This window comes from Boleophthalmus pectinirostris, unplaced genomic scaffold (genome assembly GCF_026225935.1).
Source record: "Boleophthalmus pectinirostris isolate CB_2022bp ecotype Guang Dong unplaced genomic scaffold, ASM2622593v1 HiC_scaffold_2, whole genome shotgun sequence".
Taxonomy (NCBI): Eukaryota; Metazoa; Chordata; class Actinopteri; order Gobiiformes; family Gobiidae; genus Boleophthalmus; species Boleophthalmus pectinirostris.
In genome coordinates this window covers 22818488-22948399 of record NW_026571152.1, presented here as the reverse complement: position 1 = coordinate 22948399, position 129912 = coordinate 22818488, and the positions used below count along the sequence as shown (strand labels likewise).

At 38.9% G+C, this 129912-nt stretch overlaps 1 protein-coding gene across 1 annotated transcript; it reads right to left on the bottom strand.

Moving 5' to 3' along the window:
* Positions 1 to 53589: 53589 nt before the first annotated feature.
* On the bottom strand, positions 53590 to 125263 carry LOC110169292 (neuronal cell adhesion molecule-like). The gene is made up of 27 exons (XM_055155620.1): positions 125173 to 125263; positions 93399 to 93449; positions 74759 to 74918; positions 73352 to 73457; positions 72563 to 72756; positions 72196 to 72318; positions 71591 to 71761; positions 70539 to 70595; positions 69219 to 69330; positions 68941 to 69125; positions 68178 to 68312; positions 67520 to 67663; positions 67303 to 67414; positions 67058 to 67224; positions 66650 to 66797; positions 65955 to 66058; positions 64594 to 64716; positions 64101 to 64298; positions 63944 to 64014; positions 62949 to 63174; positions 62739 to 62854; positions 62169 to 62373; positions 61712 to 61834; positions 61182 to 61358; positions 56790 to 56921; positions 55906 to 55984; positions 53590 to 53970 (listed from the first exon to the last, which is right to left on the bottom strand). The coding sequence occupies exons 3-27, from the start codon at positions 74841 to 74843 to the stop codon at positions 53724 to 53726; spliced, it is 3540 nt and encodes a 1179-aa protein (XP_055011595.1). The 5' UTR covers positions 74844 to 74918; positions 93399 to 93449; positions 125173 to 125263; the 3' UTR covers positions 53590 to 53723.
* Positions 125264 to 129912: the final 4649 nt, after the last annotated feature.

Sequence of the window (129912 nt, the reverse complement as noted above, 5' to 3'; positions counted from 1 at the left end):
AATGATAGAATTCGACTTTTCCGTCATCCTCATATGTCATGGTGTTAGATACAGGTAATAAAGGAGACAGCCCCGTACACCACCCATGGAGATGACAGAGGGTGTGTTGAATTTTAAATATGGCATGGTATAAATAGACTGCAAAGTATTCAGGCTATGCTGCAAATGTGCCTGGAAAGTGAGGTAAAACTTTGAAAAGCAAATAAAAATTGAATGCAACAATAAAAAGATTCACAAAGAAAAACATGCGTGCGGTTGTAACATGCCGAAGCAGGTTATGAATGACGAAGTTGGTTGGCAGTTCAGTCCTTTTATGTCAAGTCACGTATGTTGTTGTCTAATTGAATGTTTGATGCTTTCATTTGCTGTAAAATAAATACATAAATAAACAAAAATGTTAAATAATTATCCCAAAATATGAATTGTTAATGAACTTTTTCAACACTGCTATTCTGCATTTGACTGTTCCATATGATAAGTCACAGAAGATTATGCACAGGATAAACACATGAATCCACATTATAGGCAATAATCTCATAGAAAATATACTGCACATATAGTGTCATATGACTTATGCTTTGTATAATAATATATTAGCTGTGAAAACCAGTGTTTTAGTTAAAGAGCAGCAGGCACCAAATTGACCTAATGCAAATCGATTTAAACTGCATCACATGGCTCATTTGGCTTCAAAGTTGTACATTACACAACAACCACGAACTGCTATAATGTATTATTTAGATAGGGATGGGCAATAAGGCAAAAAATCAATCATGAGTTTTCTTCTCATAATGGTCCATCCAATTTTCAATTTGATTTTAGTTTATTAAACCAGATTAAAATTGCATTGATTATTCATTTTCTGAACATAAACAATAAAGATTTTTTATGAGGCTTGCTTTTACATGCTTTTACTGTCAGAGCGGTGGCTCTAGACTAGAAAAAAAAAACAAAAACAACCAAACAAACAAAAAAAAAACACTGAAATCTGATCATTGATGATTAGAGGTGACTTAATTTTAATTAAAATGTGTTTAAAGGGATAGTCCAGAATTTTGGACATAGGACCTCATTTCCTAGAGAGCCACTGTTGCCACTTTTTTAAATATTTCATACAGTCCTTGTATTTGCAGAGGTCACTGGTGCTAGGCTACTGCATGTCAATGGCCATAGTTATCCTGCCACTAAAAACAGTCTTACCCACTCCACAAAGCACTCGAAGCAAATCTGTTATTATGCCAGACTGTTAATGTGAATGTCTATGTTGATAGAATTGAATAATCTTGCATGAATTGTCGCATGTTGAGGGACTATTTTCTCAGCAGCAGGTACTTTGCTGGTAAGATAGGTGCTAGGTGATATCAGTCTGCTGCTCTCAAGCTTTCTATCAGGAAGTACAAATCGCTGCTGCTGCTCAGACATAAATCCTTCAAATGCAGTGTTGATTTTACTTCTAAAATTATTCTATTGACACAGACATTCATATTGACAGTCTGGTGGTGTAATTGTTTTGCTTTGGGTGCTTTGTGGAGTGGGTAAGACTGTTTTTAGTAGCAGGCTAACTATGGCCATTGACATGCCTAGCACCAGAAACCTCTGCAAATACAAGGACTGGATGGACTATTTAAAAAAGTGTTTCCGCATGTCTCCAACACTCTAGCTCACTAGGAAATGAGGTCCTGTGTTCAAAATTCCAGACTGTCCCTTTAATTGCACAGACCTTGTGTCAGATTATGAACTAATATATACTTACTTGACATAACCTCTATTGTACTTTATGTTTATATCTGTTGTTACTATGTCATTCGTGTATTGAGACCTTGACCGTAAAAGTCATTTGGCACCAATAAAACCAGATATATGATTTATAGTGTCTATCACAACCTCCGTCACACAAAAACTGGAAGGATTTCATTCACTTATCCAGCCAGCGTTGCCCCCTGGAGGTTAAAAGGGTCATAATAAAAAGCCAAAATGACAGAAATGACCACATAAATCCCAGAATCAGCTCCTCCTCCCCCCGCGGCATCATAAAAAATGTGGATTTCTTGCAATGAGGTAGAGAATTCAGATGGGAGTGAGATTGAAATTCAGCAAAGCAAAGCTAAAAAGAGGGGGAGCAGAATTTGTGAACGTGAGTGGTAATAGCGTTGACGTTTTCTGTGGCTGTGATTTATGGGGGAGACGAAATGGCCTTCTCTGAGCCCTGTCACATCTCAGCCCATGTGATTTACTGTGATGACTGGAGCACTCTGGTCACGTGTGCGCCGCCCTCCACACACAGGAAAAGCATTAATACTGATCAGGAGAACATAGTGCCTTCAGCTCAATGGGAGCTTGAATGGCCTTTATGGTACAGCAAGCCTGTAACCATTCTTAATGGGTGTAAATGGGACGGGGCTTTTTTCCACTATATCCTGTTGCACTATGGGGATTCTTGTATGTATGTGTAAGGTGTCAGTGAATAAAGTCTCTTGGAAAATTAGACGTTGTGAATATCTGGTTGATTCTAATTCAGTGACCAAGACGAAAGAAGAACTACAAACAGGTTGAACTAGCATCTCATAGATCCAATTCTTCACTTTTTCACTTTTTTGAAATAAAATCTGACACAAAAAATTTAACTAGGATCATTTTTTTTAGGATTTAGGACACAGTATGGACCTGACATTTGGAAGTTAACAAAGTAAATTGTGAAGTCATGGCACCTCTACAAGCTTATATATAAAATGGCAGGATCATATTCTGAATACAGTGCTGTACAAAAACCCTCCAACAATCACCAACAAAATAGCTTCTAGAAGAATGAAGAGTTACAGCTCACTATCAATGGCACACAAAATTACAATAAAACTGTTTCCTTCTATGGGAAACCTCATATAGGCACAGAAAGAAGCAGTATCCGATCAAATCCTACACCGACCTGCTAAAAACTGATGTTGGTGTCTTACCCAGAAAGAGCTCACAGTGTGTATAGAGAACAGAGATGACTAGAGAGAAAGACATCAGGCTCGCCTACGGGCATCCTAAATCAGCTCAGCACTTTTGTTGGACCACAGCTGCAGTTTTGGAGATTCTCTGACCATAAGCCATTTTACTCAAGTCTGATGCTTTCCCACTCCTGTCTTTTTAGGGTGTATAGCCAACCCTTAAAAGAGCACTGTGTAACTTTTCTGGAGAGGTCTGGAGAAGACTCAACTATTCTGGCTTGCATTTATTCAACTATAGGTGTTATTTATTGCTCAAAAATACCTAAAAGAAACATCCATTCTTACTGTGAGTGGGGTCGCCTCTTCACAAATGTAACCTGTTATCTACCTTGCAAGTCTCTGTGAATATTTTTACATTTATGACCATACTGTGGAACATTCTAGGCACATCTCCATGAGAGAAGCGGGTGTCAGATCCTCCAGCAGAAAAGTTACACAGTAAACCTTTATCTAAATACTTTTTGGCTCTGAGCCTTAGTGCTATAGACACTTTGTTACCCCTCTCTCAAAGAATTGTACCTCTTTGTTTGGAAGTGGCCAGGCTCTTCGAAGACAGGAAAACCATTAATACTGATTAGAAGACCAGGGTGCCTTTCAGTGAATAGCAGCTCTCATGGCTTTTACGGTGCAACAATCGTGTAACAGTTTCTAATGGGAGAAGATGGGCCGGGCCTGTTCACTGTGTCCTGCTGCACTCTTACGGGGCTCCTTGTTGTCTGGGCTTAATCTCCTAAATGCATCTATTAGGATCATTAATGATTGATGATGCATGTAACTGCTGTGATAATAAAGAAAGGGACAGTCTTGGTCATGGAGCTTTGTGTAAAATAAAATGGCAGAATGGAGGACCCCAGGTGTGTGTGCTGGCACCAGATATATTGTTATTACAGAATAAAATAAAAGGTGTTTGCATCTAGTTTCATTGCGGTTCTCTATGAGGCCCCCCACAGCACACAAACTGCTCCTTTCAAAAGGGTTGCTAGGATACAGGCCAGCGAAGGGATAAAATCTGTAGTGTTTTCTGCAGCTGTATGGTCCAGAATCATTGTGCTGGTGTTTCGAATGAGTGCACAATTTTCCACTGTTTTAAATTGTGTCATGGTAAAGTACTTTTGTAAAATTCTGTTTTGTTTAGTACTAGTGGAGTGTGAGTCAAGACATCTGCTTATCTTTTCTGTATCTTATTTTAAAACACTTAAGAAATCAGGTTTACAAATGTTACAAATGTTAAATTCATAATGTTACTCTATGTTTACTGTAGTAGTTGTAGTGTAGTTGTTTTTTGGGTTTAATATTTAAGGTGTTAATTGTTGTGTAGTGCAGTAGAAATAGCTGCAAACACTTCATAGTAGTATTTTTGCTAGCACTTGGCAGTTGTAGAGCGTTACCTCAGTCATTTTCTATACGCTATAAGTGTACACAAACACCACATTTCCACAAGTATGCTATGTCTTTATTTCTACTTCAATAACTGACTACTTTTATTACTTACAGTTACGATACACATGTTAACAATACAGTTTTCTCGGTTTCAACTAAAACAGCAGGGACATTTGTCTTGTGAATGCTGGGGTCTTTATTGCTCTGTGTCACACCTCTATGTCTGCACCAGCTGACACCGCGAGCCACACAGAGAATCAATACTGTCTGCCTCATCTTAAATTATCAACACGCCAGGTCTACCACAAGCTGCAAATGAAGACAAGTCTGCTAATATCACCCTGACCATCTGATTACAGCAAAGGACAAAACCATCTGCATGTATTACATTGCAGGGGGCATGTTCAAATCATCCTGAGGATCACCTGATAGTTTTGCAGTCTGTTAGCTTTGCAGTAGTTTACAATGTCAGATGATGTAGCACACTCAGAACACCACAATATCTTACCAGCCACATTACCAGGCCTGTCACGTTAATTACTATATAGACTAATCATTCAGTATACGAAAGCTGTGACATTATTTTTGGAAAGTCAATATTTACCATCTGTTTTCTTTGCCATAAGATGATACAATAAGATTTAAGGTGTAAACGGTTGAATTAATAACTTCTATGAATCATTGCAGACACAAATTAAGTTTTTAAGTGTTGCATTCTGCTGTTTATTTATTGCAGGTCAAGATTTTTTAACGATACAGATTTTTCCATTGTTTTAGAAAAGGTTTTTTTGGTTTAAATATGCTCTTGAGTTATAATGTCAGTGGCAACAGTTATCAGATATTATCGTTTATCGTCTATATTTACTTTACAGCAATGTATCGACCTCTAAATTTTTTAACTGTGACAGGCCAATACATTACAGTTGCAAATGAATGGTATGATGAAGATGGTTGTGCCGTAACAGTAGGTTAAGGGTATTCATTTATGCCCAAAGGAAAATGTGTACTCTGTATTTGACCCATTTTTCAATACCGCTGGGGCAACGGTCAGGAGCAGTAGATGTCTGCAGACATGATGCCACACTCAGGACACCAATCTCCAGATCTTGGTCAGGACTATCGTCACTGGAGGATTTTGCCTATTATATTGTCTAAAAAGTAGGGCAGAGCTTTTTGTTTTTTGTTGTGAAAAATAGAGATAGAGAGGTGCAGGTGCAGAGAGTCAAGTAAATTAATTAAAGAGCTCATATTACGCTATTTTCTGAACTCTGTTATATTTGTGGTTTCCTCATCATAAACATACCTGGAGTTTTGTTTCAGTCACATGTTTAACACACAAACCCTGCATTCTTTTGAGTTCTTTGAAATGGAAAACGGTCTGTTCCACATTTGTGTGTCATATAACTATACAGGATGTGCTCCACTGTGTTTTTAAACTCTACACACCTTTACTAGAATCATTTAAATAATTTCACTCCTGGAATTGCCGATCTCTACTAACTTGGCAAATACAGCTTCATGACATCACAAGGTGGAACAGAGCATTTCGAGCTTTGGAGATGTAGCCAGAATAATATAAAGGATTACTCAAACATGTGTGAATGAAACAAAACACAATTCAGGTATGTAACAACGTTCTAATATGACTAAAAGCTCATAATCATGTCAATTTTGCGTAATATAGGAATTTAATATTGAGTATCAGTATAAGTATAGGTTTTCCACAAAGACCCCACTGACCGGGATCTCCCACTCTCCCTTATCTTTCATCTTTTCTGACTGGGGCAGCTGTTGGCTTTCATGTCACATTACTGGTCAGACTGAGGAGCCTGGTCACTGGTGGTTCTGGTGTTCAGAGAGTGGTCGCTCCAGCTCTTCTCCTTGGCAGACGTCCAAATGACACTCGTCAAGATCTGCCACGTCAAGCGCCCCGAGCCTCTGGGGCAGACAGGAAGCACAGATACAGACAAGATGATGAGGAAATGTCTCCTCCAGGTTCATAGACAGGCCGCGCAGGCTGATTTACAGTGTCATGTGAGACAGGTTGTGGATAATACATGTTTGAAATCACGGGCACTGAAATGGCTGCCATGGTACAAGCACAGTTACAGAATTTGACAGTGTTAAAATGTCAACTTAGGATGCTTCACAATTATCCTGGTATGGTCCTGGTTAGAGCCCGGTTTATTTCCAATATTGATTTGGTTTGGTCATGTTGGTAATGGATAAGTCCTAGTCTAGTCCAGGTTTAGTCTTAGTTTAGTCTTTATTTTGATGTGGTGTTTGTGGCACTGGCACGGGATGGCCTATTTTTGCACTATTTTCTGATCCATGTTATAATGTTTCCTGATGCTTGAAAAGTGCAATCTCCTTGGAAGCAAGCAAATCGCACCTTTAAAAAATAATAATTATAATTTCCCTACAGATTTACTTTGCTTGGTAACACAGCTGACTTATTGATACATTTTCAAGAAAGGACACTGGCTATCAATATATCTTTTTAATTGTCATTTTTGTATTGGTATTGATATTGATTTTTTTGGTGTGGCATGCATCAAAAGATGCGAGTTATTGATTATCATTTCTCATTGAGCTCATCTTTGGATGTAGCTTTGGCCCAGTATGTGCAGACAGAAATGGACAAACTCAGGTCCATGTCTCCCTGAAGACAACACAACAATTCAATTAGATAAGAGACGGAGATGTGGAAAGTCAGATTGTATTGTGCAACAGATAAAGCAATAAAAGCAACCATTTAGGTCTAGACTGCTGGTGTTTCAAAACGATAATGCATTTTATTATTATAACTCAAACTAATTGGAAAGAGGTAGGTTAAACAACTTTTTGGAGAAGTTTACAACTAAACAGCAATCAGATTTTGTACAGGAAGAAATCTGACATTTTTTTGTGTGTGTGTTAAATTGAATGATTAAAAGCCTGAATTGTTTATGCTCAAGAAATTGATCTTGATTAGACTGAAAATCTGAGAAAAAAGTATGAATATTTTGGACATATCTCACTATTAGAATGTACCCAATGTACTTGCCCATGGTAAGTACAGATGCCATGGCGATGTGACGATGTTTTGGCAATTTTGTGGTGATGTTGTAGCGATGTTTTGGCAATGTTGTGGCGATGTGATGATGTTGTGACGATGTTGAGGTGATGTTTTGGCAATGTTGTGGCGATTTTGTGGCGAAGTTTTTGGAGATGGTTTTGGAGATGTTTTTGTGGCAATGTTTTGGAGATGTTTTGGTGTTTTTGTGGTGATGTTTTGGCGATGTTTTGGCGATGTTGTGGCGATGTCATGCTTTGGCTACTTTTGTCCTGTAAGAATAATATGGCATGATGCAATCCAGCTGCAGTGGTCATGTTTCATTCACTGTGTCACAACCTCTTCCTCCCTCTCTGAGTGTCTCTCTCTCTCTCTCTCTCTCTCCATCTCTCTGTGTGTCTGTGTCTCTCTCCCTCTCTCTCTCTTGCAGATCTGTGCCTTTAGCCCCATAGAAGCAGCAATGCTAATGTAAGCTATTTATCGCTAGCCCACATGCAGTCAACACAATAAACCCCCAGCTCCACTGAGACGCACCACCTCAGCTGACCCCAATATCAATGACACTGTTCATTTACTCCAGAGGTCCAAACATAATTGGGCACTGTTACAATACAGTTTAGTTATAAAGGCAATTTCCTGACCACAAACACAACATATATTTTCAAAGCATTTGTAATTGCCATCTGGACTCTAGATGACATGTAAAAACACAAATAAAATTAAAAAAAAGTATTATTACCTAAAAATATGATTTATTTGTAATATAATATCTATAGGCCTTCAGCAAGCATATCCTTTATTATCTGGTTGAAATCTATTTAAAAATGTTCAATTCATTATTGTTAGTCCCTAATGATTCTCTGACTGACACATGCCATGGAAAAGGAATACAAATAAAAAATAATTGCTGAAATATGTTCAATAAATATAATGACCTTGGTAATTGACTCTCTCCATATGTGTCCAATGAAGATAACAGCTAATAGCGTCACATGACAGGAGACGAGCTACAGCTAATGCACATGATGGGGCCCTTTCACTAACACACACTGTAAATAACTGTTATTACTGTGTGACAGACTGACACTCAGGGCTGAGGGGTGAGGAGAGGAGGCACAAGAGGAGACAGGAGAAGAGACAGAAGAGAGGACAGCATGAGAGGACAGGAGACATGTGCAAAATAAGATAAACTAGTTTACAGAAGTACAATGATACGACTCTTGTAAAACCCTTTGCCATCTTCCCTACTTGGATAAGAGAAAACAAAATGATTTGAAATAGTTACAAACAGCTAACATGTTGCTGTTACAAAGCCACAAAAGAAAGAAAGAAACTGATACCAGATACGCCTGTTATCTCTGCCGTCTGTCGATATTAAAGGGCCCATCGCATGCAAAATCAACTTTTCAGAGCTTTCTACATTCTAAGAGTGATGTGTGGGCCTTGTATATGTAGCCGAAGTGGTTTTTAGATTGATTTGGCATTTTTTATAACAAATTGCAGTGTATTTCTGCCACACTCCCACGTGACAACAAACTAAAGCCTGCTACAACGATGACGTGGCCAGCTACACCTATGATACTTTAGTAGAAGGCGCTTCGCACCCACCGCCCTCTCCCACTCCACCGCCTCCGCCCCGCCTCCACCCTGCATCGGCTGACAATTCCCACATGAACACCTAAACAAAAGCGACAGCATAAGCTAATTATATTGTGTACACTGCAGTGTACACAATATAATAAGTTAATCTACTAGCGTTTATTAATACTTTACCAATCAGTAATGTTCAGCTGATGCCGACGCGGTGTCAGGGTGCAAAATCAGGGTGCTTTAAGATTTAAAAATCCATAGCAAGGTCAACATACTTCTGTTAAGTTATAGTAAAGTTCACATATTCAGTTTTTTACCTCTGTGCAAAATCTGTTTAGCTGGGTTAATAAATAACGTATGCATGGTTTTATAAACATACAGGGCGCTATATTTATTTTTCCCATATTGGCTTATCAGTCTGTTCAAAAAGTCCATTCTGATTCACTGAAGACAAACTGGGAATGACACATACTTGAGCACACATGGGAGAACTTAGAAAAAACATTGGCTCAAAATGCAATATCTGACCAATACTGATATCTGTGAACTCCCTCCAATGTCACTGATTTCTGCTTACCTTGCTTATAGAACTATCATCCATCTCCCTGGCAACATGACAGGGACTCGCTCCTCTTTGTCACCCTGTCCTCTGGCAAGTGCCCTAAATATTCCAGCCCCATTGTCTGCCATGCCTCTAGTTGGAAGCCCTCTCCCGAAGGTATAGAGAGGAGGGAGAGGGGAGCTGATGGGCTAATTCCCTCCAGCGGTACAAGGACCCATGCAAATGAAGAGAAGACACCCCCTGTGGTGAAGAGGAGCCCCGCACGGAGGCTGGGTCTAATCTTTTAAGCTTTCCCATCCCGCTCGCATGCAAAATCACAACAGAAACCAAAATACACACAAGCACACACTACAGTTTTAGAGGATTCCCCCTTTCTGTCTATCCTGACTGACCTTAGTGATTATAAGACTGGATGAGAGCCAAACAAATCAGCAGCTCTGTAGTCCAGTGTTGAGAAGAATACTGAACATCTGCATTAAAGTGTGTGTATCAGAGAAGTTAAAACTGATATCACAGTATCAGTGAAACTGTGGGGGTAGGGTAGAGGGAATGCCTTATACAAAGACACAACAAAAGCATGGAGTTCAGAGTTACAAAGAATGACAAAGCAAAAATATCCTTTACAACATGAGATAACTGCATTTTTAATTAATACTTAAAAGTCCCATATTACTCTATTCTCTGATCTCTGTTCTAATGTTGTTTCCTCATCACAAACATACCTGGAGTTGTGTTTTGTTTCATTGACACATGTACTATAACGACAAACCCTGCAAATTTAGACTGAGTTCTGAGTTCTTAAACAGAAAACACCACCTTGTGATGTCATGTGGTGATACAGGAAATGCTCAACTGTCTTTTTAAACTCCATATACCTTCTTTAAAATCATATGGATCACTTCAACCCTCAAATTGCCTGGTAGTTGTTGACTTGAAAACTACCACTACATGACATCATAAGGTGGAACAGAGCATTTTGAGCTTTGGAGATGTAGATAGACTAATAAGAGGATTACTCAAACATGTGTGAATCAAACAAAACACAACTCCAGGCTCCAGTTTTGTTTTTGAGGAGGTAACAATATTCTAACATGGCTTAAAGATTTAGTTTGTGTAATATAGGGCCTTTAATTCAAGATAGTCTAGGGTAAAGTTTCATCAGTTGTAATTATGAACACATACTTCTCCTACTGCGCCAACAAAAAATCACTGAATAGTCAGACAGTTCCCAGGTAAATAGTGAATAATTCAGCTGCTGTGTCCTCTCAGTTTGGTGCAGTGGTGGCATCAGATTTAGGGAGCGTCGACAACCCCCCATGGTTACACACATTTACACAAGTCTATTATGAGAACATGAAAAGACAGAGTTTGTGTTTCCTAACAAATCAAAATGCACAAATATTCTTCTACAGGAACAACACAAAAGTAATTAAAATGTGAGTTGTATTCTGTCTATTTGTTTTAGAATGGACAACAAAATGTCAACAACAGAAATCATCATTGAGATGTGCAGGGTAGCAGAGTGGTTAGCACTCCTGTCTCAAATATTCACTCTGTAGTCTTAAAGGTGCACTATGTAAGTTTTCAGTTGGGGGTCCATCATGTTCTTGTTTCTGTGGGTATGTCATTGCTCTGCCTTGAATGTTTCACAATACGACATTAAACACTTCTTCATATGTTTTCTATTGCAGGTGTTTTTACTGCTCAAAAATACCTAGAAACCAGGCATTTTGACAGTGAGTGGGGTTGCCTCTCCATAGATCTGACCTGTAACTTGACCTGGTTTGGTCTCCATGATGACAGAAAGGTTTAAAGACATACTGTGAAACATCTCCATGGAGACAAGCAGGTAAATCTTTCACGATTTATTTCCTCATATTGATCGATCACAGTTTTCAGTTTTCAAATTTTACCTCTGTCAAAAAATGTATATATATATTTTTTTAATTCATTGCCATTTACCACAATTTTATTTCTCTAAAATATGAAGTATTACAAATGACAGAATCTCAGTCTCCATTAGAATGTGAGTAATTAAACATACCTATATTGTAAACACAATTTAACAATGTTTCGCCTGTTGTGCAGATATAGAGTATTATGCATTATGGACATTCTAATCTTATATTTCTACAGTACGAAACTGTACAAAAAAGATTAATGTCTCCTAAACTGTTGCATAAGCTCTTAATGGTGTCAAAGTTTGATGTAGGCTGTCTGTCTTACATAAGTGATTACACAAAATAAAGGGATAAAGCTGAACAAGTGTTGAGAAGAGAGGAACTGAGAGCAGATTTTAGGACAAATGCAAGTCACTCCTGCTCTTCTCATGCAGTTAAATGTGCACTTAACCTTTGTGTGATTCAAACTAATGGGGCTGAGCCAGAGCTAACACGGAGATATGGTCTAATAGCCCCTGTCAGCAAAATATTATTAAGTCCTCACTGAGAATATTGGCTCAAGTTTAGACCAATATTTATAGGGAGAAGTTGTCAATGTAATTCTACTTTATGAACACAAGCTCTAAACAGTAGAATATAAGTACTAGATAGCGATAACCTTATTAACCTTATGTCATGTGAAAGCCATTATTTTCATCTGTGCACTGTATCTCTTTATCCCACCTCTTGTATATTTACAAAATCTTATTGCATACTTGCCACTTCAAAGTGCGTTTTTTGTTAGAAAATCATGTGAGACGGCTTGCATCACCACAAATCTGACCTGTTGTGCTTGTTTGCATGGAAATGTTGTCCTTGTAGCTCTAATATTCCACAGTCTGGTATAAAACTGTATAAAATGTTCCAAAGTAATGGTTAATTTCCAAAGTGCAAGTGACGGGGCATCTTCAGAAAGTTGCTTTAATTGATGCTTGGACCATGATGCTTTAATTTTTTTCTTTTATTATTTTAAATTTTATACAATTATTATTCCACTCTTTGTTATTATATTGCAATGTGTAAGCAACTGCATGAGAGAAATTTCAGTTGTGTAAAAATAAATGGCGTCTAAGTCTAAATAGTATCAATTACTGACACTAGCTGTTAATGCTATAGTCACTTGTACCAATACTAATACTGCTACTGCTACACAAGACTGTGGGTTCACTGAGTTCCTCCATGGTACACAGGTCCAGGACACCGTGGCTGTGTTTAGTGTGATGCTAGCTTCACTGCACCAGCGCTCTCCTCCACAGTACACAGGTCTGACTCAGCAGCAGCAGGATCCAGCGCTGACCGTAATAAAGGAGGATCATTTCCTGCCTTGTGGCCTGTTTTACAAAGGTGCAGCACATTCACGGTGTTTCAGCATACAACCTGCACAGCTCCACAAGAACACAGCAGGAGCACAAGAGAAAGCAAGCAGATGGTCAGGATACCACCAGGCACCAAGCACACACTAGAGCAACGTTATAATGATGTGGTTTGCTGTCAGGAAAGCTACAAAACCTTAGTAACCAGATATGACTGTTATACTGTGCAAATATATTCATGGACCTCAGCTTCCTGGTTATTAGAGATATTCAAGGACTTTTGTTAAGTCAAAAGATTGAGTGAATTGGTAATTGCAATGGCAACGGGGTTAGATCACTCTGAACCCCTATGATCAGATAGATAACGCTATACAGTCTTCTACAGATACAAGACTATGGGTACTACTTCTGTATTAACAGTAATAGTGGTATTAAATAATGATATATTACATAATCAGCTAGCCCTCCATTAAGCCCCATTTCCACCGGCCCAAGTCAACTCTGCTTGGCCCCGCAGTCTGGTTTGGTTTCCAGTATTCTTTAGGATCTGGCACCATAGCCACGGAAACTGCCTACAAAATTATATCAATAGAAATCAGTATTCTGTTTATTACCCATTTAACCTGGTTAAAACCTCGGCTGAACTGATCCTAAAATGAGTTACTATCGATCAAGAAGGGCTAACAGATAGTTGTTGTATTCATTGTCATTGGTCATTGTTCTAGCTCGAGTACTAGTACCAGAGATGGGGACTTGCAATTCGTGACTTGGACTCGAGTCAGACTTGAGTCACTATTTGTAGGACTTCAGACTTGACTTGATAAAGTGGACTAAGACTTGGGACTCGACTTGAAGATCAGTGACTTGGGACTTGAAGCCTGAGACTTGAGAAGACTTAAAAAGTACTTTTAAATCTGAATTCTTTCTATTCTGACTGTAATGATTCACCCTAAGATCTTGTCAAGACATTTAAAATGGAAAAAAAATGCATTTCTACTACTCTTATATATTATATAAATTCTCATATATAAATATACTATGACTTTATAAGTCCAATTTACCTTAAAATTCATATAAATAGCAAAAATCTAAACTATATTTGGTACTTTGGTTTAAAGACTTGAAATAATTTGAAGCTCAAACGACTTGGACTTGACTTGGACTCATGGACCAGTGACTCGAGACTCGAGTAGGACTTGCCTATATTTGACTTGGGACTTGACTTGGATTTGAGGTCAAAGAATTGAGACTTACTTGAGACTTGCCAGATGATGGCTTGGCTCCACCTCTGACTAGTACTACTACTGTTCTGCGAATATAATATAATCTAATAATATAAAGTCATAAAAGTTTAATACATGGAACAAGTTCACTTAGTTGGGCATGCAGAAACAAGATGTACATGATTTGATCTTGTTGAAATATTGAGTTTTAACTATTGCACAAAAACTCTCCGTCGGTCTCTCCGTCTAATAAATCATACAGCATCCTTGTCTGTCCCTGATTCATTATTCATTTGGTCAATTATAATGTGTGGTGGAAAATGATTGTCCTCCTCATTGGCTGTGAGTCTTTGATATGGAGAAGTTGTGCTAAATTTGAGGCTGGTGATTGTAACAAATGTGGTTCTGGAAAAAAGTGGCGTCTGCTCCCTGTGGCCACATCACAAGTGCAGGGGCATGTCAGTGGAATAATGAGGACACATGAAAGAGACACACAAATACATATTCAATCACATTGTCTGAAGCCTGCATCTGTGGAGATGTATACACATTCGCTTTGTTGGTTTAAAATTTCTGTTCTGGCAAAATGTTGTCAGAACTGTACAAATGAGATCATAGTAGTTCACTTGGATATTAGACTTGGAAAAGTCTCATATATAACCACATAGACGAACTATATCAGTAAAAATATAAACTGTAGGACACACTATATGAGAGTGAGTCAACTTTGCATTAGGGCTGGGAATCACAGTGTCTCTGACATCATCGATACATTCAGTAATTAATATATCACACATGATACTCTGATGTATTGCATTTTTTAAAGAACCAAATACATTTTTGCAACAAGATTTCTTTGTGAAACCCCCACTTGTGCAAAGTGAACATGAAATACATTTCTTTTACTCTTTAAAACAATAAATATGTCACATGTATTGCATAAACAAGTTTCCTTCCACTAAATAAACAAAGAAATTGTAGTGCAGTCACAAAAAAAATTGTGACTGCACTACAATATGATTATGTATATTTTTGCACATCCCTACTTTGAAATGTCTGAACACTATTAAATTATTATGATTCAAAAACTAGGAATTATGGGACTAACAGTTGTACACACTAAAATAGTGCAGTTAATTGAACTTCATATTGCTTTATTCAATTACAAAAATGTGTTTATCAAAATTACAAGGAATTACTTTTTTTTCAAAATGATATGTGCACTCTGTCCAACGCTAACATAATAGAACACATATACTTTTCTGATCTTCACATAACAAAAGTAGCACAGAACATTACTAATTAGGTCTATACTTTCTCTACAGGTTATATTTGACAGTACAGGAGTGATCAATTGATTGTAATCGTTGCTATAACGGAGCAGCCAGAAAGTATGTGAATAAAAAACATGCAAGTATTTCTTCACACTAATCTATTGAGATAACATAGACTTGATAAGTGATTAGATGTCTTGCAAGGACAAAGCTACAAGGCTGATTCGAATCTGCAACCTGGCAATTCATAGAAGAACGCATAACACGGCTGTCACTCCTGTACTTTCTATGAACTCGTATAAGAAATATCTAATTTTACTTCCTCTTAAGTAGAGGTAAATTGCTTGTAATCACTCCTAATAAGCATTTCTTCCAAAGTCCTTTATTGGGGCATATTCTGGGAAACCAGAATAGACTTGGGTAAAGAGTCCAACTGGGCCTGACCTGTGCCCGGCTTTTGTCTGAATGTTAATATGAGGATCACCAGTGAATACAGACACCTTCAAAAGCTTCACGCTCTATTGCAGCAAACGGTTTTGTGTGTTTTAGGACAAGTCATTGGGGAGACAGGGGAGGGGGAGCTCCAATATTAGGTTACTTTGATAAAGCAGGTACTATCTTTATGTTGGCCTGGGAGAAGAAATTTGATATAAAGTACCTTTTAGAATATTAGAAATGGTAGAAATCTGCGTTACTGAAGATTGCAATAACATTTTCTTTGGCATAAGTGTTATCATAGGTTGTTGCTGAATAGTTGAATATGATAATAATATTGCCTGATACATCATAGACGCTTTATAGAAGCTTAGAAGCTTTAACCTCAGAACTGGTTACATCACACAAGCTTGTTGAACACTCTCAAAGTGCTACACTATAGTAATTTTTCATTCACCCCATACTCTATGTTCAATGGTGGTAAGATACTGTAGCCACAGCTGCCCTGGGGTAGATGGATGAAAGCAAGGCTGCCAATGTTTCATGCTCACATCAAATACATACTAGGGTGGATAAAATGTCTAGGGATGTTCCGATCCAGATTTTTCTGTTCTGATACCGATGTCAGTAGTATGGTTTGGCTTTAAGTATACGCCAATACTTGGTATCAACTGATAATAGGGCAGAGACTGAAAATATAACTTATTTCCATTTACACACAAACACCATAAGCTAAAAAATATCCAAATGTGTTTTGTAACTATAGAACAATTATAGAAAATACAAGTTTACTATTATGATAGATTTCTGGCCAGTAAATCATCTGATTACACCAATTTTAGACCAAAATAGGATATTGGGTTTACCAATATCTGATCCAACAAAATTTTCAATAGCAGAACTGATATCAGATACCAGTATCATACTGGTGCATCCCTAGAAGTGTCTTACCTAAAGATTCAAGGACAGAACTCAATATGCGCAAGAATCAATCCTTCGACCTCTGGGATGGTGGCCGACTTGCTAGTTTACATTTACATTTTTAAACACTATTTGTAATTGGCAAAAGGCATGTTTTTGTTGTTGTTTTTGTATTCAAGGGTGTGGCATATTTTGCATCCCTGCTGTAATCACAACCTGTGCTAAAAATATTATTTAGAATTGAATATCTTTGGGTTTTTGGGTACAAATTTCAGTCAAGCAACAAGCACATTCTGGCAGCATGCAATAATCCCGTCATTACATCAATTAGTTTCTATTTTAAGCCCATTTTAAAATAATTAATTCGACCACAAATAATCCCCCAATCACACTGCTAATCACTTCATCTCTGGTGCATTCTGTTCACTTCTGCACAGCTAGACTTCTTTGTCAAAAATGAGGGACAGCTGCAGTTATTAAACCAATGTGTGAAAAGGACATTTCTTAGAGGTTACATCAAATCAGCTGGAAACTTCTACTCTGCAAAACTAAAAGCAATGTAGCACACTTCATATGAAATAACCATGGTAAAGGGAGGATGTAAGAAAGACTTGTTTATGGTTTCTAGTGTTCAAATGGTTCCTGGACACATAAAGCAAATGTCTCTTAGTCTAGCATGAATAAATCACTACATGCAATCCAAGCTACATGGGAGTACAGTCGATATGAATAATTGAACAACAGCTGTTTTGATGGGTCGGATCTATGTAAGAAATGCTCAGCCTTGAATGTAAACACAACAAGGAACAGAAAGACTTACATAAGACTTGAGAATTTGTTGCTTCAGTGAACAATAACATGGACTTGCATTCAATTACAAAACTGTCAAATCAATTCAAAAAATCCAAACAAAAAATTAAAAATGCATCAAAATCAACCAAAGCTTTCTTGCATGCATGTTCCTGTTGTATTACTGGCCAGTGACTAGAAATATAGAGAAGACTGAAATATGAACTAATCCAAGTATCCCATGCACATCTGTCTAAAATATAGGTGCTACAAGGTTTTTATATATTCTATATTATCTAAATAATGCCAGCCTTTGCAATTTTGTTACTATGCAAAAATGTAAAACTGGATTTTGATACTAAGGAATATACTTGACAATACTGATTTTGACACCACAGTGATAATTAATAACATGTCATTGTCACCATTAAATCATAGTACTACTCTTTAATATTGCAATTTTATAATATATGTGTAATCCCTCAGCCGTGCAGGTTGGTTCCATGGTGTCCATGGGCCTATACTAGTTTATGTGGTCTTATATCTGTTCTGATACAGTTCAACATCATTTCTAATGCTGATTAGGAAAGGTTTATTACTGTATGATTACTTGTTAAAGTGAGTATCCAGTTTTGATACTAGTGTTAGTATCTGATTTTAGATACTTTTGACAACCCTACTTGCAATTTGATAACTATTTTAACTGTAATTCCAATTTGATTTTGATTTATTGTGTAGCCCACATTAATCATAATCACATTTTCAGTTGAATGTTAATAGGAGTCAAGATGGAGTTGTGCATAAAACACATGCTTTCAACAATGCTTTCAAAAATAGAATAAATATGTCCTTACTCTCTCAGCTACTACGAGAAAACAAGAACACTACCAGGGGTCATGAGCTCGTCCAAGAGCAGAGGGCAGATTCTCCAAGACCACCTCCAGCGCTGAGTCCTGTCCAAGTCCCCACATGTGCCCCTGCTATCAGTGAACAGGGCTAACCCAGCGGCAGGAGGTCCACATAGACACGCTCAGCAGCCAGTAGTGTAGTCACCATGCAAACAGAGCTACACAAGGATCCATGTCTCTCAGTTCTAAAGTCCGCCCCCAGATAAAGCGCTTGTCTGTTAGTTCTGGATAGCAACCACTGTCATGGCACGCTGCTCCGCTCACCAGAGGAGCTCTAAAGTGGCACAAGGATATACACATATACACATACACATATACACACCATGAACTAAACACACTCCAACGCACTCCCAGCAACATTGAGCTGTCACATCAGAGCTAACAGAAGACACCGGAGGAGGAGAGCCAGGGATTCTAGTTTGACTGATTATATCTTGGTGCAGTTAGAATCTTAACTGTACCTTGGACTCTTAACTTTTCTATTTCCAACAATCATCATTCTAACAACTGCAATATTGTTATAAGGTTGTTAACAGAATCTACACCAAAATGCTAATCAATACTCAAAGTAGATCTATTAAAACTTTCTCACTTAAAGTGATTAAGTCATGCAACATCATCAGTGTTGGGGAGTAACAGATTACATGTACCGGAGTTACGTAATCAGAGTACAAATTATGAGTAACTGTATTCGGTTACAGTTTCTGTTTCAATGAGTGGTAATTGGATTACAGTTACGTTGTTGAAATAAATGGATTACATGGCAGTTTTTTCCTATTTTCACATTTTGGGCTACACCAGGACTAAACCAGAACTAAAACCAGGACTAAAACCAGGACTAATACTGGGACTAATACTGGGACTAAACTAGCACTTAAACCATGACTAAAACCAGAACTAAAACCAGGACTAAACCAGGACTAATAATAGGACTAAACCAGGACTAAACCAGGACTAAACCAGGTCTGAACAGTATGGCACCTAACAGTAGGGTGGACATAATTGAAGGCAGCAGTGATCTCATATCATTTCTCTATCAGTAATATTTTTAATCTGGTTAAGGAAAGACTGGACTTTTATTGTCGTTTAACAGACAAAACATCTTATGTTCAGATTTCCTAGTCTTTGCTTCTCTACAGCAAACAAAAGTCTGTTCATGGAGACTTGGGCTCAGCCAATTTGAAGAGAACAAACAAGAATTTTCAGGATGTGGTTGCTACATTCATGTAGTTTTAAAAAGCATGACAATATCAAGTAATTCAAAGTATTCAGACTACTTTACTCACTTTAAGTAACTTAATGGATTCCATTACAAACTACATTTTGGTGTATGTAATCTGTAATTTGTAGGGGATTACATTTTAAAAGTAACCTTCCCAACACTTAACATCATGACATGATAATATAAAGTATCACAACAGCACAACAAGCCAAGACCTTTTGTTAAATCCAGATGAGGGAAAAGCACAGACATCTTTCCCATCCACAAATACACTTGTGCACATTTTACACAAACAAAATAGTCTCTTCTCAAACCACAATGCTACTCTGTGATTGTTCTGAACCTCTGGTTAATCAGGCAATCGCAAAAGTGGGAGCCGCGCCAGATGAATTTTCAGGAGTTTGTGAACTCACAAATACTGTAAGAATTCAACAGACTACATGATATTAAACTAAAATACAATCTAACAAACTGAACAGACATACTTCCAGTGTAAATTATGTTCCATTATCATCATTATTATTATGATTATTATTATGAAAAACCTACTCAAAATGTGCACACTTTTGTCTGTGTAATTAGCATGTAGTATGCTCAGAAATCCTTAAAAATGAAATATAGTTTTTCACAGCTTCTTAGAACATCATTGTTGTAGATCAACAGCACACTGCTCTCCTCTAAAGAAAAAAGAGGCGGTTTCTATTCAAAACAAATTACAGGCTTAGGCAGAAACACTGTTGTTTCGACAAAAGCAGAGCAGAAGCAGCAGGACAAACCTTTACGTGGATATGGAGCTGCTGAGACAGGACCACAACACAAACAGAGGTGTAGTAAAAACTACAGGAAGCTGGGCACAAGATAGTGTGAGTCTGACTCCTCCTCAGTGGGGTATAAAGATCACAGGTACACTGGGAGAGCAGCGACACTGTCACATTTAAACAGCAAACAGAGACTTTAGAGAGAGGAAGCCCTTTTATACATTTACATTACATTGAATTGTGTGTTTCTCTTAAATATGCACTGTTTAAGACTAATACCTTACATTGTTAAAATATGAAATGTCAAATAGAAAAAAGAATTTAATACTTTGTCAAAATTAAATAAAATACCTATTTTTTGTGCAGAAATATCACTGTATACCCTTATTTGAAAATATCTTCAGAATATTACTGATAATTTGATAATTCACCCATGTCTACTTGAGTAATTACTGAGTTGATGTTATTTTGGAGAAAACAAAATTTTAGTTATTACGACACATCCAAAATGGAAAGTTGATTTCAGTAGCCCCCCATTACACCCCAAGTGTATTGATCCTCTCAATAGAAAAGTCATCAAGGCAAACATAATATGGCTTCCAGTCACTGAATTTCCCCCATCCTCCGCTGGGCCCCTGGGAGCCTGCTCACTCTCCTGCGGTCCAAAAATCCTATTAGCAAAAAGATGATTTGATTGGCAGAAGGGAATTACAGAGTCCAGTTGGAGTTATGAGGTGTTGATGGAATAGAGACATGAGAGCAGTGACAGGCAGTTAAGAAAAATAGTCAGAGCAATTTTACAAAAAAAAAAAAAATATTAGAATTGGAAAGACTTTCCCAATTTTCTGACATTTTGGCAATTATGGATGTCACAATATCAGATTTTCTTGATGCGATTATTTATTTATGATTATTGACAAATGAGAGCATGGCCAAACAACAGTGAAATCCTTCATGTGCATTCAGCTGTCAAACTGATTATCACCAGTCTGTCACCATGCAGCTTTATGAAATCAATCTTTCTGAATGATAAAGTAAAGTTTATGTGAGTTTAGGTGACAGTGAAAAAGGACTATGGCACTATATAATTTGTCTGGCAGAGTGTCCACCACCTACTTGTATTCATGGAACCATTCCTGCTTTGCCTGTAATGTTTCACAGTATGTATAAACACATATACATGGGAACATTCAGGTTGTCTCTCCACAGATCAGACCTGTAACTTGGTCTGATGTGTCCATGGAAACAGAGAAGTTTAACCCCAAATTTTAACCCCAAAATTTAACCCCAAACATTTCAGAGAAAGCACTGAAATATGCTTGGAGAAAAAGAGGTGGTTGACCTTTACCAGAAAAGTTGTGTAGTTTACCTTTAAGTTTGCTTTGCTGGTTTATAGGTAGATTGGAAATTACTTATTTTTGCTTTGAAAATGGTCTTACTTTTATTTTTGTATTGTGACCTAAATAATCCTCATTATCGATTAACCCAATAATCTTAACATAATTGCGTTGCTTAGAGGCTGTTTGAGTCCTACATATGTGGCCCATCCTTGACATGGGTCGTCAAATCTGGGTCAAATGAGCAGCCAAGTGACTGATCTGTGTCACCATGTACAAAGCTGCTCTTTTCACCACTGGACAAACAATCCTGTCTGCCCCACAGCATTTTCAATCCAACAATGACCATTGCAATCATGAATAGCAATTTAAATCATTTGTTCACTTAAAGCTGTGCTCCTATATTTGTGACTGAGTGAGCTTGGACCCATTCAAGTAAGGGTCAGTGAGTTGTTTCCAGTCTTCTCACCACGTTGCATCTTGAAGGGGCAGTGAAGGGGGGAGGGAGAGAGGGAGGGATGGAAGGAGGATGGAAGGAGGGAGGAGAGATGGGTGGGTGGGTCACTAAATAGGGCGATTTTCATGCTCACTGAACAGAACGCATACAATGTAAAGCAGGCGCAAAGATGCAATGAGACAAGAGGAAAATATGTCAAGAAAACAACTTTTAAAGCCAGGATTAATAGTAAAAGCACAGTAGATGTGAGTAACAAATAGTCATCAATTTATTTCATGACCAGAAAACAGTAGAGATTTAAGTGATCATATTATGTCTCATTTTACTAGCATGCTAACAGCTAATAGAAACTCCTGGTTCCTGGACAATATAGATGCTGACAGCACACAGGGATCTATTTTGCTCAACTCCATAGACAAAATTGGTCACTGTCACTTAAATGCCATACTGCAGTACTGTAGAATATTTTAGCAAAGCAAAAGACTCTCCATGAAGACAATCATCAATCATCAGTCCTCCATCAGAGAAGTTACATATTGCACCTTTAACTACATTTCTCCCCATATTATAGGGGTGTAAGTATCCAAGTCTCATGATACAACATCGACATGGTATAAACCTCACGATACAATATTTATTGTGACATCGTGGGAAAGCTCATGATATGGTGGGGAGGCTCACGATTAGGGATGTAACAATATCCAAATATCTCGGTACGATATTTTCATGATATACATCTCACGGTACGGTATTTTTTGCGATATTTTGTGGAGGCTAAAGAAAACTGTTAATATGCTACTTCTTCCTCTTAAAATGCCTTCACAAGACTTAATCCAAAGATCTAAGACTTAAAAGTGCTTAGAACTGTTATTTTGTCATGTAGTCTGCACTGAAATGGAGCAAAGGATCATGGTCTATGTAGTTCGCTGTCTTTTTTTTACTATTGCTGCACAATAACTCTTAATTTAAACAAAGAGACTTGTAATTTGATATATTGTGATGGTCCACAATACTATTGTGAGAACCACAATACTGGCTTGTAAAAGCCTGATCCCGTCAGATCTCAGAAGCTAAGCAGGCTGGGCCTGGGTAGTACTTGAATGGGAGACCGCTAGGAATTCCAGGTGCCACAGTGCGATGCCAGTGGCAAAAAACTGTTGTTGTGTCCTTAGGCAAGACACTTCACCCACATTGCCTAGTATAAAACTGGTGTGAGCGTAAGAGATGGTGGTGGTCGGAGGGGCCGATGGCGCAGATTGGCAGTCTCACTTCCGTCAGTCTGTCCCAGGGCAGCTGTGGCTACAGTAGTAGCTTACCACCACTGAGTGTGGAGTGACTGAATAATGAACTGTAAAGTGCTTTGGGTATCTTGAAAGGCGCTATATAAATGCTATCAATCAATCAACTTTGACGACACGGTTATTGTTACATTCCTATATGGTAACAAGGCAGATCATTGAAAACGGTCCGGTTCTTTTTCATATTTTCAACATCACAACTATATATAGAAAAGGTTTCATTGGTGACCAAGACCCATCAAGTCCCAGTGCTTCAAGCCAGTACCATCAGTTGGAAAAGGCTTCTGGAGAGTATTCTTCATCACAGAAAGTCAGATGACCACAGATGAAACCTTCCCTACATTCAGTCACTCCTGGAGCAATGAAGTACTACACTGTCTCATCACAGCTCTAATTCATACTGCAGCCCTGTGAGCATTATACTGCATATAGACCTACTAATTAAGCTGTTCACATGATATCCCTGATCTAACTTCACACCCACGCACAGAGCCCCAGACAGAACAACCAGCAGTGGCCAAAATCTGTCACCTTCTGGCCACTTTAGCCTTACGACACAAGCTCCTCTCCTCACTGGAAAAGTAGGCCTGACAGCTAATTAGCAAACAGGGTCAGTACAAAAAGCCAAGTCCTGCTTTGTGTGTCTGAGTGTTGGGGAAACGTGACACTGCACCTCTGTCCTTGTCTGTGCTCTTGTCTCCTGGTGTTGACAGGCAGCCAATAGAAATCAAGTAGATCTATTTCAATGTCTGTGTTAATACAAAATTTGTCGGACATTCCTGTATCAGCAAAATTCCACACCCATTACACAATATGAGAAAAAGATGCAATATCAGATTGTGAAAAAACTGTACATGTACATGTCTTATTCTTATTTACTTGTTCATATTTACTAGTCATACATTACTGGTATTGTTTGTCGGCACAGATAGTGAAAATTTTCAGTTCAGTCGATGTCCCATTGTGGTCTTTAAACTGGTGTAAAAAGAGCCAAAAATGGGCCAAAATGTCTCATAATCAGTGGTGTAGAGGGGGTACATAATTCGTGACTAAACCAGGACTGAACCAGGTCTTAAACCAGGTCTAAATCAAGACTTAACCCGGACTACTCTTGGACCTGTCCCGACACTCGGTCCTGTTTTAGTCCTGGTTCAGTCCTGGTTCAATCCTGGACCCTCGTGTCGCAGTCTCTATAAGACAGAACTGCAGATATCATGAGACTATGTAGGTTGTTTTCACCATTGCCAGTAGCTCCGGTTTGACATTTAAGTTGTAGCTATTTTAAATTTGTTTATATCTCACGTCGGGAGAAGTGGGTGGACGTTGTATCCCCTCATACCACGCCCACTACACCCCTGCTCATAATAAACTTTTATTTTTTCAAAGCTGTTTTGTAGGCACTTTAAATGATAAATAACAGTTACAGAAATAATTTTTTTTGGAACAAGTTTCCACCCTAGCATCGGTTAATATCAAGTATTGGCAGATATTTAATAAGACATCAGTATCGGAACAAAAAACACTGCATCGGTGCATCAGTAATAAAAAGGTGCACTATGTAACTTTTCTGGTGGAGGGTCCGCTACCTGCTTGTCTCCATGGAGATGTTATGGCTTTGCCTGGAATGTTCCACATTATGGCATTAGCCAAGCCAATATTCTTAAATCAGTATTTTGGTAATATATTTTGCAGCCCAAACTTCCATATATTCAGACTTGGAACATGCTCGGTGATATTCTCTGGGCCAACTTTGACTGTCTGAACAACCTGCAGGAGCCAATACTCAAAGTCTTCAGAGTTATTAGAAAACCTCCATGGGGCACATTTGAGACAGTTTCAGTTTTTACTTTCTCTTCACAGGATTTCCACCAAACCAAATTGAAACCATAAAATCTACTGCTCTATTACTTATTCAAGGATTTCAAACGCCTGTCTCCAGAGGGGCTATGTGGGAGTGTGTGTCAAGCTAAAGAGCCCACTCAAATTGACACTGAAATGTAAGTCGCAGGTCAAACAGTGTGTGGGGGGTATTAACAACTGCCAAGAACTCCTGAAAAGAAGAATATACCAAACATGTACCAAGACTTTAGAGAAAAGGGTTTAGTTTATCACAGTTTACAGGAGATTTTACAACATGCATATAATTTTGTTTTTAAAAAGTGGAGACCTTTTCCAGAGACTAAACCTTCTTCAAGGATTTACCTGAGTGGATATTTGATGTATTGTGTGGTGCTCTTGGTACGGGGTAAAGCCAAAGGAGAGCCATGTAACTTGTAACTGTATTTTGGTAGTCAACTGTGAATGTTTTCTTTCTATTGTACATTAAAAGATTCTTAAATATATTGTTGCCAGATAAAAAAAAAAAAAAATGAAAAACTGAATCCTTCTAGACTGAAAATATTTACACCTAAAGATTTAAAAATACACCTGTCTTTGGTATATAAAAGGTCTTTTTGCATGTATTTTAGAGTCTAGTCCATTTAACAGTTATTATGATTATTTTGATTAGTTATTGCACACCTACATATATCTAACATATGAGCCTACTCATGGATTTTAGCTTCATCACATTTTGAGGATTTTTTCACATTCAAATTATATAATTTTTGTGTGAAAAATTGTTAACCATCACGGCAAAGTTTCATATTTGTCATCATTCTGAATTCCATGGATATACTTCACTGAGAAGATCACACCTCGTCTGAACATCTTAAACATTAACCCATAAACGCCCTGATTACATGTTTCTTTGGTTAGAGCTGGTCTGTGCCCCTCACACTCCTTCTCCTGCTCTGAAGTAAACAATATAAAGCATGCTCTGTTAATCTCCTAACTGTCCTACTGTATGGGACCGAGCCAAAGCTTTAAATCGCCCCATGCATATTCATGTTCTCATCAGGAAGTCTCCCTCTGCTCCTTGTGCCTCGGCAGGCTCTAAAGACAAACTCAATGGGTGCATTTGTGTGGAAAATAATATTGGCAGTGTTTTGGCACTTGAGGACTGCTTCCTTGAAAAGCACTAGTGTTCAAACAAACAGGGTCCAGGCTATAGGGACTGGGACACACAAATAAATGAACACATGTAAACACATTAGCAGGGCCACTGTTGGTCTCTTGGGCAGCTCTTTAATATAGATTCTTATAGCTTTTGGTTTTGGTTTGCTTTTCAAATGTTTGGTAAATGGATAATCACAGTACAACTGGATAAAGTTGCTGCATAATACAATAAAAAATATCAAGAGGGCATAGAAAAAAAAAAATTCACAAGAGCTGTTGTAAATTCAAAAAAATCAATAAAAGGTAGGTAGAACTGTCAAGGTGCAGTATATGTAACTTTTTTGATGGAGCGTCTGCCACCTGCTTGTCTCTAAGGACATGGTGCTTTGCCCAGAATGTTCCACAGTATGGCATTAATTTATCTACCTCAAGAGAGACAAGCAGGTGATGTCAATAGGCCAAATTACAGGTCAGATCTGTGAACAGGTGACCTCCCTCACAGTAAGAGGAAGTTTAAACCTATAAAAACACCTGGAACTGAATAAACTCAAGGTAGGTAAGTTTAATATCATACCATGGAATATTTCTAGCAGGTGGCATGCCCTCTATTGGGAAAGTTACATATAGTGCACCTTTATAAATACTTTTTTTGTGTGTAAGAAATATCACCTAATAAAGTGTAAAAATCAGCACTACATCTCTAGTTATTTGTTGAGTAATTGCACATTTTGCCTCTAAAAAAAAAAAAAACTTCTGTAGCAGTGACGACAAACCAAAGACCTGACTCATCCCCTGCTCTTTGGCCAAGTCTCTCCATGTGCTCACAGCTCCTACCACAGAACAGGTGTCCACTTACACAACAGAGAGGAGGACTCAAATATGGTTCTACATCTCAGCCATGAAACATAAAAACCAAGAGACATGATAATCAAGGAAAGAAAACACACCACTTTTATTCTTTCTTATTGTTCTGTCTTTTCAGTGGTTGTGTGGGAGCCATGTGGCATTCAGGAACAAGATTATCGGTTTGATAAATCAAGCCAAGCTCCCCAGTCTTTCTCTGCAGTCATGAATTACTTTGTTATAAGCCCATTTGCACTGGTGATAAGGAAGCAGATCACAACAAGAACAGCATCCACACTCACACAGGGACAGGCACAGCACATTTTAGAGTGGTGCTTATTGTCAAAAGAAACAAAACCATTTTCAGAAGAATTATTGACACAAAACAACAGTGAAACCCATTTCTTCTTTCAAATTGTCCAGTAGACTACTCTAGTTTGTGACCAGTTTTAAGAAACTTTCTAAATAATAAAATAACAGTAAAGGGGAGTTATTATGCAAAATGAATTACTATGAGCTTTTAACAGCACTACCTCAACATTAGTTTACTCAAAGTTTGTTTGTTTCATGCATGTTTAAGTAGTCCTGCATTGTTATTGTCCTGCATTTGAGGCTAAGTGCCAAGAAAAGTTCATATTTACACCCCTTTTCCCCATCCAAAACCTTGTACTAGTTGAGAAAACATATGTTCTTAATGTGACAAAACAGACAAAAAGGCATATTACATTACAGGTTTTTGGAAAAGAGACATGAATTAAAATTATCTTACTTTTTTTTTTGCATCTAAAGTTCTTCTGTGTGTTATTTATTTATTTATTTTTTTCTCACTCTCTCTCTTGTGGCCCGAATAATGACAAATAATGATTAACCTAATAAACCTGACATATCTAGCTCAGACTGTGTAGCCAGAGTGCAGGAGCAGATCCAAACGGGGCAAAGAGACGCCTCATATAATATGCCCCTAACACATGTTTTTGCTTGACTGCCACACAGCTCTGACCACGGCACAGTCACCTACTTTCTGCTGCAGAGGGAAAATCACACCATGAGCGCTTCATTTAGCAACACTTTGTCTCCGGGTAAAATGATATAAGATCTAAACTTAGCCATTTCTGAGTCTGTCCTACATCTGCTGTAACCTTTGTGTAAACGCTGTCAGTCAAGGTTAATAAAGGAAGTACACTCGGCATCTCAACAAGAAATAAGTGGGTTAATTCAGGCCAAGAGACTGTGGATGTCAACATGGAGAAAACATTCTATGTCTGAACATGAATATATATAACGATGCATATATGCCTGTTGCTTATTTAGTGTAAGGAAACTTGACCTGACATTCACTCTTTTGGTGATTAAAACAGATGTATTTCATATTCACTTTGCACAGTTTTTTGTTTAACAAAGAAATATTGTTACTAAAATGTATTTGGTTCTTAAAAACAGCAATACATCACAAAGATTATCCCCATATTGTGATAATATTGTATCGTATTGAATTGTGGGAGAAAAATTTTGGTATGCTTAAGATGTATTCATTGATATTCAAAAACCCTAGTTAATTACACATTTATACAAGTGTTATGTACAGTAAACAAATAGTTGGTATGACAGAATTACAATTGCATTTCTTTTTTCATATCAGCTATGAGGATGGGAACTGAAAGCACACATTAAATTATATGGAACACATAACACAAAACACAAAAGGCAATTACCTGACAAACTAAAAATAATATGAGGCTATCAGACGCACACACAACAATTACATGTATGAGATGATGACAGCTTTAGTTTATTGCATTAAAATGAGTATTCTAGGTCACAAGACAGTCTGAGTATATGAATATAGTGAGAAGCAAAAACAGAGCAGATTTTGAAAGACAGCCCTGAGGTCATATGGTTTGTCCTATTGTCCTCTGGTACAAGCGAATTAAGAGCAGTACAACCCTCCTCTATATCTCCACCATTGTGCCTAAATAGTGTCCTTAAGTCTGTCTATGGCATGTGTGTGTGGAGCTGTGGGAAAGAGATAAGAGACGTGTTGTTTGGGACCGCAAAAAAAAAAAAAAAAAAAAAATCAGTTATGGCCCCATGTCCCAGTCTAGTTCACCTCTGGATGCCCTTTCCTTACTTACAACCATTAGACCTGCCCATGAATAATGCACCAACGTCAGCAGCCATCACAGTGACATAGAGTAAATAAACTGAACCAGGCCAGAGTGTCTCCATGTGGGACTGGGACATTTCTGCACAAGATTTGAATTCATCTAAGGTTTTGTATTTACAGCAGCAGCAGAATCTTTAAATTTGATTGTTTTAATCAGAAGTTAATTATGCAGGAACCACCCCCCCATACCACCTTCTTAGACCCTAAAACCACTCCCAATGTGCATAAATATTATTGTGTAAAACTTATACCATAAAATGTTTCACAAAAACAATATACATTCCATTAAGAATAAGTTAAGAGATTACGCCTTCTTTTAGAGAGTGCCTGCCAGCAGCTTGTCTGTTTTTGTTTTCTCTGGAATGTTCCACAGTATAACATGAACAGAGTGTCTATCTCCATGGAGACAACCCAGTGACGCCATCAGGTCAAGTTACAGGTCAGACCTGTGGAGATGGGACCTTGCTGACACCACAGAATGCATGTTTTGAGGGAATTTTCCACAGTAAGAACACATGTCATTGAATGAATGTAAGAATAATGCTATACTCTGGAACATTTCAAGCAATGCAGTAACATCTCCTGGAAACAAGCAGGTGGAGGACCCCAAAGTTAAATGGTGCATCTCTATATAACTATAGCTTGGTTATGGTCATGTTTTTCTCAAGGGAAAATATTCACTCATAGTTTCAGTCCAGCAGTGGATATATTTAACCTCCCACAGTCTAGACGTTTGATGAGAAGTGAGGAGAAGAGAGGGGGTCACATGCCTCGTCATCCTGTTATAGTTAATATTATAATAAAGACCTTCGTTTACAACGTTTTAATTAGGCTCCTGGTGTTTTCATTCTAGCCTTTCTTCTCACAATGCCGAGCTCTGACTCACCATAATTAAAAGAGGGATTGCAACTGCTAATATTGCACGTGTTACTCTAAATAGAGACAATGTTATCAGCTCTGTTATCCCCAGGCAGTTTGCTGTTGCCATGTGCAGGCAAACTGTGAGAATAGCGTGAATTAGCAGATTGCAACAGAAGAAGGGGCAAAAATCTGGTGCGTAATTAGAGCACAGGCCTCATGCATAAGTCAGCAATGCTCCCAGACTGCACGCTTCAAAGTCACAATAATAATATGCCAAAACAAACACAACAATTTAGGCTCAGGGACGTTTAGAGGAAGTTTGCTGGACAATAATTGTCAGTGTGCCTTGGATTCCTGGTGAAATGTGAGCCAGGTGGTATAACATCAGGTCTGCCATGTTTAAACCTGACCTACTATGTAAAATCAAATTTTCTGTGCTTTTAGCCATGTTGTAGCTGCTTCCCCTTTTCATTTACCCTTTCGTATTTGGAATGATTGCTTATTTTCAAGATGCCATTTTTCTGATCAACCCCCATTGTCACTATCACCAGCATATGCCCACTGTGATTTACTTTGTCCTCCAATTTTAATTGGTATTAATTGGCAGCATCGCATAGCCGTTTTGGGAAGGATGAAAAGCTAGCACAATGTGCACTATCCATAGAAGATGCTGACAACATTGCGGCTCTTTGCTGTGATGACGATTGTGGCAATGTCTGCCCAAAATGGGAATGCAGAAGTTAGCAAACTTGTTTTCTTAAGTCATTTTAGATGTTGCAATTTAAAATATGCAAATGATAACATAATGATCCATGAGTGCCATAGATTATAAATGTATAGTAGGCTCAAACACAATAGATCTTTTTCAAAAGGCTGATTTATGATTTCTTTGAATGATAAATGGTTCTGGCATCATGATGATCTGAGAATGTAAAGGAGTATGTGATTACTGAAAACATTTTATACAAAAAAGGAACTAAATTTAATTTTTAAAGGCGGGTTACTTGACTTTATTCTTGTTCATGAGTAAATTGTTACAGATTAGATCTGTGGAGAGGAGATCCTGCTCACAGCAGAATACAAGCAGTCATTTTAGCACATTAGATGAACAAGAAAGATATATGATAAAATTCGAGGCAAAAATGTGGAGGCAAACAGGTGACGGACCCTCCATCAGAAAAGTTCCGTCTTTAATTCAACTGTTCACAAATAATCTAAAATCATTGCCAGGGCATTTTGTAATATAACTGTTTTATTGCATTCCTCTTGCATATTATCTACAACAGCTACATTTGATTCTCTTTATAAACTCATCAACTCCACACAATGGAAACCTAGGGAGATCAAGGAGAGCCAAGTTTGCCTACCGAATGCTAATGCTGCCCTATATCAATGAGCCAAGCCTTTTAGCCAAATGTCCAGGAGGCTAACCAAGTGAACACACACACACACACACACACATGCACACCCCAACACACACACACGCACACACACACATACACACACACACACACACACAGGAGAGCCCAGAGGCGACCCAGAGTCCAAAAAGCCTTTCTTTCTGGTTACACTGATCTAAAGAATGAAGAGGCAGCTCCAAATGTATTGTATACTCAGTTTCTCATTACGTCCCACGCCTGGCTCTGCAGACATCACTTCCTAATGGGTTTTACCTTAAGAGGGACAACAGTGCATTTTGATCAAGTGTTGGATCAATACAGACAGGCTGAAGTCATAATAGGAAGCATTAGCCTTCTCTGTGAAAGACAACAACAGCTTTGCACTTTTCAATCAGTGCATAATGGATATTTGTGTATACAGGAAGTTTCAGATTACCAGAGGAAGCCACGAGTTTAAACTGATATGAATACTTTTACGCAGCATTTTATAATAACTGCACCTTAACTAGTCTTCATAAAGCATGAAGAAAGACTTAAATCATAATTAACTGTTTAGATTCAGGCTTTGTAACTACATAATTAATACACCAAACATAACTCCTAGACTTTAATTAAGTAGTTACTAAGCCTGAATCATTCTTAATATATTAGTTCTTTTTGAATTGAAGCCTTTCTTTATGTTTTATTAAGACTGGAAATAGTGTAGTTAAAGTGTTGCTTAACTTTGAAGACTTGAATTGTTGTTGTTGTTGTTGTTGTTGCCGCTGTTTTTTTGTTTGTTTGTTTGTTTTTTTATTGTGAATAATTAATTTGATGATGAGTACTTTTACTACAAGTAATATTATCTTGAAGTAACATAACAGTGAGGATTCATACCAAAGAGAGTACTTTCTGATTGCACCATCATCTTGTGAACTGAAGAACTGAACTGAAGAATAAATCAGCTTCACAATGTTATCAGTGAGGTTATATTTAATTTGAACATGTCTACCTCATATCTGGGACATTCGTAGGTCACATTTATGGAATTAAAAATCTTACAAACAATCTTACCTCCTTTAAGACTACTCTATACCCACCAAGAAATATCCACTTTAGGTTTAATCAAACAATCTAATCTCACATATATTTTAAGAAAGAAAATCTAATTCTGGTAGGACAGTAAGAGCATTTCTAAAACAAGATTGATAAAAGTTGAGAGAAACCTGATAACCTTGGCCGGCATATGGGTGGCCCGCAGGTAAACAAACAGTAGATTGAATAATAGCCACAGCAATAGCACTTGCCCAAGCCCCTAGTGCTATGTTTCCCATCTCTGCCAAACGTAATGGGATTTCTTGGGGTTTAAATGCACTTCAGTCAGTCTGTGGAGCCAATAGGAAGCTAAACTATTGATCCACAAACAATTTAGCCGTCCAGCTGTCCAGGGAGAGGGAAAGGGGACGGTCCTAAATGTATAATGAGGCGGAGGCTCGTCAGTATTCACAGCATGTGGTAGGAGACTCTCCCTTCTCCACTCAGCCTATAGCCATGCACTCACAGGTCAGAGAGCGGAGCTAGTCACACTTACATCAAGGACAATTCTGATACATCCAGGAATGTCCTTGACCTTTGACCTTAATCTAGCAGCAGGTGGAGGTTTACAGCTGGCCCACACCACATTAGGAAATCATAAATTAGACATCTTTGAGCCTTGGGTTAGTGTGATAGACTGCATGTGTTTGTAGCCTTCAGTGGAGGAACTGCCAATGCAAACTGAATACTGAAGAAGTGACATTCAAAGAGCATCTGGGTAATGTTAAAAACTTGGTTAGAAAAACTCACAGGCCATTAAATGTTAAATAAAAGGTCAATTTTTTTTTATTATTATTTTTTTATAAAGCGCCTTTTTTTTTTTTTTTTTTACCTTCAAGGCACTCAAAGTGCTTTACATCCAAGAACCACTCAACCATTCACACATTCATACGTAAGTGTGGAGAGACACTAGGGCCCAAGGGGTTAAGTGTCTTACCCAAGCATAAGCAGAGGGGGGGTATATTCTAGTACATTTATTTATTTTAGATACCATACTTTTACTCCCACTTGCGTAAAAAATATTTTGCAGTGTAACAGTGCTCTCACGTGAGTAAAAGTTTTGGTCTACAAGTGATCAAATTTTGACAATAATGACAATATTAAAGGATTTTAATATTTGTGGTTCTTCAAATTATAAATGAGATGTTATGTCTCTAGACGGTTACTCACTTGAGTCATTTTCTATTTTATACTTCTACTTCAGTGTTATTATTTTGAATTAATGGCAGTGGTGCTTACTTGAGTACAATATTTGTTACTCTGCCCACCTCTGCTCACAAGCAATATGATAAGTAGAAGTAACATACAAGCTTTCTGACTTTGCATGTTAAGGAAGACAGGTAAGTAACTTGTATAATAAAAGTAAACAATTGACTAGTGCAGTCTAATCCAGCATTGATTTAGTTCATAATTAAAGTAAAATGGGGCAAGGGAACAAATAATGGGGCAAAGGAATAAATAATCTTAAACCTAATTAAAACACCAACAAATTTATATTAAATATGAAAATAAAAGACTCCTCCCCATCAAACATAAAAATAAAAGACTCCTCCCCATCATAATAATCTCACATACCACCTGTAGTACCTGCCCCCCAGTTTGAGAACCTAATAACATGTAGCAGAAGTTGTGTTCTGAACACGCTCAGAGCTCCATAGCAACAGGCCCAGCTCATTGGCCCCAGGAGTGAGTCGGCCCCAAAGAGGAGGACTCCAGCACCTAATTGGACAGATCCCTGCTGCCCTGCCTTTAGTCAGGCTGTGGAGATTATACAGAGGAGACACAGCGTACAGTAATCTCCTCTGCTCCTATGATAAAGACATTAAACAGGATTACAGTTTCAACAATGCAGCCCATTGTGGATATGGAAAATATATTATACTGACAGTGGATGCAAAAATAAACTTAAAAAAATAGAAGCCTCCTCTGTTAATAAATAAACTGCAGGTGTGCCTTTATCCAAGGATTCTGTGCACAAATATTTTCATTTTACATCAAAATGTCCTTACATGCATAAGACTTATTATACTTTTTGGGGATATTGGAAATCATGATTTTACATTTTATTCATTTGATGCTGTAATACTGATCTAAAATGGCACAACAATAGAAAAGGGACTATTGACTTCTTGTTCAAAACATCTGAATTGATAGGCCCTAAATGTATGAACTGGTGTCAACATTTTTCAAATAAACATTCATTACAGATGTGGGCGGGGATAGGGGGTAAGTGAAAACTGACATTTTCTGTGCACCTAAGCCTTAAATTCAGAACAATACAGGACTACTCAAAAGTGCATGAATCAACCATAATAGAAGAGTAAAATAGGCTAATGATGAAGGAAAATTACTATAACATGGTTACAAGATCAAAGAAGTAGATATTGCCTAAAATAACACTAGCTATAGCAATTAACAAGCCAATGTGCCAGTCCCAAGTCAGGATAGATACAGAGGGTTGCTCCGAGCAGGACAGATATCCAGCGAAAGAATCAGCTTAACTGAAACTAATGAACTATGGTCTAAAGAAGTCACAGCTGAACATAACCCATAACCCCACTGTGTGCTAAAACCAAACTAGCATAAACAGAAAGAACTGCATCAAATCTGAAGGATTTCACTTGCAATGTTAGAAAAGTCATTTAACAGGGTCACCACTGTCAGCACTGATTTTGTATTTGCATGTAGTCAGTTGTAATGGAGGCCTATATGGTAATTTCAGATATAGTATTGAGCAATTTAAAACAAGTGGAGTGCATGGTGTTAATGTTTTTTAATAAAAGAGAGGGGCAATGCACTGTAAAGGAGGGAATATTTGGACATATTTTAATTGCTTTTCGTAACCTCTCCAGGGACTGCAGACGAAAACTAGGTTTAGCTAAATCTGGTGTAAAGCTCTTCTTTTATGAAATTGTTTTTTTGTTTTTGTTTTATACATCTTGTCCCTGTTATAGATAGACAGATAAATAAATACTTTATTGATCCCAAAGGAAATTCAAATTTCGCCACAATGAAACAAACATAATAACATAACAGTCTGTTCTCTTGTTTTCATCATTTATGGCGATGCACTAAACAGATGTATGGACTGTGGCCAACAGCCCAAACAAGAGTGGGCATCTCTTATTTTACATATACATATAAATATATATAATATATAAATATAATATATATATATATATATATATATATATATATAGAGAGAGAAGAGAGAGAGAGAGAGAGAGAGAGAGAGAGAGAGAGAGAGAGAGAGAGAGAGAGAGAGAGAGAGAGAGAGAGAAAGAAAGTTCAACAGAACATCAAATTGCATGAACAGAACTGAAATCCTCGGCTGTCGACTATTACAGAAATAGCCTGTAATGTGAGCCTGTGCCTCCTGTGTGCAGCCCTGTAAACATTATATAAGTCTGTGAAGCTCCACAAACAGATGGCACAGGGCTCCCAGGTGAGAAGCGTGTCCACTGTCAGAGTGAGACGTTTGTGCATTGAAATGTTACACAGTCTCACTGGAGGAAATCGGACTCTCCAGCCCTGCTTTAATTAAGAGAGAGATACAGGAGGCTAAGAGGATGACTTCATTACACAAACTCCACTCTGAACCTGTTGACCTTGTTTCCCAGCCTTTGTCGTCATTAAACACCTCTACAGGCTGAATGTGTCATTATTAGATACAAGACTTTTCTAATTTGACTTGAGTGTGCATTTAAACTAGGGATGGGTAATATAAAAAAATACATATCTTCATATGAGTTTATCACAATTTCCAATTCAATAAAATGCTGTCATAGCAAAAATAATTTAATTTCCTGAACATAATTAAAACCGAGATTCAATTATTGTAATTTAACACAAAATAATGATTAAATTACTAACACAGGACTGGCTTTAGACCACTATTCATTCACAGTTAGAAATGACTGAACCTTGTTGAATTAAAATATTATTAATTTCACAACTTGCACAAAACAACAATCTTGGCTCTTGCCAGACTGAGCACATAACTCTGAGACAGAACAAAATAGTTTGTATTTCTGCTAAAATAGGTTGTATGTCTGTCGGTATCGCCATGTTTGTTTTGGTTTGTTTAGTGCTGGTTTCCAGAGCTGAGCAAGAAGGATTCTCAACAGTTTATTGAAAATAAATCGTAAGAATTCATCCTGCTGTGTAGGATACAACTTATTTACTACAATATTAAAATGTCAAACTTTTCAATATTTGATCAAATGATCAACCACATGCTGGAGCCCTTAGTCTAGATAAGTAGCAATTAGTATTTGTGTATCATTTTTTTTGACAACCTGAGAACTGAGAATGTACTAATTTACATTTAATATATCTAACTTAACAATGACCATCCATCCATCAATTTTCTTCTGCTTATCTGGGGTTGGGTCACAGGGGTAGCAGTCTGAGCAGGGACTCCCAGACTTCCTTCACCCCAGACACGCCCTCCAGCTCCTCCGGGGGGACCCTGAGGCGTTCCCAGGCCAGCCGAGACAGAGTACCTCCAGCATGTCCTGGGTCTTCCCCGGGGCCTCCTTCTGGTGGGACATGCCCAGAACACCTCCCGAGAGAGGTGCCCAGGAGGCATCCGGAACTAGATGCCGGAGCCACCTCAGCTGGCTCCTCTCGACGTGGAGGAGCAGCGGCTCTACTCCAAGCTTCTCCCTTGTGACTGAGCTCCTCACCCTATCTCTAAGGGAGCGCCCAGCCACCCTGTGGAGAAAACTAATTTTGGCCGCTTGTATCCGCGATCTCGTTTTTTAGGTCATTACCCAGAGCTTATGACCATAGGTGAGGATAGGAACAAAGACTGACCGGTAAATTGGGAGTTTTGCCTTTCGGCTCAGCTCGCCCTAAGAGGTCAGTATACAGCGGCCGCATCACTGCAGATGCTGCACCGATCCACCTGTCTCATGCTCCATCCTCCCCTCACTCGAGGCATTGGCTCTCCACCCATCCGGATAGGGCAAGCCACCTTTTTCCGGGCAAGAACCATGGCCTCAGAGTTGGAAGAGCTGATCTTCATCTCAGCTGCGTCACACTCGGCTGCAAACCGCCCCAGTGCACATTGCAGGGCCTGACTTGATGAAGCCAACAGGACAACATCATCTGCAAACAGCAGAGACGAGATCCTGTGGTCACCAAACCGGACCCCCTCTGGCCCCTGACTGCGCCTAGAAATTCTGTCCATAAATACAATAAACAGAGCCAGTGACAAAGGGCAGCCCTGGCGGAGTCCATCATGCACCGGGAACAGGTCTGACTTACTGCCATTGATGTGAACACAGCTCCTGCTAGGATGTTTTTTTTTTGTTTGTTTGTTTTTTTGTGTGTGTGTGTGTCCAGTGGTCAGTGGAGAAGTGAAAATATACTTTAAAAAAGGAACAAGAATTAATACTTAATTATCCATCCATCCATTTTCGTCCGCTTATCCGGGGCCGGGTCGTGGGGGCAGCAGCCTAAGCAGGGACTCCCAGACTTCCCTCACCCCAGACATGTCCTCCAGCTCCTCCGGGGGAATCCCGAGGCGTTCCCAGGCCAGCCGAGAGACATAGTCCCTCCAGCGTGTCCTGGGTCTTCCCCGGGGCCTCCTCCCGGTGGGACATGCCCGGAACACCTCCCGAGGAAGGCGCCCAGGAGGCATCCGGAACAGATGCCCGAGCCACCTAAATACTTAATACTTAATTAATACTTTTCAAATGTGAATGAATACACATATATACAAAGCTTATAGTGGTTGAAGGGCAAAGCTTTGTAATGCTTCTTTAATGAGTCTCCAAATCCCCAAAGATCAACTCTGATTATGGTCTAAAAATAGGCTTATCTCATCTCAAACTGAAAGGGAAAAAAATGCGGTTTTATGACCTAATTTTAAATAAAAGTCATCTAAGTAAAATTAGGTTAAATACAAAAATGAAAGTGTATACCAAGTCTTGAAGTCTTAAAATTCACTCCATGTGTTTCAGAATTGCAAAAATACTGGACCATTGCCTTAACAATAAATTCAGGGGTTTCATTGGGCTTTCCCTTCTATATTGGGGTATTTTTCTCATTCAATATATGATAACATTTTGCTATAAATTGTTAGTTGCTTAGGGAACGGTCCAGAAGCCGGGAAAAATCCTGCCAAATCAAGTTTATGATTTACCTGATGTACCTGTTTATTTGGTATAAAATGAAGGAATTACTTAAAAACATGAGGGGAATCAGTGTTATGTTATAATAGAAAAGTTGTAGGGAAACTCAGGCTGTGCTGAGCCCCAGGGCGGTGAGTCTGTGCGTAGCAGCAGCAGCAGCAGCAGCAGCAGCAGCAGATAGCACCTCAGTGACATTGATCAATGTCACCCCACTTCCTCTGTGAGTGGCAGAGTGAGATACAGGCCATTTCCCCACACTAGCTGACTGTCCGGAGCACATTATCTTAATGGAAACAGCACTAATCTCTTTTTGAAGAAAGCGTCTCTTTGGCAGATCGACTAAAGTGATGCTCTTAGAAAGCATGGCACTTTATCAAGCACAAAATCAGGCCGATAACAACAAAACAAACGGATGAAATCGTCCGCTGTGAGAATCAAATGTGTTGTGGCTTCTGTACAATTAATTGAATAGAATTTTATGTATCAAGATCAGGCTATTTCATGACAAAAAAGTGACAGAATAAAGCTTTATCCACTATGCCTTCATGTTATAAATAGTATGAAAGAACAAACATGATCAGAAGTGGGTTTTATCTTCCATGTTGTGTGTGCAAAAAGAATGTTTGTATCAACACTAATCCACTGTAATAGTCATAACAGTGGAGATAATGTGAAAACAGCAATGCATGCATGATTGTATAGGGTTAACGTTACAATGCATATTAAATTCACCAAGCAAATATACTGTAACATGAGTGGCACTTCTTTCATATGTGGAATGACAGTCAAAGACATAACTCGCCTCCAACTGAGATGCCTCAAGCTACTATTTGAAATCATCAGATCCAAGTGGCCCCAGAAATAGAACATCAGGCCAGCACCCTGTTCTGCTGAGAAAAATGAGTGATTGCTGGGGAAAAATAAGTATAGGAAAGATATAGCATGCATGACTTTAAAGGTGCATAGCACAACTTTTCTGGAGGAAGGTCTGTCACTTGCTTGTCTCCATGAAGATGTTATTGCTTTGCCTGGAATGTTCCATGGTATGACTTTAAACCTATCCATCTAACATTTATTCACAACGGGTTTTTCTATTGCTCAAACATACAATCATTCTCTCTGTTCTGTGAATAGGGTTGCCTCTCCACAGATCTGACCTGAAATGTAGACTATAGCTGTCTCCCTTGAGATAGTTTAATCTATACTGTGGAACATTCTAGACAAAGCAATAACATTTCCATGGAGAGAACTAGGTGACCTATTCCAGAAAAGTTGTACAAATGCACCTAAGATATGGTATGGGCATAAGTCATAGACATATCAGGAATGATTTTATGACTACTGACAGAGGAAACTGCAGTTCTTTTGAAATGCCTCTAGCCTGCAGTAATAGCACCTACTGACAGTGGTAAGAAAGGATTACAATAACAACAAGACAATCAATTTATTCAGGAAATGCTCTTTAGGTTTAGATTGCAGTTTCAGAATCCACAGTGCTATGAACAGAATTTGATCGAATAAAAGAGTAGTAGGAGTAAGAAAAATATCAATCACAAGTGGGACACAAAATATTTAAAGATCCACTATCTTCCATCTCCTGCTTGACTCTAAGGAGATTACTTTGCATGGAATACAAATACACTAAAAAAACATGCATTCTTACAATGAGTGGGTATGCCTCACCACAAATCTGACCTGTAAATTGGCCTTGTTGATATAGATACATTTAATACCATGCCATGGAAAATTCCAAACAAAGTAATAACACATCCATTGACAGAAGCAGGTGGTGGTTACGTAGTGCATCTTTAATTTTGATTTCTCATTATATGTGTGCCACTCAATAAGTGTGCTCCAAATGCACCAACCACTAATGACACCCTATTAAAGTGTTGCCTTATCTCTGCATAATACAGCCAGTTCACATGTTAGAGACAGAATGGAGAGCTCCACTGACGACAATCAATAGCCTTTCATAATGCGAACTGTAGACTCATGTAAGACAGGAATAAGCCTCTATCTCCTGCTCAGGCCTGAACACATGAGGTCTTTCTCTATAAGTTAACACACACACACGTGCGCGCACACACACACGTCATGTCTCCGCTCCACTTCCCAACGTACCATCAGTCCAACTCACTATTGATCCATGGAAAAACGCTGAGCAATCTCCAGACTGAAAGAAGCATTTGTGCATCGTCTAGCACACTTATGAATGCTGCTGTTTATGAGTAAGTATAGACTATTCTTTTCCCATTGTGCTGTATTCACCAGAGATGGGGAGTGCATACTCAGTTACATTTAATTCACTTGTTAGTAAAATTGTACTTTTGAGTAGAATTCTGATTTCTGACACCACTTTTTTACTCCTACATGAGCAATATTTTGTTTCAAGTAACAGTATGCTGATTCGAGTAAATGTCTACAAGTCACAAAACATTTATTTGAACATTTGTTTATCTTGCACCTTAAATGTCAGTGCATTATTTCACCTCCCTGTCTCCATGGAGATTATATTGCTTTGCCTAGAATGTTTAGCAATATCGTATAAATGTTGTATATATTAAATTACAGGTGTTTTCAGTGTTCAAAAACAGCTTGAAAATGCCTCTCCTCGGAACTTACCTCTAATGTGGTCTATCGGCATCAAACATGGAGATTGATAAGGTTAATTCCATATTATGGATCATTCCAGGGAAAACCTTAACATCTCCATGAACACAGGTAGCATACCCTCCTCAAGAAAAGTTAAATTATGCACCTTTAATATCCAATTACTGACTCATTTATTGCACCACTACTTTGTACTTGTGTTAATATTTTTGAAGTCATTGTGTCTACTCTCCCCACCTCTCCTTATAACAATGACAATACAGAAATCCCCTGCAGCTTGACTGACACTTTATTCCTAGTGACGTACTGAACATTGCTTAACAAACTGTTTCCACTGCAGGGAAAATGCCACTGCTGCCAATCAGTTTAAGGGCTTCAAAAAATCACACGCTCTATCGAACATCTCCTATCCGCCTATAATGCATTTGAGACACTGGCCAAGACCATGGGCTACCAAGGGCTGCAGAGGGCATCGCAAAGCTGATGTCATCTGCTAAAAGGACTGGAAAGTTAACCTTTAATCTTGGCTGGCTCAAGTCCAGGTCTACGAGCGCCGAGCAGCCACTTACTTCTGTAGATTAAGTGTGGCCATTTAAAATTACACTGATATAATGTCTAGTATATGGCTGATAGGCTACAATTGATACACTAATTCATTATGGTATTCAGTCTAAGCTATTTTCAGCTGCTTTGTTATATTGTTGCTAAGGTGACCTCAGATTAAAAATGCCCACATACAAAAAATTTAGTGTCCAAAACAAGGTCAGTGAGCCAAAAAATAATTGAAAATGTAATAACACATCACTGATAATAAGGCACTACAGCTTATTAAAATGCATGCAACTTCTCTTAAGGAATGTCCTCCATCTCCTTGTCTCCATGGAGAGGTTATTGCTTTGCCTCAAATGTTCCACAGTATGGCATTACACCTGGAGACAAGAGGCACCACCAGGCTAATTACCAGGTCAGATTTGAAGAGAGGCTTACAGAAACAATGCATGTTTTTCAAGGTAAATGCAAGAGATAAGTTTATTGTCACTCTGGAGCATTTCAGGCAAAGCAATACCACCTCAGACAAGCAGATTACACACCTCACTAGAAAAGTTACATAGTGTACCTTTAAGTCCAGAATAGCACAGTGCTTTGCCTTTTTACAGCCATAGTCCCCCCATGATGCAATAGTAAATGGTCACATTTTTATATAGCGCTTCTCCTCCTTTACATCAGAACAACTCACACTCATTCACACACACGCACGCCACGCATGAACACACACACACGTGCGCGCACACACACACACACACACACACCAGTGTACCCTAACACTGTGGATGAGATGGGTTAAGTGTCTTGCCCAAGGACAGAAGAACAGCATTCATCTGTGGATGATCATCTGTCGCACCGCCAAGCTGTGGACCAGTGGATCTGACCGCTCTACTAATTATGTAATGAACCACCAACCTTTAGGTCAGTGGATAAACTCTACAAACTGAACTACTGTTGCCTCAGTCACATTTGTATCAGGAGATGCACACTTGCCAAACTCCTGAATATCTGCGTTGATACGAAAATATAAAGCTAAAAGAAAGAAAGGAAGATCTGAGTCCTTATCCACGTGTTTTTTACAATCTTTAAGAAAACTGGGGCATACCTATAGGCCTACTGACCTCTTAGAGTGAATAGAAGGTGAACCTGTCCATCCCAATCCAGGGCTGAGGCGGATGACTGATGCTTCAGACAACAATGTGGGCGCCCTGACAGTGACGCTAACGAACACTGATGCTCATACTTCAAAAACGCAAAGCAAGGACAAAATAAATGTTATATAAAGGACTCAAATATAAAACAAACAACAATGAAAGAAAAAAAATATTACAGTTTTAAGGTGAGGGCTTGCCGCTAGTGTTTGGGTGCATCCAGTAGATTAGCCTACTTCTGAGGGCAGTGTAAAGGCAGTCACCTAGCATTAACAGGAGGCTGTGTCCTCAGGGTGCTCACCGGGTGGACAGCGAGAATGCATTAGCAGCAGTCAAGCTTACAAAATTCATAAAGTGCTCCATATGACAGCCCACCCAGGAATCCCACAAACTCAAAAACATAGAAAAACAAAACAGAAATCAAAACATAAACGATATTTGGAAAAGCAAAAGTGCATGCAGAATAAAATCTAAGCCAAATCAAAACATGGATCACAGCTGGACTCCACAGAGAGAAAAAATTAGGAAAACTAAAATTTGTGGGTTTCAGCTTCCTATAATAATAAGCAACATTTTGAGGCTATTTAGTTTTAAATTGTTAATCACTATGGCAACAATCTTAATTCTCATTCTGAGCACAGTGGCAAGAAAATAATGGAAACTGTTATCAGAAACCAGCAAATGTAGCAACCTGCACCAATCAATACTTCTTCTTTATCCAATTGTACCAGAAAAATACACCTTTATAAAGTATTTTTGGGAGACCTCAGACGTCACATGTCTCAGCAGCGGCTCCTCCGGTGTGATGAGTCAGGACGCGCCCATGACACCTTCACAGTCTCCTACCCTGTACCTGACAGCCCGACAACACTACATCACTGCGCGAGACGCTATTACAAACCCATAACGTGCTGTAATGGTGACATAGAGAAACTCTCCATCACCACACACCAGGACGTGCGCCTTGGTCCAGATCAAAACTGTTTACTGAATCGAAAGCATGTAATGTCATTTTTGGAGAATACATCGGTATGTGCAGCTCAGACAGTGCTGCAGATTGTTTCCACATGCGAGGTTCATTTCAGACTAAATGAAACGAAAATGCAATACTTTCAAACGTGTATGTTGAAACGCGTAGAGCATCGTCAATAGGTGACATCTGCTCCGTCAGTGCATCGTGTTTTGGAAGACGGTGAGCGGAGGATCGTGTAACAGCATGACTCAATAAATCACAACCTACGTGCACGTTTCCCGTCTCAGATCTTTTCTAAATTATTTTTCTAGCTCACAAACTCTTATTTTCGCAATGCAGGAGGTTGCACAAGACCCGTTTTATCCGCGCAACCCACTCCTCGCCGCTGTAAACAACCTCAGATCCCCAGCTGTCAGAACGCGCTGGCCGGCTCCTTGCTTCTCGCACCTGCACTCCATCCTCACATTCATTCATTTATCCAAACCGAGCCGCGTTCGTACCTCGTGGTGTGCCTCGGTGTGCCCTTCACGTCGCTCGTGTCGGACCTGCTCAGTGCCTCATCACTGGGCGCGCACTCGTGCTCAGCAGCGGCGGGGAAGGGACTGGCGGAGCACCGTGTCGTCCCCGTGGTCTGGAGGAAGCCTTATTATGACAGTCAACTGTGGGGGCGCTAGACCGGACCTGCGCTCTTGCCTCCTCTCTCTATCCGATTCATTCAGGACTGTCTGAAAGGGTGGCCTGCCAAAGTGTTACCCAGCTCCCTCCAGAGACACGGTGGAACAGGATGACCTAGCACAATTTAAACCGGTCTATAGAGGAAACTGGCACTGCATCAAGACTGGTTTAAAGCGCCTATATTACGCTAAATTGACTCTTGTGAGTGTTAAATCATGTTGTTGTTACGTCATGAAAAACATGCTTGGAGTTGAGTTTTGTTTAATTCACACATGTTTTAGCAGTATTTTATTATTAGTTTGTCTATATCTCCACAGCTGCAAATGCTCTAGTTCCACCTATTAATGTCAATTTCACGTCTGAAATCATCCAAATGATTCTAGTGAAGGTGTGTGGAGTTTATTACCACATGACATTACAAGGTGGGACAGTGAACAGCAGAGGAAACAGCGTTAGACCACAGATCACAAAATAGCCTAATACTGGCCCTTTAAAGTCTGCATGGATTTAAGATGCGATATTACAGGTGAAGGCTAAATTTGGAGATCTTCTGTAATTTATTTAGGGCTGCAAAAATGTAATGTTTTTCATCATGTAATGTTTAAGGCAATTCACCAAAATAACATGATGATTACATTGCTTGGAAGTTCTATGTAGCCTATAAATTTGTTGTTTGTTTAATTTAATTTATGTTAATTTGTTTCTTGTTGCTTTTGCTTAATATTTGTTCAAATTCTGATAAAGATACAAATCCACTTTATGAATATACTATGGAAATGTACATCAGTTTAAGCCAAATCAGACAGTCAGTCAGAGTAATGCATGGTGCATCCAAATCAAAACTAACAAGGCAACTTATGAGCAAAAATAAAGAAAAACAAAACAAAACAAAAACCGTGTGGTCATACAATAAACCTGATTGCACGACTCTGTCCAAGTTTGTGCTAAAAGCAGTGACCAGACTGGCTTCCGAATATAGCCTACAGAGAGCACCAATGTGGAAGCCGGGCTACGAGGCAAGGTTGAAAAAAAGAATCAATAGAAGAAAAAAGCAATCAAAAGTTAAACCATTGTTTATTTTTCTTCCTGTTTGTAGTAACAAAGCAGGGATTATGAATAGAACTGTCGTGGGTTTGTTTTGGTTTTCGGCAGTGAACAATATGAAAATCGCAAGGCAGACTTACTCTATTTCCTCCATTGTATAACATCATTTCCAGAGTGCAGCGATGCATAAGAGGTTATCTCTATCACCACGAAGACCTTTTTCAGTCTGTTTCAGAGTTATTGGGGTCAAACTGTATATGTGTAGCTATTGTGCCCCTATAGCAATTTCAATAGGTCTGCTATAATGGACCTGCATTTGTTGTATGATTGCATTTTAGACAGTGCCAATATGTCACTAATCACTGCTGAAGTGTGAGAAACCATATTACTTGTACATTTGAACGTTTTGATTGACTCTTGCATTCACTTGGAGCCTTAAGTTATTTGACAAATCCAATATTCAGACTAGATTTCTTCTGGGTACCATGGAAACATTATTGTATTTTGCTATTGACTCGTCTGTCACCTTTGCCAAGATCAGGCTGCTCTATTTAGGCTACTGCAGAAATGTTGCCTAAATAGATGTTATATATATATATATATATATATATATATATATATATATATATATATATATATATATATATATATATATATATATATATATGGAGAGAGAGAGAGAGAGAGAGAGAGAGAGAGAGAGAGTAGTTAGACTTAGACTAGATTTAGGCTAAGTACAGTCTATGCAGGATACACTGTGTTAAAGGTCTTTTCTGATCCATGTTATAATGTTGTTTCCTTGTCACAAACATATCTGGAGTTGTGTTTTATTTCATTCACACATGTTTAACAAATAAACTCTGCATATTTAGGCTGAGTTCTTCCCTCAAACTGAAAACACTCTGTTCTACCTTCCACCGTAATACAGGAAGTGCTCCATTGTATTTTTAAACTCCATACACCTTCACTAGAATCATTTAGGTGATTTCAGCCTTGGAATTGCTGAAGCAAATGTAGCTGTTTACTTGAGAACTACCACTACATAACATTACAAGGTTGAACAGAGCATTTTGATGTTTGGAGATGTGGACAGACTACAGGATTACTCAAACGTGTGAATGAAACAAAACACAACTCCAGGTAAGTTTTTGACGAGATAACAACATGGATTACTGCTCACAAGAATCAATTTTGCATCATATCAAACCTTTAATACTGTTTCTCATTGACTCATGCTGGTATTATTTTGCCATTTCTTTACTTGACTGCATTCAACCAATTTTGTCATGCAAGTCAAAACAGTTAATTTACACATGCATTTTGACAGATACACATCAGCATATGCATAGATTTTTAGAGCCACCCAGGACACACTGGTATCCTATGTATTTTGGCTGGCCTGAGAATGCCTTGGGATCCTGCCGAAAGAGTTGGAGGAAGCGTCTGGGTTGAGGGAAGACTCTGCTTAAACAGCTCCCCCTGCGACCTGATCCCAGACAAGTGGAAGAAAATGGTTGGGTGCTTTATGTTGTGTTATAATTCTGCTTTTCACATTTCTAGTTCTTAGTTTTAGATGTCACATCACTGTATTCTTTGAGCATCTTAAATTTGCACGAGCAGAACATTATCCCGTATGTGAACCGACTGTCTGTTTCATGTGCCCTGTATCAAAAGGGCACCATGCTAATTACACTGCCTTTGCCATGTGTCAGTCCAAACATGAGACGAGATCATCCCTGGGGATTATATTCAAATCTTGGATGTAAACAGTGTGGGGCAAATCATAATCTGGTGGTAGCAGTAGCACATAAATAATGCAGCACTATTTGAAAAAGAGTCTGCTGGAATTAATTGAAAGACTTAACCCCCTTTGGATGAATTCAGAGGGAGGTATCAAACAAGTTTTTATTTTTCAAGTAAAAAAGGAAAGGTGACTAAAGCCCAATGGTAAAACTGTTTCCTTCCTTAGACACAAAATGAGAAAGGTTTATTTGAGAATTAATAAGAAGAGTTCATGAATCCTGTTTAGTGGTACAGATTACCACTAAACAGATTACAGATTATTATGCAAAACTGACTCTTGTGAAATTTACGCCATGGTATAATGCTGTTAAATCATCAAAACAGACCTGGGGTTTTGTTTTATTTCATGCACATGTTTGAGTAACTCTATTAGTCTACATCTCCAAAGATCACAATACTCTGTTCCACCTTGTGATGGCATAAAGATGTAGTTTTCAAGTTAACAGCTACCTTTTACTTTTAGTTCAGCAGAGATTGGCAATTCCAGTGCTGAAATTGTCCAAATTATTCTAGTGAAGATATATGGAGTTTAAAAACACAGTGGAGCACTTCCTATATTACCACATGACATCACAAGGTAGAACAGTGTTTTCTTAGTTTGCAACCCCACATTTAATGAACTGGTACTGCACCTCATTTAAGATATTAGACCAGCATACATACATAAGAGAAGAACCAAGCCTAAATATGCAGGGTTAAACGTGTGAATGAAACAAAACACAACTCCAGGAACAAGTATGTTTCTGTTGAGAAAACAAGATTATAGCATTGCATATAGATTAGAAAATAGCATAATATGGGACCTTTAAGATTCACAATTAATGAATGATGATAGTAAAAACATAAAATTTTAAATCTTGCATAATATATAGTTATAAATGATTATATGTTATAAATGTGATGCATGAGAAATCACATGGTCTTGGATGATACACTTCAAATGACAAATCTATGCCAGATCTGCTTTCTTTCATTTTACAAGATACACCAACAAATCGCTATAGTTTTTTTAAGCAACATTAAAAGTAGAAGTATTTGTAAAAGAAACTTTTGGGTGGTTAATCAGTACTATTACTAATTATTTTTCAACCTTTTTTAAATGTGATCTCTAAACATGACCATATCGCCCTTGTTTCCTTTCACAGTTTTACGCCAGACACACACACACACACACACACACACACACACACACACACACACACACACACACACACACACACACACACACACACACACACACAGAGCTTGCTGGAGATTGAATGAAAGCTAAGAGGAAGAGCAAACACCCTGCTGTCTGCTGGTGAAAGCTGCGGTGCCCTCTGCTAAGGATGGGGTTAGGGTGGTGGGGGGTAAGTATGATTTAGCCCCAGTCATCATCCCCACTGGGGCTCATAACCACCCCCCAGCTCCCCACCCACACCCACCCGTGTCTTAATACACACAGGATAGGGCCAAGAAAGGGGAGAGGGTCCTATAATCCTACTCTGGGGGGAGGGGCTTGCTTGATACAGTCCTAATTCCATATCAAAGTACTCTCCATATAAGACGTGTTACCAGACATCCTGCCTCAACAATACGAGTAAATTGTAGGAGATCTCAATTTTAGAGTGTGTATTTTCAAAGCAAATGGATTTCATGTTGTGAGAAGCATGGCTAGGGCCTGGGTATAAGTGCCATATGGAAATGTCACAGAATAATCATAAACAATTATCTGCTCGAGCTTTGAGCGCACCAGAGAAGGCCAAATTTACATAAAAACACAAAAGAGGCTAGCACTTAGAAGTAGCAGACACCCTACAGCTACGCATAGGCCACACTAAAAAATGATATTAAAAACGTCCGTATTTCACATAGAGAGTGGTGGATTGTGCCCTGTATGCCCTATATGCAAATGATATGACTTGGAAAAACTAAGGATTTTTCTTCAGTTATTGATTGCAGACTGAGGAGACAGAAAGACTATAGATAAGATTTTTACAGGCAAAAGTAGTAAATCAAGGGGTTGTGGTAGAGGTAGGACAAGATAATGGATGCTGAGGCAGACACGCAGCCGACTGGAGAATGAATCCTCCGAGAATTGGATGAGAAACATAAAAGGGAGGGGGAAGGGGTGGGGTTCACAAGGGTAAACCCGGCTGCTTGGGTGGTAGTAATGATTACCTATAACAACAGATAAATGCGCCGTGTGAATGGAGGCTGCATCAGTGAGGGAGGATTGGTAAAAGAGGGCTGGTAAAAAAAAAGGTGTGGGAGAATGATTAGGTATTGATTCGGTAATTAACTTGATTCATTACTCAGCCTGTTGCACAGTGGCAAGATCTCAGCACGGCCACAAGAGGGCAGTAGAGACAAGGGGGAAAAGCTGTGATTTATAAACCAATTGAAAGTCAGATGAACTTTACACTATTGATCTCGTCCTTAATCTACCTGCAAGATGAGATGTGCAATATGAGTTGGTGGGTTATATAGGGTGAATATGCGTAAGTGGAACAATAGGAATAGTCAAGTTTGATGTGCACAGAATTAAAAAATATGTATATGAAAGTATTTAAAGGAAATGTAAGCATACCTAATGGCATAGCATTTTGGAATAAATGTTGCTAAAGGTCTCATACTATGCAATTTTCTGATCTGTGTTATAAGGTTGTTTTCTCACTGAAAACATATCTGGAGTTCTTCTCACAGAAAACAGAAAAGAATCTGTTCCACCTTAAGATGCCATATGGTAATAGCACTTTCCCTAGAATTATTTTGATCATTTCAGCCCAGGAATTCACAGTCTTTAAATAAAAAGGTAAAAGGTAGTTGTTAACCTGAAAACTGTAGCTTGATGACATCACAAGGTGGAACAGCGCATTTTCAATTTTGGAGATGTAGACACACGAATAGTAAAGGATTATTTAAACATATGTGAATGAAACAAAACACAAACTCAGGAATGTTTTTGATGAGGTAACAACACTCCATCATGACTAAAAGTTCACATGAGTCAATTAAGCGTAATATGGGACCTTTAAGGCTATAACATTTTAAAACTAATAGAACATTTAATTTCACCAAAATACTATATGACTAGGTAGTATTTACCTAGTAATACTGATATTGTATATGAAGTAGATGCCTTGAGCTTTACAAAAATGCATTAGATTACTTTCAAGAGTCATTTCAAGAAACCCCTAAAATAATTGTGTTAAGAACTAAAAAATAAAGCTGAATTTATTTTTCACTTAACCTATAGTCAACTGAGAGGAAAAATACTGTAAGGATTTGAGTTTGACAAGAGACAAAATGTGATTTTTGGATCAGAGCCCCTCCATAGCTGTTTGAGTTGTATGCAGGTGGATACATTGCTTGCAGGTGGTTGCAATGTTATGTCAGATCCATGTATTTCTCCAAACAGAACCCTACTCTTGCTGCATTGCTGTGTAATAATGAACCAGATGGCAAGCAGCTCGTGTGCTATGCCCTCACAATGTGACTGTAATGGAGAGGGAAGTGCCACAAGTGAGAGCTATAGACTGCAGCCCAACTGTTGTGCTTCCTCCTGTACTGAAGTAGACAGGAGAGGCAGGTGTGCAGGCTGCCTTCACAAACTGGGCTATTTCAGTCGACTGCTTATAATGATGTAACAAGAAATCATGGTGAGAGTATATTAGTGGAGTTCAATCTCCGGGCAAATCTTTTATTTTAATAGTTTATGTTCACTATCTAGAATTTGAGGATGTCATGATTTCAGATGCAGAGAAAAGATGTAAAACTCATTAAGAGATTCATGTTTTTTGAAAAGTGAATCCACAAATGTTGAACATTATTTGTTTGGAAGTGGCTCCATAAACTTGACATATTAATCTTACGGTTTAAAGTCCTTTCAGCAGACAACAATCACATAATTGGGTTTAAATAATGATGCCAATTTCTGAGGCTATTGTGAAAAACAAAATCTGTTTTCTTTTTTTTTTACTGGCAAACATCAAACTGTTTTTGTTTCATGTGATATTTTGAGGTATTTTGTCACTATTTGCCTCTTAGTTTTTCCATTTTTATCAAGTTTAGAATAGTCCTGAAACAGACCTATATTTATCTGTTGTAATGTAATCTTGAAATCAAAGGTCATTTACTTAAATACAAAAAAAAATAATAATTTGAAAAAGACAGAGAAACAAATCAAAACAGATGTTCATCATTCACTTTATTTCCAGATGCTTGACATTTGGATGCTCTGCTCTAAAAAGTGAAACTTAAAATAGAAACTTAAAAATATCTGTTAGTACAAATATAATTCATAAATACAAAACCATTGGCAAAACTGTCACAATTGCTTTTGGCAGTAAACCAGGACTGTTGTAAAACCAATTCAAACCAATATTGTTACATTATATCATGTTGAAATATACCAAAACAAAGAAGATGTGACAAGCAAATCAAAACATGGTCATAAAATTACAATACACCATCTATGTGCACAGGCAATCAAAAATAATATATATTCTCTAAAAGTAGTCTATATTTAATACAGTCCTATGCACAAGTTAAACCATGACATGCACAATAACAGCCTCCTCCCTGTACACCCTTTTAGATATTTACACATTTTCAACCAAAAAGAACTTGATGCAAGTTAAGACAAAATAAATCTTGATTCCAACCAAAGGCTCTCAAGCTTTGTTAGTTTAAAAAAGTACGAGGAGCACACAGAAACAAACATACAGTACATTCACTGCAATAGTACAATCGCAGTCCATATTTTCAATGAAGATTCAAAATGCACCACACAGCTTAACTCTTAGCTCTGATCTGACGTCAAGTTCTGAAGGTAGCGAGATGGAGAGAGATGTGGAGTGTATGAATAATTCCTCTTCCAATAGGCTAGAGGGCAGGGGTTATGTAAGTCTATGGGAGCTTTACTGTTTTTTTTACTTAAGAAATACCCAAATTTATGTTCCACAAATGTTGAACCTTATCATTATTTGTTTTGACATCTCTTCTACGAACTTGCCATATCAAAGTCTTTGGGTTAAATAATGGCATCACTTTCTAAAGCCATTGTGAAAAAATATTTCACTTTTGTTTATGCAAATTGACAGAGAAGACATTGGACTTGGCGTCAGTTTTAGTTTCATGAGAATAGGCAAAGTCGCTACATAGATATTAACCAAATCTGTAAACCTGACAGCAAATTCCACCATAGAATTCTGCCCTGTCCTCCAGCTTAATTTTTACACTTTGGGGATTTGAGTATATTGTGATGTCGCATGAACCCAATATAAACACTGTTCACCATTGAATGTCCAGAAAAAGGCACTACCTGTGGAGGACGACTCGAGGCCTGCAGTCCCACCTCAGTGTTTACCAAACTCTCCCTCAGCCTGACAAGTCAAAACCAGGGCCAAAACCATGAGCACCACGTGCCAATCCACTCTGAGCTCAAATGCAACACAGTGAAGAAAGATGGAAATGTGAAGAAGTGATCCATTGTGGGGTGCGCTGGGTTCTGCTCCTCTCGGTCACGCAGTCCATATATTTATATATATGCATTTAAATATATTTACACTGTACATGATCAGTTTCATCATGTACTTATACTAACAAACAATATTAAATATACAGTCCTGTACAATTGTGAAATACATGGGGATATACATGTTATACTCTGATTACTACTCAAACATAGTATAACGATTTTTTTCTGTAACCAATACAAATATAGATCAGACAAGCGCTGCATAGTCCATAGATTGTGAGAACAGTGAAAGTTTAGATTCAGTATTGGATATTGAATTTAGGTGGCATCAAGTAATCCATGCATTGTCAGACCTACTTTTACCAACTAATCCTACCCAAGGTATGAGCAAATGTTATAAGCCAAAACAAATGTGTTTTTAAGTGCGGCACTGATGGCATGCATGCAAAAATAGACAGCTGTGAGACAGTGAACTTGTCCAGTCAGTGCAGAGTCCACTAGAAACGTGTTTGTAGAGCATAGTCATCTACACAAAAGAGTTCAATGAGTTCATGGCCTTAACAGGGGAGGGTGCCTCTGAGCTCTCTGGGCCGTCGGGATTGTCCCTGCTGCCACTCTTTCCACTATACTGGCCGATAAAGGAGCCGTCCTCGTTGAACTGTCCATCTCCTCCTTCCCCGTAGTCTACTAAACTGTCATCACTGTCTTCTCTCTTAACTGTCCCGTTAGAAGGCGAGCGGCTCCCCTTTAGCGGTTTATGGTCCTCATTGTCACTGGAGGAGAAAACCACATGCAGGCGTTACAGTGAGATGGTGTGACAGATGCAAACACAAACATTAGTGAGCACTTTTGTAGATGGAGCATTAGGTTTACCACAGCCTACCAATAGAACTGTAGGGAGTGGTAACTTTTGTAAAATAATTTTGGAGTAAAGATTCAATGTACGTCTTCACATTAAATTCATAATGCCCCATGTTGAAAAGTGTTGAATGATTTGTTGGTTTCAATCAAGCAACAGGGGAATAAATCTCAAGCAACAGACCCCTTTCAAATTCCCCCTGAAACCAAGTATGAAGTGGTACAGAGCCGCTACGTCCAAACGGTAATGAAGAACTGAAAATCCAAGGCAATGGTGTGAAGTTAACTTGAAAAGCAACATATCCACCAAAGCAAGCATGGCTGTAATTACACATTGGCAAAATGCAAAGAAATCTGCTAACACTTGAACACTTTGAATTAGTGCTGAACATACATGAGTTTGAACACTGATGAGATAGGACCACAAAGCCTTCATAATGTAAATGTGTGCATAGACAGTTAAACCCAAAATAATTCACATCTTAGACCAAGATACTGACTCAAAATTTTGATATGGTACCAAATCAACAAGTCAACATGCCAAAAATGTAACAAATACATGTCCATAAAATGGCACCCTTGTGTAAACAGGTTTTTAAGTTAAGTTTGGCCAAGATAGACATATTTTGGGCTTGTCTGAGGAGATACAATTCACTGTGAAAGCGTGTACACAATGAAGGCAGTGGGACCAGATGTTTTCTCCACAGTGACCGGGCTCGTCTTCACCCCTCCTCCAAACCCTTACCTTTCCTGAGAACGCCTGGATCCCACACTCACTCTGAGGAGTGCACTCTGTATACAGTGAAGTGGATTATCATTCATTTTGGGGCAATACACTTAAAGCTACAGCAGAGTAGTATATCCCTACCGAACGATTCTGAGCTCTGTGTAGTGGCCATATAGTATTGTAACTTCACAAAGGCACTATATTATTGGTACAGTTTGCCTTGTGATTAAGTGTCTTCTTTCCTGTATAGATTTAAAAGTAGATGCATTGAGTCACTATATAAATGCCTCATTATGGCCTTAATGGATGAAAAACATATCCTGCACTCAATAATGATTGCTTTCTTAAACATGCTGACAGCTTCTTTATAGAGACACAAGCATCCAGCAGCAGATTCCATTAAACACATTATTGCCTAAAGCAAAGTTCAAACCATGCATATCACACTATATATTTCGATATGTATCTGTCATTATAATATTCATAAAACAGATTTATGTAGAGATAATACAAAATTAATACAAATATAAAAGCAATAACATCTTATAAACAGACTTATAAAAAAAATATTCAAAAATGCTAGTTCTACACAGGTAAAGTGCTTACTCATTTGCGTGCGATTGAAGCAGCAGCCTACAAGAAGGATGCTACTGGCAAGCATAAGTGGGCCTCATAGTTAGCAGGAATGGTTCATTAAACTGTAATCATGATCACAAGGCAGTTAAAATGTCACTAGATGTGAATGGAGAGCTTTCTTACAGCTGGAATGGAGAACATAAGTATAGGCTTGTTGCAAATGGAATAGCTTATATACTGTCCTGAACATTGTTAAAGGCAAAACTCATTCATCTGACAAAAGCGGAAAAATCCTCCTTCTCAAATGACATCCACAATGTCGTCACAAACCACTTCTTACAAACTTGTGCCATTCAGGACGTTCCAAAACAGAATCTTGTGCTTTTAACGCGGCTAGAAGTTCAGATGTAGTTTATATTTCCATAAGGAGGGTCCTGGGTCAGTAGTTTTTGTTTGAAAAGTTTGAAAACAAGATGGCCGACATGTCCCAGCAGGTCAATGGATATTAGGCTCTGGGGGCTCCAGAGACGACAGATGTTTGTCTCACCTGTATTCACCAAAAGTACAGTCCTCTTCTTTCATGGGCTGGAACTCTGGGTCAGTGTGTGCATCCTCCTTTTCTTTAACTGATGACATAAAGGAACAGGGAACCAATTAAATATACTAGTATTAACAAGACAGCAATGAGATTTTTTTACTGAAAATACTGACAAACCCCAGTAAATTTTCTACATGAGAATGGACAACAATACCTGGGTTTAGCTAGAAAACATTCTATTTCATCAACACTAATGTATGTTAGTTTTGCTTAAAGCTTCATATGTAACTTCTGCTGAAGAATATGTCATTCGCTCGTCTCCACGGAGATGTGACTGCTTTGCCAGGAGGTATGGAGATAAAAAAATCAATGTCCGTATTGGCGAGGTGATGCCATTAGTTCAAACTGCAAGTTAAAGGTCAGATCTGAGGAGAGGTGACCTTGCTTACACCAAGAAAACATACTTTTTTTTTTGCAAATTAAAACACCTGTACACCATGCTGCAGAAAATGACAGGCAAAACAATTACATCTACAGATAAATAAAGTAAATTTGAATATCATGAAAAAGTTCTATGTGTCATGAGTCTATATAATGTAAAATATACTTTTTCATGATGTTCACATTTTTTTAGGTGGTCTGTTATATCACAAGTAAGAGGTAGGTCCTACTTCAGAAATGTTACATAGTGCATAAGACATGTTGCTGAATTCCCATGCAAAGTTGTGAGTTGTTGTTTCTGTCTACAAACTGTGTGGTCTAATCTGCGATTTATGTTATTGATGGGTCTACTCTAATATCACACCGAACCTTGGCTAATGTGTATATGGAAATCCACAAGCAAACAAAACAATAACAACAAGTCAAACGTGTGGGTGTGTGCAGCTGCTCACCGGGGTATTTGCCTCCTTTATTCCTCTGGATGAAGCAGATAATGAGCAGGATGAGGATGAGGAGGGCGATGGCGCACATGAGACCAATGAACCAGCCCTGAGTGGCAATATCCACCTGTCGACTAGCAACCGCTGGAGACAGAAATACATTTTTAGAACAGGCAGTCCATTTCTTTTTGGGAGAGATAGTGATTGTTACAACAAAAACATAGAACAGTACAATATGTTTTGAGTTTTAGTACAATTTCACTGTTAGATGAGTGGATCAAGTTTGCACAGTTAGAAAAGAAAGTAATTGGAGTTAAATTTGGGAAAGAACTGTTAAAGCAAGTTAAGCAATTACAAGACAGAACGTGAAAATTATTACTCTTTAGAGGACTGCACAAAATATCTCAAGTTTTAATAAATCAGCAAGAAATCAGAAATCAGTTATTAAACAAAACTGCAAAGCGACAAAACTCAGCCAGTCTTGATTTTGACTTCTGATTAGTGCTGGAATTACCCAAATTATTTCCTTTGTAAAATGTGAATACTAAAATTTCATCAGAAAAACGGACAAATGCCCTCTAAAATTGTGCTGCCCTTAAACACACTCACTCAAAGCCAAGGAATATACTGTAATACGTGTTAGCATGGTAGTTATGCAGAAATCATGTTATTAGATAGAAGTACTATGACGTGTATACTCTTGATAATACTGATTGAAAGTGACGCCTACTTCTATCCATGCTTTCACTACAGTGCATGCCTCTCTTACAACAAAAAAACAACCACATCAACAACAACACTGTTACACCACAATCGCCAACATGGTCTACAGCCAACAAAGTACACAGTTTGCCCCGGACTGAGCCTCACCTGGCACGGAGACCAAGAGCTCCTGAGAGTGCTGGGGGGGTAGATCAGGTGCGCTGCTGGCAACCAAACGCACCCAGTAGGAGACCCCCGCCTTTAAGCCCCTCACCACAAAGTTCTGAGAGCCATTCACCAGCTCTCTGCGCCACTCCTCACCTTCGGCTGCAGTGGGGATGGTCATACAGAGAGGTGCAATCAGGGACTGTTTTATGTGTATGGGCCAGGGATCATGGTACATTGTTAGGTTTTTAAGTGAATATGACAGGTTTGACTATTCATTTAAAAGGTGCACTACGGAACATTTCTAGTAGAGGGTCCACCATGTCTAGATAGAAATGTTATTGCTTTGTCTAAAATGTTCCAGGCTCCACAGTATAGATAAAGCCTGTCTATCACAAGGAAAACAAGCAGGTTACAGCACAAAGTTACATTGCAATTTAGATCTGTGGAGAGTCACGGCTATTTTTTTATTTAAGTTTTGAGCAACAGAAACACTTAAATGCTAGATGGAAATTTTTCAAGTCATAAAATCCAGGAGACAAGCAGGTGGACGACTCTCCACGTGAAAAGTTGCGCAGTGTACTTTTAACAAACTACTAAGAAGCTTGCCTAGGTTTTTTTGGTTTTTTTTTTAAATAAAAGTACTTCCTGGTTGGACACAGCAAATATGACATATGGTACAAAAGTAATTTCATAACTGTTACCAAGCAACAACAACACTAGAGTTAGAAAGGGCCAAAGCCAGTCCAAATTGAACACTGGTAAATAAATGACAGCGCATTTTAGTTTTAAATGAGGGTTTAAAGTGCCAGAAATTGCCAGTAAATTGCCTCAGTCTTTTTTTCAGTGTTGATGACTGAAATCTCAGCACTACTTACTGTATTTTTTTTACTTTTCTTCTCAATTTTATTTTCACGCACTACCACTTAAAACCATTTACTTTTTAACTATGTAAAAGTACGATGAATATATTTAACAAGTTACTATTCTACCAACCCAAGTAATAAATACAAAAAACATGAAAACCTGCCATATACACTTTAAGTTTGTCAGACTAATGACAAGTTCAAATATTTTAACAAAGCTAATTCTTAATAGTCTAATCAAACATAAAATGAATAAATTTAACACTGATTGGAATGTGATGTATTGACTTGTGACTGTATATTTAATAGGTAGTGTTGAATCTATGTGAGGTAAAGGGAGAAAAAGACTCACTAATGATATTGTTTGATTAGCATGTGCTCTAATTCACAGCAGCCTATGATTTCCTAAATGAATTCATTAAACAGTAGGTGTGAGAGAGCCATACTACCATAACACAATATTTCTCATCTCCTCTGCAGGTGGATAAAAACGAGGAAGAGCTCTTCAGACAAAATTAATTGGCATAACGGGAATGTTTGTGCTACTGCGCGATGCTTATCTACACAAGTTTGACTTCGAGAGAGCCTGTCCTGGGAAATTCAGCTGCATCTCTCATCAATAGCACAACCATAATTAGCAATGCAATCACAGACTCACTAGTTTATCACATCTGGGCCCATGTTGGCAAGAACAAGCCGGACTGTGACTGCCAATATTTCTATTCACCTGCACAGGGCAATTATGGAGTAGGGGTCTCTTGTCACCTATGTGCAGCAGTCCAGAAGAAGTATGGGGTGCTTACTGTCTTTCATTTTGTATTCTACATATATGTCTTTCTCCGGGCCCGAGTACTCCCAACTGATCAGGACTCCATCATCTGCAACCGTCGAGCTAACATTCCCAAAATCCTCGCTCACAGGGGGCGCTACGCACAAGGGAGAAAAGACAGCCAGAATGATTGCTCTGCTGGTCAAAAGAGCGTATGGATATGATTGGTGGATTTTATGAATACACTACATGCACCAACAGACAGGGATTAGACATAACATTATTTCCACTTTCTAATGTATTAATGCAATTGTTGCCTTGGAATGCACTGACCTTTGTTTTCACACAATTGTTTTCACACAATTGTCACCAATTTATAATAATAATGTATGCCTTTGAAGACACCCAAAGTGCTTTACATTACATTATTCGTTCCCTCCATATTCTTTGGGGGAAAAGGTATTACTGTGGCCATAGCTACCCCTGTAGACCAACGAAATCAGTGCTTAAGATCAGCCTCCTAACACCAGCGCTTACGCACACACCACATTTGTACTAGGTAACTCGTGGGTGCAGTATTTTGCCTAAGCACACAACAGCACTTTCCATTGCTGGAGCCTCTGCTGTTCCACTGCTGTTCCACTTAAGCAGCTGGTAATCCAAGCAGTCTCCCATCCAAGTGGTAACCATGTATGGTTTTGCTTAACTTCTGAGGTACAACTACATCAGGCTTTGACAAGCACATATGGCCACAACATAAGCTGCCATTACAATTTTGGTAATTTTGTGTCTGATCAATCTTCAGATCATAATAATCACTTGCAAGGCCCAGTTTGAATGGTTTGAATCCTTCACTTGCCTGAGATCTTAATGTTATGCCTTATCAGTCTGTCTAGATAACTACCAAACCCAGCATAATCAGTACCCTGGTGGGTTGGTTGGCGTGGATACGGTTGTGCATTGGGATGAGAGGTTTGGATGTCCCCTGTAAACAACATGAAAATGGGTAAAGACCGCACCACACACAAGACGCACAAAGTCAATTTACACAGAGCAACACAGTTCATTGGCATGCCATGCAGATCCTCTCAGAGCCACAGATCAGCAGCCACCATGACAAAAATATAAATATATATTAACCAATGCAAAATGGATCACAACCACCAAAGGCAAAAGAAATGCAGCTGAGCACTTTGAGAAGTCGTCCAGTTTTATCAGCAAACATTAAAGAGACACATGTCACACAGCATCTTTATCTATGGGGCTTTGAACTTTCCAAAGCTCTGAACTCAGCAGAAGGCTACTCAATATGTCAGAGGCGCCAGGGAAATTGTTTCAAAATGAATAATGTACACACAGAGTTATGGACCCTTTATGGAGTGCTGACAAACATGCAGCATTGTAAAAAGGCTGGTACCTGTCCCCAAATGTAAGTCAGGTTGAGATAGTAAAGCTTGTTGAAGGAGATTGATAGAAAGATAAAGAGAGAGGTCATTTTAGACAGAATCAATAAAGGACAGCAAACACCTTAGTGGACCAGTGCAAAAGGATCACACTCATGGTAGAAATGTTTACTTTTAGGAATAAAATTGTCAATACTGTGGAAAGGTTTATAACAGTACAGACTATATATAAGGAGAGGTGTGTCTATAAAATATATTTTTAAATCAAAGCAATCTATTAGGAGTGCTGAGAGAGCACAGACACTTGTAAAGGTACTAGTTTTGTCTTGCGATAACAAAGAAAAAGTGCTCTTATCTGGAGGTTTTTTTGACACCACATAAACCTTTTGCACAGTACTCACAACAATAAGACAATTAGCATCACAAAAGTAGCTTTTTAGACTTAACTAAAGATTCAACTATAACATATTCATGAAATCTTTCACTTTTGCCTTCTTACCTTTATCCATGATGGTGACTGCTTCCTGAGAGATGGCAGGGCCTGCTCCCACCATTGTTTTTGCGTTCAAATAAAACTTGTAACGCGTGCTGTACTTGAGGTTGAGCAAAGTGACGGAGGTCTCATTGGGAGGTAAGGCCAGCTCCTCCAGCGGGCCCAGCTCATGGGTGTTATTGACTATGGTGATGGTAGGATGAACAGGATGAGGGCAAGTGGGGGTGGAGTTGGGAGGTTGTAAGGTCAGATAAATAAAAGGTTTGAAGATTTTGAATAGGGTTTAGAGGTTTTTAAATGGAAAAATGAAAGTAAATGATACAAGTGTGGATGAGAATGGAAAAAGTGACAAAGTTGGTTTGTTAAATTGTGTTCAAAATTAGAATATGCTTGAAAAATGCTATTAAATGACAGGATTAATTTTCACTTTATTAGAACTAAATGGTATATAAGACACTAATAAGGACAGTGTATGTGTGATTTCATGTCCTATATAACATAACTAAAATAAAAATAGTACTGCCCAAAAGCCTTACCAGGTTGATACTTGAGAGTGTAGCCAATGATGTGTCCATTGTGGCCGTGAGGAGGACTCCACTCAAGAGTCAGAGAGTCAACGTTTGAATCAGTGACGGCAAGAGAAGAGGGTGCATCCGGAACTAGAAAAAAAAGAAAAACAAACAACAATCAGCAACTATTTGTTACTATACAGTATTAATTTATTATTTAAGAAATCAACAAAATGCGATTTATTAATGCTATTTTTTTTTTTTTACATGTATATATGGTTAATGTGCAGAAATTATTGAGTACAAATGCAAAAACTGCACTTTCTTTTTAAATACATAAATAATGTGAATTTAAATTTTGAGCATCATTGCATTTAACTACCTATAACAGTTAAGTCATTTACAGTATCCTTGATTTATGTGTGTATGTATTTTAGGTTTTTAACAGTCTTGTGCAGACATTTAACCATAAAACAAAAAGTACCTCCTTCAGGGGTCTCAAACATCTGGATGGAGCTGGGTGGACCCTCCCCTTTGCCGTTGAACGCTCGAATGTGAAGGGCATACTGGCTGAAGGGGTGCAGGCCAGGCAGTTTGCCGTGAGTATGATTCCCGCTGAACGTCAGGACCTGTTTCTCTGTGTGGTGATGGCTGTGTTTGTGGAGACTCTGCTCTCTCCAGTAGTACACCTGTTACAGATATTCATGGATTTAGTTTCCTGTTATAGGTGACATTTTGCAGACTTGTCACAATTCATAACATATATTTAGTTTTAATTGTTAATTGCTATGCAACTGTCTTAGTTTTTCTACATTCTGAAACACATGGATAGTCTACTGTTGGGTGCTGAATGATACGGAATATAATAAATTGTAGTTAAATTATATTATATGTTGTCATGTCATACTTAACACCAACTTTATCCAACTGTTAACGGCTTATGTTGACTTCTGTCAGTCTTTTTATATAGTTCTTGATCAACATACTATAAAACCTCAGCAACAAATTTAAAGCTGCATTATGTAATTTTCATTATGTTTGAATCACAGCTCACCCTGTAGCCCTTGAGATGTCCACGCAGTAGTCTCGTAGGCACGGCCTCCCAGTGCACTGCTGCCTGAGTGCTGCTGATCACCTGGACCTGAACGTTGTCTGGAGCAGCTAAAGGCACTGAGAGAAAAAAAATAGAAGAATAAGTTATGTAAACCAAAACATCCCCGCAGGGCTACTGTTCTGAAAGGTCCCAGGAGTCAGTACTACTCACAGTCTTCTCCTGAGTATCCGTGGGAAATGGCGGGCTGCGGTCCTGCGCCATGGTCATTCACAGCCTGGACTTTCAGCTCGTAAGGGACGAATGTAGGCGTTCCAGAGACCACAAACTTGGAGGCATTGTGAACAGTTGCAGTCACCCAGTCATTGTGCACTCCCTTTTGCCTCCAACTGACCCTATATTTCAGCCCAGGACCATTCGCCTGGGTGGGTGTGAGTGGCTGCAGAGGGTAAAGATTAAAGTTCATTCCAATGCCATTTTGTAGTCAGAAATAATTTTACTTTCAAGACCGAATATATTGGATTGTCTTCCTCTAGCATCCAGTAATAGTGATTTTTGCATAAATTTAGAGCAGTGGTTCTCTTTCTCTTGGACTTAGACAAACTTTACTGATCCACAAGGGAAATGATTTGGGCACAGTAGCTCACACATTAGAATATATTATAATAACAGAGAGCAAAGTATAAATGGTAATATTAAAGTGTGGATAAGTTGTTTTTTTTCTGGCCAAAAATATGAAGAGTTTGAAAGTTTTGTTTACAAGGAGTTTATTATTATTATTATTTTATTTTTTTTAATAAAATTTCATACATTTGTTGCTTATTTGAGAATATTTTATTTAACTTAGTATTACCAAGCAGCACTTTGCATTTATTTTATTTTCCCGTTTGTACAACAAACAAATGGTTTTGCATTTTGTTCCCATACTGTACTGAAAATAAACAGAACCATGACCTTAAACCCAAGGTACGTACCAAACTGTGATTTTTGTGAATCGTTACACCCCTAATATGTACAAGTTAAAAATTCAAAAGATATTGAAATATAGTAATATAAATCTATCTCTCTATGAGATTGTGAGGAGAAAACAGTGCAAAGATTAAATAGTGATTGACATGACAGAAGGTTATTTTTACTTTTTACTTTTAAAAAAAAAATATCTGGCTTTTCCAAAACCTAAACCCAGATAGACCATTTTATGTTTTTACCTTCCATGATATCACCAGATTGTCATGTTCAGTGCCTTGTCCATGAACATCAGTTGGATTTTCATCTGGAGCTGAAGAAAGACATAATACAACATATTTTAGCAGCAATCTGACACCTGTACATAAATGCATATTTACTGTAGTAGTCCTTGAGTACCTGCAGGTTCAGTCTTGTACATGCGTGACGGGAGGCTGGGCTGACTCAGTCCCACTCCATTCAGGGCCAAGACTCTGAAGATGTAGTGACCATGTGGAGAGAGCTTCAGGTGAGCTGTGGTCTTCATCCCAGAGACCTCGGTCAGATTGTGCCAGTGGCCTTTGTGGTGCAGGGAGTCCTCGTACTGGATAATGAACTCTGGATACAATGTGGTGCTGATATTAATATTAATCAATAGGAGTACATTCAGTTCACTACAGACTTACAGTGCAGTCGAACAGATATAACATTACAAAAATATGTTTTGTACAAAATACTCTCAAACATCTCCCCACAGGCGGAGCTTAGAGCGTTTACAACAAAACTACAACATGTCATTAAAATTGAATATTATAGCACATTTTTCAGAAGTTGAAAATAAGGTCATACTGTATACAATATTCTGGATTGACAACAGTATATTTGTATATTTATTATTTATTTTTGTACGTACTCTCAATAGGGCTGTTGTTTTCATTTCCAGGTGTCCACGTAAGATGGACACTCCTCTTTTTTGGGTCAGTCAGTTCGAGGTCAGTTGGAGGGTCAGGGGACTCTGAAAGAGACATTACAGCACAATGAGATGACATTTACACACCGAATAGTTACAGAACTAAAGGGGCCATGCAGGGAAATGACAATGAAAATGACCACCATGACCATGAACACCTAAATGTTCACTTCAATGTATGCACAGATTTGAGGGCCCAGAGCTGGGAAAAATGCTGTAATATCTTGAAAGTTGGACTTTTCCTGAATAGTATTAGAACGGTCTATATAAAAAGACCTATTAAGGGACCAGATGGTATTGTTAAAGAAAATATTCATATTTTGTACTGAAAATTACGCAGTATTGTCTAAAAAGATAAACTCAGTTTTGATGCTAAGAAAAAAACTCATTATTCAATTCAGAGTTTGGAATTTTAGTATTGTCACAACACCATCTGTAAAAAGTAGTAGTAAACTACTACAGCATATTAACTAGTTCTGCTGTGACTGTCATAAATATCAAACATAAGACTAGATAGAGATGTATTTCTTTTCAAATAATGCTTTGGGAAAATGCTTTTGGGACTCAAACATACAATGTTAATTACAAATGAATACAGTTCGTTCCTGTATCCATGCAGGGACTGCATTATGTGTGTACAATTAAGGATGCTCCAGTTGAGCATGTTCCATAATCACTCAGCATGAAACAGACTCGCTGGAGAGGGTGAACTGAAGCTTATTTGAATATTGATAATGACAATAATGTGGAAGACATGCTTTGAATGAAAATAATGCAAAACAACAAATGCTAAGCAGAGAAATCAATGATTTTTTTTTTTGCATTCACTTACACATCACAAACAGACAAAGCGCATTCAGACAATTTCGGTGTAAAATAAATAGACACTTGTTTGATCGTCATGAACAGAAAGCATCCTTGGATACAGCATGCGCCACATACTCCAATACAATACTCAGCCAGAATGTGCTCAAGTTAACACAAGTTTACCATAGACAACAGGTGGAGTGGGCGTGGCCTCTGTCAGACGGGTGGGCAAGTACAGAAGTTATAGTCAGTTAGTCCTAAATGTTTTTGATATTCCGTGATTTGATGAGTTATAAAACACTCAAGCTGTTTACAGAACTTTCTTCGCCCATTACAAGGCCATGTTCAATAAGAGCTCAAGAGGTAACTGTATGACTGCTTTTGAGGAAGACCAAAGAGATAGTTAAAGAGAGAGATAGCTAAGGAGAGATAGTTAAACCATTTGAGAGTCTCGTGATAAAATAAAATCGTGACTTACCAACAACTGTGCACTGCCCTGGCTGAGTCGTGGTCCAGACTGGTGTTCATGATGCAGGTGTAGACTCCAGCGTCATTGTCGTTTACGTCAGTGATGGTCAGACTATCTGAGTCCACAATCAGCCTGAAAGAAAAGCAAAGCTAAAAGTTATCACGCAACTTTCAATACAGCTATAGAAACATGTTTTGCTTCTAAGTACCACTGCTATTATTATTTATCTGTAAACCAAATCTACATCAAGGCCAGAGTGTTAAAAGGTTAAAGGTCCTATATTACGCAAAACTGACTCTTATGCGCTTTAAGCCATGTTAGAATGATGTTACCTCCTCATAAACATAGTTGGAGTTATGCTTTGTTTCATTCACACATGTTTGTATAACCTTTTATTATTAGTCTGTCTACATCTCCAAAGCTCAGAATGGTCTGTTCCACCTAGTGATGTCATGACACTGTAGTTTTCAAGTTAACAGCTGCCTTTTATCTTTTGTTTAGTAAAAATTGGAAATTCCAGGGATGAACTTATCCAAATGATTCTAGTGAAGGTGTATAGAGTTTAAAAATACAGTGGAGCACTTCCTGTATTACTACATGACATAACAAGGTGGAACAAATTTTTTTTGTTTGTTTGAGAGAAGAACTCAGCCTTACTATGCTCAGGAAATAGCTTAATAAGTCTCCTTAAAAATAAGGTAAATTCAATGAGAGATGCTTCACCTGTCATCATCAGGAAGCTCATCATCGTCTTTGAGCCACGTCATGGTTGGGGTGAGGGTCGGGTCGTGTTTGACTTTACACGCAAACACTGCTGCTCTGCCCCTCTGCACCACTCTGTACTCAGGCTGTTTGAGGATTCGCGTCGGTTCTGAAGAGAAGGTCAAAATATGGTGTTACTTGATAAGTTGAAGAAAATTGCAAAAAGTGTGGTGACTAAGACATGTGTTTGTTTTTCTTGAGAGATGCAGATTGTTTTATAATGTGATATTTTGTGATTGTACTGGTTTGTATTAATTTTGCTGGCTGCTACCTTGGTCAGGTCTCTCTTGAAAAAAATATTCGGAATCTCTATGGTACCTCCAGGTAAAATAAAAGTAAAATATAGTAAAATAAAATAATAATGATTACCTTTAACCTCCAGATAGACGTGATTTTCTGAGATCCCAAGCATGTTTGTAGCCACACAGGTGTATTTGCCACTATGTTTTGTCTGAACTCCTTGTATTTCCAAAGTGCCATTGTCGTATACTTTATAAGGGTCTGAATTGAGGGTGCTGGCTCGACTATCTTTGAACCTGGGAGAAACAACACATCTGAATAATCCTGACTTTACAAACATAATTTATTAAACATACTGCAGTAAATTAACTCACCATGTAATTTCAGGGATGGGCGAGCCAAAAGAACTGCAGTCTAACAGGGCATGGTGGTTTCTGATGACTTGGTAAACTTGGTGGGCTGGCGTCAGCACTCTGGGCGGCTCCGCTGTAGTGGACCAGCATCAATTATTTCAATGTTATTACTATTGTTCAATCAATGAAAATGGGAAAGTATGCTTTAATGCAAATAGAGCTGGCTAAAAATACTTACAGAGCACATTGACGAAGGCATTGGAAAGGAGGTAGCCGTATTCATTTGAAACATTGCACTGATACACAGCTTTTGAGCCTGTCTGGACATTGGTGAAAATGATAGTGTCATCGTCCACTTTTCTACTCATATCGCTCGGTGAGTCTGTTGAAGCAAAATTACCATTAATCTATTATATTAAAGCAAAACCTTGTCATGAAATATATACACAATGCTGCTGAACCTGATCATTAGTGACAAGAATCACTAAACTTAAGTTCCTGATATCTTAGCAAAAACCTTTTAGCTACCAGCCATTTGTATGAAATACTGTGGATATTTTGCAATGACATCACGCTGGGGGTGTTGTACATGTAATGGGATGTTTAGGAGTTGTCATGGTAATGCAATGCATACATGAACAAAAACTGTGAACATTTTTTTAAGACTGTCTGAAAATTTGTTCCAGCAAAAACAGTTCTTTCTCATCAAATGGTGTTTAAACAAAACTCAGATTAAAAAGTAATAAAGCCTCAGACAGAGCTTAGCCTACAGTTGGCATCACACAACCAGAGAAAGTTGATGGCATCAGCTGCAAATTAACAACCGGCCTATAAAGTGTTCTAAATGTGATCTGAAACACTGTCATTTAACAGGAAAAATACAGCAGTGCACTCACTCTCTATGGGGACCCCATTCATAGCCCAGCTGATGGAGGGTTTGGGGGTGCCACTGGCCCGGCAGGTCAGAGCCCCATTCTCCCCTGGGGCCAGGATAAGGTTCTTGGGAGCTCCGCTGATCCAGTATGGAGCAGCTGAGAACAAGAAGGAGCAGACGGGTGAAGCATTAGTAACTCTACAGACTGCCCTTCTGACATCTGTGCATGAATCAACTATAAGGAAATAAAATATTAAAAACAATGACACTTTTCTGCACTGGTAATATTGCATTTAATCCATTTAAAGAAAAGTAAGGATTTTTATTCTGTTTTAATTTATGTTAACAAGTAGAGATGGGTGACTTGACAAAAAAATTCCTGTCATGATTTTCTTGGAGCTAGATATCTACTCTAGCCTTTCTATCTGAAAGGCTGACCAAAAGGAGGAGTGGATGGGTAAAAACAGAGACGATTCCTCCAAAAGTAGCATAACGTCAGAGATGAGCTCATGATTTGAATTTTGTATAGTCATATTGTTTAGCAATGAAGTTTAAAAAAAGGCTACATATGAACACAGGAAAAACTTATTTAGTTGGGTGTATGGCTCCAGATAATAATTTTGATCCAGGAACAAGACCATTTTGACAACTGAACATTAAATCAAACAAATATTATTGTTGAGGTCTTTACCATTGTAAGACTTGAAGTTTGAGTTCAGTCTGAGTAGTTGTAGATTTACACAGTAATACTATATAGCACTAACGTTGCTATCCTTGAGCCTCACCTTTGACTGTTACATGGATGGTATGGTGCACTGAGCCGAGTGGGTTCCTGGCTTCACAGCGGTATTCCCCGGCGTCTGCTTCGGACACATTCACGATACGCAGCGTTTTCTGGTAGTGCAGGAAGGATGTGCGCTCTCCTGGCAGCTCTCCACTCACTTTGGTCCAGGAGATTTCAGGGGTTGGCCTGCGTTCACAATGACAGAAGTACAGAGTCATTCATGTGATTAGGGCAGTGGAGCAGGTGGCCTCTTCAGTCACGGTGCGTTCTTGTACTCACAAGCCTTCAGCGATGCACTCCATCTCCAGCACCTGGCCCCTCAGCACCATCTTAGAGCTGGACGGACCAGATGGGGTGAGGAAGGTTGGCCGTCGCTTATCTGCTGGCTCCTCTGCATTCACGTACAAAGATTAACCGTTATAGGCAATCTAAGTATCTCATTTCACTCATCTCACTTCGTTTTATTATGTGTAGTGATTTAATCAGGGCTGCAGGGCTCAGACAGAAAGCCATTTCATTTGAGACCACTATTGTCATATTTTATGGTAAGATGTAAATTTTTATAGTCCATGTGTGTTTTTATTACTTTGGTTTTAAGGATGTTTGCTGTTAAATCATTTGCCCCTGGGGTGACAATAAAGATCAATATTAACATAGGCTCGTAAAATAAGAGCAAGAAAGACGTGAGGCATATTTTGTTTGTGCCATTAAGTAGCAAAAAAACACTCAATTCATTTTGGGTATGCGGATTCTTCTTTGTTTTCTTCTGAAGTTGCCAGATCAAATCATTTGTCATTTCTAATTTAGAAAATGCTAGATTCTCAACATAACACATGGTAATCTGCAGTTCATGAAAAGTATAATAGTGATGCAAATTTTTAGACATCCAGGAATAAGATATTATCAATAAGTTAAACTAAACCAACTGGACCTACTTAGTTTTTGTAGCTGACGTTTCACTAGCTAACAGGTAGTAGGAGTCACAATCACCAACACAAACCACGATGAAACTGCCTGGTGGGTAGCAAAACATCGGCTTCAAAAGGCCATTTGGTTTAGTTTAACTTGTTAATAACGTTTTACATGCCTTGATAAAAAAAAAGCATTATAAACAGAGATGCATAATATAAAGTAAAGTATAAAATGAACAGATACCAGGTGAAAGAAAACATGAAACCCAAAGGCATACTGCAAAAAGTAATTAAAGAAAAGTACTAAATAAAAAATATGTTGTAATGGAGCTGAATTATAAATAGAACAAATACATGCCTTTTCACCAAATTAGTTCCAGAGCTTAGTGAATCAACAAGGAGAGAAATTAATTAAGAGCTAATATTGCTCACTGACGGTTAGTTATTGAGGAGGAATTAGAGTGAAGGTTTTATAATTGGGATTTTAAGTTGGGACACACTGGTTAGTAAGGAAAGGTTAACAGCCACAGTGTAGGGGTAACCACCAGAGGGAGCCACATCTCACCAAAATATACCCCAATACCACCATGAAAACCGTGGATAGCTGGTTGAAAGAGGTTAGTGGGTGAGAGCTACCATCTGGAGCTCTAGGTTCAGTGGGTTAACACTAGGGGGCGCCAAAACTCACCACTAAATAAATCAGTGTCATTGTAAAAAGCTGCCACTGTGTCATTGATTGCATCCACTGTAACACAACAAAAAAGCAAAACACACCACACATTTAAAACAGCAAAAAAATACAACTTAAAACAACTGAAAAAAATGATATAGTTATGAATTAAATTATAGATGAAAATAATGCCAGATGGATTTGAATGAGAGCCTTCTTTGTTGATGGAGAGGACAGAACATTTTACAGAGCCATAAAACGGACGCCTTCCATAGCAGATAACACACAGAACCCTGACAATATGTCTTTTCAGTGGAGTCAGGAACGCTGGCGTCTCCACGGATGGACGAGGAGATAGGAAATACTGTTCTCCTCCTACGCAGCCATACCAACACATGCTGCACTGTGCAAAAGTTTGACTGAGGTGAGAAACATGCTGATAAGCAAGAGTGCTGCTATGAATACTGAATTGTACTTCTTATTTTTGTAATAGAGTTGGGAATTGTGGTGTTATAATAGAGTAATATACATAATAGAGTAATAGACATAGTTGAAATGGGTTGTAATGTATGTATGCATTCATTTCCAGTTCATCAATCAAAATGTGTAAATCTATTTGAAAGAATGAGAACTTTGCACATTCATTTCTTGCAATTGGTGCGCTGGAGGTGAGAGAGATGCCCAAGAAAAATACAGCACACCATCATAGTAATAAATTAGACAATTTGTAAGTAAGACGATGTGCATGATTTTTCTCTTTACATATATTTGAACAAATGTTAAACTGAATTAAGTGCTTTATTTTTCATACACACAAACGTTGCATGGATCAGACAGAGGGATAATACTGAAGTAGATACATATTATTGTAGTAATAGACCCATGTCAAATTAAGGATATGGTCCAATATAATCCGGGTCTGGACAGTTCTGTGTAATAAATTTTTTTTCTGACCATCTCCAACAGCACAGTTTATCTATACTAACAGAACTTTTGCACAGTGCTGCTCAATTAGAAGCACGACACACAAAGCAAGCTATGAATAATCCTCCTTTTATCATGGAACTTACGGTTGAGGACTTTGACGGTGATGGGCTGTTTCTGCTGGATGGTCTGGGTGTGGGGGAAACGGGCGTAGCAGATGTAGTCGTTCCTGGAGTCAGTACGAAGCACGTTGGAGAAGTACAGGTCTCCGTTCAGAGACTGGGACACCCTCCGGCTCTGGGGCAGCCGCTGGAAGTCTATAACACATACAAAGAGCATTGGGAAGACTGTAATGCCTGGTTACAAACTAATCAATTTATGCATAATATTTTTTAAAAAAATAGAATAGTCATAGAAGTTGTAGAACTATTAAAATATCCATACTCTTCTTTTAGTTTAATTTTAAGGAATCATAGCCAAGTAAACACAAACAATTGACACAAGTTGCAAAAACACATTAGATCAATTATTCTTAAAAAAAAAAAAAAAATCCTTAAAAAGTTAGAACAAATGTGTGGACCAATTTCTTTAACTTAACCAAAATTTCATCACCCTCATACATGATCCTCCCAAACCTCAAAAAATCCTCTAGCCTAATTCTTGAGATTAGGAATGTGACCCCATTGTCTCAACATCTGAGAAATGACTACCTGACCAGAATATCTTTAACAAGAGATTTTAAAAGTCTTACTGTTATCCATCCAGAAAATAATGGGTGGAGGTAAACCAGCTGGGGGTCGGCACGGCAACACCAAAGGCACGCCTTCCTGAACCACGATTGGTTTAATTTTCTCCTTTGACCACAAGGGTGATCCTGTAGAGATATGACAATTCATGTGATTTGTGTCCAAGTATCATAATTTGACATAATATATGGGTCACTAATGGATAAAGCAAAGTGAGATGGATGAAAAATTAACTGGCCAAACAAGATAAAATATGGTATTACAATTGCCCGTACACTGCAATAAAATGCTACCTTTAAGAATAATTTTAACAGTGTACAGTGACAATACTTGCCATAGCAGCTTGAGTACAAAATTCACAGGTCTACTTACTGGACTGTCGTACTACTATGTTGTGGGATATAGCGGTCCCGTGGTCGTTGCGTGCTGTACATTGGTAGGTGCCCTCATAATGCTCTGCCTTCTCATGACTGATGTCCACCACCAGTGTCCCGGAGCGTGGCCTCATGTTCACGTTTGGAAACTGATCAATGTCAAAGTGGGTCCCATCTCTGGTCCAGGAGAAGCTGACATAGATTTGATAAGACAATACATTCACCAAATATAATTATACTGAAATGAATAGTACTGATTCCTCATTGTGACACCTGTTACTACTGTGGGTTTGTTAAAAAGCAGTGAGTCTTATCTGCATGTGTCAATTAGTGGGGAAAAAAAAGTTCAAGCTAAAGTATTTCTATGAATGGCTTTTTGGTTCAAGCAACAGTAGTGCTGAAGTATTTGTTACAATACTACAAACTAAATTTTGATATTTAAAAAATAGGCTTGATATTTAATACCACAGTGGTGAAAATAACATTTTTAGACAATAGAATGTAATTTGTGGTTACCAGTTTTAGCTTTAGATTAGTATTTCAGTATAATTTCTGACAACCCTATGCTGAAGTAAAATTGCTGAGGAAGTGAATACTGATTGAAAGATGCCAGAACACTGTTGTGTGTGGGTAAGGCTATTTTTATTTTTACTTTACTTACTATAGAAAGTCATTTTACCATATATTGGCAACGACAAGCTATAACCCTGCTGCATATATAGGACTGCCAATGCTGTTGTTCCCACGGTGACAGAACTATAAATAAAGTGCATGTATAGGCCTGTACCTGGGATGCGGTTTTCCTTTGGCCTCACAGTGGATTATAATGTTCTCTCTCGGGTCGATGATGTAATCCTTAGGGGACTGGTGAGTTATGGTCGGTGGTTGCGACACTGAGGGCGATCAAAAACAGGGAGAGATTCAATCACAAGCTTAATGCATAACTAAGGCCTTTGCGTATGGCGTATTGACCATACAAGCAGCGGTCATGGCTAATAGCATGCAAACTCAGGACTGTGCATCAGGGTGGACAGCAGCAGCCACAACGAAAAGCTCTCTGAACATGCAGCAGGTACATCGGACTCCACTGTAACGACGCACAGCCTATAATGGATTCCTTTCTGAGCGGGGAAGATAACTAATGGGCCTTGACAAAACAAATTCTATCAGGGCTCCATGCTGTTTATATTATTGCTGTATGGAAAACAGCCTCTCACAGCACGAAAGCAGCATTCAAACAAAAACAAGCAAATAAAGAAATTACACTGCATGCCGGGGCGACCACTGCAAAAATCACACACATTTAAAACAAAACACTTGAAAATACACACAGACTAAAACTATCTCTTAGCTTCACGGCAATTTTCCACTTACATCCTTGAAGAACTTTAGTGTTTGTTCCAAGAAAGAGACAAATAGTGACAGAAAACCAGACGTTACTGTGAAAATGTTTTAATATAGAAGTATTTTTTAGGAACGCTACTTCTACTATATCATAGAAAAGCATACAATTTTGTGAAAAAGTTGCAAAGACAATTGGTGAAAGTTAACAGCAAGTCACAGTATCAAAATAGAAGAACAAGATATGCATACACTTGGTTGTGTTTTGATCATTTTCAAGGTGCAATATGTAACTTTTTGAAGGTTCCACAATGTGCTTCTAACCACGGATATGTTGATTCTTTGCCTGCATTGTTCCAGACTATGACAAACTCTAGCTAGAAAAGTAGCAGATTATGCCACCAGGTCAAATCTGTGGAGAGGCAAGCCCATTCATAGCTTGCTTACTCGCTTAAAAGTAAAAACAACTATATGTGAATAAATGCAATATATACAGTTAAACCATAATATCTTCATGAAGACCAAACCAGACCAAGTTACAGGTTGGATTTGTGGAGGGATCTCGCTCACAGTCAGAATGCCTGGTTTTCTGGATATGCACCTTTGAGCTATAAAACCATCAATAATTGAACTGTTTAATGTCATACTGTGGAAAATTCCAGATGGAGTAGTGACATATCTATAGAAACAAGCAAGTGACAAAAAAGTTACATAGTTCACCTTTCAAGGTATTGAATATAAGGTGTATTTTCTAATTGTTCTAACTAGATATTCTTCTTACATTGAGCAAACATCTATTCTGAATGTTTCATTTTTATTGGTTGCTTTTGTTTTGTGTGATTTGCATCCTTACGGTCTAGTGGGACTTCCAGTGCAGTGGTTATCTGCCCCAGGACGAGCAGGAGCAGCGTGGTGACCATCCTCCTCTCCTCCATCATCAGTGTGCGACGCAATGGTCCCGCACCCAAAAACAGCCAAGCCCCGTCTCCTCTCAGTCACATGCACACCCACACCTGTAGACAGGAGAACACATTAACTTTAGGGCTGACTGACATGTCGCTTTGCTCAGACCATCCATCATAACAATAGTGTAGTGTGTGTAGTGTGTATGAGAGGGGCAGGCACAGAGCTGATCGATGATAGTTGTCGTGCACTGCAGTTAGCTGGAAGCCATCTTTTTGATCCAGAGCGCTCCAATGGGGCACGAACCATCCCACACGGGCTCATTTTGCTCAGCTAATCACTGCCATGGCTGAGATACCATTTGGCCTCTCATCCAAATCAATGTTCACCAAAGCACAAGGGCATGGGATATTATCACTCTTAACTTCATACGCTTGAGCGATAAGTTTAATCAAGTTGCAGCAATTTTGTATATTTTTTCTCCAGTGGATATTGCTTTTTAGAGTGCACCCCACACGGGGGATGTTACAAGTTCAAGTTAGGTGAGTATTTACAGCCTCAAACTGACTGAAGACAGGCTAATGGACCATTGATTAGTTGTTAATTAAGTAGGGATTTCCTTTTGGGACATTACATAATCTAATTAAACCTTCATCACAACAGATTTTTGAGTTTTGCCTAATTGTACAAAATGATCCAGTTGCACATACAGAATTTAAACATAAAAAAAACATAAAAAAGATGGAAATACTTTGTACATATTTAACCATTGTTGATTTGTTTTAGAAAATACTATGTACTTTGGAGGGTGAAATTAGATTTTCAAGCAGTAATTTCTTGAAAATACAGCTTGCAAAGTACCATCTGCAATGACCACGAAAAGCTAAATACTCAAAAGACTCCACTTGGTACAGAATTGAGCCATCAGGATCTAATCTCAAGACTACATAATCAAACGTGTGATGTTAATGAATATAACCAATGCAAATGAGCTGACAATGCGGTTCTATTTTGTTCTATTGTGCAGTATTAGTGCTTGTGGCTGTGGGCAGGTCTGGCCTGTAGATGGGACCTTGGGGAGGCAGGACCAGAGGCTAGAGAGGAGGCGCAGACAGGGTTGAGCTGGGACATCCTATGGGAGAACACTGATTTGTTGCAGCAGCAGCCCTAAAGTCATGATTCAATAGAGGCCCCGGAGCAGAGGCAGCAGGGGAGCAGACCAGGCTCCCAGTGCACCTCTCAGGGGAGAAAGGCCTGTATTCTGTATCCTGGAGCAGCCAATCACTCTGCTGTACACACCATCCGCCAAAGCTGGCCTGGGATCTGACAGGGGAAGATCCATGGGGGCAATTTGATCAAGCTCATTTGTAGGCTGCAGGCAAAGGCGCAGGAACCATACGGAGCATCAAAGTGACAACAAACGCTTAACAGCAACTTGATAAATGTTAGACGTTTACAATGCATGAATGAAGCCCGTCATGTGACCTTGACTCAATATTACAAAGAAAGGCATTTAACTATCAGTCTTAAAAAACTAAAATTTAAACTACTGAGAAGACTGGTATTCAGGTATGTAAAGCTATTGCAACAAAATAATTATTAGTTATGAAATTCAAATACCAAAATATTTTATCATTTGAATGGAGAAATATTTAAAATCAAAAAGGAATCATTTACCTAAACACCATAACAGCAACTCATACATCATTGGAGATCACCTTTATTGTCACTGCATAAAATAAAGTACAACCAGCTGTGTTTCTTCTGACAGAATAAAGAGGTGTGTAAACATGTTAACGTAAACAGAATAATCCTGACAGAGGGTCAGCCATTTGCTTGTCTTCATGAAGATGTTATTGCTTTGCTTTGAGTTTTCCATAGTCAGTTCTTAAACTTGCTCCATGGAGGCATGCATTTGAAACCACCAAGCAAAGTTACAGGTCAGATCTGTGGACAGGCGACTCCGCTCACAGTAAGAATGCATGTTTGTCTTATGTATTTAAAATGTAGATAAGTTTAATACTATAATGTGGAACATTCCAGACAAAGCAAGATGATGGGACACTATCAGAAAAGTTTTATAGAGCACCTTTAATGGAGAGTATACGCTCAGTAAATCTACTGTAAGCCAACTGTCAAATAACCTCAGACTGTAACAAGGTTTTAAGTTTTATGCCAGTCCAATTACAATAAAATTGCAAACTGTCCCAATCATGATAAAGCCCAACCTGCATAGCACAGTAAAGGCTAATGACAAAAGGAAAAATGGCGACAGCGAGTGAGAAAATGGTTCCATTATAAATTTATGGTGACTCCCAGAGAAAAGCAGAGATTCAGATCTGGAGTAGAGCCAAGACTTCATCCAGGATTCATTTCCCAGTGTAATGAGGTGTTGCAGCCCAGCTCTGGCTGGTCAGCCCATTTGTGTGTGGTTGTGTGTCAATGTGTGAGTGTATGTATGTGTGTTAGTGTGTCTGTTAGCATGTGTGCTATAATTATCCCGCCAAGAAGCACTGATACACGGCCAACCTCCTGCAGCCTGTGACATAAGGGCCTCAGTGTAGACTCAAGTGTGGCTCTTAAAAGGAGGAAATGCAACTTAAGATTCTGCCAAACAGTCATTATAATGTAGAGTTCAGACTAAAATTATTCAACTTTGACCAAATGTCAAACTAATATGAATTTCAAATGGAAATGCTCTGTGTAGAAATGACTCTACGAAACTGTGAAAAACTTTTTTCATTTTGTTGTTTGCCATTTTTCATTTTAATCATTATTGTTTTTGTCATAGTTGCACATGTCTTTGCCTCTCTGCCAAACCTTTTCAGTAACTTAGTAGCAATTAGACCAGGGTGACATGACATGAAATTACAATATTTTTCATCATATTGATGAATTTTTGAATTTTCAATTTAATTTTGTAATATAAAATGTTTTTCAGTATTGATTTAATTAATATAAATAAGACACTTTTAATTTGTGCTATTTAACACAAAAAATAGCCACATTTTTCAAGTCTGAACTCTCCTCCAAAAAAACTACTTACTTTTACTTTTACTACTTACTACTTTTATTGAGTATTGACTATAAATCTCTCAGTTAAAAAAAACACAAGCATATCATTGACAATTAGTAATGACTCAGCCTTAAACCATGTTGATTAAAATGTGGTTAATCCTCCAGCCCTACTATCTCTTGTACAATAATATATAGCAAGACCAAAATCTCAGGTTTTATTCGGGTTATATGGCTGTAGAGATGTAATCCGAGCACATCCATCAGTATTGTAAAACCTTCTGTGAATGTTGTGCTGAGCGAACAGAAAGAGCCAGAGTCAATAACGCTCACGACTGAAGACTGCTGAGGCCAAGATAAAGACAAGCTTGTGTTTGGAGTCAGCCGCGCCAAAATCTGTCAGACCGATGATACAATCTGCAGGAGACACAGGCGCTCCTTAACAACTGACGGGCCAAGGAGAGACACTTGTTCTTTCTATAAATGGCAGCCATCTAGCCTGCTGTTTTTACTGTAACATTAGAGAGTACTGTGCAGGATGGTAAGACATTATAACAAAATCTAGATCAAGTTTTAATACTTTGAAGAAATGATAACTACAACTACAAGGTGGATGACCTTGTGTGTATACAATAGAAGCATTCATGGATTTCAGAATGATGAGAATCTAGGACCATCACCATACTAATTAACAATGCAAAAATAAAATGTCATATGTTTTGAATGGGAAAAGGTCTTGAAAAATGTTGCATATAACAGGAAACTGAAACCCATGGACATCGAGGACCAAAAGCAACACAATTCATATTTAAAGTCTTTATTATGCCACTTTTCCTTATTATTAATCCCTAGTGGTTGCATCGAATCTTACCTTGTCACAATGGTGCAGAATTCTTTCCATGCACCAAAATAAAATCTAGACACTAACAAAAGTACTAATAAACCAACAAAACCACAAAAACTCCTGATATCATATTACTAAGACCAGCCCAATTAAATTAATGAGGGAAAAACAGGTAATTACTGTCTGTAGAGACATAGGACCACCTTGAGTCAGGAGTTACCATTCATAGTTCATTTCATGTGTGAAGAAAACCCTCTCTCTTTGAGTGAGAATTGCATTGAGCTGTCCAGGCTCTCACTGAGACGGCCTCTTCAATCCCTCCATTGTCATTTCCCGTGGTCAGCTACTTCAGGATCCCAAAACTAATTGGTTTTGTGCACATGTCACAGAAGTACACATGCAGTGAGTTACACAACCAGGCCAAACATGCTCCAAAACAGGAGCTTAAAGAGAGAGTGAAGGGAGGAACAAGTGTGAGCACAGATGGAGCTGACCGGGGCACCAAGACTCTGCAGTTAGAATGAATAGCAGTCTATAGGGAAACAAGAACGATATAGGTGGAAAAAGAACTAGTGGCTATAGCACTAGTACTGCTACAATTACAGCGTATACCTACTAAAATACTTGCTAATACAGTGTCCTATATAAAGTGTGAACTACTGCTAGAAACTTTTACTTCAACAAGGCAACACCTGCTACTACAGTTACAATGATTCCTGCAACTGTAACTAGGACTGTTTAGGACTAAGGACTAAGGTCTAGGTCTCGGACTTAATAAATTAAAGTATATGAAATCTGCAAATTTTTTTAAATATTTTTTGTACCAATTACACAACATTATTTTGCACTGTACTGGTACGAGATCCAACCTTACTTTCTTATTGTAACTGTTATTTACTATTGTTACTTAGCCCTAATTAAAGATTAACCAATCAAGATCGACCAAAGTAAAGATCATGATCATTTGATCTTTTGAGTTTTCTACTACAGCGAAGCTACAACTTCTTTTTGAGGTCAGTACCACTTTTATTCACCCAGACTTCTTAATATAACTTTACTTTATTTAAACTAACGAGTACTTTAGTAAGCATGTTTTAGAATGTGGGCCCCAAATTACTCACAATCGACTCATCTCAAATTCATATATAATGCCATAAATGTCAACTTACTGAAGAAATCCCAGTACAGTTTGATATTTCCCACTCCAAGCATCCTAATTAACAGAGCTATTGATAGTCAATGTGATCTGAGGATTGTGGGTTTCAGCGCAGCCTTAATAAAGCAGCAGGGATCTTCACACATGGGTCAAAATGAGGCTACAGCGAAAAGCGTATGCAGCTTGAAAGTAGGAAGTGAATGTTAAAATAGTGTAATTTCTGAAGACGGTTAGAGACGATATGAAATAAAAGCACATAATGGAAGCTTTATAGTGGTAATGATGCTGCAAACTGTGCCTCGTGTGAATTTGTACTCACGAGATTTGAATTCAGAAAAGACATTTGAATCTAGTTATTGAAAATATTAAACACAGTGTTGTTTTTATTGCATTCCTAGAAATGTAAAACCCAACCAAAGATTTTGAACCTTTTTTAAAGATGCATTATGTAACTTTTCTGATGGTGGATCACTTGCTTGTGTCCATGAAAATGTAATTGTTTTGCCTGGAATATTCTACTGTACATTGCTAAACTTCTGTATCTTCATGGGGGCAAACAGATGGCACTATAAGGCCAACTAACAGGTCAGATCTGTGGAGAGGTGAATCCACTTATAGTAACAATACATGCTTTCAAATTGAATAAATGCAAGGTAGATATAGTTTAATAACATAGCTTTAACAACAAACATTGCAGGCAAAGCAAATCCATGAGGACAAGAAGCTGTTGGACCATTCACCAGAAAAGTTACATAGTGCGTCTTTAAAACAGCTAAAGTTTCAGTCTTTGTAACAAAAAAATTCTCTATGTGTATCCTACTGTATATTGTGAATCTGGCCTTTCACTGTCCCCCTTCAGCGGCCTCCCAGGATCACAATAGAAAGGCTACAGCCGGCGTCAGCAGCAGGCGTTTCATATAATCTGCTCATTAGCTTTTATAATTGGACGTATGCAAATAATTGGGGTGGTTAACATATGAATCACGGTTCTGTTGTTCAGCAGAGCCTCAAAAAACACGCCACTGTCTTTTATCTTCTCTGTCCACCCAAATTTTGAACATTTTAAAAGTTGTTTGTTGTTTACACGCAGGTTGTGACACAAGAACAAAAAAATGCAAAACTAAAACTTACGATTTGCTGGTCCTCAGGTAGTGATAGAGATCATGCTAATCAAATGAATAAACACAAGTAAGTTTTCATATCTCAGCATAAAAAATAATAGTACAATAATGGACTTTGAAATGTGTCTCTTATTGCTAAACTAATAACTCACACTAATTAATAACTAACAAATGTATCTTCCAGTTGTTTTGATACCCCTCCCCAAACTTGTTTATGCTTGTCTTTTCCAAGCAACAAACTGATCACTAGGAAATTGTAACAACCCATAAAGGTGCACTGTGCAACTTTTGTGATGGAGAGTCTGCCATCCGCTCGTCTCCATGGAGATGATACTATTTTTGCCTGGGATGTTCCATGGTATGACATTAAACAAATATATCTTGCATTTATTCAATTACAGGTGCATTTATTTCATTATCATGTGCATTATTATTATGAACGGGCCCACTTCTCCACAGATCTGGCCTGTTACTTTGCCTTATCATGTTGCCTGCTTATATCCATGGAGATAGATGAATTGAATGGTATCCTGTAGAACATTCCAGGGAAAAACATTAACATTTACATGGAATCAAGCAGGTGGTGGATCCTCTACCAAAAAAGTTGCACCGTGGAGCTTTAATTTAAAAAATTGTTGAATGGGACTCACAAATGGGAATCATTGGGTGATTTAATTACAATTTTATAGTTAACTTATTTTGAATTTGGTATACAATAATTTCCATTGGCAACACTTTTCACATTTCTTGAATGCAGAATGGTTCCACACCTCTTCACGCTAATTGACGTCTGCAACTAATTCGACATGTCCTCCAATTTGTAAGCTCCTCCTCTTTGACAGGGCAGCGTCCATGAGCATTGAGAGGGCTTCAGATGTGGGCCAGAGGAGTGTGGGATTTGCCTGTCTCCTGTGCTCTGGGGGTAATGAGTGAAGGGGCCGCTCTTTAGCACGCACAGTGCATTTACAGACAGGACGGCGGCTTCAAGAGGAAATCCCCCTACAGACAACCTGAATCAGAGCAAAGCACTGTTTGCTTTCATCTCATCTTCAGCACTACTTAAATAAGGCTGGAGGTGTGAGCCGCATACTAAAGCAGGCAACTGTGAGATTTCAAGTCCATCACATAGTTATTTTTAATAACATTTGGGTAGCAACTAGCAATGATAGGGCTGTTTTTACATTATTTAAATTACACTTGGCCTCTGACTTGTAAATCATTTTACGTGACTAGTTTCTGCAGTATTGAAAAGAGACTTCAAAGTATGCACTGAGTGTATTCACACTGGAGGAGAATAAGAGAACTTGTTTTATATTATTGTTTTCTTGTTTATCTTAAAAAGTGCACTATGTACTTTTTCTGGTGGGGGTCCCCTTTGCCTGTAATGTGACAGTATGGCATTGAACTTATCTGTCTTGCATTCAATTTCCTATTACACAGGATTTTTAATCACTAAGAAGTATCATTCTTACTAGGAAACAGACTTGCCTCTCTACAAATCAGACCTGAGCGGCTCTGCTTCTTGGAGATATATAATTTACTCCAAACACTGGATTGGAATAACAATTTGGTTGGCTCTACCTAGACTATATTTAACAACTGGCCAAAACAGAGAAAGAATATACAGTCATTATATATGGACATTCATTAATATTTGTTATACCTTTCCTGCACTATCCTGGTATATATTATATATACACAGTGATGGAAAATGAGCAGGGACCTTCATGAAAGCTTTAATTAAAATGGGCTCATGTGAAGCAGCTCTGGTTGTAAATGAGTGACTCTGGATCTGAACTTCACATTTACTTTAGCTAAGCCTTTAGCTAAACCCCATGCACTTAAGGAAAGACTCCAATCTCACCAGAAAAACCAATGGATGTATATTATAGACAGTTACTTTCTCCTCATTTGCATTTTGTTTGTGAGGTCCCTGGGTCACAGAGAGAATGAGCCTGGAGAGCACCCCTCCTACTGCATGAGTGTGTTATGGCCAAGCCTATTCATATGCTGAGCAGAGGTTCATTATCAAGGCCAAACGCAGGCGAGCGAGAAAATACATGGCTTTCTGAATAACTAAAGGACTCTTAAAATCCTCTACAAACATCACAACCTGCATTTTGTATTCCACTACAACCTGTGAGAAAGGATGAAAACATTAGGCATAAACACAGAGGATAGTACTTAAACTTGAATGTGTCTAAATATAGGAAAACCAAGCGCACCTCTGAAGAGCCTGACACAAAGAGCACTGTGTAACCATAGCAATGCCCTGGTGTACTGGAGTCTCAATCCGGACCAAAAATGTCAAACCCTTTCATCAAACAGAGACATATGAAAAAGGGTAAAGCCAGGCCCATTTGTCATCTCATAAGCAACCTCTTAAGAGACAGTACGCCTGACATCTGCTCTGCCCCCAAAACCTCCCAGCATCCTTTGGGGCTCAACAATGGAGCTATGATTAGTGTCTCAGTATGCCTCCGTGTCCAGACCGGATGGCTTACTCGACACGTGAAGGACCTCTCAAGATGAAGCCAATATGTGGAATTGACTTTGAGCTGAGAGCGCAACAATGAATGTCTATGGGAAAAGGTGGAGAGGAAGTGCCAATTTTGTTCTGCATCACTTTGAATATAACAGGTGGTGGATCGTGAACTGGATACATACATTTTAAAGTAGTCCTGAATATAAAGCCAGTGTTATGCAATGTTCACACTGAGAAATAGCATTGGAATTGGAAAATTGACTCAGACATCTTAATTCACCTTAAATTCAGGAATCCCACACCGGACAAGTTTTAGATGAACTGTGGAAAGATATATGTGTTAAAACCATAACCTGTATAAAGAATTGTACTAAGGGAGTGTTATTAGGAAAAGAAATTGATGTACAGACAAAAAAGCAAAATACAAACACCAAAATCATGTAGAGTGGATTAACATGAACATTTTAAGATCAAAATGAAGAGCCTGACAGTAGCAGTTACGGAGAGAGGGGTGACGTTTTCTCAATACAAAATGAATTGAAGTTGGAGTCATTGGAGCTGGAAGTGCTCCAAAGCTCACTTCCTATTTGGAACATGGCCGCAAGCTATGCCCATTTATATATACAGTCTATGGTTAAAATATAAATTACTTTCTTGGACTCTTACAAAAATTTCCTGTAACATTCAAAAAGTACTTTAAACCTCAACGCATTTGGCTAAATGACGAATGTCAGTAAGCAAAGAAAAAGATCATATCCCTACCTTTGACCTAATTTTTGTCCTATTATGAAAATGCTGTGTTTCTCTTACATAATAGTCTGTTGGTTCAATTGTAAAACTGAATGTTATGTACTAGATTGGTATCACTACTTCTACATTTGTGAGTGCTGCATCACACTGCCACAATCAACAACAAATTCAACCAGCCCTTTCTAGAAACACCCCTGTATTTTCCAGTAAATGGCCTATAGCATATTGAGCTAAACTGTGCTGATGTAGCAGGCGGGCACGCAGCCAGAGATGGTCATTTAAAGCTATCAGTGCTTCTTTGTGTCATATAGTCCAGCAAAATCTGATAAACAAAGCCCATACAATGGAACAATCGGTGGTCCGCTCTGAGAAAGTGAGCAGGTGAATCTCTGGTTTGTTATTGCGCCTCACCTTTATATCCACGGTAACAAAAGTCCACTTCACCCCACCTGCGAATGTCAAAGGTCAAATTCACAGCTCCCACTGAAGTCCACAATCATAGCCTGTCAGAGAAGACCGCAAGCCAGGATCCTCAATCAAAGAGAGCTTTAGGACGGCTCTAGACCCAGCATTGTCTACCCAGTCTTCCCCCAGTACAGCCGCCCCTATGTCCAACACTGTAAGAGGAGGTGCTCATTATGGCCTGTCCAAGCTCCATCTTTGTCTCCTTTGTGGATGTGGTTGAAGAATGCCCCGCTGTGCCAAAAAGAGGGAGAAAATGGCGAGAAAAAAAGCAAAATGGAAGAGAAGGTAATTAATTTGTGAGAGTGCACAGGGACAAGATGCACTAGACATATGTTGGGTGTTTGTAAGAAGAGTATTCACATATGGAATAAAGCTGTCCATTTATTTCTCCAGGCGTGCAAAGCAGAAAAATAAGGAGATACTGCGGTTTAGATTTAAATCAGCTTCTTCTAACAGTCTCTGAGCAGTGTATGTTAATGTTCTCTCAGCCATTCCACTTGGGTTGTAAAAAAAAAAAAAAAAAAAAAAAAAATGGTATAGATAGTGTGATGGTGTAGTCCCTCATTCATCCAGGAGTGATTCAATGTAGAGAAAATTTCATCGGTGGTCAGACTCTTTTTTCAATTTCAGAAGCCATTTTCAAATGATGGTACTGGCTTGAAGCAGTGGGAATGGAATGGTATAAACAGTTACAATAAATTGCCCAAAAATAGAATAGACAGAGTACTGTAGACAGATACAGGATAGAACAGAGGTTTGCATCTCTATCAGAACTGTAAGTCCACTTGGCAAACTACAATTGTTTTGTGTTGAAAATTACATTATTATTATTATTAATAATAGTAATTATTATTATTTTCGAAACAGCATTTTTAAACATGTTTTTAACATCATTGTGTTACTGAAATTGGTATCAAGTGTCAAGCATTTTCCTTTGTATCAAATTTGAGTTTGAAATTTGAGTATCGTATTGAGTAATACAACATCCAGCTGCCACAGCCCAACAAGCCACAATGAGAAGTGGTTTCTTTGTTGCTTGGTGTACCGTGCCAATACTAAACATTGCCAACCTAGGTAAATGCATGGGGGGAAAAACTTAACTCATACCAAAATAAATAAAACACAAAAAGGGCACTCCTAGAAGCAGCAACTTAAAAAGTGAGACAAATGTTCACTTTATTATAAAGCCAAGTTACTTTTTCAGCAATTTTGTTTTTCCACTGTGTCACCTGTTGTGTCACGCCAGAGTCATCCCCAAAGACATCTGTTTAACAGCCCGCCATTGGTTTTGTAAGGTATAGTACTTATTGATGGATAGACGCACCACAGTACAATGTGTGTGAATGTCAGGCCAATCCATTACTAGATAAAGGGGCTCTATGTGGCAGTAAACCTCTCCAGCTCTCTCAGCCCCTCCTCGGCCCCATTCAGATACGGCAGGTGAATACAAATCATTTCCCCTCCACTGGCTCCCAAAAGGACTCACCATCCAATTTCAGACACACCGGACAGAGACAATAGCCCCTTTCAAAAGTGTGAGAAAATCAAATCACACACTTTTAAAAGTTGAAGAAAACAACACATGCAAAAGTTAACCCTTACAAATTTGAGGTTCACAGAAAGTTTGGTTTGGATGATAGATGTAACTAGAAACAAATAGTTTATTGCAAATCGCTGTGAGTGATTCATCCAGTCAACTTCGCATGTAGTTGTTTGGCAAAAAGACATAGATTACACAGCATCCTCTACAAGGTTTTATATGCAATTCAGTCCAAAAGTATATCAGATAAAACCAACCAAAACCATTTTTCACAGCTGGATGTTGATGGTCCTCCTGACAAAATCATTAACGTTAATCCAGACCTGGAACTAGCAAAAGATAATGGCAAAAAGAGCAAGTTAACCTTCCAAATGTGTCAAACCAGACAAAACCTTTCTGATATCATATGTGATAGTCATGGCAGTTAATTGAACAAACATTATTTGAACAGTTCTGTTTTTATCAAATTACAGAAGGTGTTTAAAAAAGAGAGCCCTAAATTCACTAAATTTGAATATGAATTTAGTAATAAGCATAATATAAGTGCTAAAAAAGGTCTGAGGAACATTTAGCATTCTGTTTTGGAAAATCGTTTAATAGAAACTGTACAAATAATTTTAAATAAAAAGATGTGGGTTTTTTTTTGCTCCATTGACAACAACTTTGCAAAGACCATATTAGCTGTCTCAAGAGTTTGGAGGGCATCTGTTCTGGCCTGGACTTCTTCAAAGCTTTTCCTATATCGCTCATTTGGCTCCATCTGAAATAATGGCAATGATAAGAAGTGCCCCATCAGCCTTCATTTGTCAAATAGTGAATCTGGAGGAAACACTAACAGCGCGCTCAGACTTCCTCCCGCCTCCGCCGTCCTGCGTGTGTACTCCCATAATGCATCTCTTACATCTGCTGAGTATAAGGATAATAGTGAGATGTATTGTGGGGAATTCTTTATCTGTATCAACGCTCCGAGGAGGAACAGGAAAGGTCGCTGCTCCAAGGGCACGCTGCAGGGATGGACCAGTCATGTGACCAGTCATGTGACTACTCTCTAGGGACAATGGCCAGAGATGTGCCGTGTGTAATGTTTGTGGACATACATCTGTATTCCCTCTGCAACATGCTTCCAAAGGTATCAGGACTGAGAACAGATACTGAAATTTGTCTACTGATGGATACTGTTTACAGATAGTCAAAACAGACCATCTAGCTCCAACACCCGCCATCACCCTAATTTAGTGTGGCTTTATGATTTAACAGAACAGATAAATTACAACCAAAAAGTATCATCTATTGTGTTTTGGGATGAACTTGCAATACAATAACTAACTTGTCTATCTACACACATTTCTCTAAACACATCCAGAATACACACTTCAATACTAAAGATTTGTGTGTCTTGTCACCAGTGAATCTCCCAGAATTCAGATGGGAGTGATTGACAGGTGGATTAGCCAATCAGGAACACGCATGATCAGTCAGTCCATATCAAAACAAATATGGATGCCTATGAGGAAAAAAGAAAGGAAAAAATATCACAAGGGGCTGAAAAACATTGCAGATTTCTGCAGACTCATTGAGCAAAACACTAAACTGTTAATCTGAGAACCCTCAGAAACTCTGAGAAATTTGAACTTGTTTATATGTGCTTCTGAAAGAAACAAATCTGATTGCAGGGTCATGTTTGGTTCTGGCTCGAGACGTGGCAGAGGGTGTCACGTCTCTATTTTTATACCCTCTGTATAAAAATGCAGCGATATATATTATTATATTTTGGCAGGCAAAATACACTATACAGTTTATCCAAATTATTTAAAATACATAGGTTGGAGTTACAGATTCCTTAGCAACTAACCCACCCCTACTAATGTAATCAGCGACATTTTGAGGACTTTTGCCCATTTTAAGAGATATTTGGTTTCATTGATATGACAACTAAGCTAATTTTTCATCATTCTGAAAACTGGATATAAGATAAAATAAATCAACATTGTTTTTGTTTTGGTTTGTACACAATGATAGAGAGGAGAAAAACTTGGGTGCCGTTAAAAAAGCAACTGTCAAACAAATGAACTATAATATGAAATATGGCAGCAGATGCTTGCCACTGTGTATGAAGATGACAGTTTTGATTAGCCTTTTGTCAATGTGATGTTTCAGCATGTTCAACAGAAGAGCCCCAGGTGCACAAGAGACCATAAGAAGGGAATATTTTATCAGTGCATCCTGTTTTCTTCATTTCTGTTTTATCATTTATTCAATCCTGGTGACAGGAGGAAGTACTTATTATTGTTACTCACTGTTCCTGTAGTGGCGTGCCAGCAATCCACAGCCATCTCCGTTTGTTCTATCATCAAGTCAATTGCAGGTGCAGAAACAGTAATTGTGGCAGAGGAAGTGTAACAGACACACCCTGAGATGACTCTAAAGGTGTAATGAGGTGAAACAAAGGGGAGCGTACAAAAGAGATACACTTTAGGTATTCTACAGTATTTATAAAGGGTTTTTAAGGGTTTGAGCAAATAAGGTGTATTCAACTTGTGATAACAGCAAGGAAGAATGACAAGAAAAAAGTACTTAGGAGAACTTAAAGACCTCTGCCAAAGGACTGGTTTTATATTGCCATCTGTGTTGTTATTCAAAGTTACTGCTCCTTCTAAAAACCCAATTTCACAATTGAAGAATATGCATCGTTAACCCTTGGTTCAAAATTACTAATATGAAATTCTTCAGTATAGCAATTTCTTTGTGAATATGGAGAAGCTCTTGCTGTACTGACTTCTACTGCATTACTGTAATTAAAGGTCCCATATTAGAAGAAATATGGGGAAAAATTGGCAATAAAAACCTTCGCCAGATATTTTTTCTTGCTTTGGACAACAATACAAACACAGTGTACTGTGGTCCAAAGCAAGAAAAAATATTTGATGAAGGCTTTTTTTGAAGGCCGAAATGTTATTTAAAAATAAAAAAGCTTTTGGACATAGGCCATCTGAGAGTGCTATGCATTTTTTCACAAAGGTCCCATATATAGACAAAATGTTCATCAATGGTCATCAAAAACATATTTGGAATTGTGTGTTGTTTCATTTGCACATGTTTGAGTAACCATTTATTAGTCTGCTTACATCTCCAAAGCTCAAAATGCTCTTTTCCACCTTGTGATGTCATGTAGCAGTAGTTTTCAAGTTACCAATGACCATTTATCATTAATTCAGAAAAGAAAAAGAATTTATCCAAATGATTCTAGTGAAGGTGTATGGAGTTTCAAAAAAACAATGGAGCTCTTCCTTTATTACTATGTGACATTCCAAGGTGGAATAGAGCATTTTCTATTTGAGAGAAGAACTCTAAACCCTAAATTTGCACGGTTTCTGTGTAAAACATGTGTAAATAAAACAAAACGCAACTCCAAGTATGTTTGTGCTGACATCATAACATAGATCAGAAATTGGCATAAGATAAGCCCTTTAAAATAATAGATAAGTGACACCTTTGGGATTCACGTCATATATTAAGAAGGTGACCATTTCTCATTAGATGGCTTCAGGTGCAGGTGAGTGAGGGGTTACATTGCAATGTATCCATTCATATTCAAGGCCCAGCCCCAGTGAGCAGGCCTTATATTGATGAGAAGATAGAGGTGGCCTTGGATCACGACCTTCACCACACACACATAAATCCTCTTCTTTCACCGATCCACTCAACACATTCATAATGGAGCAAGGACCGTTTCCCCCCCAGTCACAGCACCTGAAGTCCTCTGCTGTGTTAAAAGGCTCTCACATTTTGATAACTGGGATTTTGAAGGGTTTTAAAGTGGTAGTGGTTTTCTAATATGAGAAATGTGCCTCAAGATTCTGGATTTGTCAAAATGATTTTGTAATTTGTTTTAATATATGTATTACTATGTTTTATAAACAGTACTTCCCCTCATAAAAATAAACTGTATCAACTGCTTTCAAATGTGTTTTATGTTATGTTACTCATCTAATGGATATGATAGGACAGATCACCAGAATTCTTAGGACAGCACTGGATAATTGCTCACTTAGGACTTCCAGCAGAGCTCAGCCTTAAAAGAAAAAAGCAAAAAAGTGAAGCAAGATTTATAGAAGTGTCTCTGGCTCTGGGCTGCAGTTTAAAAGTCAGCTGAGCGTGAAGCCCCTCTCTGCTGATCTCAAGGAGGTACAGAGCCCCTCAGAACAGGCCTCCAAGCCACAGTGTCTTCTTCTATTCTGCTGTTTGTTTATTCATGTCCATCTCCCTGACAGTAGATCTGGATCACCGTAGTCACACACCCACAGAGACCAAGAGCACACATCTACTCCCCTCTCACACACCGCAGTGCTAAGACTTTACAAGTGCAGACAGGAGTGTTGACACAAAGGACCAGCAGAGGGATGTGGAGCTGCTATCAAAGAGACACCTCAGAAATATCTCAGCGTGTTCATCTGAAACATACAGCGCTGGGAGCAGCCCGGGGGCCCGAGAGTAACAGTGGGGATGTTTCAGCTCCGCTCCTCATCTGTGCCTTCACAGTCCCAAATGTTGCAGTGTAATATGTGCTTTCAGGAAAAACATGAGCCAAAAAAGTTCACTGCATCTTACAAACACACTTCTGGTGTTTATGAATAACAGAGAAATATGTAACTGGAACACAACACTAAAGCTCAGGATAAAAAATGAGTGGTAAATTAAAAGGAAATCAAAGGGACTACCACAAAAACAAATATAAGGTAGAAATGCACAACAGCTAACAAAGCTGTTCACTTGTTCTTGGTCATAGAACCATTCATTCAACTTTCAATCCCATGTGTTCTTCTCAAACACACTTAAGCAGTGTTATGTAATCCTTATTTTGACCTGAAGTCTCAATGGCTGTATTAACACAAGCAACAATATCAATGCCATTTGTGGGTGGAAAAGTTCTGGTTGGCTAATTTTAGCTCTTCATCCTCAGCTCCCACACATAAACAATAATAGTGCACGTGAGAGGAGCCGCTGAAAGAGAGACAGCTCTGTGCAGCTAACCCAGACCGCTGTGGCCTCTATTGAAGCCAGGGACCTGAATACTGCTGTGGATGACAAAGACCCTTCACGCCTCACTGTGTCCACATGAAACCCAGCTCCTGAGTATGGCTCTCCATGAGACAGACCACCATTCAAAAGTGTGGACTCAGCCCCAGAGCTTCAGAGCAGGAGCAGAGACCCACACACACGACAAGTGGAATTGCAGTCATAAACAAAGTCATATACTGTATACAGGCAGAGGAGAGAGTGTGGAGAAGGCTGTGGTAAAAGTACTATGTGGTGTTAGAAAACCCTGTGATGTAATGTAAAATTGAAAAAGACATTTGCAGAATGTCTCTCCTCGCTCTTCACCTCCTTTTATCCATTCATAATTGCAACAAAATAAAGTCTTCAAACCAAAAAAAATCCATGTCAACACTGTGAAATCAGAATGTAGATCACTGCATTTAATCCTGAGTTAAGCAAAATAATCTCAATTTATAATCAGATTACTCACCCTCATCTCCAGGGCATTCACATTTGAGAGATGACTGATATATGAACTGATAAATTAATACAAGAATCTCATGCATGTCAGAAGATGTTTTAAGGGTCTAAACAGTTACAAGGATACAAGGATATTTAGGTTTGTGCAGATTTTTGCATCAACTCGAAAAGCGGTTTTGATTCTACTGCAAAACACTGTGCAGCCCTTGTATCAGTAGCACGAGCAGTGACCTATCAGACCCTTTTGTCTCCTCTGAGCTGTAGTCCAGGCCTCCTCCTGGATTGGGCTGCTTCACACTCGACCGGACACTGGGCACTCCTCACTCTGCCTTAAACCTACACCACACCGGGACACGCTTCCATCACACACACACACACACACACACACACACACACACACATGCACACACACACAACAAGGGGCTGAGGCAGAATAATGGTCATCTTTTAAACCTGGCGTGAGTGCAAAGTCAATCTTCTGGACTTAAATGCATCCAAGGATCACATGCTTAGCTCTTTATTAGCAGCCATTACCTTAGCCTGGTCCATTACTACAAATCACAAACCAATAACGGGACAGAACTATACTCAATTACACTCGTTAAGTACCATTATGTGATTTTTAAGTATTGTCGCAGACTGTCAGAACATCGGGGCAGTGGGGAATGATGAAAAAGTAGGTTACCAAACAATTCTTTTACTAAAGTTTGACTGGGTTGGCATTTCCAGAGTGCTTTGCCAAACAAATAGCAAGACAAAAATACACTTTGCAAAAGAAGTGGAGGTGGTTATGCCAAATAATTAATCACGATTCAGGTAAACTTATTTCTACACACAGACTTTAAGATAGAACTAAAGTCAGCCGCTCCTCCTGAGAGTATACTTATATCTATCTGGTTAAATCCATCTGTCACTCACTCAGAGCCTTAAAGAAACTGGCCAATAGGGGGAGAGGCTGAGGAAAGTCCCTTAATTTAAGTTGAATTGAACACAGAATCTATTGTAAAGTCCTATTTTATTGCAAGATCCTATGTATAATCCTCTTTCATTTCTACAGTATAATATTACAGGCGTTTTTCTGTGTGTTGAAAGTCAGTTTGAAGTTTTTTTTTGTCCTGTTGTGTTTGAGTCGTGCTGAGCCACGACATCCACAGACACGGAGCCATGTAGTTTGAGCAAATATAGAAAGTCTGGCCAGAAATTTATTTTGTACTAAGAAAACTGTAATGACCAAATACCTCAAATTTCCAACTATTTCAAATGTCCAAAACTCAAACTGAAAAAAATTGAAGTTTATAGTTAGTTATTCCCATTGGGTATTTTATAAGGTAATTTTGACTATATTCATGGAGCCATTGGAGTATTTCCCTTCTGGTTACATCATGAACAGAGCATCAGAGAAGAGCTATCCAGAATGAAACCAGAACAAACCACAAAGATAGTCATTTAGGTGTCTGTCAGCTGTACACAGTGTTTTTGTATTAATGCTTTGGCACATTAAGACATGGACATATTTAGACTGGAGACACTTGCCAGCCTAACGAACAGACTGGCATTTGTGTGAGCTGGTCTGGGGGGGGGGGGTGTCTTTGAGAAGAACAAGAGGCTTGATTCCACAGAGCCGGAAGGTCGCAGTAGGAATCATGCTGGCACCGAAGTGTTTGGAAAAAATGTATTCAAAAATGTTTCCGACTTACCCGAAAAACCCCTGTCCCAGCAGTCACTTCTCTGTTCTGATTCTCTTTGATCTGAAAGAAAGGTAAGAAAATAGTTTTAAAAGGTCATATATTACTCAAAACCGACTCTTGTGAGCTTTTAGCTAAGTTATAATGTTACATCATCAAAAACATACCTGGAGTTGTGTTTTGTTTCTTCCACATATCTTTTAGTAATCCTTTATTATTGGTCTGTCTACATCTCCAGTACTCAAAATGCTTTGTTCCACCCTGTGATATCATGTTGTGGTAGTTTTTAAGTTACAGCTACACAGTTGAGATGGGCAATTCCAGGTCTGAAATCATCCAAATTATCCTAGTGAAGGTGTAAAGAGTTTAAACACACAGTGGAGTACTTCCTATATTACCACATGAAATCACAGGGTGGAACAGAGTGCTTTCTGTTTGAGAGAAGAACACAACCTAAATATGCAGGGTTTATGTGTTAAATGTGTGAATGAAACAAAACACAACTCCCGGTATGTTTTTGATGAGGAAACAACATTATAGCAGAAAAAATAGCATAAGATGTGCCCTTTAATAATTTTCTTTATCAAAAACAATCAAATGTCATATTAAATAATTGAGCTTAGACACAACTAATAGCTACCTCAAGAATTCATCTTTTAACATATGAGACTAGGATGACCTGTTTCTCTATTGGCTGTCCTGCATGGCAATTTAAGACTCTGTCCCTTTTAATGCTGGCATTTGTTGCTATTCTGTCTCTGTCTGCGTGTTACGACTGATCAACGCTGAAAATCCTATGCAGTTATTTTCAAAGAACTTGGTCGATTTCACTGCAATTTGAAGTCACCATGTACAAGACATAAGCTAAAGAACTAGAGGTAAGTGCATATATCCTGCCTTCACCTTCTCTGCCCTACATTTCAGCCTCCTCAAACAGTCTAGACAGACACACCTACTCAAATCAATGGACAAAATGATTGAAGAAGCCAATCCAATTTACTTGTAGCAAAAGCTTATCGACGTTACCGTGGAGCTCTAAATAAAAGTCTGGGAGCCCCACTGAGAAAGCCTGTGCCAACTTTGCTTTCTGCTTCAGGACACAGGCACAATTATGTGTTGACATTCACTCTTCTCTGACAACACAAAAGCATTTTTCATTATTTTCTCTATAGACTTCATCAACCTCCTTCATCCTCCTGTGCTGTGAGCTATTCCATTTTACTCCAATCAAGGTAAAGATGTTACAAAACACAACTGTTGCAGAAGATTACACTGGAAAATGCCCACTGCTGTGAACATAAAGCAAACAGACTTGTACGGATTATCTGTTCAGAGTATTCATGATTTCAGAAAAGGTTATGTTTTGATCAAAGTAGAATTTACTTTCTAGTGTGGGCCGAGTCAACTTCTTTTGCCATTTAGTTATGGCATTTTCAATTTCAAGATAATGAAATGTGTCCAAAAAAGTAATTTATGTGCTGAACGATAGTCTAGTGGTCTACACTACACTGCAGATCAATGCCTGGGGTTGAGAGTTTGAATCCTGGTTTTGATGAATGTCTCTCCCCACTCTTTACCCACATATCATGAGTACCTCTGTTATGTTCAATGAAGCCTCTTTGGGCCACACATGCTTCTGTCAGTGAGTGGTATGAGCATCGCTGCTCTGATTTACCTTAATACGTAAAGCAATTTTTTCATGAATAAAAAGTGCATTTGTTTATGCATTCCCATGTCCCTCGAACTCTATATTTCTAACACTCACTCTCGCCCACCTCATATCAGAAACTCAGATTCAAAAGCAGCTCAAAACTCACTTTAACACTCATAGCCAATAACCTCCACACACGACTGCTTCCTCTCTACTTATTTACTCTGTCCTGTCCTTTTTTTAGTGTTACTTTATAGTGAAGCGTCTTTGAGTTACAGTAAAAAGAGCTATATAAAAACAGTGCATTATTATAACACCTGTAGTCCAGCTATGTCACTACTTTATTTCCATAACACAGGTCGCCCTCCCAGCTCACAGGCCAGGCCCCATATGTTGTACTGTACATTCACTCAAAGCTCCTGATTACAGCTTAGCCCCATGAATAAAACACAAGTGCTGAGTGACCTTTCAGCATCCTGTTTGAAAGCGCTCAAGGCTGATCCCATCAAAAGAAGACCTCCCTCCATGACATCGAGCCGGTGCCCCACCACCCACCCACCACCACTGTCACAGGACGCCACGCTGCCCGGTCCGGCTCAGCTGCCATGGCGATAAGAGGGGTCAGACTCAGAGGAGATGTGAACAGCAGGCTGCAAACAAGTCAACGAAACACCCAGAGAGAAGACACACACTGGGTGCTCCAGATCCCTGTAAGATGTCTCTATCCCAAGTAGCAGCATCCATACACCTCTGACCTGCTGTTATGAAGAACTGTGCATTTCACTGAGGTGTGACTAATCGCAAAGAGGGTTTAAATAAATACTGTATAATTATCACGTTTTAATTTATGTGTGAGAAAAAAAAGTGAAACCACAGAAAAAAATATAAATAAAAAAATCAACCACAGTTGTTGTCACAGTAAAACCATTTGTGGATAACAGACATTTCTGTCCAAAATTACACAATATCTCACTGGAACAATATTGTTTTTGTGTTTATTATGTTAGCAGTCCGTGGCTTGGCTGAGGCGAGCCTAAAGTGCAATAAAAATGCAGTTTCTTCATCAATTGTGTGGTCTTTTGCACATAAATATATTTTTTTGTCCAAAGCTTTTTAAAATGTTTATGGCACAAATGGAAAAGTAAAAGGACGGAACAATGGAGGCTTTGCAATGTTTACTATTGTTAGGATAAATAACAAACCATTTAAACCATTTTCTTGTCAGAGACTTTCTAACGACTTCAAACCAAACGTGTAAATATAGCAATTCATTTGCCACAACAACACAGAAGATAATAATGTCTCTTTGAATCCCAAAAAGCTTTCACCAGACGACGGAAGAGATTTAGCAATTATAGTAAACCAGTTAATTCCTGACGAGCATGTAAACAGTCATTAAGAGACGGCCTCGAGCAAAGCACAAATGTAAACTGTGTCACGCTCTGGAAAAGCCCTGTAAGTCCTGCATTTGAACAAGTCTGAACATCTTACTCTTCAGAAGATCTACTGACAAAGACAAGGATCAATGTACAAAAACAAAGTAGACACTGCAAAACACTACACCAAGGCACTGGTGATACATTGCAGTGATTTGGTGCCCAGGCCTGGACTAAACTCTCAAATATTATCTCATTCAGGGGTAAATGCTTAATAGGTTTGAGGAATATAGTGTTAAAATTCTAATTGTGGCTTTAATTCTTGTGATAATATGGAATTTTGATAAATATTGCCAACCAAACCCTTACTTTTGGTGGATATTTTCTCCATCTCCAAATTTCATCTCATATTTAAAATTGTCATGAGATTTGGAAAGGATTGTTAATACATTTTGGTGTGAATGCAGACAAACAAGAATCTATTTTTTAACAGGATTCCTCACTGCTCACTAAACCTTTGAACAGTGCTTTAAATGTGCGGCTAACACAAATAGAACTCATGTGTGTAAAAGTCACAGGATGGTAGCCAAAGTGAGATGTCAGGCTGTTTGCATAATGTTAGGTACAGCTAATGAGCGCTGGTGCTGGCTTTGTTGTGAAGGGAAGTGCTCCCTCGGTGACAGGGGACGGGGACCAGGCACATTTAGGTCTAATGAGAGACGCTCTGTGAGTGCAGCACTGTTAACGACAAACAGGAGAAATAATTAGCCCAAGGACGTGTCATTCCCACCATCTACTGTATGTTCATCAGGGTCTGAGTAATAGACATGCTAAGAACGTGTTTTCTGCGATCAGCAGTGGATTTGAAAATGGTCTAAAATGTGATGTCATGGAAATGTTAGAAATAAAATTTATTTAAAAAAAAGAACAAACAAAATACCAAATAACACCATGAAGTAAATGCTATGTTATATTCAAATGTAAAAACTAATGAGGCCTCATACCAATTAAAAAATATGATATCTACAAGTACATCTTGATTTCCCATTCAACAAGCAATGACATAGGGAAACACAAAAGATGATACACAGTAATTAGACCTTAAAACTTTTTAAATCAGTATGATAAAGTTTTTCTGTAACCATTTTTAGATCTTAATAATGAATAACCACACAACTCAGCCACCAGCCTATGAACCACTGGGTCACAGTCAATCTCTCAACAAGAGGTGATGTCCAGAGCATCTTAAATTCAAAAACAAAACAAAAAACAAATATGACACATCACCTTCTGAATAAGATTTCCACCATCAGATGTTTACTCCTTTCAGAACAGGCTGGCTATAGGCTTAGTCCAGTTTAGTCCAGTCATAATCCTTTGCCAGTAAATTCCTGATGTTTCTGCTCTGAGTGAATGACAGTAAATGGAGGCGTAGGTTCCCTCACAAAATCACTACACCAGCAGCAGCACCAGCCCCTGTGACACACCCCCTCCCCTCAACCCTCTCCCCTCTCCCCTCCCTCCAATTCACGCCCCGCCCCCTCCGCCTGCCTCTCACAGCAGGATTAAAACACATCTTTTGTCTCTTTACAATAGGGGTTAAACATTTCCTGGTATCCTATGAAACAGCTCCTAAATCCACAGACATATTTGTACAAGTGCATTAAATATGAAAAAGTGTTTTGTCCTGCTTTAAAAGACACAATATAGATCTTATGATATGGGTTTTAGCAAACCATCAAAGCGGAGATGACAAATTAAAATGCACAATAGTAGCAGGTGTACAGTAACATAACAGTGGTCGTAGTGATGTTGAGCGCTCAATGCAGGGTGTGGATGGAGAAGAAACCACAACTTTGAATGCATGAAAGACAATGGCCCTAAGGCGCATGTAGAGGACTTCCTTTCCCAGAGAAAGTGCTGGCTTCACTAAGCAGATGTCCCAGTGCAATCTAATCTAGTCTGTTCACTCAAGCTGTCCTTATTTACTGCCGACTCCTCACCGGTATTATTGCAACCTGTGTTAAAAGAAAGGTTGTGAATAAGCTCCTTTGACTGGTTAGCTATGGTTGCAGTGGTGACAATAGCAGGAGCTAGCCCTTTGAAAAGAGTCTAGACTCTGCCCTAAATAATGTTCCTCACACCACAAAAGCACTGCAGATGTAACACAATCTCTGTCAATGCACTTTGTCCAGCAAACTGCACCAAGATTTAGACGAAAGTTTGAAAAACAGGTTTAAAAGTATTAAAGTCTTTACTCTGGGACACCTGAAGTCTCGAAGCACCCATGGGAGACCCTCGTGACACAACAGCCTGCTCATTGTTTGAGAGGAGTGAGTTACCGTCATAGTAAAAGGTCCAAGCACTCACTGAAATGAAATGTCTGTTCTTTTCCAACGTCATTGGTGGTCAAGAGAACCTGAAACCACCACCACACACCTCTACTTTTACTAAGAAGTTTATTTGGATCCTAGGATATGGAAGGAACTTAACTATAGAAAAGGTAGTGCATTAGTATTTTTCAATGTACAATACTTAAAATGATCAAATGAATCAAGATTCAGTTGATTCAAATTGGTAATGATGGGCTTTTAATCTCATTATGATCATTTGGTTTTGCGCAGAGTTAAGATATCAAGGGAATATATTAGACTATTTTTGGGTTAAATAGCATTGATAAAGATCCTGACTAGTTTAAGTTAAGAAAATGCCAATTATTTCTTTTTAATAAGAACAAATTTTATTGAATGGAAAATCGTGATTAATATTTTTAATAGTTTTTTGTTTGTTTGTTTGTTTGTTTTTGCCCCTCTACTCCAATCTGTGTATCCACTTAGCCTTACCCTGATATATTTGTACTACTTCATCTCAATTTCAGGTGTGTATGTGGCCAGAACCTGCAAACTAAACTACAGTACTTTGACTAGTGCCCGAGTTAGGGGTTACGGGGGCATTCACGTGCATATACTGCAATTATCCTAAAATACATAAAATGATCATAATACATATAATCATGCCCTTATTCCAATCTCACACATCTGGCCCTTTGCAATGCTGTGACATCACATGAACCCTTTTTTAGTAATGAAACCTTAAGGCCGATCATAATCCAGTCTGCTCAGCTTTCTCAGCTCTATGTCGCTGCGTGAGTCTCCATTAATTAAATTATGAATCATAAATAGTGCATTCAGAGTCAGACGTCTTTCACAGCGATGATGGATGGACTGGAGGTATAGGACTGATATTATGAAATGACTGAAGGGACCATATTTCACAAAGCTAGGGGCGTGATTGACCAAGTCTAATGGACATTATTTCTGCACACTGACTCTGTTGAAGCGAAGCATTGGTCCGTCAGCCCCACACTGAGCAGGGACCCACGCCCTCCTCTACTCTTTGTCACAGCACCAATAGAAGAACAATATTTCAATGGCTACTGCATATTTCAATGGCAACTTTTAACAGCACAAAGTTCATGCTGCGGTCTGGACCCTCCTAAACTACAAGGCTGCGTGCATGTTTGTGTGGGTCTGGAAGTGCTTTCCTATCAGTGGGAGTGCATAGCAGAGGCTTTCCCATTCAAAAGTGTGAATGGGAGTAAAATATGATTGGCTCAAGGAAAGAATAAGGGGCTGGGTTCACAAGGCCATCGGAGTGGGGAGGAGGGGCGTACCACTCAAACACCTCTAAAGCTGTCAGTTAAGTATTTAACCTGGGCATAAACATGTCTCATACAACTGTGCAAGAAGAATCATTGAGCATTTTGTCTTTTTTCTGAAACAATTACAGCATTCAGTGAAGAAAAAAAATAGCAATATGAAATGCAGATTGGTGAAAACAGAAATATATTATTGCTGTGTAAATGTTCTGGTGGTTTGTTGCTTGTTTTCATGAAGATGTTTATCCTTTGCTTTGCATGTTCCACAGTATAAAATTAAATTGATCTTTCTATGGAGACAAGCCCTGGACATGAATGGGCCAACTTACAAGTCAGAACAGTGGACAGGGTATTCCGCTTAATTATTCAAGGTCATTTTTAATTTTTTTTTTTTTTTTTAATAAAAACACAAAGATAGATTACTTTAATGCCATAATCTGGAACATCTCCATGGATACAAGCTAATGTGAGCTAGTGACAGTGCAGCATTAATCTACTTTAAGGGTATAATTATACATGCTGATCCAAACCAAACTTAATTATCTAGTGCTACTGATGACATTTTTCCAATTAAAATGGTGGATTCTTGCTGACAAAGAAAGCAAACAATACAACAAAAAACACTAAATTAACACATTGACATTTTCTACACAGGTGTAAGTGGTTTGTATTGTTCCTGTTTATTGCCAGTGGCAGTATATTCTAGTACAAGAGAACAAGAGTGAGGAGTCCAATGTCAGAGGTATCACATAACAAGGCTATCCAGATAACTACTCCAGTCCGTTTCACATCTAGCTGTTACGTGAAGGAATTTAAGCTTTTATTAGTATGATTTTTTAATGCAGATTTTCCCATTGATGGCTTAAGATTGCACCAAAGAGACAATGGAGAAAAGACAAAGGAGCAAGTCTTAAGGGAATTTACATGAATTACAGATGGAGACCCTATAGGGCTCGCCGCGACCTCTCCTCAGATTTTTGAAACTCAACAAGCACCACACACACAGATATAAAAGAATAGTTTCCATGGCTGCGTGGGGCTCACCAAAAGCCTGGAGTGTTAACATGCTTGTGGACAACAGAGAGGATGATGGAGGGAGAGTGGAGGGCAGAGGCAGAGACAGAGGAGAGAGGGAGTTGTAAAAAAGACAAAGAAATGTGTAGAAAAAAGAGATTTAGCACACACAGGCTGCAGACAGGCTCAGAGGTTAAGGACCTGCAGTATTTCTCTATAACAGCGCTGAGCTCGCACTGACACTGTTTAAAAGACACAAAATACAGAGTAAACAGTTAAATGGGTCTGGTGAAATGTCGCTCTGTGAAACTACTCTAACTATTATGTGAAAATAATTCTAAAATATAGTATTAAAAAGGGACTGTACCCATTTTAACTAATAAACAAAAATTTGTCTTCGTCCAGTATTGTAAAAACAGCTCAAAATGAGACCACTGCGCTGTCTGTAGATGCGCTGGAGGTAGTGCACTGTTTGCATGCTAGTTGTTCACATTACTGTGATGGTTAAACTCTGCTCTGGCCTCTGAAAATTGTGAAACACATGCATAAATTATGTGCAGTGAATAATTAGGATGCTAGGAATGCATAAGGAAATTGAGGAAGACCTGCTGCAAAAGTAAAACTACAACTAATTCATTAGAAAAGAAAATGAGTAAAGTGACTTTAAAAGAAATTATGTTACACAGCTTTAATTGTGGTGCATGTTGCAGGAATTGGCTTATGTGGGAGGGTAATGAGATTTATACATGCCACGAAGAGCGGAGCTATAGAGTAATGCCAGCCATACAGGAGCAATCAAACACTATTGAACGTACAGGATAAAAGGGAGGAGTTTCTATTATGTGCTCCCTGTAATATCGCTGAAAGCAGATCCGGTTTCAAGGCCTCGTTTGCTGCTCCTTAAGTTTGCATTATACGCAGCTTCTTTGTTGCACGTTACACATTTGGCTTCATTTTACCTTCCTTTGCTTAAAAAACTTATGGGATCCAAACAGAGAAGAATAGGCTGAAATTCTACCTCACTGAAGCCAACGCCAAGAAATCTCTTATCAGTGCTTAGAACAGCACAATACACACTGCAAATCAGCCCTACTGTGAAAAACTAAATGTCTTGTAAATTATGTGGGAGTCTGTGTCTAATCTTCCAAACACCACTGAAATTGTGTGGTGACCAATTAAAGCAACACTGAGTAACATTCCAAAGGTGGCATATCCATGGAAGTGGAAAGCTAAAACCATACTTCTGACATGGAGATGGACAAAGTTATACCATACTGCAGAATATTATAGCAAAAAAAATGTGTAGAATGTGTAGACTCTCCTCCAGGCCAAGTATGAGTCGGGTTTGTGGAGATGCAAGCCACTCACTGTAAGGACACATGTTTCTTTACATTAAAAAAATAAAATAAATCAGAAAAAAAGAAACACACACTTTTATTTTTGTTTATATGTTGGTTAAAGTCATACAGTGGGATATTGAACAAATAGAGATTTAAAAAAATGTTAATTTGGGTTCATTTTACATCAAGACAATTTACTAAAGTTAATAAATGATATCAAATTAAGTCAAAATATCATCAGCTAATGTCATATTTCATGTTTTGCCAATATAACTGAGCTGTGCTTTATGTCATTAACAACAGGTATTCTTCCACACGGCTAAACGTGGCGTGCACTCTCCATAGACCCCTTGCCAGCTTCATCCATACAGTATCTGGCAATATGGCGATATGGCACACGCTCTAATGAAGACTGGTCTGAAACAGTGTGAGTCTGGGGCCTCACTCCAACAGCCGAGAAGCCCAGCTGAGGAGGAGAGTGGAGGTGGACCACATCCAAAAGTCAGTGCTCCGGCAGTGGGGAGATCACGGAGCAGACACCCGTCTCTATATGCTCCATACTGTCAGCAATAAGAGGATCAGTCCTGGACCAGTGAGCACCAAGCACCAACAAACACACTGAGGTGGTCGGACTCAGTGCGCATATATGTGGTTACAGAGGATGCAGGTTGTTTGCTATCAGGTATTTGTTAACATTATATTATTATGTAACTTTTCTGATCACCCGTTTGCCTTTTCTTTGAAATGTTCCACAGCATGGCATTAGCTTATCTATCTTACATTTACTCAGTTACAGGTGCTTTCATTGGTTAAAAATGCATAGAAATACATGCATTCTTATATTGAGTGGACTCACCTCTCCACAGATCTAACCTGTAAGACGGTATAGAGGTATCACCTGCGTTTCTCAGTGGACCTAGACACGTTAAAGCCATACAGTGGAACACTGCAGGACAAGCAGTAACTCCATCAGACAGTCAGGTGGTGGAGAAGAGCTACAGCACGCAAAGTTTGAAATGTGTTGACAATACTGACAAAAAACACACTTTGAACATGGTCAAGACTCAGATCAGTAATAGTTTTCAGTATACACCTTGTACACCTTGTAGCTGCATCATATACCACTGATGTGAACAGACGACATTGTGTCACAATGACTAACGCAAGTACCCCTGAACCAGAAGCTCATTGGTTCATGTCCTGATCTAATTCAACACACGTCTCCAGTACTTCTATATCAACTCAAAAACAATAACGTTCTATAGATTATCAAATGAAAGCTTTTTTCTTCAGAGTGCACGGGCAAATCTTATTGTATTTTGAGCTATGAAGTACAGGGGAACAGAACTGATCTAATAATTTTGATACACTGTCATTGATTAGTTTTAGTTCAGCAAGCACCGAGCAGCACAACCAGCCTAGCCCCTGTCGTGTGGCTCAGTGTGTACATATGTGCTCACAGAAGGTACAGGCATGTGTCCACCCCCCCGCCCCTCCCCGTCACCAGTAATTTCCCTGCTCCGTCTGTGAGAGTGCATGCGATCGATGAAGCCCGGAGCTCCTCACCATCCTCACTGTTCATTACTGCTGGCAACACCGAGACCGCAAGCACAACAACAGTCTCCCAGCCCTACTCATGCATTACAGCTCAGCCAAACGCATCCACTAACACTGCCTCATTAGCATGCCGGAAAAAATAGCTTCAATTTTCTCTCCTTGATTTGTTTCATTAGCTCATCACAACGCCAACCGCTTTCCGCTAACTTTGAAGTGTGGGTATGCAGCGGGAGGCCAATGAGATTTTCTTTTCTTTCCTGTGTCTTCTCCGTATTCCTGATCCTCACCCACGCGGCGTGTCCAGCTCTCTCACCACCTGTCTCGGCGTGGCCCTGGCCTCCTGAATGCGCACACACAATACGACAGCACAGCGCATATAGAGCTGGTTTACTCAAGCAATCAGCGAGGAAACTGTCTGTTCAAAGAGACTGGACGAAAGGAGGTGCAGCCATTATGTGGGATATTTTAATGTTCATTGGAGCACTGTAATTCGCACTCCACACAAGAATAGCAGAGAGAAAACTGTTGGCGCTAACCTTGGTCATGCATAATAATCAGTTTTATGCAAGGTACGGAAAGCTTCCCCATATAAGAAGTTACGGACAAAGCAGCAAGTCACTACAGTGCAGTTTTGTGGCTCCAACTGCAATTTCATTTTTCTGGGTAATTTTGTGGGGTTGTTTTGATTACTGTTGGGCTAAAAATACCTAATACAATACACTATTAACTGCTGTACTGTGTGGAAGCATTAAGGTAGAAACTTTCTCTTTAAAAAATATTGGAGTCTAATGTTTAATAAGCCTCAAGTCCTATCACTGCTGTCATATAGCAGAGAATTGAGATTTAGTGTTTTTAATAACAGCTATTTCTTTGTTTTGGCTGCACTCACACAGAGCTAAGTATCATGGCTTGTGTGGTTCTTTCTGCTTTATATGCTGCAACAAAACAATGCATTTAAGAAGAAATGAAGCTTGTCATTTAATACAATCTTATAATTTGAAGATTTAAAGGACCAATCTTAGGCCACTTTTTTATTTACATTAAAATGTTGTTTCATGTAGTTGCCTTATCTGAAACATACCCTGAGTTGTGTTTTGTTTCATTCACACATGTTTAACTCTGAACTGAACTTCATGACATCACAAGGTGGAACAGCATATTTTGACCTTTGGAGACAGAGTAATCTTGCATTATTAGGATGTTTCATGTGTGAATGAAATACAACAACTCCACAATATGTTTTTAATGAGGTAAAAACATTATAAGCTTGCCTGAACCTCACAAGAGTCCTCCCTTTAAGATACTGCAAAGTATGAAGCAGTCAAACTCTCTCAAATCTATAAAGTACCAGACTAATATATGACCCATTGCCTGGAAATCCAAAAGGATATCTCTGTATTTGTCATACAGATTCATATCAGCAGATGGTACAGCGATGAATCTGGGTTTTTTCAGGCAATATTACTGACACTCGCGAGAACACAAGCTCACAAAATTAAATAACAAAATAATGTATATAGAAAAGTACTACACTAGTAATTTACATGTAAAAAGAATACATTTATAATGCCAATGAAATAATTATTTTAATATTAAAAACTTGAGTATGTGACTAAAGACCTGTGGCCCTAATTATGATCTATATTGCACTGGTGTCTGCATCCTATACTTGAGTACAGCACTGCATCTTTAAGTGCACACTTTTCCTCACAAGGACACTGGAGAGGAGGGAGTGGCAGTGACATAGTAAACTGTTGAAGAGCAGCAGACCTGAAGGGGTTAATCCACCTCTACAGCGGAGTGATGGACAGAGACAAGAGGAGGCAGGTGTGGAGAACAACACCAGAGGCAGACACACACACGAGAAATATAAATAGAAGGAGATTCAGGAAGAGAGAGGCTTCACAGACAAGAGACCAATTATTTAAGGTGATGTAGCAGATATCAAAATGGTCCCATTTTCAAAAATGTGTGAAAAATCTGGCGTAACTTATTACATCTAAGCAACACTCCTCATCCAAAGGTCATCCAGTCAGTTTGCAAAACTTCAACGTGACACAACCTTTGCTGCTCATATTTCTACTCAAAAATGTGTCTTACGTTATGTCATTTTTTTTAAGTCTAAGGTGTGTGTTATGATAGAAAGAGTCGATAAAAGACTATTAAAAAAAGTTGTCAAAGAGGATAAATAAAGTGTCAAAAAGATGTATTGAAATGGTAATACTGTAACACTATTTCAAAGGGCATTGTGACAGATAGCACACATATTTTAGGGTTTTTTCATTTTCTCCTTTCCACAAATTACTGAGTTATTTCTAATTTATTTAACTTGCATATTACTTTATGCCAGATGTCATTTTGACACAACCATTTCCAAAACATTCAGTTTTAGGTCACAGTCAGGACACCAAGCTAAAATCAAGGGACTGTCTTTATGCTAAATTTGCTGTAGGGACCACACAATGAAAGAGTCAATGGAAAGTTAAGTCTTGTGTTATAAATATACAGTTCATGCACAACTAATTCTCTTTCTACAGGCACAATCTGTTTTTCTGTCTGCTTGGTCGTCCATCTCTCTGAAGGCTCCCAAATCCATTTCCTCATTCCCACAGCCTCCAAACTTGTGGTGCAGGTGACAGCTCACAGACAATGGGATGATATCATGGTCCTCCTCCAGTCTGCACACGGCACAATAACAGACGGCTGCAGCTCCACTGTGGCACACTGTCAAGTTTAGTTGGACAAAAAGAAAATCGACAGATCCCAGATAGAAGGAGGAGAACTCAGAGGAGACGTAAACAAACAGCTCTGGAGAGGAACAGTTGGAGAAGTAAACACGCTAAAGACAGAATAGAGAATGTTTCAGAGAGTGTAGCATTGTGTGAACTGAAAACAGTCAAATATATATCAAAACAGGGAGGAATAAAGCAGCCCTAAAGCATCTGAGAACAATTGCTTAAAGGGCACCATGTAACTTTTCTGATGAGAGTCATCACCATGGAGAAGTTACTGCTTTGTCTGAAAAGCAATCTAGTCTTTGAGTCGAGACCATGCAAGAAGCTACCTAAGGAGCGAGCTATGGACCTCTGAAATCTCTGCTGTGTTTTACAGTGTAGCCTATAGGTACGAGAGTGCGGGAGCCCTGTAGAGATGAGCGCTTCCTTTAATTACATCTGTGCTGTGTGTCAGGGACATCAGAAAAAGCACACAACTGCCATGAGGCCGATTGGATTTACACCGCATCAATAATTCAGCCTCACGTTCACTGTCAACACAGACACAGGACAGAGACTCTGTGTGGACTGTGGACACAAACCAAACAATGTCCCCTCCAAAAATGAGCTCATTACAGCAGGTGGGATAAGGATTCTGCATTAAAGCACGGGTTTGCAAATTGTGGTAATTTCTTTTAGTAATGCAGTTTTTTTTAATGTAGTGCCAATTTAGAATCTAAACTTTTCACTTGGAATTAGAGGCTAGCCTGGTGGTTGTGGTAATTTTGCCTGAAATAATCCTGGTTTAGTCTCAGTTATTAAAATGGTACTATGTAACTTTTCTAATAGAAGGAGCTGTTATTGTTTTGCCTATTGGTATTCTACAGCATCTATGGATAAGCATAACCATCTTCATGGAGACAAGCAGGTGACACCACCTGCAAATTTGGAGGTCAAATCTAAGGTAATTTAATAAATGCAAGTGGAACATTGCAGGCAAAGCAATAATAGTTACACAGTTTACCTTTAACAATTATTTATTAAATGTATGCTAATTTCATCACCTTGGACATGAAGTAGATACTTGAAGGAGATAATGAAAAAAATGATGTTTATGACAAAAGAAAGTTTGAACCAGGGTGGTTTATTTTTAGATTCACCTGCAAAAATAAACAATATCCCTAGGCCTACTTCTCCCAAGAACTGTCACCGACTCCTCAGAGACAGGAGTAGAATCACGCCTTGTGCTGGAGCAAAGCTTTTATCTCCTCCTCTCCTCCAAACACAATACAGTGTGCTCGGCTACTGTAGATCCTGTTTTGAATCTCATTTCATTCACTGCTATTTCTCAGCTTTTTAATCAGGCATGGGCAGGTGTGAAATTGTAGAAAAGGTGCTACAATCTGCCGTTTTTGTCAGATTTCTCAGATGTATGGGGTTTTGTCACCAGGAAAAATTGGAATCTGGTGTTTACCCTGAAAGAACAAGTACATAGTTGGTCAACGCTGAGTAATGATGCACTGAGATGCACTATGTAACTTTCTGGGAGGGACCTGTGGTACCTGCATGAACCATAAAGATTTTGTTGTTTTCCCTAATATCCATGATATAACATTAAACTCATATTTTTCAGTTATTCAATTACAGATATTTTATTGCATAGAAAATACTTCAAAAAACATACTTTCTTATAATGAGTGGACTCGCCTGTCCACAGATCTGACCTGTGAGCCTCCATGGAGATAGAAAACTTTAATGACATACTGTGGAAATTCCTGGCAAAGCAAAAACATCTTCCTGGAGACAAGCAGGTGGCAGTCCAGAAGTTACATAAAAGTGCCCTTTAAGATACTGCTTCAAAAATGAAAACAAGATTACAGAACTAAAACAACCGTATCATTTGTGTTTGAGCACCAGAAGTATTGAATGGAACATGGTAGAAACGATAATGGATACTCAAAATGTCAAAGTTCTTGCAGTGGAAATGCTCCTACAGGATCTCCTCCCTGTGAAGACTTAATGGCTTTTTCCTCTGTGAAAAGTGTTTGTCTAGTTTTGGTATTTAGAGTATTGATCATATGTCCCATTAGCACTCCATATACAGGCCTTTACTGTCAACACTTACGGAGAATTCCTTTCAAATGTTTTAAGAAAATGGATCCTGTACACTGCTGTCCTGGGATAATGTGCTCTTATGCTTCCATTAAGCTAATGATGAGGAGCATGAAAATCAACAGTAATGTTAACCCAATACTTTGACATAATCCTTTACTAACTTTACATTTGGAGTTAAAGGGACAGTCCAGAATTTTGGACATAGGATCTCATTTCCTAGTTAGTCAGAGTGTTGGAGATGTGTGGAGACACTTTGGAAGCAATTGCAGAGGTCGCTGGTGCTAGGCTAGCGCATGTCAATGGACATAGCTAGCCTGCCACTAAAAATAGTTTTACCCACTCCAGAAAGCGCACAAAGCAAAACTATTATTACACCAGACTGTCGATGTGAATGTCTGTGTTGATAGAATAATAATAATAACAATGTTCCCTTGTCATTCCTTAAAATTGTATTTCAACTGATTCATGAATGTTTGAGTAATCCTGCATTTTACTGCAACTGATGTTTGAGCGCACAAAAAAATTACGGTTTAAACCTCATACGCAAAGCAGTAGGTACAGACAACATCCCAGGTTGTGCGCTGAAGGATTGTGCAGAGGAGCAAAAGGATGTCTTTACAGACATCTTCAACACCTCTTTAGAGCAAGCCAATGTCCCATCTTACTTCAAAGCTGCCACATCATATCTGTGCCAAAGAAACGATCCTCATCCTTCAATGACTGTCCTGTGGCACTGAAACCTGTCATCATGAAGAGCTTTGAACGGCCAGTCATAATTCACATTAAATCCACCCCCTTCCCCACCCTGAACCCCTTCCAGTTTGCATACCGAGCCACAGAGGATGCGATCTGCTCTGCCCTCCACCCAGCCCTCACCCATCTGGACAATAAAGACTCATAAGTGAGAATGCTGTTTATAGACTTAAGATCAGCATTTAGCATTATAATACCACAACTCATTGGCAAACTTGACAAGGGTCTCAGCACCTCCCTCTGCAACTGGCTGCTAGTCTTCCTCAGCCAGAGACCACAAGCAGTACATGTTGACAACAAAACCTCAAGAACTATCACTTTGAGGACAGGAGCTCTCCAAGGTTGCATGCTCAGTCCTCTCCTCTTCACCCTGCTGACACATGACTGCACACCAACCTACAGCACTAACCACATTGTGAAGTTCACGGATGACACAGCTCTGGAGGGTTTCATCACCAAGAGCAATGAGACTCAGTATAGGAAAGCGGTAGAACTTCTGACCACATGGTGCAGACACAACAACCTCCAGCTGTATGTTAGCAAGACTGAGGAGATTGTTGTCGACTTCCAGAAAGGCTACACCCAACATCCGCCACTGACCATCGACGCTGCTGCTGTGGAGAGAGTGAGCAGCACTAAATTTCTGGTTTCTAATTTCTAATTTAAAAGATTGAGAGTAAGAACATAAATTCATTTTTTTTTTCAAATGGAAGTTTGATAATAAACTTTTGAATTTCTGAATTTGATACCTCTATCTCCACCCACTTCTCTGTACTTAGTTGGGTTAATTAAAAAATTCAGACTTCAGGTTCTGAAATGTCAGCCATTTTTTCAAAAAATAATGACTCATAAATTACAATCTTCCACTTGATAAGGTATAATTCCACAATGAAGAGGTGTGGCTTCTCAGTTGGAAGTCATGATTGAAGAATGATTTTCTATTATTAAGCCATTTTAGATGAAAATTGCAGTTTATAATGAACACAGTCTAAAATATTAATCAACTTAAGGTTCAGTACATGATACCTAAAATGCATATGTCTTTTAAGCAACCTTTAGGTGACATTTTTAAGGACCACTTGTCTACCAGAAAATTAAAGACTCCGCAACAATTGGTCTTTTCTTGATCCAAATTTGCATAATTATTGAGGTTAATTCAGCTTGGAGCCAGAGCGTCACAGTCTCTGCATATGACTGCTGCTGCTTGGATGAATAAATTAGTGACAGAATTAAGACAACAGACTGGGAGCTGTGGCTGACTGCTTTATGATTAAGAAAGGAGCTAAAGACAATAGAAACAGCCACATGGAAAATGTCTTGATTCACGCAGGAAAAGGTTGTCCTGTAGTTTACAGAAATACAGGTCTGGGGTTTGTCAAGTGACTTTTAACCTGTTCTGTTCACAACTAAAAGATATACAATGACAAAGTGTGTACATCTGCATTGGCTCACGCCCATAAAATAGTTAAGTGCCAATACACATTCTTGAGCATATAAACAGTTTAGTCCAAGAAGATTATGGTACACGTAAATGTTATTCTCTTCTAGTTTTGCAAACCTCTCCAAAGATGTCCAGTGCAACTTTTATGCAAGGCAATTGCTGTGTTTCAGATAACATCACAGCATTTTAGGCCAATATAATATTTAAAACAGATGGAAGGTAACTAAAATTATAGTCACAAAAATCATCATTTAATGTTTTACTTTGAGTTCTTTCTTTAGTCAATTATAGAAATTTGAGGTTCATTTGTACTTTGTAATCAACAGGAAAAAAAAAAATCTTGTCCCCCATCCAGGATTACGACATCTCATTACAGAATCTGAAAACCACCAATATAATAAGAAAAAAATGGATGGATTTGTTCAATGAAACTAGCCTTTTGGCTAATTGCATATTAGGCAGTTATACTGTTGTTCAATAGACACTGTCCTTGTTATAAACAAACAAACAAACAAATAAATAAATAAATGCATTTATATGTACTATTGGTCTTTTATATAAAAGCAACACTAACAACAATGCAATGAAAATTCTCTCCCATATTAATTCAAATGGTAACTACAGAGAATGTTGGCATCATAAGTTTCATGCAGAGGATTTGAACTAACTATGTCCTTGTTATAACGGGCTCTATTCTTTCCCTATGGGCTTTCTATAATCCACTTAAACTGATCCTGGGCTGAGCAGCAGGTGAGCACTTCTCATTGTAAGCCACTTGAGGGAAAGTCTTGGAGATGACTTCATGACTGATGACCAATTCAAGAGTTAGTAAAAGTGCACTAGTCCTGTGGGTTTAAGCGTCTGGAGGAGCAGGTCTGAGTGCTGCCTGTCTCCTGCTTGTCCTTATGGATCTCAATGGTACGTCCCAGAGCAGGCAGAAGTCCACAGGTGTCCCCCTCCACCTCTCCCCTTTCACCTCTCCTCCTCCACTCAAGAGCTCAATTAGGAAGTTGAAGAAGACTACTGAGTAAGCTCTAGTTAAACAGAATTTCTGGAAAAGCTCAGAAAAGCTAGACAATGGGCAGGTACTAGTCTGACAACAGAGATTAATGTTTGGAGTAAGCTCTTTTTCTTCCACTGCTAAAGAAATCAAATCAAGCATTCTTACCATGTTGACTTCTATAGGTCTGTTGTGGTGCCCATCTGCAGCTCAATTCAAACCGTAACATAACAAACATAAAAGTAATGTTTTTATTTTTCTTATTTTCTTTTAATGAGGTCCCCAAAGCAAAAACATCTGCCATGATTTACTTATTATATTTGGTTATCCAGGCACAAATAACAGTTGCTTGTGACTTTATGTCGCAAAATTCTTCCGTTCCATTTCTTTAGTGTTGTTAATTGGAAATCTTGCCCGTTTGTTTGTTACTGCTGAGTGGTCCATTTAATGCCACAGTAATCTGCAATATTCTCTTAACTGTGAAAGGCCTGGATCAGCACTAAAGCTGCATTTCCTCCCAAAGCTCTGATCACAACGCCAGTTACAGGCATCTGCTCATTTCCTTTGCAGTATGCACAATAAAAATAGTCACAGTGCAGAACAGCCACAACTTTATGGTAACCTAAGGAAGAAAAGGATAGTGTAGGCACATACAGTTATAAACTTGGATTTCTATTCAAATTATTATTTAATTCCAAGAATCTTATTAAAATTCTGTGAATTTGAGTCTGGCATGTGTGAAGGTACTATGCCTTTTATGTTCGTAATAAATATATGGTATTGCTGTATTTGGGGATGGTTTGGGTGTGGCTAAGATAAAAGGTAAATGGACACATTTTTCTACAGCGCTTTTCCACCTTCAAAGCATTCAAAGTGCTTAAAACAAGGAACCAGTCACCCATTCACACACACTTGCACACCAATGCACGCAGACATTGGGGGTGAGGAGGATTAAGTGTCTTGCCCAATACATGATAGAGAGAACAATATTTTTTGGGGTCAGTATTTATGCTGTGTACATTTTCTATCAGGAAATGTTGTTATTTTTTGGCTATATGATAAGATTTGAGTCATAGATGGTTGAATTAATAACTTTAATGACACATTACAGATGCAAACTAAGTACATTTTTTTCATAACAATATTGTAGATTTAGAATTGTTTTTGTGATTTGAATCTGTTCTTAGGTTATTGTGTCAATGGCAGTTTGGATTTAATTGTTTATCGTCCAGCGTTATATCATACTTCAAAACAGTTTATCATGATAGGCCTATAGGAGAAACACTAAATATAGACAGACACATCTACAATAGTATACATTAAGGAATATAAAATAAAAATTAAATACGGTTTGATCAGTTACATAAGGGTCCAATGACTCTGCAGGATACAACTCTATACATAAAAGTTCATCCTCCAGTGTATTGTTGTTTATGTGGTCTGTGCAGCAGTGGCTACAGAATGCTGCAGTGAGCTCTGGAGTGAGGCCAGGTTTGAATGGGACACTATACTCAGAGACTCAGAGCTGGAGACACAAGATTCTCCTCATCCTCAACCCTGCATTAAACATTTAGTGAAGAACAATGCACTCAAAGGCTCAGTGTGATTCAGACCAGTCTATGCGCGGCAAACTGAATCTAATCAGTGTTTAGTTGGGTTTTCCCAGTCATTTTGGTCAGATTTGGGAGTAAAGAATCAGCCTGATTGCGTAGCATGTTTTACCAAGAACCACAATAAAATGGAGAGAGCCATTTTTAAACTACCGACTACATTTGTATGGTAGGTGCTGTGTGCTCCATTTCTGAATTGCCCAAAAAAGTAAATCCCTACTTAAAGGTGCTACTTGCTTGTCTCTATGGAGATATTTTCTCTTTGCGTGGTACATTTCACTGTATGGAATTAAATGTATCGGCCTTACATTTGTTCAATTACAGGCGTTCTATAGCTAAAAAAATGAATAAAACATGAATTCTTACCATGTGCAGGCTTGCTTGTCCATAAATCTGAATTATTAAATAACATGTCTCCATTGTCATTACCATGTTTAATTCCAAATTGTGGAATAATAAAGGCAAAACAGTAATATCTCCTTGGAGAAAAGCAGGTGGTGGGCCCTCCACTAGAAAAGTTACATAGTGCGCCTTTAAAGGACATAAACAAACACAATGAAAACTTTTTGAGTCAATTTGATTTTCCCAAGAGCAGTTTAACAAAAATCTTTGGACCAAAACTCCAACAGCAATTTTAGGCAAATGTCATCGACTAGAGTGAATAATTCTAGCTCTGTTTTCCTGCCTTATTTCCATATCAAGCACATGCTTCAGATTCTGCTAATTTTAGCATCACAAAACAGATATGTTAAGGTTGCTCCACTTTGAATTCTCAGAGGCCCACTGCTGAATGAAGGAGGTTTGGCATCCAATTGTCCAATGTTATGTAAAAGAGCCACTTTTATACTATTTAAAAGTGTGATGATGGAAAAGAGCGGGCTGTCAATCAAAGAGAAGTGCTATGACGAGGTCTGACTGTGGACAACTTGTCTATTATGTTTGAGTTAACACAATATCAGTCTTTCAGAAAGACTGGGCCTCTGTCATAGAAAAGCTTTAGTCAAAGATTTTATTCACACTATTACTGCTCAAACCAAGTCAAATTCTGAAAAAAATCACTCAAAGAGAGCTGCGAAGGACAAGGGCACTTGTGAAGCCAAAATACATTCAAAATCCATCTTCAAAGTCATATTTCAGCCCAACCAAATCAAATAAACAGGCTATCAGATAAGTATTTTACATGGATCAAAAGATTAGCACAGCTCTCCATCTGATTTTATTAACAGAATACTTCACAACAAAGACAGGCAACAAAACAGGATTTTCAGTGTGGCTAAGGCTAAGAAATTATACTGTTTCACAGGATACTTCAGTGACTTGGATAAACTTGTGTTTAATAATTAGGCATCAAGTTGCTAATCCCAATACAAACACGTGACCCAATAAACAATATTCTGTATTTTGATTTCAATCAGTATCACTTCTAGATGTACATGTAATAAAGCCACAAGGTAAAGGGACAAAACATGATGACAATAAAGGCAGATTCTCTCAGTAAATCCTGTATGCTTTCAAAATGCTATGTAATAAAAATAAGTTAAAGGCAAACCATGTATTCTCCTGTAGACTTTAATACCATACTTAAGAGACAGAGAGGACATGCCCTCAGATCTCCAGCAGGTACATTGTTTTGGGCACAAAGAGGCTGCAATAACTCAGGACAGCTTGTACATCCTGGTGAGAGGAGGGGCATGTCCTGGTCAGTTAGGGTCCTTCACCTCGCTCTGACCCTCCTCTAGTTTCACTTTCATCTCTTCGTCTTTCAGCAAACACCTGGTTTACAGCGGCCTCCTGTTGTGAGCAAGTCTAACAAACAACACTCCCCTTTAATGGCTCGTTAAAATGCAATGAGTATAATAAACTTGTACTTTCACTAAAAGTCTATAAAACTAGAAGTGGAAAAAGGCAAACTCTAAAATGCAGCTCAGCCTACCCACGTCCAAAAGTTAAAAGAGCTGCTTCAGTTGTTGTAGAAGAGGATTTGGTGAGGGGCTGAGGATTTTGATGTCCTTTTTGAAAGCATGGGTTCAGTCTGTAAGCTGTGTGTGGCTGCCTCCCACACAGACACAGCGCTAATTTGACTTCAAAGTGAAACATTTTGTCACCCAATAATATGGCTGAAACTACACAAATCCTGGTCATTTTACCTCAACTGAAATTTAGGTAAAAAGACTGGTGTGACAAGAAAATCTCAACCTAAAGATACTTAAAGCAAAACTATTCTGCAGTATTGACTTGATAGTTGTTTGCTCTCTCCATTAACTCCCCCAAAGTTGTATTTGGAGTGATTCGTGCATGTTTGAGCAATCTTTAATCGCTTATTTTTTTGTTCTGTTCTAACTTCATTCTGAAATTGTATTTTCTTAATCGGTGATATACACAGGATTCAGCAACATTGCGTAGTCATTTAGGCACAAATGAAGAAAAAACTGCTGCTCGCCAGAGTGATGTGCATCTCTCTGCTGGAGTTGCCAACTCTTTCTTGTGATGACATTTACGGTGATGTCAGCTCCCATTTGTCATTGGATTTGTTTTGTTTTTTTGTTTGTTTTGTTTACATCATTTTAGATGAATACTGCAGTTTAAAATGTACAAATTATAACATAATGATTCACAGGGTAATAGATTATAGCTATATAGCAGATATAGCAGACAAGAGCACAATAGGTCTTCTTTAATGCTCCTTACACCTCAAACTCGTCACCACAAAATGTTAAAGCCATCCTGGTATCAAGATTGTACACACTCCTTTATTCTGTCTATTTTAACAGTTTGGGACTTTTTACAACAAATTTTCAAACCATCGGCTAGAACCATTTGTTAATTCTGCTCTAATCATGGGACTCATACCCTGCAGCAATTCCAATGAAACATCAAGACATTTGTACACTAAATTAATTATACTGCTCTGCCATTCCAAAATGTGTCTCAAATTCAGATTACCATAGTCTAGTTATCAGTCTCCTCCAGTGCTGCTTTTGGGTGCAGGGCCAGGCTAATCCGAAAAGTCAAACTCTAAAAAGCCTGAGGTGTAATGAGATGTTTTCACTTCAGATGACCGTGGAGAATCCAATCAGCCCAACCTTGTTCTGGGATCCACTGGCACTGTGTCAGACAACAACGCCCACTAAATGAACAGAACAGAGAAGGCAAAACTACTGCTAACACTAAAATAATGAATCTAAGTGGGCAGGCCGAGCTCATCGGCAGCTTCAACCCAAATAAACCCAACAGTGATCCAAAAGAAAGGTACTCCATTTGCAAGTAGGAAAAGTAAACAGTAATAATAGACAAGCTTCAAAACGGCCATGATCAATAATTAATGAGACACAAGTGAAACGAAAGAGCTTATTGGTGATCATTTAAATAAAATCAAATGAACAGTTTAGTGCTTTGCTCATTGATTTCATAATGTTTTTCAGTCGCCTGTGATGTTTTTTTCCTTTAATTTTTCCAATATTGATGGACCATGCATGTCTCCATTTGGCTAATTCATGTGTCAATTAATCCCATCTGAAAACGAGGAGATTTGCCAGTGACCAGAATCACATCTTCCTAATTCAACATTTTATAGTTTTAGCACATTTCTTGCAGACAGTCGTTATATTGTCTAAATATTGTCATTGGGTTAATAAAAAAAAGAAAACAAGATGTTAATTTTGGTCACACCCGTTTAAGTAGAGAAATGCCAGCAATATAAAAAAGCCAAACTGAAAGAGTCCTTATCTGGCCTGAGGGTTGTCAGACCATTTATGTAAATCATTATGATACACAGCGAGATTAAAAAAGGGTTTTGGAGAGTAGTTAATTTTTTAAAAGGCCACTCTGAAAACATTGTTAGAGAAGAGGCTTTGATCTAGCATTTACAGCACATCTTTTTACTGCCCATAAACTCCTGAAGTAACAGGCATATAGTAAAGAAGCCTCACATGTTTGATAATTATACACTACAGTCTATTACAACTGGAGGAAAACACACCAAGCCCAGACAGAAATTCCCTTTTTTTTACCACATCAATCAGAGTCCATGAGCACGCTTCCCATCAGAAGAGTGGCCTGTGACTCCTGTGATACTTTTCCAAACCCAGAAACGTCACATAGAATGGGGCAGCTCAAACTTCAGAAGCAGGAAGTTAACCTCAGAGGCAGACCACTAATGACCAGTGGTACAGATAATGTCCTATTTCTAATTGGAACTATGGAGGCGTATAGGGTCACAGAGACATGTCCTCCTGCTCACACAGTGCTTTCTGAGATGTGCTCTTTGTGCTGGGAGCTCTGAGAGGCCCAGAGCAGTGGCCCCTGAACACATTAGGGCATTAGGTCTATACTTCAGACCACAGCCTTTTCAACCCCTGCCAGTGCCCTGCCAGCTCCAACCAGAGTGAGCTGTACCATTCACCGGAGATACAGGAAGGCTTTGACTTATGGGAAACATTGTGGGAAAATTGTTGGATTGGTGCTGTGTAGTAATGCTGTGACGATACTAAAATTTCAAATTAAGTAAGGACAATACTGATCCTAATTCCACACTAATAATATAAAACCTTTTTTATATATACAATAGAGTATAATTTCAATACATAACAGTTGTTTTCTTAAGATTGCCATGTCTCAAAGCCATTCATACAGTACGTGATATGAAAGACCTTGCTTTTTATATGTGTTTAAATAAAAGATTTAGTATAGATTAGTATCCGGGTACCTGTACAACAGTATCATTGTAACTAAAATGACAAAGAAAACACGACAACATACCAAATAGGTAAAAGGAGAACTTTTAATCTTGTCACAACACTAATAAAATAGTAATAAAGCATTGACTCTGTCTAACTAAATCAGATTTCCATAACATTACTCCAGCACATCTTTTGCAGCCTGATATTACATCAACAAAACCTGGTGATGAATTGTGCAGCCCTTGAGAAATAGTGTGTCCTCCTGCACATCTAGTGCAGATGAAATGGACACGTTAAAGAAGATGAATGGAGGTTTGTATTGGGCTCTTCACATGAGGGCTGTGGATATGAACTCCTCTCGGACAATAGGCGTATTGATATTTCCACAGACAGAGACAAACAGAGCTGAGAGGCCCTGCTCTGGTCCAGACAGCTCCAGGCTGGCTCAGCTGGCTCCTGATTGGTTTATCAGAGCAGACTTAGAGCAAACCTCCACATGAAGGTCGATCCACTTTCCTCTCAGATAGAGCGGAGCACGGCCCAAAGCGAGGCATTATCTATCTGACAATTACAATCTTACAGCTCCACAGACACCCTCGGCCACAGGCAGATTAAACTGATTACTATTCTATCGCCTGCATTTCATGTTAAATTGCTTCGTCCAGGGCGTCGTCAGTCTGCTAAAGCAGCTGATTTGTCCAAGAACAAGAAAAACGATTTTAAAGCATGCAATCTGACAAGTTTGAAAATACTAGTTAAAATTTTGCCCCCATATACAGGTGGGCGAAATGAGTTGGAACAAGTACATCTGAATAATTTAATTTTTTTGTCTTTTTTATTTCAAATAAGGGGTTGTTTGCTGAACAAGATAGGTATCCTATAGCTTCATGCCCTAAAATAGTCTAAATCTCCTTATGATGGATCTCTATATATGGTGAATATTATTAACATTTTGACCCTTTACAGTCTTGTACTCAAACCAGCTTTGCATTGATTGTATATTTTAGAGTGGATTATGTTAAATCATCCAGTCAACTCCCTCCTGCCCGCATAAGAGCAATTTAATCTGTTGACAAACCTGTGCGCTGCTCACTTGTCTGAACATATATTATTGGCCTATTTATTATTCATAGAGCGCTCATCTGATTGGCCAAGTCTGTCTGCCTATTGTTGTTGCTGGCACTAAATTTTTAGATTAATGGTTTTCTGACCTAAATCTTCCTTAATCATTTTGAAGCCTGCATTAAGATTATCTGCGTCGGGAGTGTTTTGTACACACTCCAGCACCCTCTTTTGGCTTTCCATTGTTGCTTTTGCCATCTCTTGTGCATTTTTATCTATGAATGAACGAAGGAATCTCAAAACTACACATGGATTTGTTTACCATCCCATTCCTTTGTCTGCTGCAGGAGAATTTTTTTCCCAGGATTCCTGTGGATGTGTTTGGGGGGTTTAAGGGATGAAAAAGGGGGAAAGAAAAGCCCATTGGTTTCAGCGGCGGAGAAACAGCAGCCAGAGCCAAGCTGTCATCCCACTTGGATTAAGGGCCCTTCACTGGAGGCTGTGGGCTCTAACATGCAGTCTTAGCCTGGGCCGAGCTGTGGGAGGGGGCAGGGTGGGGCAGGGTATAGGGCATTAGCGCCTGTCCTAAATAAGACCTTGGGGTCAGGAAACCTCCTGAACCATGGAAAACCCACTTTGTGTGTCTGTGTGGGTCTGATTCATGCACTGACAGCTCAGTGTCCTTCTCTTTCCTGTTGATTCAATCACTGCCGCGTCATACCAAGGCTTTGCCCTGGCTCTTTAGGCCTGCACACTTTCACACTGACTTTGTTTGTCTGGATTAGTGCTGCAGTTACCAACGCAACTGAGTCATCATCCCATGTAAAGTATAAGGCAGTAGTATTCATGCAAAAGTGGTACTGACTTTTGCTTTGATTGCGTAGTTCATCCTATGTGCGTTATAAAAATATTTGTCCAAATGTCTTGAGTACAGATCTTATAACAGTGATAAATGCCCAACAACAGTGCTGTGTCTTTTAAAAAGTAAGGACACTACTGAAGTGTTTCTGTGCTATTAAACTGGGTGCACAATAGTGGGATGTGTATTCAAATGTCCCTAAAGCCTTATGCAAATCGGTGCAGGACGGATGCTGGAGGACAGACTAAACACATTCAAGTGCACCGTGTTCTTGAATTCCTTTTGATTCTGGCTGTACACTGGCGCTGCTGCCGTGCCCACCTCCTGTTGTTTTGAAGATATGGAAGGAAGCAGCAGTGTTTTGTAGAGCCACTGGGCCAGCGGCCTCTCTCACAACTGCTGCCCATTCAGAGCTGGCCCGAGCCTGGGAAGAAGGATGCCCACTCTGCCTCTCCAATGGACCTCTTTAGCCGCCAGTGTGTGTTCAAGCAGAGGCTCCAATACGCCCCATATCCCATTGTGGACGTGCTCAGGCCTAATTCTAGCCCTACCTCCCTATCTCACCCTGCACCTCACCCCCAAGCCTCACCCCCCCACCTCACAAGAAAGGAGGCGAGGAGCAGCGGCCGCCGGCACAAACACAAAACAGAGCCCCTTTGTTCCCCCCTGCCCCGTCTCAGCGTCCCCAGAGGTACAGAATCCACCCCTCCTTCACAGTGGGACCCCCTAAAGCTTTCACTTCTACACACTGGAAAACCGAGCAGTGGAAGGATGTGTACTGTAGTTCTGCTAAGAGTCATATTGGTTACATACTCATCTCCACTTAACTCAAGCCCAAATGGTTCAGAAAATTCTATCTGCTTCTTCACAGTGAAACAAAATTATTTTGCTTTACAAAAAACAACTTTGTTCAGCCAAGCAAACACACTACAGTCTGGTGAACAGAAATCCATTAAGTTCATTAATACAAATGTAAGTTGTTGAAATCTAGAGACAATATCTAGATGGTTTAGTGGTTATTTTATACATTTGACAGATACACTCTATAGCAATCAGGTTCTTTGCTTACAGTGACTTCTATTGCTTTCAAAAAAGTAGGAATTATAGCAACAAATCATCAGAATTCATCATCAACATCACAACAGGCACTTCCAAAATACAAAGTACCCCATATCTTGGCTGTAATCTGGAGGATGACTGGAAGAAATCACTTGGTAGTTAACCTGTCAGAGGCTCTATTCAGACTCAAGAGGAGCATAAAACCCACAACATGGCCATCCATTATATCACACTGCCACTACAGAAAGAGGACTGTAAGGCTGGTGGTCTACGGCAGTTAGTTAGGGACAAAAAGCAGCAACTCTGATGCTTTGTTCTCACTGAGCAGAGCGATAACATGACAGGGCCTATAACAAGGCGCCCTTGAGTGATTGGGTTTGACGACAGTCGTGGGGTAAAGCTCAGGTCTAATGACTTTGTCACAGTGGGCCGTCCGGGGACATCCATAAAGTGAACGCCATTCAGCCCCCATCTGGCCTCACTGCAGACACACAGCTATTTGGGGAATTATTTTGTGAAAGTACGCCAAAATGAGAGCACGAGTTGAGAGGTTCGTAAAAATATTTTTTGACCCAGGCAATGTCTATTTTTTTGCAACAAGGAAAGAGAATAATTGTGCAACTTGGTGCTGTACGGTTAAGATGAAGACATTATTTGTAAAGAAAGTGTATCATAATAATGCACAATATAATGTCTAACATAAATTTGAACTTCATAAAAAATTAAATTTTTATCTTCACTCAGCATCTAAGCACAACAGTTGCAGCTGTGCAGAGGATTCCCTGAAACACATCTGTGACCATTAGGGCTGCTGTCTAACCGAGTGTGAAAGTGTAATTGTCCCCAGCAGCTTGAAGCCTCGTCTCTTTTCTCATACAAGTATTGAGTGTCTGTGTGTGCACCTAATGAACATATCTATCTTTCATCACATGTACTCATTGCCCTTTACATCTACTCCTACAAATGATAAACAGGGCAAGAGAGTGCATGCGGCCGTGAAGCGGGGGGCACCGCACTAATGAGGACGCACATACTACAGACAGGGAGGTCCATGCGGGGTTGACCTGCAGCTGGACGGCTGTGTGAGGCACAGCAACAGCAGCAACACCCTGGTCTGCACTGACACTAATGCAGAGGCACGGGCCCCTCATGGGCCCCAAGAGACCGGCCCCATCACAGCTGAACAGCACAGAGCAGCACAGAGCTGCACAGAGCTGCCCTTCACCTCCAGCTCTGATTGGCTACACCAGGGGGCAGCGCACGTGACAATGGGACATATGTAGTCATTCAGTCAATCAGCTGCACTCAGTGTGGTACCATGTGATTGGGCATGTGACAGGACAGGAACTCATAACATAGTCATTAGCATTCTGATTTTACCTTTGTTAATATTTATTACAGCTGTCTAACAATAATGCATCGATTTCATGTAGCTCCGTTCAAGACACCCAAAGCGCTTAACAGTTCATTATTCATTCACTTCACTCTCGGTGGTAGTAAACTACTTCTGTAACCACAGATGCCCTGAGGCAGAGTAAAGGTGCCCATCAGCACAATTGGCCCCCACAGCCACCAACAGTCACCCCATACACATGCACAACGTGGGGGAAGTGCTTTGCCTAAGGACACAACAACAGTTTCCATCAAAGCCAATGCTGCCCCCACTTAGTATTTTAGGTGGTCTCCTATATGAGCACTAAGCAAGGCCTGGCCTTGCTCAGGTTCTAAGATCAAACAAGACATTGACAGGAACAGGACAAGTTCAAAACTATATTGACTGGAGGATGCTGGATTAATCACAAGCTATTTAAGAACAGGCAACATCTTTCCTTTTAAAACAACAGGGGATTGCATTAGAAACATTTTGTGTACATTCGACCAATTTTAACTTTAACTAAAAGCTTAACAAAATTAACCAAACAATGAATATGTAAAGCGGCTGATGCTTAACTTTGCAAAACACTAACCAAAAAGAACCAGATGGAACCAGTTCTAACCTTTGAATGATCGGTTTCCACGGCACATTAAACATCTGGACCATTGCCACCTCCATCCTTACAAACCCGACAATAATGTATGACTAAATCTTTCCAGTTCATTTCATTCTATGTATATGTCATCACCAGTCGAACAGTGACATAAACCGTCCCAGAGCCTCTATGAGCTGCTTTGTGCTGTCCGCCCGTTGGAGTGGAGTTCACAAAGTCACAGACAGAGACTTGTGCATCAGCGGCGTTCATTTCTACTTTCCAGAATGCCCTACGTGTCTATACAGCCCACGAACGCAAATAAGTGGCATTTTCCCTCCAACACCCAAGCTTTTCCCATAGCCCACAGCGCACCAGGCAAGCACCAGCCGAGTGCCACATCTTTGGGGTCAGCAGCAGTGTGTGCTGGCCAATGTGTGTGTGGGTAATCCTTAGTTATGCAAATCTCTCTCTCTCTACCCTAGTGGCGTTTGCGCTCTGGGTAAAAGTGAGGATGGCAATACAATGTAGGTCACTATCTTGTCCTGGTTCACTACATTTGTCCCTGTGGTTTCAATGTTGTGTCAAGATGGAGAGGTTTATAGAGGGTGATTCTGAAACTTTTCCAACAAAGTACCACAAAAATAGGGCATTCTCAATTGTTCTCAATCTAAATGGGAAAATGATTTGGGTATACACTGATGACCGCAATCTAAAGTTTGTTTCATTTGGTCTAAAATAACAAAATACCACAACTAACCTCGGACTTGACAATAACCACTCTAAATGCTGGCACCGCCTCTTGTATCCATAGGTTTCAGAATGATGAAAAGTTGGTACCATTGCTATAGCAATCAATAATTCAAAACAAAATATTATATCTTGTGAATGGTTGACCGTCGTCAAAATGGCAGCAAGATGAAACTCATAAATACAAGCTAAATATTGCAAAAGATAAGGTCACAGACATGTGCTGTGGCACCAGAAATGTGCTGCCTGAATTTTAAACTGATGCAAAGTAACTATGAGGCACTGATGAGGGCATATATTGTTATGGCATTTAACAGATTACCCATAGTCTAGTCACAGTGAATAAACATGACTAGAGAAAGTGTGTCAGCCCTTTCAGAGAGCTCCAAGAACAAGGCACAATAAAGAGGGGGTCATTAGCATTGTATTAATTTATCGGGGAGCAGAGAAAGTGCCCAGTCGAACCAAGTGTGTGTGAATGAGGAGCAGGCAGGAGGGGGTGGGGTGCTGTGTGATGGAGGTCCCCCTCGACTGAAGCTTTGACCAAGACTCAGGAGGAGGGAGAGGAAGAGGTGAGGGAGGGAAGGGCTGGGAACAGTGTTTTCACTATAAACAGAGGCTTGATTAAACACATAATATCAGAGGTTACTGGTGAATCTCACAGGGGAATTGTAATCAGATTTTCGGAACAACAGAGTAAACAAACTGTCATTTTTGTCAAACAGAGCAGATCTGTCATAGATACGTCTGTATTCACAGGGATTAAACATGTGTCAAGCAAAGCTCCAGAGGATATGGCTGGGGTTTGGGCTCTTTCTCTTAAACCTCTGTGCTGATGTTGTGTCAGAAGAGGGGTAGAGAGACGGGAGTAGTGCTGACTCCGGAGCGGATCAGTGACACTCGGAACATGAACACCTGCACCTGCTCTCTTGTTACCAGCAGCAGCAGCTCGCGCACACGCCGCGGTCATGGCTCTTTAAAAAGTAATGCGTAATCAACATTACGTTCAAAACGCATTTACAAATGACATTTCACTTCACGCAAAACAAGGAAAAGCCCATATTTGTTGTGAACAGCTTTACGGCATCAACTCGACCCGCAGCACGAACCATCCTGTCTCTTTACAAACTCCTGACAGTGGACTGCCCAGAGCACATGGGAATGATGGTGCGTTAGCTTACCTTGTGTTGTCTCTTGGTGATGCCCTGCACGAAGCGCGATCTTCGGTCTCCAGAGGAAGAATGAAACCGTCTGCAGGGTTTGTTTACGCGGACTCCCGTTCAGCGAGCCTCCAGCACTTGCCTCTGTCACTGGTCCTCTGCTCCACCAGTACAGACACACACAGGCGCGGGGGCGCGCAGCACTGAGGGGCGTGCGCGCGCTCGTTGCGCGCGCTGCAGCGCCGCCGCTCATGTGGGGTGGCTTCAAAGAGCAAAGAAACAACCATTCTACTCAACTCTTATTCATACAGACACGTTATTAGTGTTTTATTAAGTGTCCTGCAGACTAAAAAACACAACATCTGGGCACAGCTGGAGATGTCCTGGGTTAAACAAGTTTTAACGCTTTTGCCCCCTTTTCAATATTATTCATCAGCAGGGAGTAGGCTAAAATTTTTATTTAGTAGCTTTATAATTATTATGACTGGCAAGATGCAATGTCATTTTTAACAGCGTTCACAGCATTTGCATAATCTGAATACTATCTCCTACAATTGATTAATTTTATTTTATTTTTTAATTTTAACCAGATCAGCAAAATACCTGTGTCAAAGTCAAATTAAAATCTATTCACCTCTTTGGCAAATTCACACCAGCTGTTCTCAAACAGTGCTCTGAGCTTTATGTCTCCAGAGCTGAGTGCCCAGATTTTGCCCTGTATAGACTGTACTAATAATCATACAGTGTCCTGTGGGATAAAACAGACATGGAGTTAGGCTACATGATTTGAAAAGGCACATTTCCTCTTCAATCTGCCAGTCAGCCCTGCTTTTCTCTGGGAGCATGTTATACCAGTGCATTATCTCAGGCTTAGCACTGGGAGCCATCTGCAGCCACACACTGCTGCATAAGAGAGAGGAAGTAGTTATTATACTTGTATTAGAAACTGGACAGCATGTTTCCCAGTGAGCAGTTTTGCTGAAATTAGGCTGTGCCAGGTTCTAATTCACATGTTTAATGTAAATGAATAAAAGAACATTGCCTAACATAGGGCTTATGAGCAATATTCCTTTATTTATGAAAAGTATTATGAGTAAAGATGGATCCTTGAAATAGCAAAAGCAGGTGAAGGTCATTGTGTATTCTTAACATTAAACCAGCCCTCCTCATCAGTAGTGTATGGGTGATATAGTCCCTGTACGCTCATGAAATCAACAGGGAACGAATGTAATTGTCCCAGCATCGCAACTCCCATCGCCTCCAGATACTACGTCTACTGCTACCACTCGAATCTCATTAAAGTGTTTTCTTAATTTCCCTCATGCATATTATGTGTAAAATACTCCCTGGGATTTCCATAAGTTCAAGGATACAGCCCCACAGAGATAAAACATGGCATATTCCACGTTGCCAAAGAAATCTAGAAAGACACGTGAAAGACACATTTGCTTCACTGGCATTACCAACTGTGCTTATTGCAGAAAGTCTTCCAAGTGTTACACATGGCAGGTCTATCGCTTGTTTCAGTCCAGGACACAGTGATGTGTGCTACAGTCTTTTCTCAAAACAAACAGAAAAACAGATGTACTACGGACAAACCAACCGTGAAATAACTGAGCTCCCATCAGAGGTCCAATCAGCCTATGAGAAGTAGAGGATAGTCCTAATATACTCCTAAAGTAAAGGCTGATGTTTTTAATGCTATTCTGTTGCAAACCAATCAAATCAACAAACTGGTTGCAAACCCTCCACCAGAAAAGTTACATAGTGCAACTTTATGGACAGTACTGGGAGCGCTGTCATTATTATCTAAAAAAAAATATATATATATTATTTTAATTTAATAATCAACATTGCATACACCTACACTCCTAAAAAACAAAAAAACAAAAAAAAACAAAAAAACAACATTCATACTCCTTCATTAGAATAATTTTTGTTCATTTCAAGCCTGGAATTGCCAATCTCAACTAAACAAAAGCTAAAAAGTAGCCTTGAACTTGAAAACTACCGCTTCGTGACATTCCAAGTTGGAACAAAACTATTTGATCTTTGGAGATGTAGACAGACTAATAATAAAGAGTTACTCAAACATGTATAAATGAAACAAAAGACAACTCCATGTATGTTTTTGATGAGGTAACAACATTATAATATGACTAGAGGTCACAAGAGTCATTTTTTGAATATAGGACCTTTGAGGAAACATAAATACAAGCAGGCCAATTCATTCTGAAAATTTCCCCAGCAAATGTGTTCACATGTGACCTCCTACCCTGTTTTTACCCTGTTGCAAATTCATGACAATATGCATGACTTCAAATGACTCACATCATTTCAATGGTAGTAAATGTCACCTACTCAAATCAAGCAATCACGCTTTGAAATTAGGCTCATAATTTATCTCAGCATCAGGCCTCTCTCTGCCAAACTAATTACGCACTAATAAACCAGGATTATTAGCTGCGGATCAGTGTTCGGTGCAACGGAAACGCAGTCAGCCCAAGAAAAGATCTGACAAAATGAACTGGAAAATGAAGTTGTGAAAGCTACTTGGAGTCCGGGAGAGGTCAAAGGTGAAGACATAAACAACCGTGGATATGATTATGGAATGAAGTTCGTAGGTCAAATCTGTTTACATAGCAGATACATTTCCTCTCCCAGGCTTCGGTGTAATGATATTAGGACTTCTCCGTTTGGACGGGAAGCTCTGTGTTGGTGCCTATAACCTTGTTTACACACCAGGGGCCAGACATGACAGGAATCAAGTCAGCGAGTTGTACAAGAGAGGGAGACACAAGGAGGGCTGCGCAGTATCAATCAATCAAACTCAATGCAACTGGAAACAGGACTAGATTTACAACATGCACTGTCATAAAAGAAAAATGTGAACACGTGTAATAGTTTTGTGTCATTCAAGTTTATTCACATATTTATACAAAATGGAAAAAAGTGACATTGCATGAAAAAAGGGTTGGGTAAATTCTTCAGTCTATTTCTAGAAAGGGAGACACATTTTTTTGCTTGTTAATCATACCAGAAAGCTATAATTTTCAAATTCTGAAACCAGATATTTTACAACTTATTTAAAATCAATATACACACTTGTACTTTATATACTTGTGAATCAAGCAGAATCAGCAGAAAGTTCCCAGCACACTGCAGTCAGGTCATTTTCTGTGTGATAGCCTAATTAAAGGTGCATGAGGGTATGCCACCTGCTTGTTTCCATGGAGTTGTTATTGTTGTGCCTGAAATGTTCCATGGTATGACTTTAAACATTTCCATTTCTGCATTACAGGTGTTTCTATTGCCCCAAAATACAATAATTCCTTCTCTGAATAGGAGTGACTCTCCGTAGATCTGAATAGTAATGTAGTGTAGTGGTATAACCTGCTTGTCTCCCTTGTGATATATAGGCTTAATCTATACTGTGGAACATTCTGGACGTCAGGTGGCAGACCCTTAGAAATATTACAAAGTGCAAATGAAAAATGAAATGAAAAATAAAAAAAATATAAAAGGCTGAGTGACTGGGAGCAACAATAATCTCACATCACAACACAACTCAAAAATGGCACAATGGAAGGCAAAAAAAAAAAAAATGTACCTGACAAAAACATAAATAGCTATTTTATACATGTGTTTTATTATTTAATAAAATGCCGCAGGAACAAAGAAGAGCAAGGTTATGCACCCGATGACCATATAAAATATTAAATTCATGCTCTGTATTTAGAAAACAAACAGCCTATCACTAATGCAGCTATTTGCTCTGTATCAATGGGCACTTTATGATCTACTTGAAATGTAATAGGTGTCCTCTCTGTGCATTAATGCGAACAGCTCATATCCTTCGCCTATAGCACACAGCTGATAGTCTGGAGTGCCAAGTGCTTTCTTAAACCATTGTGGTGAGGTCATGCAGAAAGCAGTCTGAGCAGAGCAGTGTCCCGGGCTGCTGCTGCTGCTGCTGGAGGGCACTGAGATCCATCATGGACCCCGACAGTTACCCAGGTGTCCAAGCACTGCACTGCCAAGTCATCTCATCTGGTTGTACGAGATTGGCACTTAAGGTTTGAAATTAGCTGGTGTATGGCAAATGGAGCCTTGCCTGGAATTGTAGGGATGTTTATGTAGAGTCATATTGTAGTGATGGCTACATTAGATAAGGTCAGAAATGGAAGTAGCAAAGCAAAGATTGAGATAGGACAAGTTCAAGGTAAAAAAAAAATATATATATATATATTGTTGCATGCATTTAGTATTGTCGCAATGTAAAAAAAAAAAAAAAATCACATTTCCATAATAAGGAAAAGGCTTGGCACTAGATTTAGATTTTGATACCATAATACTAAACCACACTTATTATATCATGTAATTTCAACAAAAATCTGTTTTCTTATTACCATGTGGTCTTATCTGACATACAGTAGAACATTATAATTATATGTGTGTCTTACATTCATTGGGCGGCGGTAGCTCAGTTGGTAGAGCATTCACCCACTGATCTGAAGGTTGGTGGATCAATTCCAGCTCTCGACATAAACATCACAGTTTGAGCTGTCAGATCCACTGACCCACAGGTTGGCTTGTGTGATTTCAGTTCCCACAGATGAATGCTGTCGTTGTGTCCTTGGGCAAGACACTTAACCCACCTTGCCCACAGTGCCTGTGTACACTGGTGTGTGAATGGGTGAGTGGTTCCTTAGTGTAATGTAATGTTTTTTTCCATACTGTTACCCACTCAAATCATTAGTA

Bases quoted from the DNA above. Each gene is read 5' to 3' on its own strand.
- LOC110169292 (XM_055155620.1), bottom strand. From the start codon at position 74,843: ATGATGGAGGAGAGGAGGATGGTCACCACGCTGCTCCTGCTCGTCCTG. The intron at 66,798-67,057 runs GTAATCATTATT...CCTTCTCTTCAG, and splicing joins CGTCTATCTGGAGGTTAAAG to AACCGACGCGAATCCTCAAA. The intron at 64,015-64,100 runs GTACTCAAGGAC...GTCTTTCTTCAG, and splicing joins GTACAAGACTGAACCTGCAG to CTCCAGATGAAAATCCAACT.